Genomic DNA, 144,179 nt, shown 5'->3' on the forward strand with positions numbered 1-144,179 from the left:
AGGGGCTCTGGTCTGGGCAGGGGCCTGGGGAGAAGTTGCTTCTGCTTATAGAAATGGAAAGAATATTACCAGAAGTGAAAAGTCTCAGCGTTCACATTACCTCTTACATCTAGCCCAACATTCACGTGAAAGACAGAGGTCACACCCTAAATCACTCAGTCTAGATACTTCTCCATATTAAGCATTTTCTCTTTTCAGTGTCTTTACAAAGTCTTCACAGGGGAAGGCTGGCAATCAGGTCATCCTGCTGCTCATGGCTACACCATTAGACTGTGCTCAGGTTTAAAAGATTGGACAAAACCTCCCTGGTAACTGCACCCCTGAGGCTGCCCACATGGATCCTTTCCTGCACAGTGGCCTACTTCAGGTTCCAAGCGCCTTTTTTCATTAGAGCAATTTGCCTTGTCAGGAAAGCAGCAACAGTCAAAAGCCAGTGATCCTATTCCTTTTGCACTGTTCTCCATTCTAATGTGCAAAACAGCACACTTCATCCCTCAGTGAAGAAAAATAATGATATTTTATGATGAAGTCTTTTTATTGAGAGGAAAATTCATTACAAAGCCATTATTTGAATATCAAGACATTCCCCCATATTTGGAAAGAAGTGCATCAAAGAAAAGTTTGTCCCCATTTTTTTTTTTGGTCTGTATTGGCCATCTTTATTTTATTGCTGTATTCACCTGAGTAGAGGGTCACCAATAAATCTCAATTTTGTTCAGAGGTAGCATTATGACTGAGAAAATTGAGGAGTAAGGTTCATATCATATGATCAAGGCAACCCATTTATCAAAAATATTCTGACAGAGAAAATAAAGTGAACTATTTTGTGCTATTAATCATGGCACCAAGTATGAATAAAATCAAGGTCGATGCCAGTTATTCTTGAATTGATTCGAGAGGGAAAAATCAAGTGAGTTAAGTAACCTAAACTGATCACATTAATGCAGTGATGCAGGCAAATATTCTTCATGTCTTATAAATAAATTTTACAAATTTGTAAATACTCCTTGAGCTGTTTCTCAAGTGTATTAATTTCCTGTATCTTTTTTTAACTTGCTTCCTGGGTTCCTATGACATAGTAATAAAATGCTTAAACACTAGACAGAGGCAAAACATGACATACCACCAAACTGCTATGTCCATCACTGAGGAGACACAGAATCATCAATCAATCAACGATTGACTAGTGAGTTGATAGAGTCAGTATGGACTTGATGCCAGGCACTGTACTACTTATACCATGACACAATAGGAATTGTGCTATCAACAGGACAGAATTTTGCCTTTAGAAGCAGAGGTTCACTTCTGTTTGACATGTTTTTGACAGCCAAGTGGATTTTTAACTCTGCCCAACTTGTCTTCTGTCCTGTGAGACAAATATCAATGCCAGCAAGAGGACCCGTTTTAGCTAGGGGATGAAGTATATTAACTGGCCAAGCATAAGTAGTATTCCAAGATATTCTTCCAATAAGAAACATACTGAATTTTAGAAACTCTAAGCAGGTTTTGTCTAGTGTTTACACTATGAATTATGCATTACGAATGCTTCACATTTGTGTTCTCAAAATTATGAAATGAGGTAATGTACACAAAATTGCCTCATAAATTCTAAAGCTTTGCAGATAAAAATGTGTCTCTGTAATGTTGGTTTTCATAGGAAAGAAACTATAGAACGGAGTTATACTTGGTTAGTCACTACTGATAGCCATTCAATCATTGCAACACATTACAGGCAGTCAGATTTATAAGCAGTTTCATAAGAATAAACATGTCTAGTGGCACCTGGGTGGCACAGTCGGTTAAGCGTCCGACTTTGGCTCAGATCATGATCTCACAGTTCATGTGTTCGAGACCCACGTCGGGCTCTATGCTGACAGCTCAGAGCCTGGAGCCTGCTTCGGATTCTGTGTCTCCCTCTCTCTCTGCCCCTCCCCCACTCATGCTCTGTCTCTCTGTCTCTCTCTCTCAAAAATGAATAAACATTAAAAAGAATAAACATGCTTAACGGTCCTGCCAGAAGAGGGACATACCCTTCCAGTTGTCTCACATCTGCAAAGATCCACATATGGGAACTCTGGAATCCAACCATTAATGGCAGAGCTATCCCATCAACATGTAACTACTCAACGTCTGGAATTTTACTTAAGAGACAAACTGTTTTAATTTGAGCCTCTGTATGTTTGAGACTCTTTATCATAGTAGCTTGACCTATCTCTTAGCTAATACTTCTAATCACTATCTATTTGTTTAAGTATGTTTATTCTCAAAAAATTGTATAATGTTGTCTTATATGTTTTTTGAAATCCACGAAGACTACTGTGTCAGAGAGGTCATTCTATTTCCATCTGTTTACTCAAACAACAGTGCAGTGGATATTTCTGCATAGTCTTAGCATGTACCTTTCTAAGAGTTTTGAGTTTTCCAGCTTATACTAAACATGCAGTTGCAAGATGTATAAGCACATTGCTTCACTAAGTAACTGCCACTTTGCTCTTCAAAATCTCTTCATCAGTTTTTATTGCACCAGCAGTGAATGAAGATCTCTCTTTCCAACACCCTTGCCAACACTTAATATTATCCAACTTCATAATATTTTTGTCAACCTGGTTGATGGAAATTGGTATCTGTAGTTGTTTTATATTCACCTTATTCTTGCTTATTTGGGTTTTACTGTTACTCTTTTTCTATCTTCTTGAAATAAACACTTATCTCATTTTTTTCAGTTATTTTTGGTACCTGAAAAATGTATGAAATGTGTCCTTTCCCCCTAAGTACTGCATTAACTATATTTCACATATTTTAGCATACAATGTTTTCCTGGTCATTCATTTCTAAAAATTTAATAATTTACCTACTGAGTTCCTAATTAACCAGATAATTATTTAGTGTCTTTCTCTTTTGTTTTTTGGGTTTTTTTTAGTATGCTTCTAGTCACATAGGACTTTTTTATAGGTAGTCATTTATTACTGATTTGTAGTAATACCACATTTTGATTAGGAAATTTAGCCTGTATAATATTAATGTTTTAAAAATTATTGGAGCTCTTCTAGGGGACTAGCATATTGTCAATGTTTGTGAATATTCTATACATTTTGGAATGAACATGAATTTGGTATTTGTTGAATATAAGGATAAATTTATATGTACTCATATATACACATAAATACATACACAAGCTTATTGATCTTACTATTGAATTTTTCTATACCTCTACATATATTTTATTTGCTTAATATATCTGTTCCTGAGTGAGTCCTCTAAACATTTCCAGCTCTTATTCATAACATCCTGCAGGCACCACTCCCCACCCCCGGGGACAAATGGGATCAAATAGCACCTCCCAGAAACTAGAAGCTAAACTTATACACAAGGCTATGTTTTTCTCGTTCATGTAATTTTTTCGCCAATACTCTTATATACTATGTATGATATATACCTAAGGATTTATTTAACTGTCCCTTTGGGGAGATGAGAATTCAGCTGTTCCCTTACTATCACCATTCCTTAATAAAAGAAAATTTAAATGTATCATTTAATTAGGAAATACTCTATGGTAAGATCAAATTACTGTGAAATAAAATAACACTTTTAGACTGAAAAATATTATGTATGCACTTTAATAAGAAAGAGTTGAAAAGGGAAAATAATTAGATGATACATTAAAATGTCTTCCTATTGATTTCTTCTTTGCATTTTCTGACCAATTCCCTATAAATTATGGTAACTTCATGGTAAAGAAATCTTAATTAAAATGCCAAGTGCAAAAGGACGGGATGTGGCTGACAAAATATGTAAATGCAAATAAAAAAGACTGTAGGGAAAGCGAGACTTCATCGAAGGTGACATGATTGCGGAAAGAAGATGTGCTGAGCAAGCACCTCAGCAGAACAAGCAATTTGGGGCAGTGCCATAAGCTGCAGGCAATATAGAAAAAACACACTGAAAATGTAATTGAGAACAGCTTGGGTAATTAGACCCCAAAACGGCATCAATCTTTAGGACTGCAAAGGCAGAGGAAAACAAATTGGCAATAAATAAGAAATAATGATAATGCAAAAACAACAAACACACATATAAGGAGAAGCACAACTTGCTTTGACTTTTGGGTAAACAGCATTATAAAAGTCTGTTTTCAAGTTAAATGTATACAGATGTAGATTTATACACATGTGTGTGCTCCTTTATGTGTGTATATGCAAATGAAGAGATATACTAGCACAACATAAGTGTCTTAAAAGCAAAATGGTGTTCTGCAGCCCCCAGAGTCTGTAAAGATATTCTAAAGGAATGTCCCTTCTTTATAACAGAAGTTGGGATAGGGAATCAGGACAAAGAGACTAAACAGTGTAAGAAGTCTTCCAAAAGAAGTCATCCTCATTAGTAGTTTTTTCCCCTAATGAAGTCTTGTTATGGACAAAGCAAAGAGAAAAGTGAAATTGTTATTGTTTCAAAAAATAACATGGAATCTATTAAATGTGAAAGAACAATCAGCGACAGAAGGAAGACTCAATAAAAGGGGTGCTTTTCCATCTAGTTTGCCTAAATTGCACCTAGTTTAGAGGCTAAATAACTCTCAGTTTCTATTTCAGAAAATGATCAAACCACAGATATAATTATATAATCTTAGGGCTTGTCAAACACAGATTACTTGCGAATATCATATCTTTGACTATACTGTACTTTCCACTTGACATTTCCCACTTACCCTCTTTATATTTCCTTTCTCAGACATGGGTGTATTTGAACAACACTTAATATTAAAGGCATATTCCAAAGGTGGACTTGCCTAAGGCTAAGTACATGGTATAATAACAGTCACTAGGGTAGCCCAGTAAATAAATTACCTACTTCTCTAAAACCAGAGGTAGAATAAATTTCCTTAATGAAATTGTCATGTCCCCACTCTCTCAAACGCAAGATTATCTAAGCCGACTCACTCATTCAAAAAATATCTATTGAACTCTTACCATGTTTCAGGTGCTATGATAAGATCAGTATCTTAGTATCTTATCTAGATAGATCTTATCTAGATAGATCACTATCTAGAGTATGGAAAAACAAAAACAACACCAAAAATCCCAGCCCTTGGGGCACCTGGGTGGCTCACTGTGTTATGATCTCACAGTCCATGAGTTCAAATCCCATGTCGGGCTCTGTGCCAACAGCTCAGAGCCTGGACCCTGCTTCTGATTCTGTCTCTCTCTCTCTCTGCCCCTCCCCTGCTTGCACACTGTCTATCTCAAAAGTAAATAAACATTTAAAAAAATTTTAAAGTCCCAGCCTTTGTGGAATTTATATTCTATTGTAGTGGCAGACAGTGAGAAAAATAAGAAAAGGTATATAGTACATTAAATGGTGATGATTGCTAAAGAATAATACAAAACAAAGGATGGAGATGGGCAATAAGGTGACAGTAGAAATTCAGTAGTAATCATATTTAGGATGTAAAATATAATTTGTGAAATAAAAAAACACATAAAATAGAATAAGTGAAATGAATGGATGAGCTGGTGAGTTAGAAGACTGCATCAAGAAAATTTTCCCATAAAATTGTAGAAAAGGACAAAAAAAATGAAAACATAATAGTTACATGGTAGGAGAGATGGATATGTTTATATCTGCATAATGAAGTCCTAGAAGGAGGATAATATTTTTTCAAAAGGAAAAAAAATATTTGAAAAAAAAATGAAGACAAATGGTCTTCAAACTGAAAGGGTCACAATCTAACAACTTCTCACCACCTCCGTGCTACTACCTTAACCCAAGTTGTCACCTCTGACCTGGATAACTATAGTAGCCTCCTAATAGCCTAATAGCCTCTGAATAGCCTCCACTCTTTTCCTCCTAAATCCAGTCTAACATAGCAGTTACAGGAAACTATTCAAATTATAAACCATAACACATCGCTGTTCTCTCAAAACCCTATAACTGCCACTCTGATTAAAAGTCAGTATTTTTACATGTAGTATCCAGATACTGGTTGCTAAACCACTCCCCAATAAAAGTCACCAGGGTTCTTTGAAGAAAGGGCTGATTCTAGAACTGAGGCAGGAAACACACAAAATTAACTTGCAGCATCTTGTGACAGAAAGCACGGGAAGTGTCCAAATTAAATACAACAATGGGGGTTTGTCAAAGGGTTAGAGGAGCCAACTGAAAGAGTTCCCAATGGCCAGAGTTAGAACAACGTAAACACAAAATGTAATGCAGTACTGAATTATAACCTAAAGTAAAAAAAAATAAAAATCTAGGAGTCCATACAGATATAAATATTTAAATAAACAAATACATAAAGTAGAAGAAATAAATTTCCTATGCAGAAGAATCCCAAGCAATTTATGCAGACACCTGCACTCAGGAACAATGGAACTGGTAGGACATAACAATACTGTCAGGTGGAAAATAACACTCTACTCTTTGAATGTGGGCTATGCATAGTGACTTTCTAGCAAAGAGTACAGCATGGAAATGGGAGGGAAAAAGAATAACTTTACAGTAGATAAACCTGATAAGCAGTACTCCATCCAGGTGATCAAGATTAAAAACAATAGTGATAAGTCATACAGATAGGATGTACCGTCAATGTGATAGGATAAAAATGGCACTTTACCTCTGTGGTCTTTCTTCCAAAAACATATATAAGCTAAATATATCATGAGTTAGACATCAGAAAAATTACAATTGAGGAACATTCTATAAAATATCTGGCCTAGAATCCTTGAAACTGTTAAAGTTATCAAAAATAAAGAAAGTCTGAGAAACTGTCACAGCCCAGAGAAGCCAAAGTATACATGTTGAGTAGATGTACTCTCGTAACCTGAATGGGATCTCAGAACAGAAAAAGAACATTAGGTAAAAACTAAGGAAAACTGAATAAAGTGTGGATTTAGTTCTTTTAAAACATAAATTCTTACAATGATCTGAATTCCTCTACGTGTCCTGGCTTTCTAGTATTTTCTAGCCATATCTCCTACTATTTCTCCCATCTTGATCAGTTCTTTGTTTTGTTTTGTTATGTTTATTTATTTTGAGAGAGAGAGAGTGAGAGAGAGAGTGAGAGATAGAGAGAGCAAGGAGGGGGAGGCCAGAGAGAGGGAGACAGAATCCTAAGCAGGCTCCATGTTGTCAGCACAGAGCCCAACATGGGGCTTGATGTCACAAACCATGAGATCATGACCTAAGCCCAAATCAAGAGTCAGACACTTAACCAGTTGAGGCACCCAGGTATCCATCTTGCTCAGTTTTAACCACAATGTTCCCTACCATTCTTATGCTCCAGAATGTTCTGACCTCAGGCTTTTCACCGGTTGTTCTCATTACCTGGAACTCTCTTCCCCAGTTATCCCAAGACTCACTCTGACCGCCTTCAAATTTTGTTCAAATGAAACCTATTCAATGAAGCCTATACCCTGATTAATGCAGTTAAATCATAAACTGGTCCCCCCAACAATCTCAGACCACTCTAACCTTAACACTGTGTAACAAACAATATACTATACTTATTTATTATATTTATTTTAGATCACTACTCTTCATCCTCTTCCCTCTCAATTAAGTTACATGTTCAATAAGTAAAAAATCTGTGATGCTATTTATAGATATATTCTGATATAAATACATTCTGTTTATAGATACATTCTAATATAAATACATTCGGTTTACAGATACATTCTAAACACCTAGAACAATGACTAGATAGAGTGGGTTTTTAATATATATTTCCTCGGGGTGCCTGGGTGGCGCAGTCGGTTAAGCGTCCGACGTCAGCCAGGTCACGATCTCGCGGTCCGTGAGTTCGAGCCCCGCGTCAGGCTCTGGGCTGATGGCTCAGAGCCTGGAGCCTGTTTCCGATTCTGTGTCTCCCTCTCTCTCTGCCCCTCCCCCGTTCATGCTCTGTCTCTCTCTGTCCCCCCAAAAATAAATAAACGTTGAAAAAAAAAAAAATATATATATATATATATATATATTTCCTGAATAAATTAATAGATTGCCAAAGAGATGATATAAGAAAAAAAATACACACATAGAACTATTTCAGAAAAATTTTAAAACACTGCTATGGCCTAAAAGTTTGTCTTCCCAAAATCCACATGTTGAAATTCTAAACCTCAAAGATAATGCTATTAGTTGATGGGGCCTTTGGGAGATATTAAAGTTATAAGGGCAGAGCCCTCATGAAATGGGATTAATGCCTTATAAGAGAGGCTTCAGAGAGATCCCTAGTCCCTTCCACCATGTGAGGATCCAGAGAGAAAGTGCAAGCCATGAACCAAGAAAAAGGATTTCACCAGAATGTGACCATGCTGGCACTTTGATCTTGGACTCCCCAGCCTCCCAAACCGTGAGGAATAAATCTCTGTTGTTTATAAACTACCTAGTCTGTATTTTGTTATAGCAGCCTTTGAACAGACTAAGACAAATATCAAATACAGAAGAAAGATTCTAAAAACTTCAAGACCAAAAGAGCAAAACAACTTCCAAAGAACAAGAATTAGGTTAACATAAGACACCCTCAACAGTCACACAAGGTTTAAGACTACAGTGAGGAAATATTTTAACTATTAAATGAAGAGAACTTTAAAATCACAATTTTGCATTCTGTGAAGTGTTAGTCAAATGTGAACGTACAATGAAAATATTTTCAGACATTTAAATGATCTAAAACATTGCCATTTGAAAAGCACACTGAATAGTTTCTGAGGAGCTGGACCAATAAGAGAAAAAAATCCAAGAAATGCTGAAATAGTTAGGGAAAGGTAGCAATAGTGATAAAAATTAATTGGAAAATCTATTTAAATACAGGGGCGCCTGGGTGGCTCAGTCAGTTAAGCGTCCGACTTCAGCTCAGGTCACGATCTCACAGTCCATGAGTTCGAGCCCCGCGTCGGACTCTGGGCTGATGGCCCGGAGCCTGGGGCCTGCTTCCGATTCTGTGTCTCCCTCTCTCTCTGCTCCTCCCCCATTCATGCTCTGTCTCTCTCTGTCTCAAAAATAAAATAAACGTTAAAAAAAAAATTTAAAAAAAAATAAATCTACCTAAAACAAATAAGGTAAATATGAAGAAAAGGAAAAATGGAAGGAAGGACAAGAGGGAGGATGGGAAGAAAGGAGGGAGGAAGGAAGGAAAAGAGGGAAGCAATTTCAAATAACCCAGATTTAAAATTCTAGATGATACTAACATTACTGAAGGGGTGAAAGGGAGTTCAAGGGGTCTATGAGCATGCCAAGAAGATTCAAACATTCTTATTTTCCTAAATGCAGAGATAGATATAAATGTAACAGTAACAAAGAAAAAAAGGAAAAAAGAAATTTTGTAGGAGAGAGAAACTGAAATGAAAAGTAAACAAGTAAGAAATGGGTCCAAAATACCTGCAATCACAATCAATATAGATAAATTGATTAAATTTATTAGTTACAAAACAGAAACTGTTAGATGGCTTTTAAACCTCCAGCTACAGTTCAATTAGAAAAGACTCAAGTGACACTTGAGGACAGAAAAGCTAAAAGTGAGAAAAATAATGGTAGGTACATACTATTCAAAACAAAGCTGGTATGGTCATTTTGTTTTCAGACAAATTCAACTTTAAGTGAAAAATTGGTATTATAGACGTGATTGCTTCATGAAGATGAAAGATCCAGTTTATTAAAAATTTTTATGACTACAGATATACTGTACCTAATAAAAAGTCACAGAATTTATAAAATCAAAATTAATAGACTTCTAAAGAGAAATTGGCAAATCTTCCAATCAGAGGACAAGACTAAAACACAGCTCTTTAAAGGAAAAATAGGTACATCAGGATTATGGAATAGGTATCATACATACAGAGATTATTTGACTACACCAAAATTAAGCTAGAAATTATTAAAAATACAAATAAAAATTCCCACATATTTGGAAATAGAGTGTACTTTCTAAGTAACTCTTCTTTCAAAGACAACATAATGAAAACTGCATAATCATGAAAAGACTGTATGTCAAAATTTGAAGCTACAGCAAAACAGTACTTAAAGGGAAATTAAATATCTCAAATAATTACCAAGTAAACAAACAAATGACAATAATTAATAAGTTCAACACACAACTTAAGAGTTTAAGAGAGAAAAGAATGAAACCAAAAAAATAGAAAAAGTAATAAAGGTAAAAGCAAATATTGGTGAAACAGAGAAAATGAGGCTCAAAAAGTCAATGTTGGTTGTTCAAAAAAATGAACAAAGCACAAACCTCTAACAAAATTGATAAAGGAAAAAAAAGAAGATATATGTAAAAAACATTTTGAATAAGATAGAGGAGATATTATTAGAGATAAAACAGATATTAAAGATGTAACAAATGTATCAATAAACTTATGATGAGTAATTTTAAAACTTAGTTGCTTGGAAACATTCCTAAAAAATGTAACTTGCCACAACTGATTCCAAAAAATAGAAAAATGAAGACTCATAATTGAAACCATAGCTTAAAATCATCCCATAAGAAAATAGTCTCAAATGATTTGCAAGTGAGTTCCACCAAATTTTCATGAAAAAGATCATTACAATCTAGTAGAAACTCTTTTAGACAATGGAAGAAAGACTAGTTTTCAAGCCTGTAAAATATTAATGCAACACCTGACAAATAAATTATAGGTTCTTCTCATAAATAACCATACATGAAAAAAAAAAACTAAATCAAGGAGCATATTTGAGATACATATATGAGAATCACACATGACCAGGTAGGATTTATTCCAGGAATGTAAGGATTGGTTAATATTAGGTGGGTTAACATTTAATATGTAAAAATTTAACATATAATAATATATAGCACTTAACATATAAATGTCACCACTGGTTATCTCAATAGAAAGAGAAAACACAAAGAAATGGATAAACATTCCATGCTCAAGTATCAGAAAAACAAATATTGTTAAAATGTTTACAAAGCAATCTACACAATCAAAGCAATCCCAATCAAAATAACACCAGTATTCTTCACAGAACTACAACAAACAATCCTAAAATTTGTATGGAACCAGAAAAGACAACAAATAGCCAACGTAATGAAGAAAAGAAAAACCAAAGCTGGAGGCATCACAATTCCAGACTTCAAGCTATATTACAAAGTTGTAATCATTAAGACTGTATGGTACTGGCACAAAAACATACACACAGATCAATGGAACAGAATAGAGAGCCCAAAAGTGGACCCACAAATGTATGACCAACTGATCTTCAACAAAGCAGGAAAGAGTTTCCAATGGAAAATAGACTGTCTCTTCAGTAAATGGTGTTGGGAAAACTGGACAGCGACATTCAGAAGAATGAAGTTAGACCACTTCCTTACACCATACATAAAAATTAACTCAAAATGGATAAAAGACCTAAATGTGAGACAGGAAACCATCAAAATCCTAGAGTAGAAAACAAGCAGCAACCTCACTGACCTTGGCCACAGCAATTTTTTACTAGACATGTCTTTGGAGGCAAGGGAAATAAAAGCAAAAATGAACTATTGGCACCACATCAAGATAAAAAGCTTCTGCACTGCAAAGGAAACAATCAACAAAACTAAAAGGCAACCGAAGGAATGGAAGAAGATATTTGCAAATGACATATCAGATAAACGATTAGTATCCAAAATCTATGAATAACTTATCAAACTCAACACCAAAACAAAAACAAAAAGAAAAAACAAAACAAAATAATCCAGTGAATAAATGGGGAAAGCACATGAACAGGCACTTTTCCAAAGAAGACATCCATATGGCTAACAGACACATGAAAAGATGGTCAACATCACTCATCATCAGAGAAATACAAATCAAAACCACAATACAATACCATATTATACCTTTGAGAATGGCTAAAATGAACAACTCAGGAAAAAACAAATGTGGTGGTGATGCGGAAAAAGGGGAATACTTTTGCGCTGCTGGTGGGAATGCAAACTGGTGCAGCCACTCTGGAAAATGGTATGGAGGTTCTTCAAAAAAATTAAAAATAGAACTGCCCTATGATACAACTGATTCAAAGGGGTACATGCATCTCAATATTTATAGCAGCACTATCAACAACAGCCAAATTATGGAAAGAGCCCAAATGTCCATCGACTGGTGAATGGTTAAAGAAGATGTGTTATATACATACATACAATGAAACATTACTCGGCAGTCAAAAAGAATGAAATCTTGCCATTTGTAACAATGTAGATGCAATTAGAGTTTATTACACTAAGCAAAATAAATCAGTTAGAGAAAGACAAATCTCATATGATTTCACTCAAATGTGGAATTTAAGAAACAAAATAGATGAACATAGGGGAAGGGAAGGAAAAATAAGATAAAAACAGAGAAGGAGGAATACCATAAGAGACTCTTAAATACAGAAAACAATTAGGGTTGTTGGAGGGGTGTTGGATGGGGGGATGGGCTAAATGGGTGATGGGTATCAAGGAGGGCACTTGTTGGGATGAGCACCCAGTGTTATATGTAAGTGATGAATCACTAAATTCTACTCATGAAACCATTATTGCACTATATGTTAAATAACTTGGATTTAAATAAATTTTTTTAAAAATGGAATGAATGGGGAAAAAAAATAAAGATCTTTCAACCAGAAAAAAAAAAAAAAGCACAGCCTCTAGACTAAGATCTACAGTATCAACACCACCCAGGAGCTTCTAAGATTTTCAGAACTTCTAGAGCCACCAGGATTGGTATTGAACAAGAATCCTGGCTGATTTACATGCACATTGTAGATGGAGAAGTGCTGGTCTAAAATAGATTTTCTCACCTTCTCACTGTTGACTTCTGGGGCTGGATAGTTATTTGTGCTGAGTGCTATCCTGTGCATTATAAAAAACAAACAAATAGAAAAAAGAAAACTCTTAGTGAACTTGAATTTACTGAAGAGGAGAAACACCTCAACAAATATAAGTTTTTGTCAGTCTTATCAATCAACAGTTTGATAGTAGGTTAATGAATGTTAACTATACTATTTAAAAAATTTTTTTTAATGTGGCCATGCATGGCTCAGTGATGTCAGTGGACCACAAATCATGGTTTCTTATGATTTGAATACTAATTCTGAATACTTAAGTATACATTTTTAAAATAAATGGAGTGTGCATCCAACACACTTTCCAGTGCACATTTTTAGTGATAAAGTGGGATAGGGGAGGGAGAGAGATGTTTTTCAAAATAGATAATAAAAACAAAAGTAAATACAAGGAGCTTTTTAATCACTGACATTAGATTATAGAATCAAAATCTATTTATGTCTGATGTTCAATACAGTAAGATGTGTTCTGTAAATGTAATAAAATTAGTAGTATATCTAAATTTTCTAATACATATGGCGTTTACTGAATTCAACCACAAAGAAAAAAATGGCAAAATTTTACTATGTGACATGATGGGATGTCTCCCAATGAAAGGCAACACCTATATTATTTAACACACTTTGTAAAGAACCTAGCACTAAGCCCTCATGGTAGCACTTAAAAAGGTATTTTGTTGTTTATGCCTTCAATAAATAGAACTCTAATCACATTCTCACAGCGTAACAAAAAGACATCTTGGCAGAGAAAAACTCATAACAAGCAATTTTCTTTTCCTTCTTAAAGGAGTCATATTTTACACACATCCTACTGAAAATGCAGCCTCCTTAGTTGTCAAGATTTTTTCTTCTGTGCATAAAAGCCCATCTTTGTTTTAAGGCTGAAACAAACCCTTGTGCTCACTGAACTAGATTCCAGCCACAAACTTCTCCATAATTGACTTCCTGAAAGGACCACCTATTAAAGCTTGTGGATCTTATCCTAAGTCTGGATTATATTTCCACTAGAAATGACTATATCATTTTGCTTATTATCCTGAAGTAGTCGGAGGACAAATTAAATCAGAAGCAGAGAAAAAAAAAATTATGTGAAATAAAACATTTGTTCTGAAGACTTTCTTCAGAAAAATATACGCCTATATTGGATTTTCTTCATTAAAATTCTGAAGGTGACTACTTCTAGCTTCTTTTTCTGATGCTGAAAATCTTAAATTTGATTTATCACAGCAGCCATTTCATCAGGATTTCTGAACAACTGACAGTCTAAAGCTCAGTTTATATAAGGAAGAGAAAGAATGTGTAATACCACAAGGGAGAAGGCACTAGAAAGACTTCTCTAAACACTTTAATTTTTACTGATTGAATATTACTAACTATAATCTGTTTAATTCCATATTCAATGTGATTTGACTAGTATAATAGATGCATTTGTACAGTTTAACCATACTGACCAATCAAGGTTTCTTAAAATCCCCAAAATCAATAAAATATTTTTTCCAGTCACAGTGTAAATCGAACTTTTCCTAAGATACAGTAAAAAAAAAAAAAAAAAAAAAAAAAAAACCTTCAGGCAAAAACTGCAGTTTTTCTTGTGACTTTCCTTGCTGTTAATGGATAAGAGACCAGTCAATGAGATCAAAAGTGCTTTACTCTAACATGATATTTAAATATTGCAAAGGTAAGCAAGGAGCATTGGATTATTCCAAAACTGGACATAGTATATTGAAAATGACATAGAACTTAACAAAGGATAGAGAATAACTTTTACGAATGAAGGAAAGTCTGTGGAGTCAATAATCATGTAAAAATATTAACAAAAGATAAATAAGATTACTGGGAGCGACAGACTTGCATATCATGTAATTTGTAAAGTGAAATAGGCCAATATCACTGAAATATGATGTTTGTTCATGAAAGCCTTTATTTTTCTGTGTCCATCATTAGATTATTTTCTAATGTAAGGACAATTTAAATTAGAAAAATTATTTACTATCCTGCTTTTTAATAAAATGTCACTTACTTTTCAAAGAGGTAAAAACATGTTGCCTAATATCATGTGTAAAATTGCTTTGTTAGACAGCAGTTGAAGATTCTCAAGAGTACGTAAATTCAATGATTAGCTTAAAGTCACACTACAGTTTATAAGGCACCTTCAAGAATGTAACACTAGTAGTTTGGTACCAGGTTGATTTTATACACAGTGTTTCATTCTAAAGGTTTGAGAGAATTGAAAAGTAAAATTACAACAACTAGTATTAGCTTTAATGACTATTGTTTCAAGAGCTTTGAGAATTATCTCTTTAGTAGTAATATCTTACATGGTATTCATATGATTAAGGGTTATTTTTTTTCAAAATTTCATTTTGGAATTAATATCGATCCACATAAAATTACAAAGAAATTTACAGGAAGATCCTCTGCACACTGCACCCAGCTTCTCCCAATGTTAACACTGTGCATAGCGATAGTAAAATATCAAAATCAAAAAATTGACATGTGTATAAACCATAAAACTTATTCATATTTCACCAGCTGTATATGCCCTTGTGTGTGTGTTTGTGTGTGTACAGGTGTCTAAAATTTTATCACCTATAACCACCACAACTTCTAGCAATTGAAATGTGTCATCCCACTGCCTTCTAGACTCCATGATTTCCGATTACAAAATAGCTATTGATCTTACCAAGTTTTTGTATGTGATGAGTCACTTCTGTTGCTGCTTTCAAGACTCTTTGTTTGGCTTTCAATAGTTTATGATGTCTCTAGGGGCGGATTATTTTAAGATTATTGTACTGGCGTTCATAGAGCTTCTTAAATGTGCAGATTAATTTTGTTCATCAAATTTGGAAAACGGTCACCTATAATATTCAAATATTCTTTCTGCCTCTTTTAATGTCTCTTCTCCTTTTGGGACTGCTACTATATTTTTTGTTGGTATGCTTGACAGTGTTTCACATGTCTTTGACTCTCATTCTCTTCCTTTATTCATTTATCTTTCTATTCCCCAGACTAAGTAATCTCAATTGCCTCATCTTCTAGTTTGCTGATTCTTCCCTCTGCCTGTTCAAATCTGTTTTTGAGTACTTCTATGAGTATTTTTTTTAATTTTTCATTTCAGCTATACTTTCCACTCCACAATATCTATTTTTTATTAAATATACATCTACCTGCTTAATGATATTCTCCTACTTTCCTTTAGTTCTCTGATAGCTCATTTATAATCTTTGTCTAGTGAGTTGAACATCTGGGCTTCCTCAGGGACAGTTTGTATTGACCACTTTTATTCCCTATATAAGGGTTATACATTCTTGTTTCTTCGTATGCTTCATCATTTTTTTGTTGGCAAAAAAAACATTTTTTTTAAATGTGACAAGTCTTAAAAGGAGCTTCTTAGTTTTCAAGCCTACTAGAACTTACAAGGAAATGGAGAGGGAGAGGAAAGGATGGAAATTGGGCAAAATAAAATGCCACTAATCTCACACCAAGTTTCAGTCACTCTTCTTGAATAAATTCTCTGCATATAGTTGTCAGCCTTGTTAATTTTCAAAATTTGGAAAAGTTTATTTTGATGGTTTTTTTTTCAAGTGTCCTTGTTGTTTCTGTGGAGGAAAGGATTTGTAGAGGATTTTACTCTGCTCTTCCCCAGGATATCACCTCTGATTACTAAAATTCTATTGAGGATTTTGCAGATATGTTCATAAGAGATATAATTTTTAGTTTTCTTTATGTGTGTATTTGAGTGTGTGTTTGTGTGTGTGTGTTCACATGTGCATGTATATCTTTTGTTATTTGCCTTATAAAATTGGAAGTTAGGAAATGTTTCTTTCATTTCTGTTTTCTGAAAGTCACTGAATAATACTTTCAATAATTCTTTGAATGTTTCCTAAAATTCTCCATTAAAACTACCTGGGCCTGGATATTTCTTGTCAATAACTTTAAATTATAAAGGTCAGGGACACAACAGGGATGTCCATTCTCACAACTGCTGTTCAACATAGTACTCAAAGTCCTAGCCACAGCAATCAGGCAACAAAAAGAAATAAATGGCATATAAATTAGCAAAGAAGAAGTCAAACTTTCACTCGTTGCAGATGACATGATACTCTACATGGAACACCTGAAAGATTCCACCAAAAAAACCTGCTAGAACTGATATGTGAATTCAGCAAAGTTGCAGGATATAAAATCGATGTACAGAAATCAGTTGCATTTCTATACACCAATAAAGAAGCAGCAGAAAGAGAAATCAAGGCATCAATTACATTTACAATTGCACCAAAAACCACAAGTTACCTAGGAATAACTCTTAACCAAAGAGTTAGTAAAAGATCTGTACACTGAAAACTATAGAAAGCTTATGAAAGAAATTGAAGAAGACACAAAGAAATGGATAAACATTCCATGCTCATGGATCAGTAAAACAAATATTGTTAAAATGTCTATACTACCCAAAGCAATCTATACATTCAAAGCAATCCCTATTAAAGTAACACCAGTATTCTTCACAGAACTACAACAAACAATCCTAAAATTTGTATGGAACCAGAAAAGACAACAAATAGCCAAAGTAATGGAGAAAAAGAAAACCAAAGCTGGAGGCATCGCAATTCCAGACTTCAAGCTATATTACAAAATTGTAATCATCAAGACTGTAAGGTACTGGCACAAAAACAGACATGCAGATCAATGGAACAGAATGGAGAACCCAAAAGTGGACATACAAATGTATGATCAATATTCCTGCTCTGTATGGCTAACATTTCCTGCTTCAACAAAGCAGGAAAAAGTATCCAATAGGAAAAAGATAGTCTCTTCAGCAAATGGTGTTGGGAAAACTGGACAGTGACATGCAGAAGAATGAAGTTGGACTACTTCCTCACACCATACACAAAAATTAACTCAAAATTGATGAAAGACCTAAAAGTGAGATAGGAAATCATCAAAATCCTGGAGGAGAAAACAGGCAGCAACCTCTTTGACCTCAGCCACAGCAACTTCTTATTAGACATGTCTCCTGAGGCAAGAGAAATAAAAGCAAAAATGAACTATTGGTACCTTATCAAGATAAAAGGCTTCCATACAGCAAAGGAAACAATCAACAAAACTAAAGGGAAACTTACCAAATGGGAGAAGATATTTGCAAATGACATATCAGATAAATGGTTAGTACCCAAAATCTATGAAGAATTATCAAACTCAAAACCAAAGAAACAAAAAATCCAGTAAAGAAATGGGCAAAGCACACGAATAGACACACAATAAATTGTGTTATTGCTTTTGCTTTAACAGTAAAATATGATTAAAGAAACTCTTGAGGTAAACTCTATTTAGTTTACTTCTATTTTTACCATGCCATTGTTCTATTCTGAAGGTCCCAGCCTCCTTATATTGTCACTATCTTTCCCTTAGAAGAGCTTCTTTTCATTATTCTTGAAGGGTAGACTTACTAGCAACAAATTATTTTCCTTCATCGGAGAATGCCTTTATTTCCCCCTTCTTATTTAAGGACTGTTTTAACAGATACAGAAAATCAATTTGACAGTTCTGTTCTTTTAGCACTAAAAAAATCTTCCAATTCCTTATGGCCACCATAGTTTCAGATAAGAAATCTGCTATCATTTAGATGATATCTGGAAGACACAGCTCCCTGGCCAGGTAGTGTTTAACTACCCACTTCAAAACTTATATAATTTAGAGGTAACTGGGTAGCTCAGTTGGCTGAGCATCTGACTCTTGATTTCAGTCAGGTCATGGCCCCAGGATCGTGGGATTGAGTCCTGTGTCAGGCTCCATGCTCAGCATGGAGCCTACTTGAGATTCTCTCTCTCCCTCTGCCCCTTTGCCCCACTGGTGCATGCTCTATCTCTCTCTCTCTACCTCTAAAACAAAACAAGACAAAACAAAAATTTTATAATATGTGGAGGTAGTGGCCTGGAATTCAAGAATATTTATTTTCATGCCTCAAGAATTACTTCATTTCAAATGACATGTGTCCTGCTGCTTATGAATAAAATTAGCTAATGTTGGAAGTTAACACAGAAAACAAAACAAAACAAAAATCTTTAGATTTTTCTTTTTTTTAATTTAAAAAAAAATTTTTTTTTTCAACGTTTATTTATTTTTGGGACAGAGAGAGACAGAGCATGAACGGGGGAGGGGCAGAGAGAGAGGGAGACACAGAATCGGAAACAGGCTCCAGGCTCTGAGCCATCAGCCCAGAGCCCGACGCGGGGCTCAAACTCCTGGACCGCGAGATCGTGACCTGGCTGAAGTCGGACGCTCAACCGACTGCGCCACCCAGGCGCCCCTAGATTTTTCTTAATATTATTATTCTAACTCTCTCAGGTGCTTTTATTATTATTTTTTGTAAGTTTGTTTTGAAGAGACCATCTTTGAACAGTAAAATAACTGGATACATTATATGTGCCTTTTTCATTTATAAAGCAATTGGGCACATAAGAGATTTAATCAAACATGTATGTAAATATTTTAAATGGCCACACAAAGTAAGTCCTTTAGTTTTTAGCAATCATTTAGCTAGGTTTCCAGGAAGTAAGCCAAGACTTATAGTAAAAGGGCCTGACTAAATTATTCCTTCAGCTTTTGAAATCCACCCTGAAATAGCATTAAGAGTTTTAAAGGTTCAGGTAATGAGGCATTAACAACCCAAAACTATGAGAAATAAAATGGAATGTTTTGATATGTTAGGTATTTCAAATTGAAGATGTAAAGAATGAAATACACTCAATGAATTTCCTTTATTTTTTTAATTCAAGTTTTCTTGATGTATAATTGATACAGAATAAACTCCACATATTTACCTTTCCTAATTTGACAAATTTGCATATATATGCATATATATACACACACATATGCATATATATACATACACACACACACACACACACACACACACCCATGAAACCACTGCCACAAAGTACTGAATATTTCCATCAACTCCAAAAGTTCCCTCATGCTTTTTGTAATTGCCACTTCCCTCATAAGAAAATTGTTCTGGCTATTCTAGGTCCTTTGCATTCCCATGTGATTTTAGAATAAATTTGTCAACTTCTACCAAAAAGAAAAGCAAAAGAAAAAGCCTATTGGCATTGAAGTTGAATTTATAATTAACCTCGGAGAACTGACATAGTGATAACTTTGAGTCTCACATCTGTGGATGTGATACATCTATTTATATAGATCTTTAATTTCTCCCAGCAGTACTTTCCATTTTAAGTGTATTCCTTTTAAATATTTTATCAGATTTATCCATTAGTATATCATAATATGATGCTATTCCAAATGGCATTCTTTTTAATTTTAAATGGCTCATTGCTAGTATATAGAAATACAATTGCTTTTTTATATTGATCTCATATTCTGCAAATTTGGCCAACTCACTTTTCAGTTCTGTAGCATTTTTGAAGATCCTATCACATTTTTCTACATAGACCACATGTCATTTATAAATATAACAGATTTACTGTTTCCAATCTGGATGTCATTTATTTATTTTTCTTCCTTTATTACATTTACAAGAATTCTCTGGTTCAATGTTAAACAGAATACTAAGAGTGGATATCCAATTTGTTCCTGATCCTAGGAAGAAAGTATTTAGTTGTTCACCAATAAATATGACATTAAATGTAGGTTTTTCATAAATGCCCCTTATCAAGTTAGGCAAGTTCCTTTCTATTCCTACATTGTTGAGAGTTTATATCAAAAATGTATGTTAGATTAAGATGATCATATGTTTTTTCCTTTTTTTCAAAAGTTTGCTAATATGATGAATTTTGTCCCTACAATGTAAGACAATGTTAGGAGCATATGATCATCTTAATCCAACATACATTTTCCCTATTGCTGGATTTGATTTGCTAAAATTTAAAGAGCAATTTTTATATCTATGTCAGGCGAGATATTCGTCTGTCTTTGTTTTTTCTTGTAATGTCTTTTTCTTATTGTGGTATGAAGGTAATTCTAGCTTTACAGAATAAGTTGGGAAACATACCATCCTTTACAATTTTCTAGAACTTGAATCGAACTGGTATTATTTATTTCCTAATCATTTGGCAAAATTCAATAGTGAAGCCACTTGGGTCTAACTTTTTTTTCTGCCAAGACCTTGAATTACAAATGCAATTTCTTTAATTGATACAGAGCAATTCACATTATGCATTTCTTTTTAGGTGAACTTTGCAAGTTTGTCTTTCAAGGAATTTATACATTTCATCTGAGTTGCCAAACTTACTGACAAAAAGGTTGTCCAAAATATTTTCTTAGAATATTTTTTATATGCACACAATCTGTAGTGATGGTGTCCCTTCTCTCATTCCTGATATTGACAATTTCTGTTTTCTCTTATTTCTGATCTGTCTGGAGGGAGTTTACCAATTTGATTTATTTTTTCAAAGAACTAACTTTTGATTACATGGTTTTCCTTTATTGTTTTCTTTTCCTATTTGGTGAGTTTTGGCTCTGATTTTTATCCTTTCTCCTACTTACTTTGGATTTAATTTGATTTTTTTTTCTAATTTTTTAGAATGGAAACTTAGGTTATTGATTTGAGAACTTTTCCTTTTCTAATATAGGTACTCAGTGGGCTATTAAGTAACCTCTAAGCACTGCTTTGGGACACCCCACAAACTTTGTATTTTCATACATTTTAATTCTTCTTTTAATTTCTCCTTTGAACTGAAGGTTATTTATAAGTTTATCACTTAGTTTCCAAATATTTGGAGATGTTTATGAGATGTTTAGATTATCTGTTTCTAATCTAATTTTACTGTGGTCAGAGAACACAAAAGCAGGTGTCAGGGGGTTTGAGGGAAGTAGAGAGTAACCACAATTGAGTATGGGGTTTCTTTTTCAAGTGTTTAAAATGTTCTAGGGGCTCCTTGGTGGCTCAGTCAGTTAAGCGTCTGACTTTGGCTCAAGTCATGATCTCACAGTTCCTAAGTTCCAGCCCTGCATTGGGGCTGACAGCTCAAAGCCTGGAGCCTGCTTCAGATTTTGTGTCTCCCTCTCTTTCTGCCCCTCCCCCATTCTCATTCTCTCTCTCTCTCTCTCTCTCTCTCTCTCTCTTTCTCTCTCTCCCTCTCTCTCAAAAAGATAAACATTAAAAAACATTTTAATAAAATACAAATAAAATAAAATGTTCTAACAGTGACTGTGGTGACAGTTGCACAACTCTGTGAACACGCTGAGAAACCCACTGAATTTGTACTTTAAATAGGTGAGTTGGAATTATATCTCAATAAAACTTTTTTAAAAAGCAGCTGTATATTACATAAGCTCAGCAATAATGCCCAAAGCAAATAGTTTAGCGTCTAAACAAATATGTTTAGAAAAATAAAATATAGTGGAAATCAGATTATGTATGCCTATATAATCAAAATAAAACTCACAACCTGATCGACAAGGTTGAATGAATCACACTAAAATTAATTAGTCAATAAAATTGACTAAGAAGTCCAGATTTTGGTCAATATTATACATATCAGTAATTTCCTTAGGTTTTATTAACCAACTACAAATCTTAGAATTTCCTCCTTTTAAATAAATGTTAATAGATGGGGCGGCTGGGGGGCTCAGTTGGTCAAGTGTCTGACTTCAGCTCAGGTCACGATCTCATGGTTCGTGGGTTCAAGACCCATGCAGGGCTCTGTGCTGACAGCTTGGAGCCTGGAGACTGCTTCGGATTCTGTGTCTTCCTCTCTCTCTCTGTCCCTCCCCTGCTCATGCTCTGTCTCCCTCTTTCTCTCAAAAATAAATAAACATTAAAAATTTTTAAATAAATGTTAATAGAATTTACATCTATATATGTGTTGACTTGTTTATGGCCTACATTTCCTATACTAATACGAGTTCCATAAAAAGAGTGATATCATTCACTCTGCATCTTCAAGGCTAGGACATGTCCTGGCCCAGGGTTGGCACTCAGTGAAGATGTGCTGAATGAATGTCCAGATGACTGACTGAACTATTAAAGATCTCAGAGAAAACTGATGGTGGGGTGGAAGTCATTTCTTCAAACTCACATATAAAATGTGGCAGAGCCAGAATGACAACTCATTTTCTGAGTGTTCTTTCCATCACATGTCACAAAGCAAAGTGTGGTTAAGTGGAAAAGCCAGGATATGAAGTAAAATTACTTAGGTTTCAGTTCCATTTCCAGTAGAGTAAATTCATTTATATAATCATGGGCAAATTATCCTGGAAATTAAGTTTCCTCACTTGAAACACAGGGATAATGACACCTTATTCACAAGACAATGGTTGGAATGAAATGAAAGTATGAAAATAAACAGACTGGAGGTTTAAAGCATTATGAGAAATTACGCATTGCCATCATTCCCTCCTCTTCATTTTAATTTTTCCCAAAAAATTAGCAGTACACTGAAAAAAATTAGAATTAAGATAATATTATGATTATCATGTTTGAGGGCACCCCAAAGCATTTTTGACTGCCTTGGAAATGCTATACCTTCCTTGAATTTAAATCCTAATTAACCTTATTCTTACATGAATTACCTATAAAGTCCAAAAATAGTTACTATTGGTTTTTATTTTGTCCATATGTCAAGTTCATGATCTTCTATAAAATTGGCTTATTAGAACAATATTTATGAAATAATAACATCAGAAAAAATGAAGTTTGATTACTGCAAATATTTTTGTAATTATAAAATTTAAATACACAATGAGAAATTTTATAGGAGAAGTAAATAAGTAAACATTTACATTCCATCCATAATCTATATGGACCTGAAAGAAGTTTTTCATTTTCCCAAGATCAGTTTGAGCGAACATACAGCAATTATTTCAATTTTTGAATAACTAATTTAGGAATAATAATGGGAAACCTCAAATCCCAATACTTTCTTTTTTTTTTTTTAATGTTTATTTGTTTTTGAGACAGAGAGAGACAGAGCATGAATGCGGGAGGGTCAGAGAGAGAGAGGGAGACACAGAATCTGAAACAGGCTCCAGGCTCTGCACTGTCAGCACAGAGCTCGACGTGGGGCTCAAACTCACGGATGTGAGATCATGACCTGGGCCGAAGTTGGACGCTTAACCGACTGAGCCACCCAGGCATCCCTCAAATCCCAATACTTTCTATGAATCACCAGAAATGAAACCAGCAGAAGGTTAACTTCAAAGAATATTTAGGTTTTTTCAATCCTAGACTGATTCAAACTAATTTTTTTCCAAAAAAGCAAAGAAATATATTAATGTGAATGTTTATTGTTTAAAATGCCAATGAAATTGTGTGCCTCAATAAGTGATATATCAAATGCCAAGTCTTACCTGAATTTGTTTTGGACCTGACTTGACAATCATGCTGCAAAGCATTTTCACAATGTTTATAGCTTTCAGAATTTATGGTTCTCATTTGGAGGGCCCATATTTCAACTTTAATTTACTCACCTATAATGGATCTGATGCAAGTTACAATGTAATTCACTTGAAAATACTTTAGCATATACAGTGTGATGGTGTATGTGTGTGTGGGTGTATGTGTGTGTGTATGCGTTGGGGGAGGGGGCTGTTGGATTAAGCTATACTCCTGGAGCAGTTAAGTATTCAAATCAGACATAACAGTCTATTAAGCAACTAATAGCATTCTAATCCGAAATACACAGTCCAAAAACTTCAACATCAAAATGAATAGCAATAGTAACAGATTATCTAACCCACAGAATAAAATAAAGGCTATGAATCCATACTTATAAAAGTAAATATGAAATGAATAAATTAATAATAAGAAGAGAATGTCCTTTCTTTCAGTAGAGAGAATAGAATAAAAGATTAGAAAACCATCATTTGGCAAACATCTTAGTAATAATTTTCTTCAAAATTTAACAATTGATGCTAAAATTAATGACTGAAATTTTAATGAGAAACAAGATACTTTTATGGTTTCTATCTATTTACAAAACACATATTAACTACAAAAGGAAAAATAATAACTTTACAATGGAGAAACCAGAAACCATGAGATTAACCTACCTATATAATGAATTTGAAAGGAAAGAATATCACAATATCAATATGCCAAAATTGCATAATCTGAACTTTACCATGAGAACACATCACAGACACATACACTGAGGGGCACTCTACAAAATCAGTAATTGGTACTCTTTAAAATGGCAAGATTGTGAAAGACACAGAAAGGCCTAGAAATAACCCAAATGAAAGGAAACTAAACTAAATACTGTAAGAATTTTTTTTCTTTCGTTATTAAAGTCATTAGTAACAACAACTGGTCAAATTTGAAGAATCTAGGTAAAGGATAATCATGATAACAAGGTTCAGATAATTACGCACATGCATCATAGAGAATTATAAGGAAAATGTAGTAGAATTTTTACATTAAAGGAGCACCTGGGTGGCTCTGTCATTTGAGCATCTGACTTTGGCTCAAGTTATGATCTCACGGTTACTGGATTCGAGCCCCGCATCAGTATCTGTGCTAACAGCTGGGAGCCTGGAGCCTGCTTAGGATTCTTTGTCTCCCTCTCTCTCTGCCCCTCCCCTGCTTATGCTCTTTCTCTTTCTCCCTCCCTCTCTCTCTCTCTCTCTCAAAAATAAATAAACAAATGTTAACATTTAGAGAAGGTGAGTAAAGAATATATGGGGATTCTTTATACTATTTTTTGTTTTTATGAAGTCTGAAGTTATCTAAAAGTAAAAACATATTTTAAAAGAAAAAATTCAGTCTAAACATGGTCTGTAAGTGTTCTATCAGAAAGTTCACTGTACTTTGTAGAAGATCGCTACAGTTCTTTCTGTTATTGTATCTGGGTTGGCACCAAATATTGCACTGTAAAAATTAAGGGCATTTTTACTGGTAAGCCTGTAGCCTTTTTTAAATTTTATTTTGAATTTTTAAAAATTTACATCCAAATTAGTTAGCATATAGTGCAACAATGATTTCAGGAGTAGATTCCTTAATGCCCCTTACCCATTTAGCCCATCCCCTCTCCCACAACCCCTCCAGTAACCCTCAGTTCGTTCTCCATATTTATGAGTCTCTTATGTTTTGTCCCCCTCCCTGTTTTTATATTATTTTTGTTTCCCTTCTTTTATGTTCATCTGTTTTGTCTCTTAAAGTCCTCATATGAGTGCACCCCCATGTTTATAGCAGCACTATCAACAAAAACCAGTAGCCTTTTAAGATGGCCTGCTGAATGTTAGAAATGGGCTTCCACTAGTAAATGAAGTGTGCTAATACAAATCAGTCAAAAGATTTCAGACTCCATTAGCATGAACAGAGTACAAAAATTCAGTGAGATGTTATCTAAATCTCTAAGCAAGTCTTTGGTCATCCACAAACAGGATTTTGGTTGCCTGATGCACAGCTATGAGGATGGAAGAACCATTTAGAATCCTGGCTTTTGCTTCTAGTGAACTTTTCCTATAAGTTGATTTTAGAATACCTAACTGAACAGAGAGCTGGTACTTATAGAACAGGTAAAGAAACTTTTTGTGCTTGCTTACCAATAAATGTTTAGTCAATGTCACTGAGATTTAGTCTGAGATTTATTTTTATTATAACCTGTAGCAATGGGGAGTAACTAATCCTCATTCACCTCAAACTCCTTTGGTGGCTAAGATTTACCTACCGAAGAAAGCTTAAAATCATAGGCACCCAAGTTGGCTTAGGACAGTGTGCAACAATGTTGAAGTCAGAATGAAAATCTCTAGGTATTTCCCCACTGTTCTCTACCTACAACCGTTGCAATGATAAGAAAATAAGTTGATTCCTAATTGCAAAATTACCAAGATAGAAATTACAAAAGAAAGCTGAATTGGGGATTTCAAGGTTTAAGCTCACATGGACCCCATATTTTCATAGGATAATGGGAGAATTAAATATTTGTAGATACAATAGGGATATGTCTGAGGAATCTAGGTAGTTTAATTTCTATTAAAAAATAAGGAATCATTACATGATCTCTCATTCATTTATTCAACAAATACTGAGAACTTTCAATGTGTCAGGAACTATTTCAAGTATTTAAGATAAATCTATTACAAATCAAAAAAACACAAATTCCAGCACTCATGCAGTTATGTTCTTTCTCACTTAAGAAAAATTTTCTGGAGGGGAAAGATGGCAGCAGAGTAGAAGGACCCTAGGCTCACCTCAACCCACAAATACAACTAGATAACTAGATAAAATCATCCTACATACCCCAGAAATCAGCCTGGAGACTGGCAGAACAAACTCTACATTGAAAAGTAGGGAAGACTACATCAAAGAAGGTAGGAAGTACAAAGACGTGGTTTGGGAGAGAAATGGATTGTGGTCACTGCAGTCACAGAGAAGGGCAAGAGACAGACTAGTACACAAAAGAGCCCTCACAGGGAAAATGAATCTCCATAGCAATGGGTTGGAAAGTAAGAGGGACTGAGTTTCATGAATTCTTGCAACAAGTGTGGTTTAAGCCTGGAGTTTTAAAAATCAGCAGGCTTGGCTCAGGGACAGTTCTGTTCTTAGAGAGAAGGTAGGCAAACAGCCCACAGATATACAGTGTGGAAACAGAGATCTGAAGAGCACCTGGGGCACATAGTGGGGAGGTTATTTGCTCATCTAAGAGCATATCCCAGACAGGCATCATTCATAGAGATTCCTCCAGGAACACAGGAAGCGGCCAGTGCCATTTCCTTCCTCTGCTCCTCAGCATAAGCACAGAGCCACCTGTGGGAACCAGGGCAGCATGGACACTGCTACTTAACTTACTTACACCAAGACCTGCCCCCCCATGCTCTGGTGGAATCACCCTTCCCACCCTTCCCACCCTTCACTTAGTTGATGTGTGGCAGACCTTCTTCCAGAGAAGATAGGTCCAAACTCCTACAAAAACTGCCTCTCCATATCTGGGAGTTTTTCAGGGCGGCAGTTTGGCAGCAGTGGTGACAGGTCTCATGTCACAAGCAGACCAGAGCACACCTAGTTAAAACTCACCACATTCAGGCCAAGGACCAAACACTGCTCACAACAGGCAAAGAGTACCTCTGCAGACAGCTGGTCTGAAAGATAAAGCAGCCAGGACACAACAGCAGAGTATGCATAATACACACTGGAAACACCTGAAACACCAGGCCCTAGAGAACAGGGACACTAGATGACAAGGCACTATAGGACCTCTTCTTAGAACCATCACCCTTAAGAACAGAAAACATAGCTGGATTTCCTGACACAGGGAAACAGGCACAGAGATTAGACAAAATGAGAAGACAGAGGAATCTGTCCTAAATGAAAAAACAGGACAAGGCCATGGTCAGAAATCCAAGAGAAATAGATATAAGTAACATGCCTGAGAATTGAAAGTAATAATTATAAAGATACTCACTGGACTTAAGAAAAGAGCAGAAGACATCAGTGAGACCCTTAACACAGAGATAAGGAATAACACAGCACAGAAAGGATTCAATAAACAAAATGAGAAACATTCTTGATAGAATGAACAGAAGGCTGGAAGAAGCAAAGGTGTATTAATGACCTAGAAGACAGAGCATGGAAAGTAATCAAGCTAAGAAAAGATAGAAAAAAGAACTATACAAAACATAAAAAGACTTAGGGAACTCAGTAACTCCATAAAACATAATAGCATAAGTACTACAGGGATCCCAGAAGAAGAGAGAGAACAGGGGCAGAAAATTTATTTGAAGAAATAATAGTTGAAAACTTCCCTAACCTGGGAAAGGAAACAAATACCCATATCCAGGAGGCATAGAGAACCCCCAACAAAAACATCCAATCAGAAATTCAACAAGGAAAGAATGGCTATGAATGACACATTGGGCCAGGTGGATTTGACAGATATATTCGAAACATCCTAAGCACAGAATGTATATTCTTTTCAGGTGCACATTGAACACTCTCCAGAAGAGACTGCATATTAGGCCACAAAACAAGTCTCAACAAGTTCAAAAAGATCAAAGTCATATCATGCATCTTTTCCAATCACAATCCTATAAAACTAGAAATCAACCACAAAAAAAAAAATCTGGAAAGACAACAAATACACGAAGGTTAAATAACATGCTACTCAACAATAAACAGGTTAACCAAGAAATCAAAGAAGATATCCAAAAGTATATGGAAACAAATGAAAATGAAAACACAACAGTCCAAAGTCTTTTGGATACAGCAAAAGCTTCCTTAAGAGGGAAGTTAATAGCAATACAGGCTTAACTCAAGAACCAAGAAAAATCTAAAATAAACAACCTAACCTTACATCTAAAGGATCTAGAAAAATAAAACAAAACAAACAAACAAAACCCAAAACCCACAGATGGAAAGAAACAATAAAGACTACATCAGAAAGAAATGACATAGAAATTCAAAAAAACAGTAGATGAGATAAATTAACCAGGAGCTGGTTCTTTGAAAAGATAAACAAAATTCATAAGCCTCTAGGCAGACTCATCAAAAAACAAAGAGAAAAGACTCAAGTAAATAAAATTACAAATGAAAGAAGGGAAATAACAATCAACACCACAGAAATACAATCATAAAAGAATATTATGAAAAACTATATGCCAACAAATTGGACAACCTAGAAGAAATGAATAAATTACTAGAAACATATAACCTCCCAAAACTGAGGCAGGAAAAATTAGAAAATTTGAATGGACCAATTACAATCAAGGAGATTGAAATCAGTAACCAAAACACTCCCAACACACAAAAGTTCAGGACCAGACAGCTTCACAGGCAAACTCTACCAAAGATATAGAGAAAGTTAATACCTATTCTTCTCAAACTTTTCCAAAACATAGAAGAGGAAGGAAAACTTCCAAATTCATTCTATGAGGCTAGCATTGCCCTGATACCAAAACCAGATAAAGACACCACTAAAAAAGAGACCTACAGGCCAGTATCTCTGATGAACATAGATGCAAAAGTCCTGAATAAAATACTAACAAACAGAATCCAATAATAAATAAAAAAAAAATCATTCACCATGATCAAACGGGATTTATTCCCAGTATATGAGGGTTGTTCAATATTTACAAATCAATCAACTTGATATATCACATCAATAAGAGAAAGGATAAAAACCGTATGACCATTTCAGTACAAGTAGAAAAAACAGTTGACAAAGTACACATCCATTCATGATAAAAGCCCTCAACAAAATAGGTCTGAAGGTAACATACCTCTATATAATAAAGGCCATATGTGAAAAACCCACAACTAACATCATACTCAACAGGGAAAAACTGAGAGCTTTTCCCCTAAGGTCAGGAACATGACAAGCATATCCACTGTCACCACTGTTATTTAACATAGTACAGGAAGACCTAGCCACAGTAATTAGAAAACAAAAAACAAAACAAAACCAAAAAAAAAGAAAGGCATATAAATTGGTAAGGAAGAAATAAAACTTTCACTATTTGCAAATGACATGATACTAAATATAGAAAGTCCTCAAGACTCTACCAAAAAACTGTGAGAACTGATAAATTAATTCAGTAATGTCACAGGATACAAAACCAATGTTCATAAGTCTGTTGCATTTCTATATATACTAAGAATAAAACAGCAGAAAGAGAAATTAAGAAAATAATTTCATTTACAACTGCACCAAAATTAGTAAGATACTTAAGAGTAAACCTAACCAAAGAGGTGAAAGACCTCTACTCTGAAAACTATAAAACACTGATGAAAGAAACTGAATGACACAAGAAATGGAAAAACATTCCATGCTTGTGGATTGGAAAAACAAACATTGTTAAAATGCTTATACTACCCAAAGCAATCTACACATTTAACGCAATCCCTATTAAATACCAACAGCATTTTTCACAGAACTAAAACAAACAATCCTAAAAAAATTTATATGCCACAAAAGACCCCGAATAGCCAAAGCAATAGCAAAGCTGGAGGCATCATGAATCCAGACTTCAAGCTGTATTACAAAGCTGTAGTCATCAAGACAGTATGGTGTGTCAAGGTATGAAACACAAGAAAAAACTGAGGAGCTGTTACAGATCGGAGAGTATATAAACACAAGTAAATGCAGTGTGGAATTTTAGATTGGATTCTGGTAAAAAAGATATTAGAAGAAAAAATGGTCTGCAATATAGTTAATAATATTATACCAACATTAACAATTGTTCTATGATTATGTAATCTTTTAGTATTAGACAAAGCTAATGTAAGAGAAACTGTAATATTTTCATAACTCTTCTGTAAGTCTGAAGTTATTCCAAAAAAAAAAAAAAGAGAGAGTGGATTACACTGCAGAATATTTAATCCAAAGCAAATTGTTAGTTCTACAACATATATTGTGGTATTATGTTTTCTAGAATAACCAGGAACCATTGAAATTTTCTCCTCTGCATTCTTTCAGATTGAGGCCTGATATGCCTCAATTTTAATTCAGCCACATATTTGTTAGGACTCAACTAGAAATCCAAATACTGTTTTTTAATGGAAAATACACTTTTAACTAAGGTATGATTTTTGTTACTATAATCATTTTGTATCATTATGAAAGCAAGCTACACAGATGAAACAAGAGGTATCCATTTGGCTCAGTTTACATGCTGAGGTATCTATTTAGCTCTTTCCAGATAGACTTCATTTTGGCAAAGGGAATATAGTACCTAAACTTTATAATCATTTTTATTGCAAGCACATAATATAAATGTCAGGGAGTCCTTGTGTGAGAGCTTTAATGGAGCTTGCTAACACAGATCAAAAGTGAAAATTTCCTCCTTAGAAAATACCACAGAGATCTTTGTAACTGAAAACTTGCAACTGAAAAATATTTGAACTTTAAATAACTGTAGACTTTGAATGGTTTCTTCAGGGCATAACACTGCTTAGTTAGAGGACTGTAATGAGAAATCTTAAAGACTCATGAAGTGATATGAACTCCAAATAAACTGAAATATGCTTGCCTTTTCTTTAGTAGCCAATATTTTGCTTTTCACTGCATTTTATCTCTATACATACTAAGTACCAAAACTCTTAGATAATTTAGGTCACTCATAGGATGCCAACCTGAAAGGTAACAGAAGCAGTCTGGTATATGGCTCTTGATCATTACCGCCTATTCAATTTCACCATTTATTTTTAACATAGAGTTTTATTCATCTTAGGAGTATGTGACTTTATCTTTCTTTCTTTCTTTCTTTCTTTCTTTCTTTCTTTCTTTCTTTCTTTTCTTTTCTTCTTCTTCTTCTTCTTCTTCTTCTTCTTCTTCTTTTTTTTTTTTTTTGAGACAAAGAGAGAGTGAGTGAATGCAAGTGAGCAAGGGGCAGAGACAGAGAATCCCAGGAGGGGGAGAGGGAGAGAGAAAGAAAGAGAGCAGGAGAGAGAGAGAGAGAGAGAGAGAGAGAGAGAGAGAGAATGAGAGAGAGAGAGAGAGAGGAAGGGCTCACCTGAAGCGGGGCTAGTGTTTACCCGAAGCAGGGCTCGTGCTTACTTGATGTGACACTTGAACTCACAAACTGTGAGATCATGACCTGAGCTGAAGTCAAATGTTTAAAGACTGAACCATCCAGGCGCCCAATTTCACCACTTTTACTTAATTTACCCATATCACAAGTTGAAGACAACAAAATTTCTACTTGGTCATTGTTGCAACAATCCATGTTAGTGGAAATAACTTAAATGTCTTAATATTAATCTAAGGTCACCATGATATTATATGTTAAGACTTAGTCTTGATTAACCCTGCAAATAAATTAATAGGCATTCATTATTTAATCAGAAATTGTCACCTTCACAATTATGTAAAAGATAAGTTAATTTATTACTTGCATAAATTGTGTAATATTCCATGCAAATTGTCTTCTCATAAGAACAAGCAGATAAGCTGACATCCTCTTTACTCCCTGTGTTTGCTTCCATTTCCTCTGTTCCATAATTCACTTGATTTACACTACTTCTCCATTCATAATCTAAATGATTTCAAGACAATACTCCATAATCCTCAATTTTAACAACTATATTACATAATTACTCTGCACTCTTACCTCTACTATACAGTAGTCCCACCTTATCTGTGGAGGATAATTTCCAGACCCCGAAGGATGCCTGAAACCATGCATAGTACTAACCCTTATACTATTTTTCTTATACATTCATACATATGAAAAAGTTTAATTTATAAATTAGGCACAGAAGGCAATTAGCAATTGTAACTATTAATAAGACAGAACAGCTATAACAGAATGCTGTAATAAAAATTATGTGAATGTGGTCTCTCCCAAAATATTACACTGTACTGTGTTCACTCTTTTACTTGCGATGGTGTAAGATGACAAAATGCCTACATCATGAGATGAAGTGAGGTGAATGATGTAGATGTTGTGAGATGGCATGAAGCTACTGCTAAACTTCTGACCATATGTTAGAAGGAAGACCGTGGTTGACAGTGGGTAACTGAAACTGCCTAAACAAAACCGTGGATATGAGGGGACTGCTATAATTTATATCACTGTTCACACTGATAACCTTCCAAACACCAGAGACCCTAAGTTTTGAAACATCTTGACCTTAACAGCCAACATCTCCCTTCCAGCTTCCCACATAGCTAGCAAACTTGGAGCATATCATCACCTCCACTGATTAACCTCCAAAATCTGATAACAGCAGTAGTTTGAAATCTTACAAGGTGTGCATCCTTCAAAGTCTGAATTTCTCTGCACAACTCTTCATTCCACCCTATAGATCCCTCCTTCTAGCCTCACTCAATTCCTTACCAAGCCTGACCATGGTCAATCAGTAAGCCATGCTCTCTCATAAGCAGCCAAGAATTGACCTGTTGTTTTACATACCTCAGCAGTTTCTATGTTAATATTGCCGTTTCTCTATATCCAATTGAAATGACTAAACATAGCAAAATTCACATTATTGTGCTAGTTGGCCTCACTACAAGGCATGGAGTCTAACTACAACTGAAATAATGAATATTAATCACTAATTATTACTTTATTTATCTTAAATTGTCTTCAGTAACTCTTCTCCCCAGTAGTCTTGACTTTTGCCCATCTCTGAATGCAGTCAAATCTATGAGCAAATGACTTCATCTCCTTGTTCATTTAAAACGTTAAAATTACCCAAATTACTTTTCTTATTTCTCTAATGTTCTTTAATTCCTCAGTTTTTATTTACTTTTGGACACAAAGGAAGGAGATGACCAAAATAATTGAAAAAAATAAGGATTTGCCATTTTCTTGCTGGGTAACCTTAAGCTAATTCTTTATCACATCAATTTCTTCATGTGTAAAATATATATACCTTAAAGATGTTCTGAAACAAGAGAGATATTCTAAGACCTGACAGAGAATACTCCATGGCTGATTATTTATCAAAGAAGTCCATCCTTTCCCCTTCCCTTAAGCTCTTAATTTCATTCTTTTTTTTGGTCCAATCATCTGCTTTCTCTTCTACCTTTATAATGCACCCTGTCTCTTGACTATTTTCATTTCAGTTTGTGAACATATTAAATTTCCCCAGTTCTTAAAAAAAAATCACCTTCTCTCCTTACCCTGTGTTTTCCTCAGGCTATTATCCCTTATCTCTACTTACCTCACAGGCATGCTATTCTTGATGATGGTCATCTAGGTTTATAGGCTATGCTTCCTTATTTAACCTCAATTTACCAACCCACTGACACCAGGATTTCTTGTCCACTATCTGCTAAAATTCTTCTTTTTCAAGGCTGCTTCATAATTTTTTAAAGTTTATTTATTTACTTTTGAGAGAAAGAGCATGAGCTGGGGAGAGACAGAGGGAGAAAGGAAGACACAGAATCCAAAGCAGGCTCCGGACTCCAAGCTGTTAGCACAGAGCCCGACACAGGGCTCGAACCCACGAATCTCACAAGATCATGGCCTTAGCTAAAGTTGGATGCTGAACTGACTGAGCCACCCAGGCACCCAATAGCTGCTTAATGATTTCTTAATTTCCAAATCAGATGGCTGGTTCTCTTCTCCATAAATTCCTGACCATACTCCAATATCAGAACTAGAATCCCCTCCCTACTGCCTCTCTTTCCCTTATAACTTTTGGCCTTTTCTCGTGCCTTTAATAAGGGACTCTATTCTATACTCTTTAATCGTTCATTTTTCTTTAGTTACCTCTTAAAGGTATATTACCTCAAATTCAGGACACAAAAATATTTTTAGCTGATATACCAAATTTAGTATCAAGTGTACTCATGGTATTATAAACTCATCATGCAGAATACTCCCTAGTGTATATATCAGCTTTGACCTTCCTACTATGTTCCAGTTCCATGTTTCTAAGTGGCTATAATGCTAGCTACACAGTAATACCCTGTTAGAACCTCAAATACATTAAATCAAAACTTGAACTCATATGCCCCATTCAAATCTGTTCCTTTATGTTTCCTTTCAGAGTTAATGGCACTTCCATATTTCCAGTCACCTTGATTTAGTGTTAAAGAAACATTTAAGTCTTTCATCTAATTTAGTCAATCAACACATCCAGATAATTTTAATATAAAACATTCTGAGATCTGACCCCTTCATTTCACTCACTTTTTATTCTCTCAGATACTTATTATACATTTATTGATCTAAAACCAGAGCTTTTTCTAAAGTGGACTATAACCACTGCCCTATTCATTGTTTCTAATGCCTTTTATTTTTTATCATCTAAAACATAGATCTAATCTACGTCACTACTATACTTTTTTTTTTTAATGTTTATTTATTTTAAGAGAGCGCATGAGCAGGGGAGGCTAGAGAGAAAGAGGGAGAGAGAGAGAATCCTAAGCTGACAGCACAGAGCCTGATACAGGGCTTGATCTCACAAACCATGAGACGATGATCTTAGCAAAAACAAAGAGTCGGACGATTAACCAACTGAGCAACCCAGGCACCCCAACATCACTATTATCGTAGTGTCTTGTATAACTATCAAGAGAGATGGTTCACATTATGAAAAGAAAAATTACTTTTTCACAGATCAATTTTGAGTATGTGACCTAAGCACACCCTAATTGCAAAAGTTCTCATCTGCTATGCCTCTTACCCTGCATCATAATCTCTAACAATGCTGAACTTCATTTCCCTGCCACTGTCCCTGTCCATATGCTCATGATCCTTTCAGGATCACATCCTCTTATTACATCAAAGCCAACTTTTAATACTCAGATTAAAAAGTCTTCCAGATTCAGATTTGTTTTGACAAAGGAGTACTTTACAACTGCATTCTAGAATAAGCCCAGTTTACCTTTATTGGAATTTTATATGCATTGGTGGTCCTGTATAAAATTGTCACTTTCTAAGAACATATGTTTTAAAACAATTGTTCAGACTGTGACCTACAGACTGACTGCATCGAAATCACTTGGACTGGCTGTTAAAAATCAGATCTCAGTGCCCCTTTTGACTAACTACATCACTATCGAGGGATAAGGACCCAAGAATCTGCTTCTTAATAAATTGGTATTATATACACTAAAGTATGAGCACTATCAGTGAAGTGAAATAGTACTAACTTTGTAATCAGATACAGTTTCATCTGGTTCTGTGACCTCTTGGCATAAATTTTCATATCCATAAAAAAGAATAAAAAATGATAATAATATGTAGCACATGAATCAGGTGTGAAAATAAATCTAATAAAATATACCTAAAATATCATAGGCATTCAATGATATATAATTTTCCTTCCCTAACCCTATTTCCCACACACTCAGAAATGTCATATTGATATTTTATCAATTGATGAATATCTATCACAATACGTTATACATCTATTTATTAATAAATAGATAATATCTATCACAATACCTTACACATCAGAAGGGCTACAAAATATTTACTTTCAGAGATGTCAGAAAGAAGAGAAAATCTGTTTCTAGAATAACGATTATGCAAGACACTGTAATTAACGCAAATTTTATAAGACAATTTTAAGATCATTTGTGAACACTTAATGAGACCTATCAGTGATAATGAGAAATAGTAATGATTTACTACCAAAAGTCACGGAAGGCTACTTTCACTTTAAGAAGCAGAGAGTACCGTACATTTAGATTTGGATAATGGCAAAGACACTGTGCATTGTGGCTTAAGCAAGGCATTTACTAACAATATAACAATTGCTTTCTAGGTATAATTGAGAAATACAGGTCTGATGATTGTACTGTTGTGTATATTGGTAGATGCCTAACCAACTGTGTTTTAAACAATTATATATTGCATGAAGAGGTAGCCAATGGGCATTTAAAAAATGTTGAATCATGGCACTGGGATAAAGAGATTGAAATCCAGCTCACATTTCATACATCAAGCCAGGTGTCTAGGGTAGCTCCACACCCCCCTGCAGGAAGCACAACCACAAAAGTGCATTTCTGCTCCACAGCTCATCAACCTAGAGGGAGTGCCATTTTTTAACATGCTCAAAACTTTACAAGAGGTCCTATAGATTCATCTCAAGTTGTTCCTACAAACAAAAATGTGGAGATGCAGCAGCCAGAGTTTCCCATACCCCAGAAGCAATAGGATTCTGTACATCCCAGTTTAGTGATGTACAGATGATAACCTTGGCCAGCTCCAGTTTCCTAAAGCCTGATACAGTAGAGCAAGGAAAAGGAAGTAGGCTTGACAACTGGCAAGGCATATGGCTTGGGATAAAGGATAACCCAGTAGCTACTTATAGAGATCAGTAACAAAACACAAGATGGTAATGAGGATAACCCAGCAGTTGCCACCAGAATTGAAGGGGCACTGAGTAATGGATGCCCTCCCCACCTATGGGCACTCTCTAAACCTCCTGGAACTTAATGAAAGTCCAGGCCAAAGAGTGGATGAACCCTGAACTGGCTAAGATTAATTTTCTTTCAGCTGGCAAAATAAGAGATGAACATAAAAATTAATTTCAGTAATATAAAAAGTAAAACACTGCATGGCCTGAGATTCATACCTGCTAGACAAATGTAGACTGAATGTAACTATTTGAAGCTAGAGTAAATTTGACTATATTTATATCATCATTGTACTTCTCATAATTAGAAGGAAAAACAGACAACTCAGAGGAAACCCCATACAGTTGAATGCCTTAACTGCTATTTTGGAATATATAGACATTTCTAAGAAATGCCTTTATCATTATTACTTCTTATATTTTCTCTCTTGCCTCTCACAAGAGATTATCCTTGTTTTTACGCAAATGAAAAATACACTTTTGCATCCATGCAATAGCACAACTGTTCTACATCAGTAATTTTATTGCATATGAATGGAAAATTAAGTGAAATGTAGTGCTACAAAAATTCTAAAGAAAATTACACTTGCAATTATAAACTTAACTTTCACTATTACACTTTCTACTGTTACCAAGATTGTATAACTAGATCTTCAGCTTTTAGTTAAGAATGTCATTCCCTTTAGGGTCTGACGTATGCCACTGATTAAATCCTAAATCATCCAAAGAAAGATGCAGAGCCCTAAAGCCTGGTCAGTCTCAGTCCTGCTTTTCTGTAGCCTGAATATAATTAGTCAATGTTGTATCTGGCCTCTGTACCAAGCTCACAAACTGAATGGAGTATTTATGGTTCTTGCTTAAATGGCAGAGACACCCAGAATTAATGTGTCTGCTCACTGCTTCTGTGCTAGAATTATAGAATTTGACTTACTCCCCATAGACATGACTTTTTCTTTGCTTTCTACTCTAATAACATAATTACTTAAATTAAAATGGAATAAAAATAACTCTCTAGCATATGGAAATTAAAATGATGTGCTTAGTAGCATTAGAAATTACATAAAGGAGGGGAGCATGGGTGAATCAGTCGGTTAAGTGGCTGACTTCGGCTCAGGTCATGATCTCGTGGTTCCTGGGTTCGGGCCCCACATCAGGCTCTGTGCTGACAGCTCAGAACCTGGAGTTTCCTTTGGATTCTGTGTCTCCTTCTCTCTGCCCCTCTCCCATTCACGCTCTCTCAAAAATACATAAAAAAACATTTAAGAAATTTTAAAAAGAAATTACATAAAGGAAAAGGATCAAGATACTTTGTCACAGAGAGGCAAAAATGAAAGTTCTGTGAATCTGAATAATTTATCTTATAAAGCAAAATATCAATACTTATACAATATCTTTTATTTTTAAGAGTGACAAATACTTTTTTGTTGATTATAGAAACATTTGAAAATTCAGAAAATAAACTAAGAAAATTAAACTTACTTATAGTTCATCTGTAAGATATAGAACCCAATATTTTGATGAGTTTCATTCCATTCCCTTCCAGGGAAGAAAAAGAACACAAAAAGTACATTCAGGGATGCCTGAGTAGCTCAGTCAGTTGAGCGTCTGACTTCAGCTCAGGTCATGATCTCCTGGTCCCTGGGTTGGGGCCTGTGTCAGGCTCTGTGCTGACAGCTCAGAGCCTGGAGCCTGCTTCAGAATCTGTGTCTCCATGTCTCTCTGCCCCTCCCTCACTCGCACTCTGTCTCTCTGTCTCTCTCTCAAAAATAAACAAACATTCAAAAAAAAAGTACATTTAAAACAAAAAAAAAAAAAACAAGTTTATGTAGTTTGGAAATTTTTTCTTGGTAATGTATTCTTAACATCTTGAAATATTTATCCGTAGCACCGTTTTTAAAAGCTGCACAGACACTATTGTAAAACTTTAACACAAATTGATTAGCCCATCTCTTATTCTTAGGCTTAGTTGGTAAATCTATTTAGTTCTGATAAATCATGATTTGATAAATAATTAACATAATGGAATATTTATGAGCATCTATAATCAAAATTCTTAAGGATCAACTCTTAAGGCCTAATGGAAGGCCACGGAGTATCTACTTTTATTGTTTTTGTTGTTGTCATGGCCAATATATCCTCAAGAGACTCTCTATCAATACTAATCTCCTGTGCAATATTTCAGAAGATGTTCCCAAACCTTTACCAACATGGAGCATTTCCCTCATTTTACTACTTCCAGTTTAAGATATGTGTCATATCTGTTTTACTTTGCATTTATTTATTTACCAATGAATTTTAAACTCTTAAAATGTTTATTAGTCACTTGTATATATTCATATACGATTTTTTTAAATCCTTGTTATTTTCACATATTAAATGAAGTGTTTTTGGTTTTTTCTCCTTATTAAATAATTAATATTTTGTGTAAAGTATATTGCCAATACTATTTTTACCAATTTGTTATTACTCTTTTAACTCTTTATTCAAGTGTAGTATGAAAACAGAAATTACACAGCTTGATAAATTTCACAAACCATATCCATTTGTGCAATCAGCAGCCATATATGGAAACAGAGCACCATGACACCCGGAGACCTTTCTGCTTCTTCTAGTCCTCATTCTCCCCTCCAAAGGTGATTAATATTCTGACTTCTGACAGCTAGCTTCATTTGTTAGCTTAGCTTCGTTTATTTCTTTTAGCATCATGTAACTGAAATTATACTATATATGCTCTTTTGTGCCTGGCTTCTTTTATACAACATTGAATTCCTGGAATTTATCCATAGCATTGCATTCATTCCACTGAATTCCACTGCATTCTATTGTGTGACTCTAATCCTACTGGTGATAGGCATTTGGGAAGTTTTCAGTTGGAGCTGTTAAGTATAGTGCTGCATTAAATATATGATGGTCACAATACAAAATAAGTAGAAAAGTTGGAATATAAGGTTTAGGAAAGCTCCAAGAAAGTGGAAACAAAATTAAGTGATAAACAATGTGGGGAAAAAAACACAAGAGAACCAGAAGATAAATCTAGAAGATGTAATAACAGAAAACAAAACCAAAAATATCAAATTGAGAAAATAAAGCCATTTGAAAAATAAAATAAGCAAAATTTCCCTAGCAGAAGAAAAAAATAAACCTTCAGATTGAAAGGGATTACCTTGCAATAGTAGGACAAGTTGAGACCTGACCCATAACTGGACATAACAATATGAAACTTAACTACCTCAAGAATCAAATCATCATTGGGGGACAAGGAGGGTGGTTGGGCAAAATGGGTGAAGGAGGGCAAAAGGCACAAACTTCCAGTTATAAGATAAATAAGTCGTGGGTAATTATAGTTGACAATAATGTACTGTATATTGTATAGATCTTAAAATCTATTGTACTGTACTGTACACTGTACTATCTATTGTACTGTATACTGTATAGATCTTAAAAGTACCTATCACAAGAAAAAAAAAATTTGTAACCATGCATGGTGATGGATATTAACTATGCTCACTGTCATGGTAATTTTGCAACATATGCAAATATCTAATCATTATGTTGTACACCTGTACACTGTAAATGGTTTTATCAATTTTCAATGTATATATGTAATCAATCATATCTTGATTTCAAAAAAGAATAACATCATCTAAAATGACAGAAAAACATATTACGTTCAAAGCAAAAAGAAAACTGGTTTCTCATTGTCCAGCTGACATACTACACAGTGAAGAACACAATGAAGCAATGCCTTCAAAAATGTAAAACAAGTTACTTTAGTCCAAATTCTATACCCATTCACATCATTATTAAATATGAAAGTAAAATAAAGGTATCGTTAGACATTCAGAGTATTAAAATATTTATCTCTTACATATCTTTTCAGAATAATTACTTAAGGATTTACTCTGGAAAAAAAATGACAATGTAAACATAAAATAGGAAATAAAGGATCTAACCAAGGAGAGAAATAAAAGGAAGTCCTAGCACTTCAAGTGTTCAGCAAGTCTAGAAAGCAACCATGTGAAGACTCCAGGAAAGACAAAGAATACAAGATGATAATCAGAATCCAAATATAAAGAAACTACTCAAATTGGAAAAGGAATTCAATACCTTTCAATTAGGGGCATGGAACGTAGTCCAAACAATAATGCAAGAAGATGACTCAAATTTTCTGCCTATAGAATCGACTTTTAAGAAAAGCTGTAAAAATTAGGGTTACAAAATAGATTGCAATTTTTATCCACTTTGACCACATATATATACAAGTACAGGAGACAGCTGTTGGAAGGTGAAAAAGGAAGGAAAGGTGGAGGGAAAAGCAAAGGAGAAAGTAGTTTCATCTTTCAGGCTGAGAGACATTAAACAATAAATAGAAGATTGAATGTATAATTTGTATTAAAATATAAACTTACTACCACTCAGCAGTACAAAAATAACAGTTTCTTTTTCTAAAATTGATCTAATCTTTCTGACAAAGGTCCTGTCAAATCCATTGTTTCCAGTTTAAATCGTTTCTTTTGAATAATTCAGCTTATTCTAGATAAATGTCTTGTCTGCAAAAAATTTTCTCCCTCACAGACTTTCCTCCCCTCCAACCCCAACTTGATATCAAATCTAAGTAGGAGAGGGTGATGTGAGCTCCTGTACTGCATTCCACTAGGTCCTCTGGCCCCCTCACGGTTGTTTCTTTATGTGCCTGGGTACCCTACTGGCTTCCTTTGCTAACGTTTGCAATGAAGAATTGTGTTTTGTTCTCTTGGTTCCCTTGGGCCTGATGAACTTCCCTCTTTGACTTAACCCCACTTTGGCTCTTTCCAGCTGCCCATTCTTCCAGGTCTCAGCAAAGTCTCCCCCTGTCCCTTGGCTTAGTTCAAATATCCAAACATCCCAAACCTCCCCACTGAAGCCCCCATGGCAGGCCAGCTGGTTTTCATCTCAGCTACTTCCCCATCCCCACAAGACATGAGGAACTTGTGAATTCATTCTATATCACAAAGTCATAAATTACACCCTTTCTCTCCATAACCACACTGAGCCCCCATGTGTGCCCTGCTGTGTTTGTGCAAGAATACATTTCCACAGACTTCACTGTCTTTGGCTTTCCCTCAACCAGACAGTCCTCCACCCTCCTTCCCCAGTGGTGGAGAGCTAGGGCAAAGTGTGCAAATAGGGGTTTTTACTGCTTCTCTCCTTTTTCTCTTTCTCACAATCCACTACCTGCCAAGGGTTTTCATTTACTCCACTTCTTATCTGGCAAGCACTCCCTCTACATCATATTCTCCATGTTCCATTTGACTTTCCCTCTTCTTTGACCTATGATGATAGAACTGCTATGGGAGAAATAAGGAATAAAAAAATATATTAGTTTAATGGTTTCAAAATAGTTGACTACCTGTGTAAATTTGAGTAACATATTTTTTTAAATTTTTTTTACATTTATTTATTTTTGAGATAGAGAGCGACAGAGCATGAACGGGGGAGAGTCAGAGAGAGAGGGAGACACAGAATCTGAAACAGGCTCCAGGCTCTGAGCTGTTAGCACAGAGCCTGATGCGGGACTTGAACTCAGGGACTGCAAGATCATGACCTGAGCCGAAGTCGAACGCCCAACCAACTGAGCCACCCAGGCACCCTGAGTAACAGAGATATTTTAAAAGGGCAGCACATATAACTGTATTTGGGAAGAAAGAGTACATATGCCAGAACTGAAATAAAAATGCTTAAAAGTAGTGCTCTAGGTAAGTAAATTAGGGGTTAGGAGGAGAAAGAAAGGCATGGGACAATTCTTTTTTATTATAAATTTTGGTGTACTATTTAACATATTATTTCACAATCCAAGTTTTTATTTCCTTCTACCTATTATGCCATGAATGCCAGCAGCTCAGCCTCCTTGCCACTGATTCTCAAAGTGAACTGCTTTTAGTAGAGCACACTGGCACTTCAGTTGAGCCCAGTAACCTGTTTTTTTCTCTGTTTTATGATCATTTTCCTTCATATGCTTTGGGAATCGATCTCAACTCAGAGAGAGTACTTAATATGCAATACACATATTATTTTCTTGTCAAGAATCATGCCTTTAACTTGCTTAATGTTATAAATCCTTCCAATTTTACCAAGGTAATATTTGTGGAGCAAATGTTAAAATATTTTAAGAAAATTATTTAATATTTCTAACCTCAATGTCTCTATTGGCAAGATGGAAATGGCAGGCTCAAAGAGGGGCATTAGAGATACAAAGACATATCAAAGCTAAATTCCTGCATCTAAGTGTCTTGAGTGCTTGATTAATTATTTCATATTCTTGAAAAAAATAAAATTTGCCATAATATGTCTAATTTATTTTTTCATTTATTTTGCTTGGTAAATAAGGAAAAATTTTAAATCATACTCAGGTGATTTAACATTCTCTATTTCAGAATATATTCCTTTTATTGAAAGTATTTGCATGGCTGGCTTTTTCCATTTGTTTTGTTTCTTATTCATAAATATATTTTTTTCTTATATTAGGTCACTAAATTAAGACTTCTTGAACCATAATAATCTCCCTTATCATGGTCCTTCCATCAGATGCCATTTCATTTCAAGAGATCTATCCAGTTTGTTTATTACATCACTCATACAATTTAAGAAAATATTTATTCTGTTCTTTAGTGTTTTATTCAGATTTCAATTATGCTATTAAATTTTTAGTTTCCTACTAAAAATTATAATATTTTCTTATTTCCCAGCTTCCTTTTTATTTCCATCTTTCATGTTAAGTGAATGGTTCTTTACTCTTTCCATAAAGTCTGATTCCTTGATTTTTTTTACTAACTCAATGCAGAAAGGTTGTAAAATGTATTTTAATTTTTTGTAGTAAACCTTTTTTAAGTATATGTTTTTTCCACATCTTCTATATTATGTTCCTTTCAATGTTGAAGAGTATTCCCACAGACCTTAATTCACTGGAATATGATACATATTCTGTTGACTCATCCTAGAATAGAGAATGATTTATCCAGGACAGATGTTGGTGATAAACAGAACAGAGGGCTCTTAGAACCATTCATTGGCCACCTGATTGCTGTTAGAACCCTATTCTCAGATTTGAAGCTTCAGCTAGAGACTAGTTGATAAAATTTCACTTCCCTAGTTCAGTGAGCCTTGGAGCCTCAGGAAGAAGCCAGAGCCTTTGAAGGGCAACTCAGTCTCCAAGCACATATCTCTAATTTTTAGTGAAGCTATAACACTAATGTCTTTTTTTATGATTTATTTATGAGAGACAGAGCATAAGCAGGGGATGGGCAGCAAGAGAGAGAGGGAGACACAGAATCTGAAGCAGGCTACAGGCTCTGAGCTGTCAGCACAGAACCTGACATGGGGCTCAAACCCACAAACTGCAAGATCATGACCTGCGCCAAAGTAAAACACTAACCAACTGAGTCACCCAAGCACCCCAAGATAGCACTAAATTCTAACTCTGGTTCTCAACTTCTTTGCTGTCCTGCCTTCTCTGTCAAATATAACTTCTGATTCCATTGCTCTCTTTTTGGTTATGATACCATCCAGATCAAAGAGGAGGATGTATCACCCTTCTGGATTTCTGTAGTGGAGTTATGACCTCCCTCACAGCTTCTTTTTAATGCAGTAGCAAAAGGAAATGTCTCTCCTTGATCCTTTGCCCTTATCTTTCCATTTTAGGAGATTTTTCTCTCTTCAACCAAGAAAAATAATCACACTGCCATTAAAAGTTTAGATTGTATTACAAAATTTTTAAGAAGATGAAATTTATTATTTTTCCCTATGTATTCTGTAAAATATATTTTTTTAATTTGTTTATATAATCTTCAGGAAAAAACTTGGATTTCCTAGAAATTGTATGCCACATTCGGAAAGTTCAAGTACCAATAAAGAGTTAATATATGAGGGATTCACAAAACATTTGCCTTTGGCTCATAAGTTCTATTGTTTATTTAATAATCTTGGCCTTTCCAGGATCTGTTTGCTCTGAGATCCTTCTCTTGCTGCTTTCCTTGCTTGCCTTTGTATCATGGGGGTTAGGTGGCTGTAGGGATGGGAGAGACCATGTCCTGCCAGCTGCATTTTTAGGCCCCTATGTCTCTTGGCTTCTGGCTGGTTCTGACAAGGAAGGCACTGGTGGGTCATGGGAAAGTGGGAAGAAAGGGAGGGGCAGCCAGCTGTCTTTCTTCCTCTTGGTCACAGGTGGCATTCCCAATACATTTTTACTCTCTCTCCAACTGCCAACTCCAACTGATAAACCTATTATGATCACATCTTATCACAGGGGACCCTGTGCTCCGAGCTTTGGTAAAGCTACCTCTACTCTTTGTCTCTCCAGCCCATGGATGATGGCTTTCTGCAGTTATTAAATTCTGAGTTGCCTTGCCAACCTGATGGCTACCTAATTCTTTTATCACCTATGTAACTAATTACCTACATTAAATTCCTTTTGTTTCAAATACTTAGTGTTTTCCAATTAATATCCTGACTGATATCCAAGCCATTACGTTAATATATACTGTGGGGAAATAGGTTCTACTTACATAAATAGGTTAGAAAAAAGCTTAGGGTGAAAAGCCGCCACCACAGTGCCTGAGGTTGGCTAGCAAGATATTGTAATGGAATCACGAGTAACTTGTTATATCACCTGCAGGAAATTACTTTCCATCTGACACCAATATACTATATCGTACTTTGATCACAAATTCCACTTGCCCCCCAGACCCTTTTCTTCTTACACACACAAGTTAATGATTACTGTCTGATTGTTTTCTCCACGTTCACGTGTGTAAGATAGTATTTTCTTCATGCTCACCATGTGTGTAATATCTTGTGAGCTCCATAAATAGAAATGAAACCCCTGTTTGGGGGCTCTTGTCTCCTCCTGGACATTGCCCTCTCTCGTATTCAATTCTGTATCCTCTCTCTTGCTGGACAAGAGAGAACTCCAGACTCACAGTCTGTGACAATACATAGCAATCTCAAATTTATATCCATTATAAGTTGGTGCATTTTAATGTTATGTTCTCTTTATGGCTTTAGTACTACTGATGGTGTTGATTACAATATGAAAATAATGAATATTTTTAACTCTGTCTTGGATTCCTCCTCAAAGGAAAAAAAAAAAGTTGGTAAGACACTTATGAAATGTAAAACTGCCAAAAAATAAAGATAGGAAGCACCCAAATAAATAAATAAAGTTGTTTTTACCTAAATAGGAGCTTACATTTTAAAGGACTATATAATAGCAATACTAGGCCAAAAAATAATATTTGTGTACTTTTGCTTTATATGGAGTAGTTTTCACATCAAGTAGTTTCTATTGCCTTGTATTTAATTGTTTATCGAAACACTGAGCAGCTAAACATCCAAACCTGATTTAATTACAGAATCTTAGATACCAATTAACATGTGCCAATTAACTAACAGTTGAACTCTAATATTAGAAGTAATTTTTAAATAGTATGATATTCATTTTCTGAGCAACAAAATATTTTCATACAATATGCAAATTTTTCATTTTTTCATAAAATTGAAATAATTTTCAATTGAAGAAGTGCCAGATTTTATCTCCATGTTAAGCAAGGGTATCAATTCCTGTTTTGCAGTTGGATAATGGATAATTGTAAACCTCACGCATTGTATTTTATAAAAATTATGTGCTCTGGTTAAGGAGAAATAGCAATTCATAGTCAATAAAACCCAGTATGAAATTTCCCTTAGAGTCACTTAAAAACTGAACCAAAGCCAATAGGTCTTGCCTTGTAACGATAGAATGGCCCATTTACACAGCTTCTGCTAATGCAGTAAGACTTTCAATGGGCCAAAGTCTTCTGAATTTTTGCCAACAGACGTGGAAATTTCCTGTAATTACTACATCTGGGTATTTTGCCGGAATGATGTATGTGAAAAAGGATCAGAAAAGTTTATGGGTAAATTGATAGGATAATTGCTACAGCTTTATTACAGTTTATCATTTTATTATGGTTTATGAGTTCAGTTGCTAATGGCTTTGGTTATTTTCTTTGTACAAGACTTGAATTTTTCCATGATATGCTTTCTGCTCCTACCTAGTAACATGCTCCTCCAGGGGAATCATCCATTGATGCTCTGGTATAGAATTTTTCTCTAGCTAGAATGCTATAGACAGAACACATCAACACCCTGAAACAGTGAGAAAATAATGGATATACCTTGCTTGATCCACATTATTATTTGTACAGAAACACAAACTGTCTAGATAATTAATACCTGGAGATTCCCAACAGTTACTTTACTCACTGCCCTACCACATTACTCAATACCCTGTTCTGTGATATCAAGTGTATTTGATTACCTACTGATCTACCTAAGAACTCTTCAGAAAGCAGTCAACACTAAATTAACTCAATTTCACTGTCAAGCTGGGGGTGAAATTGTCTTTCCTATACAGTAAAACAGTAGTTATAAACCATTTTAACAGGAAAATATCACAAAGTAGCTAGAAGTAACAAGCAAACCACTGTGATCACAGTTTGGGCAAAGCGTAAGATAGAACTGGTATGTAGACAGGAATGAAAATGTGAGAGGTCAGTGTTAAGGACTCTAAGAGTATGAAAGAGGGGCACCCAGGTGGCTCAGTCAGTTGGGCATCTGACTTCAGCTCGGGTCATGAGTTCACAGTCTGTGAGTTCAAGCCCTGCGTCCGGGCTCTGTGCTGACAGCTGGGAGCCTGGAGCCTGCTCCAGATTCTGTGTCTCCCTCTCCCTCTGCTTCTCGCCTGCTCAAACTCTGTATCTCTGCCTCTCTCTCTCTCTCTCTCTCTCTCTCTCTCTCTCTCTCTCTCTCTGTCTCCGTCTCCGTCTCTCTCTCTCTCTCTCAAAAATAAACATTTAAAAATTAAAAATAAATAAATAAAAGTATGAAAGAGTAAATAAAGGAGTAGTGAGTTGTAGAGGGGAAATCCCCTGTGCCACTAAGTTATTGCCGTTCCATTCCAAACCCACCTTACTCTTCTCTGCATTCTGATATCGAAGGTGAGACTATAACCCAACATTTCTGCTTTGCCAGAGGAAAGAAGTGCCAGAGGAAACTAGGAGCCTAGTGGAGGGAGAAGGAACTTGAACCTTCCTGACTGCTTCCTGTGGACCTCCTGGCTTCCTCTCGATTCTGTGAGTATCATCCTAGCAATTCTTTTTTACCCCAACAAGGGCAGTCCCTTCCCATAGAAAATACTGAATACAATTTGCAGTGCAGAATCAGCTTCATCTCATGTGCTGCTCCTCATGGCACTGGGACCAGCTGACTGGTGCTCTTTCTTCCAAGGTCTGGTTCCTGCCCCCTGGGGCTTCTTTTAAGTTTCTAAATTTTAGTAATTCCAGTCTCTTCCCAAGAATGGTAGCTGTTTCTTGCAGTTGCTACCTCCATGAGAGCTTATCTTTCATTCTCTTTTTACCCTCTCAGTTACTCAGCTAACAATTTTATGCCTCATTAGCAATTCATACAACCTCCTCTCTGTTCAGGGGTGCCTGGATGGCTTAGTCAGTTAAAAGTCCAACTTCAGCTCAAGTCACGATCTCGTGGTTCAGTTCGTGAGTTCCAGCCCCGTGTAGAGCCTGAAGCCTGCTTCAGATTTGTGTGTGTGTCTCTCTCTCTGCCCCTCCCCCATGTGTGCTCTGTCTCACTCTCAAAAATAAATAAATATTAAAAAACAAAACAAAAAAGATTCTCTCTGTTCAAATGTGTAACATCATTTCAGTTTCCCTACTGGACCATGGCTGATACTGCATTTAAAGAGGCAATCAGATTACTAATTATTCTTCGGATGATTGTAAAACCCACCTTACCAAGATGAAAAGGTGAAAAGAAGGACCGAGGATGGAAAAAGCAGTGGAAAACCATGGAAGATAATAGTTGTCATAAAAAACACTTGAGCGAGATTTTTTCTGAAAAATGCATCACAAATAGGGAGCAAGTCAGTGAAGGTTAAAGAATTAAAATGAACATGACTTTGAGGGGGGTTAATAGCACAGAATTTCTGCCTTCTAGGGCATCAGAATTCACCCACCTCCTATCTCATCTATGCTCCCATTCTACTGACTATGAATTTCATAAAGATATACAGACACCCTGAGTATAAGGACTTCATGAGATATTTAGCATTAATGCTAGAACATAGTAAAACTAAAATTTGTTATGTATCTCTTCAGTTTATTTCTATAACTCAGCTAGTACTCTTTTTATGGAGAGTAGGTAAGACTACCTTTTCCATTAATATGTTAATACTCTTAGAAATTCTGGTAGGGGCGCCTGGGTGGTGCAGTCGGTTAAGCGTCCGACTTCAGCCAGGTCACGATCTCGCGGTCCGTGAGTTCGAGCCCCGCGTCAGGCTCTGGGCTGATGGCTCAGAGCCTGGAGCCTGTTTCCGATTCTGTGTCTCCCTCTCTCTCTGCCCCTCCCCCGTTCATGCTCTGTCTCTCTCTGTCCCAAAAATAAATAAACGTTGAAAAAAAATTAAAAAAAAAATTAAAAAAAAAATTAAAAAAATTAAAAAAAAAAAAGAAATTCTGGTAGTATAAACCACATGAAGTTAGCCTTCACCAAATTAATCATCATGAAATATAATTAAAAAATGTGACTGATTCAGAATGTAAAAGACAGAGATTTACACATTGGTTCATTTGTTATTTCCAATAGGACACATGTAGAATAAAGAGCTTATGAAGAATTAAAGAACTGAAAGAAAATGTACATAAATATACATGTTATTGGGAATGGAAAAGAATTTTTGAAACAATGCCAGAGAACATTAACAAATTATAATTTATAGATTTAATGTTAAAATTTGAAACATCAGTACCTCAAAAGTGACCACAGATAACAAATAAAAGACAAAATATTAATGTACAAACCTTAGTCTATTTCATAAATAAGCAATCATAAATCAATATAAAATGATGAGTACACTTATAGAAAGAAGGAAATGGTGGTTAATATATAATTTTTAAAAGAAATACAACTAGGAAGATGGTGGCGTAGGAGTACACTGGCCACTGACCGCATCCTGCTGACCACTTAGATTCCACCCACGTCTGCCTAAATAACCCAGAAAACCGCCAGAAGACTAGCAGAGCCAAGTGCTCCGGAGCACTTGCAGAGAAGACTGGAGCCAAGAGTAGACAAGAGGCCTAAGGAAGAGGGTAGAAAGGGCGGAGAGGCGGTGTGCGCTACACGGACTGGCGGGAGGGAGCCGGGGCGGTGGAGGGGCAGCTCCCCGGGCAAGGCAGAGCCCCTGAGTCTGGCTTGCAAAAGCGGAGGGGCCCGACTGCGTGAGTTCTGACAGCCAACGGGGACTTAACATCTGGAATGTTATATGTCAACAGCTCTGCTCCCTGAGCTGAAGGGCTACAGGACAACAGGAGGGAGAGGTGTTGAGCCCCTGAGGACAGAGCTCAGCTTGGCGGGGAACAAAGGTGCTGACCAGCACCATCTCCCTCACCCATCCCCCAGCCAAAATCCCAAAGGGAACCAGTTCCTGCCAGGGAAATTGATTGCCCCGGGCAAACACCCAATGCTGTGCCTCTGCAGATCCATCCCTCCAACAGGTCTGCCTCCTGGTGCCCCAGGGCCCCACCTGAAGCATACCACCTAGGGCAAAGAGAATTGAGTCTGCCCCTCCCGCCCCTGTGCACCTTGCGGAACCACCCAGGCTAATACCCCAGATCCCATCAAAGCAGCACCACAAGCCTGGCAGTGTGCAAGTAGCCCAGACAGGGGCCACACCACTCCACAGTGAGTCCTGCCCCTGGGAGAAGGGAAGATAATGTACACACCAGTCTGACTGTGGCCCCCACGGTGGGCTGGGGGCAGACATCAGGTCTGACTGCAGCCCAGCCCACCAACGCAAGTTACTTCTGACAACACAGAGGAAGAGCCCTGCAGTTCCGCGCCACTCCAGGGACTACCCAAAATGATGAAACTGAAGAATTCTCCTCAACAGAAACTCCAGGAAGTAGCGAAAGCTAACGAACTGATCAAAAACGATTTAACCAATGTAACAGAAAATGAATTTAAAATAATAGTCATAAAATTAATTGCTGGGCTTAAAAAAAGTATAGAGGACAGCAGAGAATCTATTACTACAGAGATCAAGAGATTAAGAAATAGTCAGGAGGAGCTAAAAATGCTATAAATGAGCTGCAAAATAAAATGGAGGCAACCACAGCTTGGATTGAAGAGGCAAAGGAGAGAATTGGTGAACTAGAAGATAAAATTATGGAAAAAGAGGAAGCTGAGCAAAAGAGAGATAAAAAATCCAGGAGTATGAGGGGAAAATTAGAGAACTAAGTGATGCAATCAAACAGAACAATATCCGTTTAATAGGAATTGCAGAAGAAGAAGAGAGAAAGGGGCTGAAGGTGTACTTGAACAAATCATAGCTGAGAACTTCTCTGATGTGGGGAAGGAAAAAGGCATTGAAATCCAAGAGGCACAGAGAACTCCCTTCAGATGTAACTTGAATCGATCTTCTGCATGATATATCATAGTCAAACTTGCAAAATACAAGGATAAAGAGAAAATTCTGAAAGCAGCTAGGGATAAACATGCTGTAACATATAAAGGAGACTGATAAGACTAGTGACAGATTTATCTACTAAAACTTGGTAGGCCAGAAAGGAATGGCAGGAAACCTTCAATGTGATGAACAGAAAAAATATGCAGCTGAGAATCCTTTATCCAGCAGGTCTGTCATTTAGAATAGAAGGAGAGATAAAGGTCTTCCCAAACAAACAAAAACTGAAGGAATTTGTCACCACTAAACCAGCCCTACAAGAGATCCTAAGGGGGATCCTGTGAGACAAGGTACCAGAGACATCACTGCAAGCATGAAACCTGCAGACCTCACAATGACTCTAAACCCATATCTTTCTATAATAACACTGAATGTAAATGGACTAAATGCGCCAACCAAAAGACATAGGGTATCAGAATGGATAAAAAAACAAGAGACTCATTTTAGACCTGAGGACACCTTCAGACTGAAAGTGAGGGGATGGAGAACTATCTATCATGCTACTGGAAGTCAAAAGAAAGCTGGAGTAGCCATACTTATATCAGATAAATTAGACTTCAAATTAAAGGCTGTAACAAGAGATGAAAAAGTGCATTATACAATAATTACAGGGTCTATCCATCAGGAAGAGATAACAATTATAAATGTCTATGTGCCAAATACCGGAGCCCCCAATATATAAGACAATTAATCACAAACATAAGCAACCTTATTGATAAGAATGTGGTAATTGCAGGGGACATTAATACTCCACTTACATAGATCATCTAGACACAGGATCAATAAAGAAACAAGGGCCCTGAATGATACATTGGATCAGATGGACTTGACAGATATATTTAGAACTCTGCATCCCAAAGCAACAGAATATACTTTCTTCTCCAGTGCACATGGAACCTTCTCCAAGGTAGATCACATGCCAGGTCACAAAACAGCCCTTCATAAGTACACAAGAATTGAGATCATACCATACATACTTTCAGACCACAATGCTATGAAGCTTGAAATCAACCGCAGGAAAAAGTCTGGAAAACCTCCAAAAGCATGAGGTTAAAGAACACCCTACTAAAGAATGAATTTCTTAGAGAAGAAATTAAGAAATATATGGAAACAAATGAAAATGAAAATACAACAGTCCAAACACTTTGGGATGCAGCAAAGGCAGTCCTGAGAGGAAAATACATTGCAATCCAGGCCTATCTCAAGAAACAAGAAAAATACCAAATACAAAATCTAACAGCACCCCTAAAGGAATTAGAAGCAGAATAGTAAAGACACCCCAAACCCAGCAGAAGAAGAGAAATAATAAAGATCAGAGCAGAAATAAACAATATAGAATTTTAAAAAAATTTTGAGCAGATCAATGAAACCAAGAGTTGGTTTTTTGAAAAAATAAATAAAATTAATAAACCTCCAGCCAGGCTTCTCAAAAAGAAAAGGGAGATGATCCAAAGACATAAAATCATAAATGAAAATGGAATTATTACAACCAATCCCTCAGAAATACAAGCAATTATCAGGGAATACTATGAAAAATTATACGCCAACAAACTGGACAACCTGGAAGAAATGGACAAATTCCTAAGCACCCACACACTCCCAAACTCAAACAGGAAGAAGTAGAAAGCTTGAACCAACCCATAACCAGCGAAGAAATTGAATCGGTTATCAAAAATCTCCCAACAAATAAGAGTCCAGGACCAGATGGCTTCCCTGGGGAATTCTACCAGACATTTAAAGCCGAGATAATACCTATCCTTCTCAAGCTATTCCAAAAAATAGAAAGGGAAACTTCCAGACTCATTTTATGAAGGCAGCCTTACTTTGATTCCTAAACCAGACAGAGACCCAGTAAAAAAAGACAACTACAGGCCAATATCCCTGATGAATATGGATGCAAAAATTCTCAATAAGATACTAGCAAATCGAATTACACAGCATATGAAAAGAATTATTCACCATGACCAAGTGGGATTCATTCCTGGGCTGCAGGGCTGGTTCAACATTCACAAATCAATCAATGTGATACATCACATTAATAAAAGAAAAGATAAGAACCATATGATCCTGTCAATCGGTGCAGAAAAAGCATTGGACAAAATTCAGCATCCTTTCTTAATAAAAACCCTCAAGAAAGTCGGGATAGAAGGAACATACTTAAACATCACAAAGGGCATTTATGAAAATCCCACAGCTAACATCATCCTCAATGGGGAAAAACTGAGAGCTTTTTCCCTGAGATCAGGAACACGACAGGGATGCCCACTCTCACCGCTGTTGTTTAACATAGTGTTGTAAGTGCTAGCATCAGCAATCAGACAACAAGAGGAAATCAAAGGCATCAAAATTGGCAAAGATGAAGTTAAGCTTTCACTTTTCACACAGGACATGATATTATACATGGAAAATCCTACAGACTCCACGAAAAGTCTGCTAGAAGTGATACATGAATTCAGCAAAGTCGCAGGACACAAAATCAATGTACAGAAATCAGTGGCATTCTTATACACTAATAATGAGGCAACAGAAAGACAAATAAAGAAACTGATCACATTCACAATTGCACCAAGAAGCATAAAATACCTAGGAATAAACCTGACCAAAGATGTAAAAGATCTGTATGCTGAAAACTATAGAAAGCTTATGATGGAAATTGAAGAAGACATAAAGAAATAGAAAAACATTCCGTGCTCATGGGTTGGAAGAATAAATATTGTTAAAATGTCAATACTACCCAAAGCAATCTACACATTCAATGCAATCCCAATCAAAATTGCACCAGCATTCTTCTCAAAGCTAGAACAAGTAATCCTAAAATTTGTATGGAACCACAAAAGGCCCCAAATAGCCAAAGTAATTTTGAAGAAGAAGACCAAAGCGGGAGGCATCACAAACCCAAACTTTAGCCTCTACTACAAAGCTGTAATCATCAAGACAGCATGGTATTGGCACAAAAACAGACACACAGACCAATTGAATAGAACAGAAACCCCAGAATTAGACCCACAAATGTATGGCCAACTAATCTTTGACAAAGCAGGAAAGAATATCCAATGGAAAAAAGACAGCCTCTTTAACAAATGGTGCTGGGAGAACTGGACAGCAACATGCAGAAGATTGAAACTAGACCACTTTCTTACACCATTCACAAAAACAAACTCAAAATGGATAAAGGACCTGAATGTGAGACAGAACACCATCAAAACCCTAGAGAAGAAAGCAGGAAAAAACCTCTCTGACCTCTGCCGCAGCAATTTCTTACTTGACACATCCACAAAGGCAAGGGAATTAAAAGCAAAAATGAATTACTGGGACCCGATGAAGATAAAAAGCTTCTGCACAGCAAAGGAAACAATCAACAAAACTAAAAGGCAACTAACGGAATGGGAAAAAGATATTTGCAAATGACATATTGGACAAAGGGCTAGTATCAAAATCTACAAAGAGCTCATCAAACTCCACACGTGAAAAACAAATAATCCAGTGAAGAAATGGGCAGAAAACATGAATAGACACTTCTCTAAAGAAGACAACCAGATGGCCAACAGGCACATGAAAAGATGCTCAACGTCGCTCCTCATCAGGGAAATACAAATCAAAACCACACTCAGATATCACCTCACGCCAGTCAGAGTGGCTAAAATGAACAAATCAGGAGACTATAGATGCTGGAGAGGATGTGGAGAAACAGGAACCCTCTTGCACTGTTGGTGGGAATGCAAACTGGTTCAGCCACTCTGGAAAACAGTGTGGATGTTCCTCAAAAAATTAAAAATAGACCTACCTTATGACCCAGCAATAGCACTGCTAGGAATTTACCCAAGGGATACAGGAGTGCTGATGCATAGGGGCACCTGTACCCCAATGTTTATAGTAGCACTCTCAACAATAGCCATATTATGCAAAGAGCCTAAATGTCTATCAACTGACGAATGGATAAAGAAATTGTGGTTTATATACACAATGGAATACTACATGGCAATGAGAAGGAATGAAATTTGGCATTTTGTAGCAACGTGGATGGACCTGGAGAGTGTTATGTTAAGTGAAATAAGTCATACAGAGAAAGACAGATACCATATGTTTTCACTCTTATGTGGATCCTGAGAAACTTAACAGAAGTCTATGGGGGAGGGGAAGAAAAAAAAAAGAGCTTAGAGAGGGAGACAGCCAAAGCATAAGAGACTCTTAAAAACTGAGAACAAACTGAGGGTTGATGGGGGGGTGGGAGGGAGAGGAGGGTGGGTGATGGGTATTGAGGAGGGCACCTTTTGGGATGAGCACTGGGTGTTGTATGGAAACCAATTTGACAATAAATTTCATATATTGAAAAAAAAAGAAATACAACTAGTCAATAAACATATCCAATAATTAAAAATGCATTAAATGAGATAATATTTCTTTCCATGCATCAATCTAACAAAGGGGTTAAGAAAATGAGTTTCCCACACATTAGAGTGGGGTTGAGGGAGAGGATATTATTTAAACATTTTCATCAAATAACTTGATAAGAGTTCTTTTAACTTTAAAGTATTCATACCATTTAAGCTAGTAGTTCTTTTCCTACAAATTAATCCAACAGAAACTATCAGAAATATGCTCAAAAATCTATAGTCTATGAAATATTCATCTCTGCCTTGTTTATAATTCCAAATCAACTCAAATATCTGCATTAGAGAGTTAATTATATTCTCATAATACTATGAAAAATTAAAATATTAAAAAACAATTTGTACTGACATTCAAAAAGTCAAGTATATATATATTCCTTTTGATGCTATTACTAGACAGCTATATTCTGTCAATATGCAGAAATATGCCAGAACGATAAAGGCTATTTCTGAGTGGTGAAAGATTGGTGATTGTAAAAATTTGTGCTTTTCTATTTTTTTCCAAAATTATATTTTTGGCTGATTTTTTTCCCATTCTCCTTGCCTTCCCTATGTGTTCAAATGTAGTACTAAAATTACTATGTGCCTGGTTTTTCTCAGTTCCTAACCAGACTGGAGTATTTTGTAGTTGTTAATCATTTCCTTTTTAGCACAGTTAGGGAGAAGTGAATAAAGAAACCTATAAACTAAAATATTCACAAAACTAAATAATGCATTCCTAAGTTTACATTTTATTTTTTAGGGTTTAAATTAGATAAACCCTACATGATCCCAGGGATTGTCTACAAATTACCTCATCACTGAGAATTTTTTATTCTCTCTCTAATTTAAACCCTGATTCTGAACTCTAGTTCTTTTTTCTGATTAAATGATTGGGGAAATACTGTGCATTCTTTGAAGAAGAACTAACCTCTCTTCATATAAAATTATACATGTCACATTAACAGTTTCCCAAATATATAGGTGTTTACTTTGAGAATGAAACTATTCCTTTTTCATTTTCTTTATGATAGAATTTTAAAAGTATAAAAATTAAAATAGTTAAGCCTTTTTTAAACCAGATAAAGAAAATACTTAAAGATATTTCTCTCTAATCTCAGCAGTCTTCTTTAATGGAAAAAATAATAAATATTTAAAAGTTCTACATGATTGTCAACTTAAAATACCTAAATTTTAATCAATAATATGAGCAAAGTACTTTTCCCACATTTCCTAAACACATTAAACAGAGGCAGGCACAGATGTGTACATTTTCTCAGAAGAATCTAGAGTATCAGGATGTTATTTAACCAGAATGAAAAAAAAAAACAAAAAAAACTTCTATTACTCCATACTGTTGAAACAGTCACCAGTGTTTTAAATGGAAAAAAAATACATATATGTATATATATATATATATATATATATATATATATATACACATATATATGCATATATATATACACACACACACACAGAAGATGAATGAAATGCCTTATCAAGTTAATTTCATGTTATTTCACTATAAATTCCTTTTAGTCCTCTGGATTTTATATATTATGGGATGGTAGTAAAATACATGTTAGAAAATGGTTATGCCATTGAACAATTACTTGAGGGCTACATTAAACTTAATAGATGCTAGTCGAAATATGTGCCATTGTAAAGGCTGCTTTCTAATCTACAAGGGAAGTATGATTTGGTTGGTTATATCTGAGGTGGTTTTAATCTAGCAGAGGAATTAATACAAGAAAAAACTAGTAACATAGAAAGAATCACAGTAAAATTGTATATGCCAAGCTTTCTTTTATTTGATGGTGAAATTGGAAGAGTAGAGAATTTAAAAATAACTAAAAACAAATAAAGACAACTACTTTCCATTGTATATAAGTAGTAAAACAAGCATGTTCAAGAATAAAGTGTCCTTCACAGAGCTAGGACAAATAATTCTAAAATTTGTATGGAACCAGAAAAGACCCCGAATAGCCAAAGCAATCTTGAAAATGAAAACCAAAGCAAGAGGCATCACAATCCCAGACTTCAAGCTACACTACAAAGCTGTAATCATCAAGACAGTATGGTACTGGCACAAGAACCAACACTCAGATCAATGGAACAGAACAGAGAATCCAGAAATGGACCCACAAGTGTATGGGCAACTAATCTTTGACAAAGCAGGAAAGAATATCCAATGGAATAAAGATGGTCTCTTCAGCAAGTGGTGCTGGGAAAACTGGACAGCAACATGCAGAAGAATGGACCTGGACCACTTTCTTACACCAGATACAAAAATAAACTCAAAATGGATGAAAGACCTCAATGTAAGACAAGAAGCCATCAAAATCCTTGAGGAGAAAGCAGGCAAAAACCTCTTTGATCTTGCCCGCAGCAACTTCTTACTCATCATGTCTCTGGAGGCAAGGGAAACAAAAGCAAAAATGAACTACTGGGAACTCCTCAAAATAAAAAGCTTCTGCACAGAGAAGGAAACAATCAGCAAAACTAAAAGGCAACCGATGGAATGGGAGAACATATTTGTAAATGACATAGATAAACGGCTAGTATCCAAAATCTACAAAGAACTTATCAAACTCAACACCAAAAAAACAAATAATCCAGTGAAGAAATGGGCAAAAGACATGAATAGACACTTTTCCAAAGAAGACATCCACATGGCCAACCGACACATGAAAAAATGCTCAACATCACTCATCATCAAGGAAATATAAATCAAAACCACAATGAGATACCACCTTACACCTGTCAGAATGGCTAACATTAACAACTCAGGCAACAACAGATTTTGGCAAGCATGTGGAGAAAGAGGATCTCTTTTGCATTATTGGTGGGAATGCAAGCTGGTGCAGCCGCTCTGGAAAACAGTATGGAGGGTCCTCAAAAAACTAAAAATAGAACTACCCTACAACCCAGCAATTGCACTACTAGGCATTTATCCAAGGGATACAGGTATGCTGTTTCGAAGGGACATATGCACCCCCAAGTTTATAGCAGCACTATCAACAATAGCCAAAGCATGGAAAGAGCCCAAATGTCCATCAATGGATGAATGGATAAAGAAGATGTGGTATAATCTATCTATCTATCCATCTATCTATCTATCTATCCATCTATCTATCGATAGATATCTATAGATATCTATCGATAGATATCTATAGATATCTATCGATAGATAGATGGATAGATAGATAGATATCTATAGATATCTATCGATAGATAGATGGATAGATAGATAGATATCTATAGATATCTATCGATAGATAGATGGATAGATAGATAGATATCTATAGATATCTATCGATAGATAGATGGATAGATAGATAGATATCTATAGATATCTATCGATAGATAGATGGATAGATAGATAGATATCTATAGATATCTATAGATAGATAGATGGATAGATAGATAGATAGATAGATGGATATATGTACAATGGAGTATTACTCAGCAATCAAAAAGAATGAAATCTTGCCATCTGCAACTACGTGGATGGAACTGGAGGGTATTATGCTAAGTGAAATTAGTCAGAGAAGGACAAAAATCATATGATTTCACTCATATTAGGACTTTCAGAGACAAAACAGATGAACATAAGGGAAGGGAAACAAAAATAATATAAAAACAGGGAGAGGGACAAAATAGAAGAGACTCATAAATATGGAGAACAAACTGAGGGTTGCTGGAGGGTTTGTGGGAGGGGGGGATGGGCTAAATAGGTAAGGGCATTAAGGAATCTACTCCTGAAATCATTATTTCACTATATGCTAACTAATTTGGATGTAAATTTTAAAAAATAAAAAATTAAATTAAAGAAAAAAAGAATAAAGTGTCCTTGAATATGCACCATCTTAATTGCAAATCACTTGTATTTTCCTTTCCTTTCAGTAAAAAAAAAAAAAAAAAAAAAAAAAAGGTAATTGTGGAGAAAAAGTGGAACAAATGACCTCAAAATAAAAGCTCACTCTACTGATAAATTCAACACACTTTCTTACAAAACCAAATGTTTTATATCAAGTAAAATTGCAATTTACATCTGGCATAGGCACATCTTTTCTGACATTCCTTTACTATTATACAGTACAGGTATATCATGTTTACATTATGTGATATCTGTATAGGTATCATATGGATTTTACCTTTTCTATTAAGCAAAATCAAGTTTTTCCAGAATGAAAAATAATTTTTCTTCCAATGCCCATGCTTTTCTTCATAGTAATAATTCAAAACCTTTTACAAGTGAAGAAACTGCAACACTTAAATGCTATGAACTTGAAATTCTCCTAGGGGACACCTATGCCATAGAGTCTACAGCTACACAGAAGAAGCACACACTGCCTAACCCACTACATAGCAAATGAACCATTAGCTTAGTATTTTCTAAAATTACTCTAAAACCAGTTCATTTCCTACACTGTGAAAAATACTAAACTCAGACCTTCAAACTCTGTTGTGATTTATTTTGCTCGGAGTTTCTAGTCAAGGCCTTGGAGAATATTCTCAGTGTGACAGCTCTAGTATCAGAAAGGATGCATGAATTGAGCTGTCAGAGCCTGAAGACTGTGACTTCACTCACTTTAATGCCAGGCCCAAGGACCAAACTAGGTACTACATATAAGGAGAGATTATGCTCCTCCACAAACATGACTGTCTGGTTAGTTTTTCTTGAATATAAAATAACTGATTTGGAAATCTCTTGTTTTTGTTTATGAAATGAGGCAGAAAATGAAAACCTCTAACAAAAAGCCTAATTAAGACTGTTCTTTAAGGGGTGCTATTAACCTAGCTTTTCATCTCTCTTGGTGGCAGAATTGCCACCTATTAGTCAGGAAAGGATCTCTCAGTTCAGCTTGCTACCTAAAAACAAATGCCTTAATTCTGATTGAACTTACAATCTATATTAATATTATGAATTACATATAATTTACCTATCCATGGTTATGTATAAAGTAACCATAAAGAATATACAAAATGCAATTCTGATATCAGGATATAAATAGGTTCTCCTCACTTAGGATCCGTGACATTTTTAAGCTTCGAGTATTCTGAATTTATCTGGTTCTTTCAGTTGACACTGAAGAGTATGTTTCTTATTCTAAGCTTTTTTTTAAGTTTATTTATTTTTGAGACAGAGAGAGACAGAGCATGAACGGGGGAGGGGCAGAGAGAGAGGGAGACACAGAATCTGAAGCAGGCTCCAGGCTCTGAGACATCAGCCCAGAGCCCCACGCGGGGCTGGAACTCACGGGCCTCGAGATCGTGACCTGGCTGAAGTCGGACGCTTAACCAACTGAGCCACCCAGGCGCCCCTCTTATTCTAAGCTTCTTAACCAGACAATGTAATGTGAGTCCTCAGTGTCTACGGTCTGACTGTGCTTGATATTTTTCTTTTGGTTCAGTATTCAATAGCCAAAGATCTTGGGAAATGGATGTCAAAATACTTATTGGAAAAAAGAATCCATCGGTAATAGGGATGGAAGCTGAAAACAGATGAAATATCAGACTTATAAAATGAACACAACTGTACTTCTTTTGCTATAGTAAATACTATTTATTGTCCCCACGCATCAGCCAGAACAGCATCCAAAAGTTTTACAGAAGTGAATTACTTTATGTTCAATACCGTTCGGTTTACATTGTACTTTGACCCCATACAAATTATAGCTAACCACCTTTATAACTAGAAAATATGTTTGCTTTTTATATTTATGCATTTTATATTTAACTCACCTCACCCCTTCCTCTCTTTTGAGGATAATAAGCAGTGGACTTTTTTTTTTTTCTGACTGGCATTTCACATATTTAAAGATAGTTCTAGGTGATAGGTATAAAAGTACTGAACAGGTACAGAAGCCCAGGTAAAACTCTGAATTATGTTAGAGGTGGGGCTATGTTGAAACGAAGTAGTTCAAGAAGGCCTTAGGGACAAATAATTTCAATATAAATTTTATTTATGACATTATCCAAGTAATTTACATCTTTTTTGTTTGTTTCCTTGACCTGAAAAATTCTCAAGTTAAAAAATCTTCTGCTTAAAAAAAATAAATAAATAAAACTCTTCTGCTTTATTTGCTTGTAACTTCTCCCTCTCTTTTACATTTTTATACTTTTAATAATTTTACATTACATATTTTGAAACTATGACATTTGGAACATGAATATCTGTGATATCTAGATTTTATTTTAAGATTTATACCTAGGGGCACCTGGGTGGCTCAGTTGGTTAAACATCTGACTTCAGCCCAGGTCATGGTCTTGCAGTTTGTGGGTTCAGGCCCCACATCCGGCTCTGTGCTGACAGCTCAGAGCCTAGAGCCTACTTCAGATTCTGTGTCTCCTCCTCTCTCTGCCCCTCCCCTGCTCATGCTATATCTCTCACTGTCTCTCAATAATAAATAAATGTTTAAAAATCTTTTTTTATTTTTTTTTTCAACGTTTATTTATTTTTGGGACAGAGAGAGACAGAGCATGAACGGGGGAGGGGCAGAGAGAGAGGGAGACACAGAATCGGAAACAGGCTCCAGGCTCTGAGCCATCAACCCAGAGCCTGACGCGGGGCTCGAACTCACGGACCGCGAGATCGTGACCTGGCTGAAGTCGGACGCTTAACCGACTGCGCCACCCAGGCGCCCCTAAAAAAATTTTTTTTAAAGATTTATACCTAAATTTTATTCCAAAAGTTTTATAATTTTAGCTTTTGTATTTAAATCTTTGATTTATTTTGAGTTAAGTTTTGTATCTGGTGTGGGGGAGAGTCTGACATATTTTGCATGTGCTGCATATGTGATATCTATATTTTAATTATAGACTGGACATGTTCAAATATGTAAAATTCTCTTTGACATTTTTAATACTTTTGTCCTGAATTCTTATATCATCTGTCACTAATATTTCTGCCCTTGATTTCAATGACTGGGTAAAACTGGCAACTTTAATTTTAACTTTCTTTTAGTGTAATTTTTTATTTTGTGTATCTCATAAACAGTATGTTGAATCGTCTTGTAATTTATTTCTTTTAATAAGATTTTAAATTCAATCATATTTATTACAAGACTGCTTATTTGTAATTGTATTTGATATTTATTTGACATTTGTTATGTTTCTTTAATTTTTGTTTTTATCTTCAGGTATTACATATGCTTTATTAGATCATACTTTTCCTCTACTGATTCAGATGTTCTGTATCTTTAACTTTACTTATAATTATCTTCAAATCTTTTTAAAAATATGAACATATATTTTTCAATATTATCAATAAAGAAGCAATAGCAACCCACTCCATCATTTTAAAATAAAAACTTTATTCTATCCCAATCACCCTCCTCATACTTCTTTTTGTTGTTGTTTTGTTCCAGGAATTCAAGAACCTAGCTTCAGATTTTATCATTACTTTACACTATTTACCTTTACTTTTAAACTATTTGATAGCTGCATTATTTTGTAATAATATTAACAACCTTTAGACACTAACTTTTAAGTTTCACTGGTTCAATGTCTATTTTTTATAATGCTACACCTTTTCTAATCTTGAGCTCGTTTTAAAAATTATTTATTTCTCAGTTGGCATAGTTTTTGAAAGCTTTCCTTTCCTTTTCCTTCTTTTCAGGGAGACTAGGGGTGTGGTGCTTTTTCTCATTTCACACATTCCTGAGAATGTCTTTCAGTTGTACCCTCCCCCAATGGATCAATTCAAATAATAGATGAAAATAATGATTTCCCTCAAAACTATACAGGTTCTTCCCCCCAAAAGAATTGCATTAAAGCATGATATTAACTGTTTTCTTTTATAGGCAATTGTTGTATTGTTTGAGCGATATAGGATTCTTCTCTTTACTCTCTGTCTCTCCAGGATACCCATACATGTTTCCCACTCATCCTCTGCCCTAGCAGCCCTTTTTGGTTGACAAATTATTCCATACACCAGTAATGTATTTTCCCCAAGAAATTATAAGTAGTTTCAAAACAGACCTTATAAACCACTTCATCTAATAAGCCTTCTCTTATTGTTATTAACCTGGATTAAAGTTTACCTGAGTTTGAAATCTAGCTCTGTTAGCCGTAGGTTGTGTGATTTTGGACACCTTGCTTAACCTCTCTGTGCTGTTGTTTCCTCATACGTAAAATGGGTATAACATTTACACATTGGGATTGCTCAAAAGATTAAATGAGATAGTAAACAAGGTGTCTTAGTTAATAACTTAAAATGAACACAGTAACTATCTTCTTATAAGGGGCAATTATATGATAATTGTTATTGCTAATACCATCCATTGTAATAATTATGCCTGGCTATTAAATGGCCAGAGCAACTGTAACAAAGTCTTGTTTAATAAACTTTAACCTATTAACATTACCAAGGTATATTAACGTGAGAGTCTAGCCGGGCTAACGTAACAGCTAAAACACTTAGTGCTCTGTGACATAATGGTGCTTTGTTTCGTTTTGTTTCAAATAGGAGTCTAACCATTGTGGCTAATAATACACAATGACAACACATTTCAACCAATGTGAACATGTGTGTGGTGATGTAAACAGCATGATATTTCAGTTTAGGAGGGGAGGTAATAGCTGCAAGAATGCCTCATCTTCCTGTTCATGAATCATTAGCAGAGGGGGATGCTTCATGTTTCCACAATAGAGCATAACATGTCTACATTACTTCTTTCCTGGCAAAATTCCACCAGACAAATCTGTTTGCTATTTCAAAATGATATGGATATCTTCCCAGAATTGATTTCAGAGAAGAGAATTGAGCATATTCTCAGATTTTAAAGATCATTTTCTCCAGTTTGTCATGACCAGATTTTAAGGATACTGTTATAAAAGTCTGCAGGGAAAAAAATTCTCTGAGAAATCTCAGTTTAAAATTACTTCATCTGAAAGAAATCCCATTGCCGTATGTTTGCTTGGCCTAGATTTCATTCAATAAAGCTTTCCTGCTTGTACATTCTTCAGAGGGAAACAAAATTAAGAGCAGTGTAGGTGCCAGCCATTAAATGCCTATGTCCTGTGTCAATTTTTAATAAGGTCTTGTCAGTAACTTTTAATGGACTCTTGCTTTATAACCTAAAATTGTAGAGAAAGCAATGTGATTAGAATTTATAAGGGCAAGAAAATTCTTAGTCCCTTGCTTTTCTTTCTGAAAAATATTGCCTTCTTCCTTCCTTGCAGAAATTCAAAGTTCCTCCCATGTTCACAATCCAAGATTACTTTTTTTAAAACTTTTTCTTTTTTAACATTTATTCATTTTTGAGACAGAGAGACAGAGTGTGAGAGGCAGAGGGGCAGAGAGAGAGGGAGACACAGAACCCAAAGCAGGCTCCAGGTTCCAAGTTGTCAACACAGAGCCTAATGCAAGGCTCAACCCCACAAACTGTGAGATCATGACCAGAGCCGAAGTTGGATGCTTAACCAACTGAGCCACCCAGGTGCCCCCAAATTACTTATTTAAAATGGATGTGGTACCTTCTTCTTTCTTGTTTTAATGTTACCTTTGATGTTTTGTTTACTTCCTATATCCTTGTGTGGATTAGGCACTGTTGTGAAAAATCAATGATATTTAATAAAATAATGTGTAACACCATAGCTCTTGACCCACAATGTATACTCAATATTGAATAAAAATGGAAGAGATAGGGCAGGAGGAAAGAATATAAAACTAAAGCACTGGGTGAATGAGCTGATGCAAAATTATCACTTCTACTTGAAACTAAATGATGACAGAGAAATTTTAAGAGTATAGATTTAATAGCTGAGTTGCCACAGCTAAATTAATGTAATATAATTGCTTAAAATATAATTATCATAAAACGTTTTTAAAGAACTTTGAAAACTTACACTGCATCAACACTGAAAATTATATTTATGAAAGCCTATTACTATTACTTCCGGGCTGAAGTTTACAAATAGCATCATATGTGCTGGGGTAGAGGTTTTAGAATGAGAGACCAGATAGTTTGTCATGACCATAATGATTATGTAGTAAAATTAAAGCCTATTACTTATCCTAAGCAAAAGTTAGTCACTGACGGAGTCATAGCTAAAATTCAGGTCTTTTGTCTCCTAATCTAATTTCCTCTTCCACGACTCTGATAGATCCTACCAACAAGAGGACCTATCAGTGTCTCCAGGGGAAATTAAGCTCTCGGCACAATTCTGTGACATGTTCTATCCTCACTCCTCAGATGTTGAAGTTCAAATGTACGAGGTATCAAGTCAAAGACAACATTGGCTAATTGTTCCAAATACACACAGAAAGGTGTTCAAGAAGATATGAATTGAAATTGCAGTAATGAATCATATTTAGATCTATATTTAGATTTAGATCTATATTAGACTTCAACGTAATAGTCAAAGCTCAATTTATGAAGTGCTTTCTGTGTACCAGACTGTTTTAAGTGCTTTACATCAATGCTCTCTTTTACAGGCCTCAACTGTAAAGTGGATAGTCTTATGACCCTACCTTACAGATAGGAAAACTGGAACAAAGATGATATGATTAATTGTCCAAGGTCACATAGCTATGACGTAGCAGAGTTAGGGTTTGAATACAAGCAAGTCTGTACCAGAGTACTCATTCTTAACCACTCTTGCAAACTTTCAATACTTAGTTGATAATAGTGAATCAGTGTGTCAAATCAATGTTGAAGTTGGAGGCATCACCACGGGGCATAATCTCCTAACTCTTCCTTTCTGGAGCACACTTATGCTATCTAGCACATGAATGGCCAGAACTTCTCTTCCTCTTCTATTATCCTTATAGAATCACAGGCTATAAATATGGAGGATTTATCACCACAGAATGTCAACTAGAAAGTTTTGGCTGAAAATGATTATTCACTATCTTTTTTACTTTTTTTTAAATTTTTTTTAATGTTTATTTATTTTTGAGACAGAGAGAGACAGAGCATGAACAGGGGAGTGTCAGAGAGAGAGGGAGACACAGAATCCAAAGCAGGCTCCAGGCTCTGAGCTGTCACCAAGGAGCCCAACGCAGGGCTCAAATTCACAGAGTGTGAGATCATGACCTGAGCCATAGTCAGAAGCTCAACTGACTGAGCCACCCAGGCACACTATTCACTATCCTAACATAACATTTGATCAGTTGTTAAGAGTCAGGATCCGGATGAGCACTGGGTGTTGTATGGAAACCAATTTGACAATAAATTTCATATATTGAAAAAAAAAAAAAGAGTCAGGATCCATCTGGTTTTAAGTTTCCCTTCAATTATCAACAAGGCCATCAATAGCTTCCCTGGGATGTTCTTTTACATGCTCATAAAGACCTCCATGACTTTAAAATTTTCTACTTCATTTCTCGACAGGATAATTTGCCTTTATAAAGTTGAAATGTTGGTAATTATAAGCTGCCATGCCTTGATACATGGGGATATATCCCATAGGCATTCTGAAGATGTATAAATGACTCTGGTGTAGAGTACTTTAAGGAAATCTCCTACATATTTCTATAAAACTCTACTAGACTCTGGTATACAGGGGACTGAACCTGTCATGTTCCATGTACACTATTCAATGTTGAGGTTTAAGCACAGAGTGAAATAATATGGTATTTTGTTAACTAAGAGAAAACAAACCAGGTGGTTTTTTACTTTTGAAAATCAAAATTTTGACTTTCAACTGGGATTATTATTGTTAAACCTAAAAGACAAATGTAGGGGAATGATTTATTTAATGACCCATCCATATGCTATACTAATGCCAAAATACCAATAATTTGTCTAGACATTTTCTCTTAGGCCTTTGTTCTAAACATTCTTAGTTAAAATGCATCTTCCCATGCTATTTAATAAGGATTGAGCAGAACGATGCCAGTTATTGTCTGCTCTCCTCAAAGGAATTCTTTCTAATTGCATTTTGAAATTAACTACTAATGAAACGTGAAAATGTATGCAGAGCCCTGGAAACAGAAGAAAAATTAAAACTTAGAGAATTCACCTAAAGGAATAGAGAAAATACGAAAAGCATGTGCACTCCAGAGGATTATATGAATAAAATATTACATGGTAGAATATGAGACAAGTGTTTTATGATAACATCGAGTAATAGTTAATGGAATTTAGACCACTGCAAAAAAAGAAATCTTTTTTTTTTTTAGGAGAATTTTTTTTTCTTGCCCTTTCATTGTTCCTTCATTTATAACAACAAAAAGAGATCACTGCAAAAACTGCTGAATGATAGAAGATGACCTGGGGGCTGTTGAGTTTTGTGAGCTCAAAGATAACAGACAATGGGAAGGAAGAGCCAGGAGAGGGTTACAGGGAAAGAGAGCAAGTAAGATGTGTGAAAGCGGTTAAAAGACAACAACAATTTGCAGCAAACTAAAAGTCAAGTACTGAAACGAAGATCTCTGCGGGGACATTTCAGAACATTTCTCCAAACTCTTTAAAGAAATTATTTAATAAAAAAAAATGAATTACAATCTCCACTTGGTCTAATGAGCTGTTTTATGATATCAACTCTAAAATACTATTTTACACTTAAAAACTCCCTCTTCTATTATTTCATTTATTATGCTTTTGGTTCAGTATGGCTTACAATAGAATCCGGACAAATTATCATTCTTTTTAGACCTTTGGAAAAAATTTTGAGTAATAACATATTAGAAACAAACCAACAAAAACAACGAGTTTAAAATAATTCTTATACATAGATTTGTTTTTTCATCAGTATTTCCAAAAAGCAGGGTAGTGTACATTGCTGTAAGCAAAGACTGGTTATTAAGAACAATTTCTCAGAAAAAAAAAATCTGTAACACCCTCTCCCAAATAAAAGCAATACATATTCAGTGATTCAGTGTAGAAAAAGGGAGCTTCTCTTTTTTCGCTGTGTAATACTACATAACTATTTTGACCCAATTTCCTACCTGTAAACTAGGGGTAATCATGTTCCCTTTACTTGTCATAAGGCCTAAATGTGGGATCCTGTGCACAGTGCTCTACACATAATAAGTTTCAGTAGGATTTTGTCTCCTTGCCTGTCTGTTCTGGGTAAGATACTGTTGCATCCCTCCTAAATATTCTTTATTGACTATAAAGATTTTAAATTGGTAATTATAAAAAAAAGAAAAAACTCAATAAATTCTAAATGAGTGATCGCAATGCCGTTAAAGACATATTCTTATTGAATATGGTATAAAAGAATGTGTTTCAATTTAAGGAATAATCATTCTAAATTAGGTGACTTTGGTGAGTTTAAAAAATATATACAGAATCTGAGATTTTACGAAGCTACAAACTGGCCATTAAGAGTAGGGACTACAGTCAATATCAATGGCCAGATAATGGTGTGGTAGTTTTCTCCGAAAAAAATATTAAAAAATACTCTCTCTCTCTCTCTCAAAAGCAAATAAACATTAGAAAAATAAATAATAATAATAATAAACATAAAAAACTAAATTCATTAGTCAGCTGCTCCCATAAGTTTCCTCCTGAAAAGTGTCCTTTCAAAGGAGGCATCACACCAAGATGGCGGCGAGGAGACAGAACCCAGCCGCGGTCTCCCCACAAATGTCAACAATTACAAAGATATCCACCAACCAAAACACCTCTCCAAGAGTTTTGGAATCCACTTTAGAAACTTCAGCAACGCCGCGGAACGAAAGGCCTGACCATCACCACACAAAAAGAGCAGGAAAATAGCTTCATTTGCCAGCATCATCCCATCCCCCAAGCCAGCTTTGCTCAGCACCGAAAAAGAACTTCCAGCTAGAAAGAATTCTCCTCCCTGAAAAAGGAAGAGTGAGCAAACAGTTTCCCGGCCTTTCGGGGCACGAAGGTGCCACTGTGATTTCACCCTATTCAGCAAAGCCGAGAGCTATACAGGCAGGAACATGAAGAAAAGCAGGGCCTACCCGTAGCAGCCACACAGCAGAAAGGATCGTCGTTCACGGGCAACTCCTTTACAGATCAATCCAGCGGTTTTCACCCCGGAAGAAGGAGCCACAGGCCAGCACAGCTGCCATGGAGCCCCTGCAGATTTTACCAGCATCTGCCCCACAGGTATTCATGTTCGCAAAAGGCAGCAGCCTTAACCCGCCTCTGTTCCCCTGGCCCTCGGCGGCTCAGAGCGTCCTGACTTGCCTGGGAGCTGGCCTGTGCGGTTGCGCAAGCGCAAGACTCTCCCTGGAACCAGAGGGCTGACTCCCACTGCCCTGCTTGCGCTCAAGACTCACCGCTCCAGCTGTGAGCCTGCATGCCCCCAACACAACCCGCTGCGCTGGCCTCTGCCGCTGTGCGCCCGTGGCAAGACCCATCACCCAGGTAATCCATGCCCACAGCCAGGACGCCTGCAGCTACCAGTGTGCCCACAGTGAGCCCCAGCCTTTGCTGCCCGTGCAGGCCCACACCTCTACGTCTGTGTCTGCAGCTGGTGCTTGCCACTACACGAGCACCTGCAGCGGAGTGTGTGAACACCATCAGTTCTGGCTACCGCTGCTGCCTGCCTTGATCCCTAGCCATTGAACTGGAAGTGCCACTAAGGACCTCAACAGACCTTGGAGCCACTGTAGACCCACGCCCCCACCCCGCATTCCCCCACCCTCACCCCTCAACCTCCCGTGCAGCCTTCGCCAAGGACCACAGACTTGTAGACGCTGTGGACTCCAGGCCTGAGTTGAAGACATATCGTGTCCTGGGCCACAGGACACCCCAGCATGCCCCCACCCACAAGTGAGAGTCAGAAAGACCAAAGTCAGTCCATAAAGTCTAGAAGATGAGGCTTCTTCTTCTATCTGGTAAACAATCTCCAAAATAGTATTTATTTTATCTTTGTAGAACTCGTACAATTCAGCAGTGAAAAAAAAATATGATTTTTTAAAAATGGCCAGAGTAGACATTTTTCCAAAGAAAATATCCAAATGGCCAACAGGTAGGTAGATAAAAATGTTCTCAACATCACAATTAGCAGGGAAATGCAAATCAAAATCACAATGGTGGGGTGCCTGGGTGGCTCAGATGGTTAAGCATCCAACTTCAGCTCAGGTCATGATCTTGCAGTTGGTAGGTTCCAGTTCTGCATTGGCCTCTGTGCTGACACCTCAGAGCCTGGAGCTTGCTTCAGATTCTGTGTCTCTCTCTCTGTCCCTCCCCCACGTGTTCTCTCTCTCTCTCTCTCTCTCTCTCTCTCTCTCAAAAATATATAAACATTATTTTAAAAAAACAAAAACAAAATCACCATGACATATCACTGCACACCTACTAGAATGGCTATCATTGAAAAGACAAGAGATTACAAGTGTTGGAGAGGATGTGGAGAATGGGGAACCCTTCTGCACTGTTAATGGTAATGTAAATTGGTAGAGCCATTGGGGAAAATAGTATGGAGACTCCTTAAAAAATTAAACTCCCGTGTTCATTGCAGCATTATTTACAACAGCCAAGATATGGGAACCACCTAAGTGTCCATCAATGGATGAAGGATAGATGTGGTATATATAGTCAATGGAATATTATCCAGCTTTAAAAAAAGGAAATCCTGCCATTTGTGATAAAATGGATGGACTTTGAGGAAATTATGCCAAGTGAAGTAAGTTGGCCAGCAAAAGACAAATATGATCTCACTTATATGTGGAATCTAAAAAAGCTAAACTAGGGGTGCCTGGGTGGCTCAGTTGGCTAAGCAGCTGACTTTGGCTCAGGTCATGATCTCACGGTTTGTGAGTTTGAGGCCCACGTCAGGCTCTGTACTGACAGCTCGGAGCTTGGAGCCTGCTTCAGATTCTGTGTCTCCCTCTCTCTCTCTAGCCCTCCCCCGTTTTCGCTCTGTCTCTCTCTTTCAAAAATGAATAAATGTTAAAAAAAATTAAAAACAAATAAATCAATAAATAAGTAAATAAGCTGAATTCATAGAAACAGATAGTAGAATGGTGGTTACCAGGGACTCAGGGGTAGGGGGAATGGGGAAATGTCAGTCAAAGGGTACAAACTTCTAGTTATAAAATGAGTAAGTTCTGAGGATCTAATGTACAAACATGGTGGTTATAGTTAATAGTACTGTATTACATACTATAAAATTGCTAAGATAGTATATATGTTCTCACCACAAAAACGAAATGATAATTATGTGACATGATGCAGGTATTAGGTAATACTATGGTGGTAATCATTTTGCAATATAGAAGTGTATCAAAGCATGTCGTACACCTTAAGCTTACAGTGTTATATGTCAACTGTGTCTCAATAAAGCTGGGGAAAAAGGAAAACTGCCATTTTCTGAATTTATTATGTGAGATAGAATATAGGGCACAACTAAAGAAACAGAGAAACCAGCACAGAAAGCTTAGAATCTAATTATTTCTGTTGCCTGCTTTCTTCTCATCTTTTCCCTGTTTTTGACTAGAGACACTGGTGTTAATCTCTCCAACTCATGAAAGAATAGAACCAAATAACATGTATATGTGTTTCATCTTCTACTGGATGAAATATCAGATTATTGAGTTAATAATGTTCTGATAGACACAAATGAGCTTTAGGAGGGGGAAGAAAACCTCAGTTTTACGTTCTTAAATATCTGTTTTCCCTAAGAAAACCAAAAAAAAAAAAAAAAAAAGCCCCACATTCCTGCTCATTCATTCATTCAACACTCAGTAAATTTTATTAGGTACTAAATATGTGCAAGGAACTCACCTAGAAACTGAATATATACTATAAACAACACAGAGATCCTGCTCTAGTGGAAATTACATTCTAGTGAGGGGACACAGAAAAACACACAACTAAGTACATAATATGTTAGTGGTGATAAGTGGTAGGAGAAAACTGAAAGAGAAGATATACTGTATGGTCTGAGAGTCTCCTTTGACTTCCTTGAAAGGCAACGTTTGAGGAGGCACCTGACTAAAATAAGTAAGCTCTGTGTAACCGAAAACTATGCTGTGGAGCAAGCTATGGGCATCTGGAATTAAAATATTCCAGAAAAAGGGGATAGTAAGTGGTCTGAGAAGAAACTTGCTTGGGGTGTTCACAGAAGGCAATATAAGTAAGCAGTGTGAGGAAGGGTATATATTTGCTAGGGTTGCCATAACAAAATACCAAAGACTGGGTGGCTTAAATAAAAGAAATTTATTTTTTCACAAATCTGTAGGCTGTAAGTCCAAGGTCAAGGTGTCAGCAGGGTTGGCTTCTTCTGAGGACCTTTCTTCTTGACTTGTAGATGGCTGCCTACTCACTGTGTCCTCACATGATCTTTCCTCTGCGTGTGCCTGTATCCTATTCTCTTCTTACAAGGACGCCAGTCACCAGTCATATTGGATTAGTGCCCACCCTCATGAGCAGATTTAACTTAATTACCTATATAAAGGTCATTATCTCCAAATATAGTCACATTCTGAGATACTGGAAATTAGACTTCGACATGCAAATTTTAAGGGACAAAATTCATCCCATAGCAGATTGGACGATTGTGGGAGAGAACAGCTGCTTTTGTTTATTTGTGGTTTTGGGGTGTGTGTGTGTGTATGTGTGTGTATGCAATTTTTGCTTTTGTTTTTGTTTCTGAGTGATTAAGACTGAGACCAAGAGACAATAGGAGAAGTGGGAGAGTGGGTTTGGGTAAGTCTGTCATGGAGTTTTGCTCTAAAGTAGAACAGTAAAAACAGTATCCTAAAAGCACATGGCAAAAAAAGGAGGGCCCTTTCTCAGCTGAAATATTGTATATTATACCTCTGTTCTTAGGGAGAAAAAGGAAGAGATAACAATAGAGAAAAGATTCCTGTAACAAGGTCGGTATAGGATGAACTGTATTAATGAAGTATTTGGACTCACACAGGAAGGTGAACAAGTGATTCCTTCTCTGTTATGTCATTCTTGGGCTTCTCCATCTGTTTAAATGCATCATTATCTCCTACTACTTCAAGTTTTAAATATTTTAAAAAGCAAATAATAAAAAATTAAAAGAAAAAAGCAAAGAAGGAAGGAAGACAGGAAGGGAGAGGGGTTGATTGTTTATTGACTCATAAAGTAGAATTTCTTTTTCTTAAGAGTTGGCCTAAAAATTCTTAGGAAAGGAATAGTTTTTACTTGGAAATGACTTGTTTAAGAGTAGAACTGGTGGGGGCGCCTGGATGGCTCAGTCAGTTAAGTGTTCGACTTAAGCTCAGGTCATGATCTCACAGTTCATGACTTCAAGCTCCACATCAGGCTCTGCTGACAGCTTGGAGCCTGGAGCCTGCTTCAGATTCTGTGTCTCCCTCTGTCTCTACCCCTCTCTCACTCATGCTCTGTCTCTCTGTGTGTCTCAAAAATAAAATAAACATTAAATTTTTTTAAATTTTAATTTTAAATAAATTAAATAATAAATTTTAATTTTAAAGAAATTAAATAAATAATAAATTTAAAAAATTAATTTTTTAATGGTTATTTTATTTTTGACAGAGAGAGAGAGAGAGAGAGACAGCATGAACGGGGGAGGGGCACAGAGAGACAGAGAGAGAGAGAGACACAGAATCCGAAGCAGTCTCCAGGCTCCAAGCTGTCAGCAGCACAGAGCCTGACTTGGGGCTCGAACTCACAGACCATGAGATCATGACCTGAGCCGAAGTCGGACACTCAACCGACTGAGCCACCCAGGCACCCCATAAAAAAAATTTTTTTTAAAAGAGTAGAACCGGGATTCTGAAGACTTACTAGATCTAGGATTTAGGGAAAAAAAAAAAAAAAAGAGCAAAGCAAAAACTAGGCCAAAACAAAAGGAGAGGAAGAACAGAAACTGACCATCCTAAAATGAGTAAGCCAAGGAAACTTCAGTGGCTAAAAAGCCAGAAAGCAACTTTTAAGGAACAGAAAATGCTTAATACATGATTTTAAGTTATTTTACTACTTCTTCTAGCCAAGATAGATTAACAGGGAGCAGATTTTTCCCTCCTGCCAGAAACAGTGAAAGAACTGGACAAAATGTAAGAAGCAAATATTTTTTAAGCAGTGCAAGACAGTGATCAGTGAAAAAGAAGAAGAAAATCTGGGTTAGCCTGGGTGGCTCAGTCGGTTAAGCATCTGACTTCGCCTCAGGTCATGATCTCGTGGTCCGTGAGTTCAAGCCCCACAGTGGGCTCTGTGCTGACAGCTCAGAGACTGCAGCCTGCTTTGGATCCTGTGTCTCCCTCCCTCCACCCATTCCCCACTCACATTCTGTCTCTCTCAAAAATAACTAAACATTAAAAAAGAAGAAGAAGCAACTGAAACCAATACTCAATTACTCCAGCCATTGACTGCAGAGTTTTGAGTGGCAGCCTACAAGGCGGAAATCCAGACAGATCCAAAGACTCTGAGAGGAGTAGACAGTGTCTGGAGTTCAGAATAGGCCAAGCTGGCATTTGCATAGCTTAGTACTGGAAGGGTGAGTTACAGAGAGAGAGAGAGAAAGCCACAAAGGAGTCTCTGAAGAGCATATGTACACGAGGAAACCACCTAAGGCCAGGGAAAGAACCACAAAAAAGAACAATCCCTCGAGCTCATACAAAGCCAGGAATGATTTATATTCTCACTAGTCAGATTGGGAAAGCCTTGTAATTCACAGGGCATCAGGTAAAGTACTTAAACAGCACAGCAAAATTAGCTTAGGATAAAGGTTGCTTTTGGTCCCGCCTTTAAAAAGAATGAAAAAATAAGGAAGAAAAAAAGTCTCTAAAAAAAGTCTCTAAAACTCTTCCCACCTAACCTAACTACATCCCAGATCAAAACTCAAAACTTGCAACAAGGTAAAATTCTGTGTCTGCCATCAATTCAAAAATTAGTAGCCATGATTAGAATCAGGAAAACACAACCCTTAATGAGGAAAAAAAAAAAAACAAAACCCTGTATGAATAGACACACACTCAAAAAATAATAGAGATGACAGATAGATGATAGTATATTAAGACATAAATTATTATAACCCAAAATGTTAAGAAAACTATACCAAGGCATATAAAACTCAAACTGCTTTTAAAAAGACATAAAAGGAAGTCTGAGGGGCACCTGGGTGGCTCAGTTGGTTAAGCATCTGACTCTTGGTTTTGGCTCAGGTCATGATGTCATGGTTTGTGAGTTCAAGCCCCGTGTCAGGCTCTGTGCTGACAGCTGCAGAACCTGCTTGGGATTCTCTCTCTCCCTCTCTCTCTCTCTCCCTCTCTCTCTGCCCCTCCCCTGCTCACTCTCTATCTCTCTCTTTCAAAATAAATAAGTAAACATTAAAAAAAAATCTGACAAGCAGCCAGAGGGATAAAAGGACATATCATTTACACAGGAACAAATAACCAAACATTTCATGTCACAATGTTGGAGAAGTGGATAAAGTACACCAAAGATGGCTGATTGGACTAAAACAAACTCTGGTCTCTAGCTTAGAGACCCCTCCTCTGGGTTCTTCCTTTGCTGCACATGTGAAAACCTCTCCCCTGTTCCCACAAATATGGAGGCTGATAACTATAAATTACCCTTCCCACTCACATTTGGGGCTCAGATCTTTGGAGAAACGGTCTCCTCTGAGCCTGCCGGTGTTAAATAAATCTCCACGCCACCAAGTTCTCCAAGTGCTGCTTGGTTTTTCTGCCAGTGTTCCAGCCTGATTCCATAACAAAATTGGTTCCCTGACCGGGGAAATCCAACCGCCCTGGCCCATTGTTGCCACCAGTTTGGGAGAACGGCGGTGAGGGAATGAGGGACCACAAGGGAGAGTGTGCGTCCTGCCTAAATTTCGGCAGTCTCTCTCTCTGTCCCCTTCAGGCTGGCCCTGCTTCTCTGTTCCCACTGGACTCGAGGAGATTTGGCAGGAGAGGACTTGGACCTTACATCAGAACTGGTAAGGCTGGGGCCCAATCTAGTCAGGCCCACTTGCAAGAGTGGAAGGGGGACCTGATCACTCCCTGAGACTTCAGAAGTCTCACAGGTAGGGATTCTATGGTAGGGAATATAATAACCTCTGGTGTGTATGTGAATGTGAATGTGTAACTTGGTCTAGCTTGCCTGCCAAGTTTGATTCTGTGGCTCCACAGGCAGGAGCTCTTGATGTCCTCAGGGAGCCACGGAGTCTGAGTGGGCCCATCTGTGATTCCATGGTGGATGGTGCTTGGTCTGTGGTGATATCAGAATGGTTTCTGATCGTGGGTCGCAGGGTGGGACCTGTGGGGCTGAGCATCACCTGGGTTCCTTCAGGATACGGCCAGGCGGGCATCTGGCTGGTCTCCTCATTGGAGGGGGGTGTCCCTGTCCCTCTGTCTGTGTGACTCAACCTCATGGGAGCATTGTGGGGTTGGGACAGAGCCACAAGAGTCAGGCAAAGGTTTTAGCTGCTTTATCCAGAGACTCACCCAGGGAACCAAAGAAGTGACCCACCGCTCCCCTAATGTTCCCTTCTTCATGACTCTTTAGGATCCCTCCCTCCTCCCCTGAGCTTGAAACTCCTCCCCCAGTGGACTCACTGCTGACCCCCCCCCCCCCCACTGCCAGCACTGGTTGCCCATTTCTCCTCCCCTTCCAGGCCAGAGAACCCTCCCCAACAAGGCCCAGCAGCCAGATTGCACCCTCGGCCAGGCGCAGGTGCTTTCCAGATGCCGGTCCACATCCACTGATATCAAAAGGTTCTCAGGGGGATCAGAGCAGGCTAAGAAGGCCATAAACATGCCCAGCAGCAAGGGGGGAGGCCCAGAACCTCCTTAGCAAGGGGTCAATGAACCTACTGCAAGGGGAAAGGACATTAAAAAGAATAAGTGTCCCAACCAGGGAAAGTCCCAAAACCCAGCGGAAATCAGGAGTAACCTCAAGAAGGGGACCTTATTGGTCAAGCCGAGATAGAACCAGACTAGAAGGGGACACTGAGTCTCTCTCCCTGTTCCTCTGCTTAATAGACATGAGGGATTCTCCCTCATTTCCCAGGTTAACAGCTATAATTGGAGCCAACTGTGGTTACTCTACCTCAGGACAGGGTCTTTAAGGAATATTCCCAAGCAGTTGCTGCTTCTGCACTCCCCTCCCCCTCATGTTTCTGCACCAATTTGGGTGTGGTCCTATACCACCCTCAGTGTCTCAGACACCATTGGTTCCTCCTCCCACTCTCCAAGTCAAAGAGTAAAGTGCACCCCCCCTTGGACCACCCATTTCAGATATCTCCACTGGTGCCCCAAATGAAAATTGACAATGGGGAAAAATTGATTGACTTTTAGGTGGATGCAGGTGAAATATATTTGATGTTTAAACTAATTTAAGTTTTTTGGACTTGTCTTTAAAGTTATCAGCAAAGGTCAAATAAGCTCATGTCATCTCTGTTGCAATTTGTTGATGATAGTTAATGTTTTCTGTGTCAAAGTTTTCATGGGTAATTGTTAAAATAACTTTCAAGGTCGTTGGTAACCTGAAACTTTCCAAATAGGATGGAATGCTAAAGCTTCGATTATTGAACATAGGTTTGTGTTTTTAACTTCTTATTGCTGAGAAATTAAGGCTATTCAGACCTATTGGAAAACATGCTTTGTACTTTATTGGTTCACGAATTTACCGTCTAAAAAAATTCTGATGTTAACACCTCTCAATTAGTTACTAAGTCCTCAATTGGAGACTAAGGTTTCCTAAGAGTTAAAATTCTGCTAAATGTACTTAAGACTAATGAAAATAAAGAAAGCAACTCTGGATGTAGGAAAATAGGAGGTATATAAGAAAGATATAAGGAATGGAAATACAGTTTCGTTGAGGGTAAGAGAAAGTAATTTTGTCCTGAATGAGATTGGTTATTTGGAAAGAAATGGCTTTGGGACAAAATTTAGAAGCAAAAGAAAGTTATAGAAGGTTGAGATGAATGGAATTTTAGAAGTACACTGGTATAAGGTTGAAATCCTGCTTTTCTCTCTGCTCAAATGAAAAAGTTTTCTTGAACTATTGATCTGCTTTTGTAAGACAATACAAACAAAGGTTTATCCTCTGGGAAGATCAAAGTTTTAGGTCTCATCTCTATCAGGTCTTTGATTACTTAGTTAAAACTTCTGAATGTTAAAGGAGCTAGGTTTTGATAACAACTGTATAATGCTATACATTCACCTTTGGGATCTTTTATTGCCACTTTGGTTGAATATAGAAAATTGTAAGATTTGTAAGATCTGTAATCCTATTTAGGATGCACTTATGACTTCTGGGGTTTTAACAAACTTCTCAGGATTTAAATGGTAAATGAAGTCTCCTTGACCAATTAGGCCCTTTTATTTGGGATGTTAAGTTACTTGGAAAAGCTCTGTCATACAATGGTAAACCTTAGATTGTATTGCACAGGTAAATGTTGTAACTGCCCGAATATATGCAATTCCTAAAATTTTAATGTTTTGATATAAGGTCATCACCTAATATTCTGATTACTTGAGATGTTATGTGTCACAGAAATAACCAAATTTCTTTGTCAATTGCATCATAATGAACTCTCATCAGATCTTTAACGATGTCTATTTCTGAGATTTTGCCATTTATAATTGTTCTTATTCTTTCACAAAACATGTTCTTCCTCAAGGAGATTTATAAAAAGGGATTTGGGGATAAATACAGGTATTCAACATCTTTAAGATTAATACTAAAGTGGATAAACATTTCCAGAACTAAAAAGCTGCATTCAAATTGAACAAGAATTAGGAACATGGGATTAAATGAACTGAGAAAGGTTATAGTTTTGTGATTCTTGTTGAAAATATTGCTGGTTCCCTAATGTTTCCTCTTCCAGAGTAAGGAAACTTTCTCTTAAGGTATCTATGGTATACAAAATGTCATAAAGTATGCATTTGTAAACTGAAGCGTTTATCTTTTCTCTCTACATAATTCCCCTGAAATTCAAAACTCTCAATGAGTATTCTTTCTTTCATGGCAATTACAATTGCTTGCATAAGTTCAGTAAGAATCTGTTCATCTTATAACAGGTCACCATTTGGAAATACTGGTTATTTTACCAAGGCTTTAACTGGAATGTCATATTTGAGGGCAACATTCATAGACTCAGATATTACCAGGCAGCTTTAAGGAATTGGGGTTGGCTTTATAAAACATGGAGCCATAAAGCCCCTTGGAAATGTTGGCCTGGTGCCTTGCTTACAGAGTTCCCAGCAGCCTTACCAGGTAAGTAAAGAAAGTCACTTCCTGGCAGGTGCAGGAACCTCAGGATATCTTGGGGACCTCACGAAGAGGAATTCGCCCAATTCTACAGGTATTGCAGACCTGTCTGATGGCAAGTATTTGGCTTGGCTTCTGGCCTGGAGAGGCTACTAAAAGTTCAACCTGGAGATTCCTTATAAAAGGTTCTAACAAAACAAACTTTAAAAGATCCTCATGATCAATCTCTATTCTTGCTGAGCTTATGTAAATAAGTAGGCCAGATTAAGACTGGATTTGTTCTACAAATGCATTGGTCTCAATTTGTCTATCTCTGGAAAGGGGGGGTTTTAGAGAGAATAACTATGTTTCAGTAATGCACCGTTATGGATGTTAAATTCTCATTATGATTGCCTTTAAATTTTGAGGAATCAACATGTGGACCGAGCCCAGGGAGTTGGATGCAACTCTGCCAGCCCTTGCCCCTCACTGGTGTCATAGCCCTGATCTTACTTCTTACTGTTGGGCTGATAGAGATTGCACCAACAAGCTGGACATGGGACAAAAGATGCATGCTGGGTCTCACATACCTCCTCTGGATGGGAGGATTATTAAGTATTGCCTATATATTATGATAATCTCTCTTACCCTCACAACTGCCACTTACCCACTTTGCCCCCAGGATTGTTATATGACAATAATGTGGTCAAGGGCGTTCAGTGCCTTCACCTCCCTCCACAAAGATTGCTACAAGGGAAAAATACCCACTCTCTGTCAGTCACCTGGTGCCCCAAGAACTAAGTATTGGACCATAGAGATAACCCAAAATGTCAGGAACCCATGTCACAACAAGGGCCTCCAGAGAGGGAAGCTTGCTACACATACCTTCCTCAATGGGGGATCTCAGATGGGGGAGGGGTGCAAGACAGGGCCCTTCAAAAAGCTATAAAGGATACCCAGGATAGGGTAATACAAGCCATAAAGGCAACCACTCCCCTGGAAGCCTACCAAGGTTTGAACCTTTCAGCCCTCAATCACATGCTTATCAATTCCCCACTCCAGCATTGGGCCAACACTACTCTACAAGTCTTCCATAAAATAGATAATCACACCCAAACCTGCTGGATGTGCTTGCCCCTCAGCTGGAGGGTTTACTTAGCCACTCCTATCCCTTTGACCTGGGAAGTTCCTGAAAATCTGAAAACCAACACTTCTGTCTTAATTGGACCCGTGGCCACTGGGATCCGTCTCACAAATGCCAACAATCTAATCTGTACAGTCCCTGAAGGTATGAATGGTACCTCTCTATACGGAAGAAATATAAACTTAAAGAGGAATATAACGCTATGTTCAACCCCTGAGTTGTTCTGTCTATGTTCTAATTTGGCCTACCGATGCTTACAGGCCAACTGGATATCTCTGGGGTTAGGAAGATATCCTATATCCATATACACTGAAGATCAGCTCCTAACAGCCTTTAGCCCCAAGTCCCAGGCTAAACGGGCAGTCCTTCTACCCATTCTGATAGAAGCAGGAATTGCGACAGGAATAGGAACCAGAATAGGGAGAATAGATTCATCCGTAGGACTATACCATAGACTATCTCAAGAGCTAAATGAAGACATGGAACAGGTGGCAGATTCTCTGGTAACCTTACAAAGCCAAATAAACACTCTGGCGGCAGTGACCCCCCAAAATAGGCGAGCCCTCGACCCCCTCACTTCAGAAAAAGGAGGGACTTGCATCTTTCTGGGGGAGGAATGTTGCTATTTCATAAACCAGTCAGGAATAGTTACAACTAAGGTTAAGGAACTCAAGGAAAGAATTCAACATAGACAACAGGAAAATATCAATAAATGGAAAGGATGGGATCTCACAGATTGGGCATTCTGGCTTCCTGCCATGGAAGGGCCCCTCCTCTCCATAATTTTACTTGTATCCATCGGCCCCTGTATTCTGAATGCTGTGGTATGTTTTATTGAAAACGCTGTTGCTTGCCAAACTACTGCACATATCTTAGCCTTCTGAGAGTACCAACCTGTAAAACTGAAAGGTGATGCCTACTAAAAGTTTTTTTTTAAAAGGCATCAATGGGATGAATGTTGGAGAAGTGGCTAAAGTACACCAAAAATGGCTGATTGGACTAAAACAAACTCTGGTCTCTCTAGCTTAGAGACCCCTCCTCCAGGTTCTTCTTCCTTTGTTTGCTGCACCCATGAAAACCACCCCCCCCTCACAAATATGGAGGCTGATAACTATAAATTACCCTTCCTGCTCGCATTTGGGGCTCAGATATTTGGAGAAATGGTCTCCTCTGAGCCCACCAGTGTTAAATAAATCTCCAATCCACCAAGGTCTCCGAGTGCCGCTTGGTTTTTCCACCTGCGTTCCAGTGTGATTCCATAACAAGAACAGGGCAAGACAGAAAACAAAAGAGTAGTGCCTTTAAAGTACTAAAAGAAAAAAAGTGTCAACCAAAATTGTATACTTCCTAAAAATAATTTCCGAAAAGGATAAAATAAAGACATTTCCAGATGTGAAAAGCTTAACAGTAGACCTGCACTGAAAAATTATTTAAATTGTATAATGTTATTATATGATAAATAATGTAATTTCTTACACAAATGATTTTATTATTTAATAATCATTATTATTTTATACATTGTATGTACATATAAATCCCTTTAGGCATAAGGGAGATGATAATAGATGAGAGTCTGGATGCTGAGGAATTTTCCTCCAATTGTCAAGTATTGTGAAGAGTGTGAGAGTTTACCCTGCTAGTAAGCTAACAACTTAGCCTGCTGAAGTTTCCTGGGTGCTGGCAGAAGACTTGAGCCTTTTGGGTCAGCAACAAAGACTTGATTAGTCAAGGAACTACAAGAGGCACTAGCATTGGCATATTTCATAGCAGTTCTTAGGGTCCCAATCTCCACAGGGCGACAGGAATGCTGCATAACAACCACACACACTGTGGGATGCAATGCAAGAGAGAAGCTGGAACTTAGGGAACTCAAACCTTCTACCATGAGCAATAAGCTAGCCTGTCCTCTGCTCCAGAGGGAGACACCATCTCTGTCTTCCAAGGCTGTACCTGTACAAACATTTCTGTAAACATAGTCCGGCACAATGATCAGTCAGTGCCTCTGCTCACAAGATGTTCAGGAACATGAGACAACCATATTGTCTCCCAATAATATCTACCCCCCACTTCTACATCATTTTGACTTCTGGCGAATTCTTTCATGAGTATTCATTCCATTGGCCACTCTGATTGACCTACAGAAGGTGGAACAAAACCCATTCAATTTGTTCCACATAACATTCAATTAGAGCTGCTATCACAGGATAAGAGCAAATTAGAACTACTATATGATCCAGTGATCCCACTTCTGGGTCTATATCCAAAGGAGGAAATGGTATCACTATTTCTTTTTTTTTTTTTTAATTTTTTTTTCAACGTTTATTTATTTTTGGGACAGAGAGAGACAGCATGAACGGGGGAGGGGCAGAGAGAGAGGGAGACACAGAATCTGAAACAGGCTCCAGGCTCTGAGCCATCAGCCCAGAGCCTGACGCGGGGCTCGAACTCCCGGACCGCGAGATCGTGACCTGGCTGAAGTCGGACGCTTAACCGACTGCGCCACCCAGGCGCCCCGGTATCATTATTTCAAAGAGATGTCTGCACTCCCATATTTATTACAAGGTTATCCATAATAGCCAAGATAAGGAACAATGTAAGCATCTATCAATGTCTGAATGGTTAAAGATATGGTATATATATATATATATATATATATATAGTACATGTTATATATAAAATATTATAATATTAATATAACATAATTATAGATAATTACATTTATGTAACATTAAAAATATATAATATATACATTATTAATATATATACAACATATTCTTTATATATATATATATAGATGTGAATGCATATATTTATGAAGTTACTCAGCCATGAGAAAGAAGGAAATCTTGCCATTTATAACAACATGGATGGACTTTGAGGACACTATCCTAAATGAAAGAAGTCCAACAGAGAACGAGAAATACTGTATGAAATCACACATAATCTCAGTACTTTTTCTAACCAGATGACTTACATCACAGGGATAACTGCCAACAGAGCATATGTAAATAATGAGTCAGTTCTCTATCCAGGAAGCTCCCCAGAGAAAGTGACGATAGCTTCATTTTGGCAAGAACTCCACAGTCATCTGAAAACTACCTGATCTACTGATGAGGCTTCCTTAAATACTAGAAGGTCTCAGATGACAACCTCAAAGTTATAATTAGCTGTGTATTCAGGAAGGAGAAAAATTAATGCCTGACTTCCACACAAAAATTTCAGTCCTGGAGACACATATGGTACCCCTAGAAAGAAAATATTGCCAATTATCAAGCCCGACATCATTTGGGGAAGCACACATTGATAGTGCCTCCAATGTGGCCTGATAGCTAAAATGGACCTCAGTTCAGTTCCAATAACTGACTCCAGTCCTTTTGTCTGGAGAGATTGTATAAAGGCAGTCAGTCCAATCAATCCTTTTGCCGTTCATCACCAGCTGGGTGACATTTGCGTGCCCCACAGAATGTCTGAACGACAGCCATAGGAGTGGGGCTGGGGCAGACATTCAGAGATCGTGATAAATGTTTTGCATGGAAGGTGTGGGAACTGAGGCTACCCCTTTCTATTTCCAATCAGCTTCTTAATAAGAGTCAGGGGAATGATGATCAAATTGTAGTCAGAGCTGTCTGGCAGAAGATGGCAACCTCACCAGTAAGTTAAGTATTGTTGCAACCATTTGCCATGACAGGCTGTTTCCCCACGAAAAAATCCCCAGGGCTGACTCTAAAAGCAAAAAAGATCTTTAGTGCCAAAGTCTAAGAAACTCCATTTCAGTGCCAAAGTTATTCTCCCTCTACTGTGGCAAAATTGATGTGCCCCTTTTCCAGTAGCTATAACTTTACCTTTTCCCAACTATTCCCTAATCATACTTAGATCAGGCCCGAGAGAAATAAGACCATTCCTGTAGAACTTACACAGACCCATTGTGTCCCCTGCTTTGTCCCTCATGGACCTCTGGAAAAGAACTCAGCCAGCAGGTATACTTAACCAAGTAGTCATTCTTTTTATGACTGAAGACCATGTCAGTCCCACAGAACAATGCAAATGGCTGAACCAGCAGTAAGTTTGAATACACTAGCCTCCCTTTTGACTAAGCTGTCCCTGGAAAGTATATCAATCAAGCCAACCTGGGAATGTAAGTAAGGAGGGAAAAAGCATCATGTCCAGGGAAGATCAGGTTGAAATCCCAAATTTTCACAAATGGCATATACAACCCTCTATCTTTCAACCTGCTCATTACCCAGTGTATTAGTTTTCTAAAGCTACCATACCAAGTGATCACAAACGTGGCGGGTTAGAAGAGTAGAAATGTATTCTTTCATGGTTCTGGAGATAAAAAGTCTGAAATCAAATGTCAGCAGGGTCATGCTCCCTCTGAAGTATCTAGGGGGAAACCTTTCTTCCTCTTTCAGCTTCTGTTGGCTCCTGGCATTCCTTGGCTGGTAGTGACATAACTCCAATCTCTGCCTGCATCATCACATGGCCAGCTGCCCTGTGTCTTTCTGTGGCCAAATATCCTTTCCTTTCTCTGTTAAAGACACCAGTCATTGAATGTAGGGGATACAATTCAACCCAGGAAGTGTGTAAGAGAAAATAATACCCTTTAATGGACAGCCACATTCAGTGATCAAACTGTTTTACAGATATGTAGAGGAGGAGGAGGAGGTAAGAGGTAAAATCCGAATACTTTTTAAGCCAACTTTTAAAGAAGTCAGTTAAATTATACTGCTTAAGCTTAAGTATTGGTGAGCCAAATTCGGGCATTTAGGGGAACCTCTGTGAATTGAGGGCCACGTTAAGCCAACAGCATTACTACCAGATTAGAAGTAAGTTTTCTCCTAAAGGAATGGTCATTACTTTTTAACATAAAGCTGAGATGCCACTGCAGCCAGACCAGCTATATTTCTGGCTATTCCATTTCCATTTGACAAGAGAGGTATATTGAGCTCTTCCCACGTTGTTAGTCAGAATCTAGTTTACCCATCCCAAAGTGAGACTATCAGACCAGAGGGTCATAAGGCTTTATGGATTAGCATTCAATTTCTATAAGACCATAGCAGCAAGCTAATAGCTGCTCTCTGGAAGAAGTTTACCTGATAGCCGCACCATGGAAGTGATAAATACAAATACAGCCCACAGGATGCTTCTGGATAAAGATCGTCACCCATTGCCAGAGGCAAAAATCAGCAAAATAATCAGCCACAGAAACATTTAGCTCAAAGGGATGACTAAGTGGTGGGGCCCCAAAGGTATTAAAATTTCTGTATATGCAGTTCTTACTGATTGAAGGACTCCTTTCTGGCATTTATGATATATGGATATACAAGCATATAGCACATTTATTACTACTATGCATTCACGTATGAATCTACAGTAATAAGAATGCTGAGTTGGCTGAATAGGGCATGTTCCATGAGGTCACATTAGTTTCCTATCACCACTGTAGAACTTGCTCAGATCCCATAGGTTGAACTCAGATGCCCCTCTCGACATGAAACAGGATAGGATGCAGACTTGATTTCCTGACTTCAACAGATCCATAAAAGTTTGAGTCCCTCCCATTTCTAAAGCTTCCCAGCATACTCACACAGGTGCATATTGCCTCTGAAACCTTTTAGGGATAGGGAGACCTCTGGTCATCTTTCTCCTATAGTAGCTAAGATCAGGTAAAGAAAAAGGCAAGGGACCAGGGGATGTGGAAGCAGAAAGCAGCTTTGCACTAGCAAGCAAGGCATATTTGTATTCTGTCTCAAGTAGTACAGCAGCTACTCACAGATCCATCAGACAAACATCTAATGTTTTATTCCTTCCAAAGTCCTATATTGAGCAGCAAGGACATCATTACTGACACCAGCTACTATGGGTTTGAGGACCTCTTGACTAAACAGCCACAGCCATGTTGCTCTCTGGCTAAGGCTGCTGGTTTGTGCCATTTGGCTGACTTGGGCTTGAATCAAACAGCAGCACCTCTTGTTAAGGAGTCCACCTTAAACCAGGGCTTTTGTTGCTACGTTGTCATGATAACATCTCTCAAGTTTTCACCAGTTTTAACATAAGAAATAAGGGAAGTTTATAGGGTGGCAGGTCTGACCACAAGAATTTATCTAAATTCTTTTGGATTGGGTATTCATATTCCAGTGGTTCACTTTCACCAGCCCTACAAATCCAATCCAATGCAGTAAGAGGCCAATTACCACTCAATTGCCTTATAAATTTTCATGAGAATTTACCTATCTCATAGAAGTATTACTGAGAACACTGAAACTTCCTTATAGCAACCACAGCCCAGTGCAAAAAAACAAAACAAAACAAAACAAAACAAAACAAAACAAAACAAAACAAAGACTATTATCTCTGAATGGATCTAAATTTGGCATGATGCACTCTGTTATAATAACAGAGCTAACCCATCTCTTTCCAGTCTTCCTTGACAAGCATTACATGCCTGCCCCTTGTCCTCCAGGTGACTCAAGTAGTTATAATGATTTGCCAGGCTTCTGACAATAGATGTCACAAATTTCCCTCCTGTTGCATTCAGTTTAGGTGCATGTCTTCTAACTTGTCTGGAAGGTGCTGTATTAGTCAGGGTTCTCCAGAGGAGCAGAACCAACGAGTGTTGGGGGTGTGTGTGTGGGTGTAAGGGGGTTATTTTAAGGAATTGGCTCTCGCAATTGTGAAGGATGGCGAGTCTGAAATATGCAGGGCATGTAGGTAGGTTAGAGACGTAGGGAGGAGATGACATTGCAGTCTCTTTTTTAATGTTTTTATTTATTTTTAGAAAGAGAGAGAAAGAGAGAGAGAGAGAGACAGTGCAGGGGAGGGGCAGAAAGGGAGGGAGAGAGAGAGAATCCCAAGAAGCCTCGATGCTGTTAGTGCAGAGCCCAATGCAGGACTTGATCTCACAAACTGAGATCATGACCTGAGCTGTAATCAAGAGTTGAACACTTAACCAACTGAGCCACCCAGGTGCCTCAACATTGAATTATTGAATCCATAGGTAGGTGGAAGCTGAACTCCTTCTTCCTTGGAGGGCCTCAGTCTCTTCTTTTATAGCCTTCAACTGACTGGATGAGACTCACCTATATTATAGAGGGTAGTTTGCTTTACTCAAAGTCTACTGATTTAAATGTTAATCACATCTAAAAAAAATACCTCCACTACAACATCTGGACTGGTAGTTGACCAAAAACTGGATGCCATGGCCTAGCTCAATTGACACATAAAATTGATCATGACAGGGGCAGAACCTTCTGCCTACCCATGAAAAATCTTTGAACTATATGTTACAATAGGGAAGAACTGAGATGGTCTACCATATAAACACAGAATTCTTCCTACCCAGAGATGTAACAACAACCAAGATGAAATGTAGTCTGCAATCATCTTTCTCATTAACAGCCAGTAAAGTATTGTATTTATTGCCCAGTTGACCATTTAACTTGGCCAAAACATTTGCTACGATTCCTATGGATTTGTAATATCTAATTAATTGGCCCACATGATCCTCATCCTTCTTATTCCAGAAAGCCATGTGTCTATTTGCCATCTTCATCACCAGAACTGCCCAAAACTCTGAAGGCTGTGAGGTTTTATTCTAATTGTAAGCTAACTTACCATAGTTTGAGAGACAAAAGACTTTATTACTCATCACAGAGTTTCTAAGTCCTTAGTCATAGTTAAGGCTGCCATAACAAAAATACCATAAACTTGAAGGCTTATAAACAATAGAAATTTATTTCTTACAGTTCCAGAGGCTACAATGTTCAAGATCAAAGCAGAGTCAGTGTGTGGTGGGGCCTCGCTTCCTGTTTCATAGGTGGCTGTCTTCTTTTTGGGTCTTCACATAGAAAGCATGAGTGGGCTCTCTGGGGGTCTAGTTCCATTAGTTCCATTTATGAGATCTCTACCTTTCTAAAGGTCCCATCTCCAAGCACCATCACACTGGGGATTAGGTTTCAACATACTAATTTTTAGGGAATACAAACATGTAGTCTATAACACACAAGTAGTGAGCATATATACATACATACATACAAATATGTAGCATATTTGTGCAGTTTCCTTGAGCCAAAATTTCCAGAGTGTGGTAAAAATGGGGCCAGGTCACATGCACATATGCAGTGGTTTGCATTTTGGAGATAAATCTTTAGTTCAAGGAACCTGGGTCTTTTATAATAAGTAGTAAACACATCAGCCTTTTACTCAAGATGGAAGCACTATGCTATTTTCCAAGGCTCATAAGACACGCAGAAAATGCAAAAGACTCTTAGAGAATTATTTTCTAACACAAAAAATAACACTGTATTTTATTTCTTCCCAAAGATAGATGGTCTTTTTCATGACTTTTTCTCTTTAAAGTAGCTGTATTCATATGTCTTCTGGGAAAAGAGCACCCATCATGGGCCAAAATGATAAATTCTCTTCCAACGTGTCTACAGTATGTTAAGGATAGATACATAAAGTAGTGGGCAAATTGGAAAATGATTTTCCTTATTTGATAATATGAATCAAGAACAAGTGAGTGGAGCTCAAGCACAAAGGAGGGAAGGAAGATGTGAGACAGATCAGCAAATAAACAATAGACATTATAAGTTTTTGAGGGAGTGAAGATCTGGACCCAAATACGGCAGAAATTACAGAATTTAAATTATGACACATAGGGTGGGAAAAATCTCTGGCAAATGTATGAGAAAAAATAACATGTATTTATTATTAGTCATTTGAAAGATCAGTTGTTTCTCTTTTAGAAAATGAAGCTTGTTTTCTATAGCTAAATGACACTTGACCTCTGAATTTGGTTGTAATAAGACAGTTTATCAAATACTTCAGCAATATCAAATACATCTGCTGAAACAATAAATTAAAATGAAATACCAAAATACCTTTCTTGTGCCACTCAAGTTTCTTTTTTAAGCATACACATACATATTCACACTTTAATATACACATTCTTGGGACAATTTATAATACTGAAAAATATTAATTAAAATTAATTTTTATTATGTAATGTATATTATGAAATGTAAAATAGTAATAAAATATTAAAAAATATTAATGACACATTGCAAGAGGATCTATCATTATTTTGCCTTTGATGTTTCTTTCTGCCTTATAAAGCAGACAGAGTAAATATTATTTTTCTTATATAAGGAAACTGAGACCAAGAATTGCTAACCAGGTCTAGTCTCCCTGAGAGTAAGTCAGTGTTCCATTCACTATTATCATGATCCTAGAAAATCAGTTTATAATCTCAATTTCTGGGCATAATTTAGCAAAAATTAATATATACATGAAGCAATGACATCACTGATTATATATGAATACACAATTACTGCATTAGCTTCATGACAGCTGTGTCAAATGTACAAGGACTGTTAAAAATCTGTTTTACATTGGTTCTTTATGGACCATGAAAATGCAAACACAAATATAGTTTAATGAATGGATACCCCATAGCAATTTTACCATCCCGTATATTAAACCATTTTGTAGTTAAACATCTACTTTAATATTGCATAAGTTAATAAACATATCAGCTATCAAGTATGAAGGATTTTCTCAAGAATTTCAAAAGAATAGTTTCTATATATTTCTGAGATTTTGTAAAAGGCACAAACATTAAATCTAAGTCTTTGATCTGATTTTTTAAATTGTTTTTAACGTTTATTTATTTTTTTTGAGACAGAGAGAGAGCATGAACGGGAGAGGGTCAGAGAGAGAGAGGGAGACACAGAATCTGAAACAGGCTCCAGGTTCTGAGCTGTCAGCACAGAGCCCAACGCGGGGCTTGAACTCACGAACCGCGAGATCATGACCTTAGCCGAAGTCAGACGCTTAACCGACTGAGCCACCCAGGCTCCCCTTTGATCTGATTTTTTAAAATTCCATCCTTAAAATATTTACTTTCAATTCTTATCTCACTACCCATGTTATTCAAGACTGTTTTCTGTCAATTCTACTTGTGTGGTTAAAAATCTAAAGAAACAATTACAAATGCCAAGTTAAGCTAAATTTTACCTTTACTTTTTTAAATTCAGTACCCTATTGCCTTAGAGATCATTATGTCTCCTAAATTCATTAGTGATACTGATGTCACTTTAATTTCTTTAAAGCATAGTTTTGGACGTGTTATTGTTCTGCCCTTAAATTTGGAATGGTCCATATTCACACACACACACACACACACACACAATACATACACACATTCATTCATACATACATATATATACATCCCAACTACCTAAGCCAGGTAATGAGCCTTCAATGGCCAGCAATAACCCATTAATTCTTATTTAGAAAAGAAGGTACTTATTGTCTCCTAAAAGTGCCTCACACTCCCATCCTCTTGCACATGTCATTTTCTTCTCTTGGAGTACTTCCTATCACCTTCCCCTTTGAACCCAAGCTTTTGTTACCTCCATCAAAATTGGTCTTTTAAAGGTTGGAAATGGTCTCTGTTTCTAATTCCAATAGTCATTTCTGAATCCTCACCTTACATGACTCACGAGAAACACTGATCCAGTAAACCTCTCCTTCCTCCTTGAAACAACATCTGTTCTTGTCCCTCCTGGGGCAGCTCACTTTCTTGGTTGTCTTCCCGTCACATTGGTTCCTCTCTGTATCTCCTTTGCTGAATTCTACTCATCTAAGTGTTGGAGTGTCCTAGGGCTCAGTGCTAGACCCCTTCTCTATTCGTCCTTACTCTACTGGTCTCACCCAGTCTGATGGGTTTACACATCACATACACACTGACAACTTTTACATTTATATCCCAAGTCTGGATTTATTCTCTAAATGCCAGAATTTTATATGCAACTGCCTATTTGACCCCTCTATTTGGTTATCTATCACCTTCTACTTGAATATCAAATAGATTTATCAAACTTAACATGTCCTAAATTGAAATCTTGATCTTTCCATTAAAAACTGTTCCCCTAAAGTGTTTCTCAATAGATTAAATGAAAATTCCACCGTTCCAATTTCTCAAGCCATAATTCTTAAGGTAATTCTTGAGTTTTCTCTTTCTCTCACACCCTAGATCAATTGCACTGGCAAATTTTATCCAATTTTCCCTCTGTTAACACCCAGTTCCAACACATCATTCTCTCTGTTTGTCTCGCTCACCTGGAGTAGTAAAAACCCTTCTAATCAACCTCCTCATTCACATCTCTCTTTCAATAGCTCCTCATCTCATTCACAGTACAAGTTACATTCTCAAGATTGTCTCCCAAGCCTTATATAATTCTCCCCCACCCACCCTCCATCTACGATCATGTGTACTACAGTCCCACTGGATTCACCCTAAACTATCCCTAAGGAAGTAAGCTGGACCATAAACAGAGGAAGAAATTTCAACAATCATATAGGGAGCCATGGGTGGGGAGGGACTGCTATTTTAAATAACCATTCTCACTAATAGGAGAATTTTTAGGCAGAGATCCAGGAGAGGTGTGGGAGTAAGCAATGTGGCTCTCTGGGAGAAAAGTGGTCCCACCAAGCTGTGAGTGCAAAGGCCCTAGGGCAAGAATATACTTGGCAGATTAGAGGAAACAGGAACATTGAAAAGTCAGCCAAGGGAAGGTGACTGTACTTAACAGCCCAGGTGAAAGAAGGCTCTGTTTTGGTACCAGTAGAAGTTGAAAAGAGGAAATGTGCAAGAAAAATGTCACTGCATTAACAAATGTTTATTGAGTAACTCCTCTAGGGAAAGGAGTTTTCTAAACACAAGAAATACAATCAAACCAAAATGTGTCTACTTTCACAAAATAGTACCTGCTTCATAAGACACAAACTCTGTCTTGTGCAGAGGACAGATATTAAACAATAGAATTTGGCAATTGTTTTGATGTTGTAGAGTAACAAAGAAAGAGAATTTTAAAAGGAGACTTGAATCTGGATGATGATTCATGAACATAGTTGCATAGGAACTGAAACTTACATGGCATTTTTATGAAAGTTCTTAGCAACTTCTTTAGAGCTTTTCAACAAGTCTCACTGAGAAGTTTCTAATCAGACATGTAAAACAGGCAATACGTTCAGTTTAGAATGAATCAGTAGGGCAAGATCACAGACAACCAGGCCTGGTTTAATATCCCACCTCTGCTACCCAATCTCCTTAAGCTTCAGCTTCCTCATCTGAGAGAAAAGGACAATGACCGTGCCTTCATTACAAGGTTGTTTAGTAAAGCAATTCACATGGCACCTGTTATACAGAAAGCATTCAATATTTATGTAATAGCTAATATGTGTAGAGAGACTTGGACACCTTAAAAATGCCTGAGAAGATACCTATTCCTAAGGGGTAAACTCTCATGATATGATTTCTTTTCAAAAATTTGTGTCAACCTAGTGAATCAATGTTTGCATAAGGTTTTGCTTCATTGTTAATGTGACAGAATAAAAACCAAATAATAGATGAACTTCCAGTGTATTTATTTGTAAAATCCTTATTGCAATACCCTTCTTCAACCTCACATAAAAGTGGAGAGGAGGGGCTTTATTATATATTATGGAATTTCTTTGGTTAAGTTAAGTGGGAAAAAGTTCAGTGGTGAGAAAGAGATTTGTGAGAGCCAACATTACCCATACACCCAACCTCCACACTCAAAAGTGCCAATAGCACTACAGCACGGACAATTTTATAGAAAGATGTTCAGTGATAACTTTTGGTCTATTTTTTATATTGTGAAATTGCATCATGAGTCTGAGAGGAGCTCTATAATCATATTAAGAAATATTTACCAAGATAAAATAATCAACATCAGGAATGCTAAGAGTTGTACCACTCAGGAAGATAATGATCATCTTCTGAGAAGAAAATATTGAAAATAGGTAGCTGAGTGACATAAGAATACAAGGAGCAGAGGACAATATGAGCTCTGGCCAGAGAGCAATTTCAGATCCACTTAAGTTAATCCAGGCATTTTGATTACAATATCTAACGTTTCTGAGTTTTAGGTCAAGATAATGGACTTCTTCCTTTTTGAGAGCATTTTATATGGCAGGAAGCTAATTTTCAGAGTGGAAACAATCCCTGGTAGTGAAAAGCATAGAAGATGATGTTGGAGTTATCAACAGGTAAGATATATTAACCAATTTCTGAAATTCAGAAAGCAGATATAAACCTGGGGAGGAAGCCATAGTCCAGAGAAGTACTCTGAGAGCTCTTGAATTTTTGTACAGTATATAAAGCTTGAAATCGTATTAAAGGCAGAGAAATAAATTTCTTTCATATTTTTTCAAACTTGTTCTTTTTCAACATAGAAGATTCTTTCCCTCATTTCAAGGTCTTGCCTTGATATAAAAATATTTTTATTTTGCAATCATAGTTTAATTTTTTTGGCAAAATAAAAAAAACTCTAGCTTTTGCATAATTTCCCTTTAAAATTTTAAGGGGCAGCTTAAACTAATCTTTCATTTCTTTGTAGGTTACCTATGTTTTTCTCGTTACTTTCAGGATCCTCTCTTTTAAGTTTAGAATTCTGGAACTTTACCAGGATATCTTTGTGTGTGAGCCTTGTCGTTAACTCTGTCTGGTACTAGGTGAGCCCTTGTAATCTCTTTTCAAGTCTGGGATGTTTTTCACCCCTATTTCTTTGAAATTCTTCTCTCTTTCATTTTGTTCTAGTTCTCTTTTTTTGTGAAGGACCTCCCAGATGAACATAGAAACTTCTGGGTATGTGCTCCATATTTCTAAATACTTCTCTAGACTTTCCACTTCTTCATTATGTGAACTATAAACTTACCTGGGCATGATCTTCCTAATCACTAACTCAGTCTTCCTGTGACTATTTTCCATTACCTAATCTATGCTAATGATGACCTATTTTTAGTTGAAGCAATCATATTTTTCATTTTGGTACTTTTTTTTTCTAAGCAAATGTTTTAGTTTCTTGGTTTGTTTGTCTTATAGATATGGTATCCTGTTATGCTTCTCTAAGGATATTCTATTTATTTTATTTTCTTCTGTTTCTTCAATTAACTCTGTTCATTGAAATGTGTTGACTTTAATGATTTTTGGTTTCCTGTTTATTCTTGTAAAAAATAAATTTAAAAAATAGGCCTATAATGAATACTTTTGTAGCTGGAATGCGTTTCTTAAACTCATAAACACTGGTGGGTTGACTGGAAATAAATACAGTTCTGATTACCAGAGCTCTCCATTTGCAAGTGGATATCTCCCGTATCCAAGTGGACATGTTGTTTCTGAGGTGGAGGGGCTATACCTCCCCTTGATAAGCCAAAAGTGGTTATTTAGAGCAGTCATTATCAAATTTAAAAATCCCAACATCCAGGTCATGACCAAACCATTAAGTCAGAATTTTGTGGTATGGGAACTGGACTTCAGTAATATTTAAATCCCCCAGTTAATTCCAATGTGTGGCCAGATGTGAGAAGCACCACATTCCAGCACTATCTGCTTGCCTGATTCCACACACATTCTGAAACCTTCCTATCAGAACTCTGCCATCAAAGTGCTAATCCCAGTGCTGTGCCAGTGCAGCCATCAGCCATCCTGGGAGGGGAACTGGCTGTCCTGTTCCACACTCATTCAGTTACTTTCCCCCAGATTCTATAGTCTCTGACCTTGGAATTATTCCCACAGTCTGTCTGGCAAACTCCCACATCATTTTGCCTTCTTAATTATCTATTGTGGGTTCTTACCCTGTTGGGTCTCAGCATCACTTCATTCCTGTCAACATTTTATCGTGCAGAAGTTCTGCACTGTTCTGCTCTGTTAGTGACATTACCCTTGAGTTTCAAATACTACTATGAATCCATGTTATCTTCTTCCATTTTTATCTGAGAGGTAAAAATCTATTCTCCATAGGATCTCTAAGAAGAAATATTCAGGTTTATGAATTTGTTCTTTCTTCCATTTATTAAATATGCATTGGGCCCTTGCTCTATGTGCTAAGCCTAAACCAGAGAACAAGAAAAAACACAGATAATGCCTCACTTAGCTTACAGTCTAATGTGTTTTTCATACTTGTCAGGCCACCACCACCAAAATTGGAAGTAATCTAAATATTTAATAATATATTGGTGGTTGGACGAGTTAAGATAATATACATATAATGAAATATTATCCAATATTTAAATATACTTAAAAATTATGGCATGAAAAAATCTTTACAAGATAATGTTAACTGGAAAAAGCAGGATACAGAATGGGATATACAGTATAAAGAAAAATTAAAGGTTTTTGCCTCTGAATTGGGGCACCGTGAGTAATTAATATCTTCTTCATATTTTTCCAGTACTTTCTAATACTAAGAGTTATTTTCTATATAATATGCTGTTTTAAAAAGTCAGAAATATGTTTTTGTATTATATTCTATTTTGCAAGTTAACACACAAATAGCAGCACAGAGAATCTAACTATCCCACTTTATCAGGGGGTACAGATGTAGAAAATAAAGCTTGCAACTCAGAAATTAAGGAAACTTTTAGAGCTCTCTTAAATATTTTCACAACGTAAGCTTCTTGAAGGTAAGTGATTAACATAATTTCTGCTTTGTTTTGTTTTGTGGTTTATTTTGGTATAATACTTTGCTAACTCAGGTGGTTCATTTAAAATTACTTTAGCAAAGACAGATGATATGTTTTAAGTCAAAGAACTGTTGTCCCACATAAACATCGGCATTCATGTTGGGTCTCTTGTCTCAACATAAGGTTTTGTCTGAAGCCCTTTAACCTAAAATCTTGGCTGATACCACACATTGATGTCAGTTTCATTCCAAGTGGGACAATATTTCTTGGAATTTGGCTGAGCCCTTCTCCCAACACATTATTAATAAAGAAGAAAAAAAGAGAGAAAGTAGGAAGTAGAAAAGGAAGATGAAAGGGATTCCTGATATATTGTTACTATATATTGAAGGCTTTGGAAAAGGTGACATGAAAATGACTTCTTAAAAGCTCAAAGCTGGTGGAAGACCCAAAGAAGGAAGGAAGGAAATCCTTCCAATTTTGGTTAACAAACCTCACCTTGTTTTGTCAGCCAGCTAATGCTACTCCTCCCAACTGCTAAAAATCTAGACGTGCCTTGAGAAGGGAATCCTACCTTCTGGATGAAGAAAAGAAGAGAAAAGAGAAGAGAAGAGAAGAGAAGAGAAGAGAAGAGAAGAGAAGAGAAGAGAAGAGGAAAAAAGTAAAGAAAAGAAAAGGGAAAGAAAAGAAAAACAAAGACCACCACTGCCCTCCAGAGCCCATCTTCTCAAGCCAGACATAGAGTCATGGCTAACTCAGACGAAAATAAACATCATTATTATACTGCATAAAAGAGAAATCTGATCTATAAAAATATCTGGGCAGGGCTGCAGAGATGTAGTTGCATTGACTCCAAAGAAGATAGTTACTTTATATTCCATGAAGTGCCATAAAAGATACAGGAATTTAGTGAGCATTTCTGTGGTATATCATGAATGCAATGGGTCATATTAATTTAATAGAGCACAGGTAACAGCTGACTAAATGAAGGATCAAATGCTACACAATTTAATTATATAAAAACATCTATGTCACATTTAATCTATTAAAATTGCCTATAAAAATTATCTCAACAAAAAATTATCTATTTTTCTGTGGTAATGGTATTCTGCTTTGTTTTGTTTCTTTTATGGTGTTACCACTCAGCCAATTTTGGTCAAGGTACCTTTTTTTCACAATGCACTATCAATATTATACATAATTGTTCAAATATTTTTCTGAAACATAAGATATAATAGATGTTTGGAGGGGTTCTGACTTTACCATATTTTAATAACAAAAGAATCTTCTTGAAATTTAGTTTTAAACCATAAAAGATATGCTCCACTCAGAATGCACAATAGGTTTTAAATATCACTATAAAGTGAATCATTCTACTGACTTGATGATACAGTGGGTATTTTAATACTTAAAAAATAATATCATTTTCTCCAAATGCAGTTTCCATAGCAACAGTACACTTCACCTATTAGACAAAGAAAGATCAGAACTGACTCTACTATGCTATGAATTCCTTTTCAGCTCTGATTTCACTGAATTCGCATGTGTTAAAATCCATTTTAAACATTTAATATATTTTATCTTGAGAGCATAAAATGACCTTCAAATTTTCCTGACAATATACTTAGGATATTTACAATATATTTAGTATATAGACGTATTTGTTTATGCACATTTATACAAATATACATAAAAGAAGCAGGTTAGAGAAAGACAATAATAATGATCTATTTTCCAAGTCTATTAGTTGCTGTCTAAAAAGATGGCATATTTAGAAATACGTCAATGTAAAACTACAGTAGTTTTGTTCCACATATATGAAAAGTTGAGTTTTCTTTAATTTTTTTAATGTCTATTTATTTATGAGACAGAGAGAAACAGAGCATGAGAGAGGGAGACACAGAATCCAAAGCAGGCTCCAGGCTCCAAGCTGCCAGCACAGAGTCCTACGTGGGGCTCAAACTTGTCAACGGTGAGATCACCACCCGAGCCGAAGTTGGACGCTCAACTGACTGAGCCACCCAGGCACCTGGAGTTGAATTTTTAAGTAATTAAGATATTTTTAAATGATATGCAGTCTAACATTATAGTATTTCAGTGTACCAATACTCATTCAATGACATCAAATTCATCAGTGTTAAATTGATGAAGGTAAAAATGCTTGATAAATATTTGTGACCTGGAAAAAAAACAAAACAAAAGTAGCGGAAGACATATGGAAGTGACATGCACTGTGACGTTCTTTGAAAGGGTTCTCTGAGTCTCCCCTTTTTGGTGCCCTAATACATCAGGCAGTTACTCGGCCACCTGTAAAGAGTTAAGTCAGTGAAATCAAACTATCTGTCAAAATCTAGAATATACAGTGTTTATAAGTATTCAGAATTATTCTTCATTCACTTATTAGTGTCAGTCTAAGAAAAGCTCGAGTTGTCATTTTTTCACAGATGGAACCACACTTCCTTTCTGGCATACTGTACCTGAATGAATAAGCATACTACATTGGGAGCAGAGCAGTAAAATAAACAGAAATGGTGATGTCATTTGCCCCCTGTTCTCGACATCAATACTTATTAGGAAATGGTTCAGTAGCCAAAAGTCATCTTTTTTTTTAATTCAATCTTGGTATGAGGTCGCATAAGAAAAGTGGGTATATTGGATCAAAAGAATACAAAGCAAGTTTTTAAGCATGATGTGTAGCTTGCCAGTTCCCTTAAGGTTAGGACAAATGGCAAAGTATTTAAACTTATAGGAGAAGAAGTTCATTCTAAACACTAGAATCAATGTCTTGATTATGATGGCTGTTGAATAGCAAATTGAAGAACAGAGGAAATCATGGAAATGTTATGCTAACAAGATCAGCCAAAGGCACAAACAAAAATTAAGTGAAGTCTATCTATGCAACATGCGTGCTCTTCCTATCCTTGACCCTCACTTTCCTATCCCTAACCCACTTGTGTTTCTCTTGGCTTCCCCATCAGATGCCACTGAGCAATGTACAGCTAAAGTGCGCTGATAGGATTCATGTCCTTTGATCCATGTGTTACCCTTCTCCAATCAACTTGAGCATTTTGAGAGCTATTCCCTCAGGTTACTCTCCAATTAGAGGAGGCTAATCTGACTATGCCAGAAAAATATGTTAATGATTGCTAATTCTTTCACATATATTTTGAACTGTTGAACTATGGACAAAAAAAAAAGATAAACTTCTTTCCTTTGATAAGGGTTCATGTCTCACTTTAGACAGTTTGAGTCTCATAAATATCCTGTTGTCTGATTTAAATTATTCCTAAACTGCAAAATAGTCAGCTTTGAATGAGATATTGCTTATATGCTGTTTTGGATTTCTAAAACAATAAACAATAGTAAGATGTTTTCTACCAATTGACTAAATAGCAGTCTAAATTCAGCATTTTTCATGTATGTCCAGGGACTATTACAGAATGTGAGATTTGATAAAACACACATGTGTTAAAATAGCAAAGTATTTGGTCCGATTTTAAGTTATTTTGATTTATTGGGTGATATTATTTTTTAAAATGTTATGGTTTTTATTTGTGGAATTAGGAAATGGCCAAAGGTGATCCAATTTTTATAATATCAGACAGTTTAAAGACATAAATCAGGCCAAAGAGATTATTACCTAATAAGCACTTCCATAAAAATAAAAAGGAAAAAGTAAAATTTTAAAAAGAGCAGAAAAGAGTAATAGTTTTTAAAGTAGGAGGATTTCTATAACAGAAACATAAAACTTTAACTTCTTGTCTCACTTTACCTTCAGAGGAAGTCAGTGGATAAATGGTTCTAGTACACTTGAGTAAAAGTGGATTGGCACATGCATCTCAGGGTTTCAGGCAAGCCCCATTTACTGGAACCTTCGTCCCTGCACTGGAATAAAAATCCCAGCAAAGATTCTATACAAGCACAGGTGTTAGCTTCCATATGTTTTTAAATTTTTAAAAAGTTGTACCACCACTTTGCATCTACATAAAGAGTTCATGCATAAACAAGAGGCAATAATCAAAGTCCAAAATTTATTTATTTATTTATTTATTTATTTATTTATTATTTTAATGTTTATTTATTTTTTAGAGAGAGAGAGAGAGAGAGCAAGCGGAGGAAGGGCAGAGAGAGAGAGGAAGACACAGAATCCCAAGCAGGCTCCAGGCTCTGAGCTGTCAGCACAGAGCCCAATACAGGACTCAAACCCAGATTGCGAGATCATGACCTGAGCTGAAGTCGGACACTTAACTGACTGAGCCACCCAGATGCCCCCAAAATTCTTTTATTTACTGTTTATAAAAAACACATGGGAGAGAAATAAGAATTGATCTCTGATCTTAACTCTGCCTCTCCCTTTTCCCCCTGTGTGTTTGGACGTGTATTCCCCTTCAGTATTAGTCACTTACCCCCATCAGCTCACCTATACCCATAACTCCACCACAGAGTTTCTGGCCTCTCAGACAAACCAGAACTGTGCTCCAGCCTAAGTGTCAGTCTGTGGGAGATGTGTAGTTCACATAGCTGTTTGCATTGTGGGATTTGGCTGTACACTCCAGATTGCCTGTCTCTGAGACCTGGTGATTCTGTTAATGTTTCCAACTTCTTTTCTGGGTTTAGAAATCTGTGCTTCTCCACCATTCCCTTAAGGTCCATTACTTCTAATAGAGATTTTCACCAGGGTTCAGGTTTCAATCTCATGGTGGCCTCAAGACTGAAGAGTGGTTCTTCTTACCATGTGTGACCAAGGATACTAGAGTCTGAGGAGGAAGAGAAAGGAACCAATATCTGTGGGTGACCTACTACTTTCCAGGAACGGACCTAGGCTCCTTACGTGGCTTTCACTCAAAACAAGAAAGGGAGTTATGATTATTATTCCCACTTTCCGGTTTAAGAACTCAGGACTCAAAAAAAAAAAAAAAACAAAAACAAAGAAGAAGAAAGTTTGCATAATTTTACTACTAAAAAGTCAATTAGAAGATAGGGATCTACTTTTGGTGCTGTCACTGGGTAACTCTGGTCAACTCACTTAACTTCTTTAGCCCTCAAAACCACATCTGTAAAACATTGACATCATATCGGGCTAATATTTTAGAGACTTCATAGGTCTCAAAATTTCTGAAACTATGATAGAAAAAAATGAATTATCTGCTCAAGATTATTAAAACTTGAGTAGTGGTATTTCATTATACTATTCGGTTTTTTATACAATTCAAGTGTGCCATAACAAAAAGTTTTTTTAAGTGTTCTGTTGTCTAAGGAATAATATAGCAGCTGACCTTCACTAAAACACATAAATTGGTGGTAATTTGGAAATTATCTTCTTCATCTTTCTATTTATTTTTCACATGGAATAGATATGCAAAAACTGCTCCTTATGGTAAATGAATTTTTCCATATTTATAAAAGTAAAATCCTATGTAACAAACTCAAACAAGAATATGCTTCACTTCCTGGCATCAGGTGAGCTCAAGCCCCACTCTGGGCTCTGCACTGACAATGAGGAGCCTGCAAGGGATTCTCTCTTTCCCCCTCTCTCTCTACCCCTTGCTCACTTGTGCTCTCTCTTTCAAAAATAAACAAACTCAAAAAAAAAAAGTCAGACAAAAAAAAAAAGAATTTTCTTCACTTAAAAACAAACCCAAATTTTATTTGTCTTTAATAGTTGTGGTTTCCCTTGAGGGGGAAAAGCAAGCCTTTTGTTCCTGTGGGAGGCCATTCTGGTGTAACTAACTCCTGTGTTTTATTTACAATCCTGTCAGACCATGCCCAAATTCCTTTCTTTAAGGGGTGCACTTACTGGACAAGAGTTCCATGTTCTGACAGACACTTTGAACTCTGGTATGGCTGAGGAGAGAGTTTGAGTCACTGAGATCTGGAAAATCCACTTTGTAAACCACACCATTTCTGCTAGGGTATGCAATGTTGACCAGCAATGTTTGAGCAAGTTAACTGAAGGACAAACAACAGTTTCCCACATTACTAAGGTTGCATAAACAATGTGATGTTCTCTTTTGAAAGATCAGCATTATGAACAGTAACAATTACCCACTTAAATATTATTCATTCAAATAAGGCAAGTTGGAATGCATAAAATAAAAAGAACTAGCAAAACTCAACCAGATGTTTTACCATGGGTGATTTCATTTTTTTTTTTTTTGTAGTCCAAAGTCCCTAAAACAATGAAGAGGAAATAAGTGTTCTAAGTTTTAAAAGGTTTCCTTTAAATTTTCATTTAGTTGTTAAACTCTTAAACTCTATCCTATATAAATTCCGAAAAGAAGGAGAATTCTTGCCAGTCTGAGGACTATCTTTCTTCTGGAATGTAAATCTCCTGCACTGTTCAGAATTCAATGTGAAACAAACATTTGATCAGTGAGGGGCTTTCTTTGAAAGCAAAACATTAAAGAGGGAGTGCTTCATCGCGTCTTAAAATATTTGGAACCTTAAAACTTACTTCTGATTCAGAAATAATTATACATTATATTCCAGATATATGATTTTGGCTTTTCAAACTCTATTGGCTCAAAACCCTACCCAGAAACACAAGACTGAGCAAACAGAACAAAAACAACATCTCCATTCCACAGCCACTTTGTTGACACCAGATCTTCCAACATGTAAATGTAAAGCATACATCTTTGGACATGAAAACAATTAGTCAGAAGTAGTCTATTGTAGAAACAAGGAAATGGATTTAAAACCAGCTGTTGCTGCTGTGAGGAGGCAAAATATTTGATTACATGACACAGAAAATAGTAACGAGCAGATAGAATTCTTTCACAAAACGGCTAGGAATGAGATACGGTACTTCCAAATATTCTTGTTCCACCAAAGGAAAGAACAGAAATACTTCCTGATCAGTTCTTGAGTGAAAAGACAGATATGAGCAGTTTTTGAATGGAGAAGAGTTTTAGCGGAATGATGTTTACTCACCCCATGGCATTTTGGAAATGAGAGTGTTTTAATTTTATTTATTTATTTTTTGGTATTTTGGGACCTAAATGCTGTAAAGAGTAGCCATTCTGTATGAAGGGATTCGAATGACCAACTTTAAAGAGTTAGAAGAATGGAAAGTGTGATCCCAATGACAGAGGTTCAGAAGTGGGGACAGAAGTTCAGCTGGGCTTCTGGTGACATGTAAGAATAGAGTCAGGAAAATGTAGAACAAGATCCATGTTTGAAAGAAATTTGTAACAGACTGTAAACTTGATAATTTTACAGCTTGTTTTTGTTTCCCCCTAGCAACTAGAAGCGATGTACTTAAATTGTGAAAGGTCTGTAGTTCGGCTGTTTTCATTGATCAGTCTTCCTACCCGTCATATTCTCTCCATACTTATTTACTCCACTCCTTCTCCAGGAGACTGATTTCTAAGGCATGCCCCCATAGCTGCCACCCCCTTTGGCTTCTTGTTGGTTTGGCCAATGGGAGGCACCACCACCTTGAGAGGGTGGAGGAGGATGAGTTCAGCACCTTTATGTATCCTCCAAAGTCTCTCCCTGCTGGATGTCAGGAATTGGCTCCAGCCTGACTGCAGGTCTCAGCTCTGACAGGTGGCCCTTTCTATACAGCTATTTTCTCTACTTTCATTAAAGCTTCCCCTCCTCTCACTCCTTCTCCCCCCACCCTCCTTAAAGTACAGCAATCCCAAAGTGATACCACATGCTGGGGTGAATTGAAAAAATTAGCTCCGTAACAAAAGAGTCTTAAAATGCAGGGGAAGTTGATTTATACCACACGTTCATTTAAATAGTCCATTTGGCTGGTGTACAAGGTTAATAGATCTTGGAGACTGAGCTTTATCACAAACTTGAGCTGCACTCGAGGATTAGGAAAAATCACTGGAGTTCCCAGCTGCTAGTTTATAGTTATTGACTTGACCTATTTTTTAAAATCTAACACAGGTAATCAGAAGCAGTTACTTTACAGGGACAAAGTGTATCTTTACCATTTTGCCTCAGGCCTTTTAACATATAGTCCTTTGTAGTCTTTTTTTTAAGTTACTTTTATTTATTTATTTTGACAGAGAGAGAGAGAGAGAAAGAGAGAGAGAGAGAGAGAAGCAGGGGAGGGGCAGAGAGAGGGAGAGGGAGAATCCCAAGCAAGCTCCACACTAGAAGTGCAGAGCCCAACATGGGGCTTGAACTCATGAACAGAGAGATGGTGACCAGAGCCAAAACCCAAGAGTTGGCCGCTGAACCAACTGAGCCACCCAGGCACCCCAGTCCTTTATAGCCTTTCTGTGACATAGAAATTATACTGGCCAGGGTTCCTGGGCGGCTCAGTCGGTTCCGCATCCGACTTTGGCTCGGGTCATGACCTCATGGTTCATGGATTGGAGCCCCACATCAGGCTCTGTGCTGACAGCTTGGAGCCTGGAGCCTGCTTCAGATTCTGTGTCTCCCTCTCCTTCTGCCCCTCCCCCACTCAAGTTCTGTCTCTTTCTCTCAAAAATAAAATAAACATTAAAAAAATTAAAAAAGAAATTATACTGGCCTGTTCATTATATTGATGATACTATACTAAAAGCACCGGAAATCAGGAATTAAGAACCCTAGATGCCTTCTAAGACCCCCGCGGGTCAGAGCATGAGAGCTAAACCCTAGAAGTTTCAGAGGCCTGCCATACTGGTGAAGTGTCTAAAATTCCAGTATCTATGAAATGTCAGGATATTTCTTAGAAAGTGAGGAAAGGTTGTTATACCTTCTATGACCTAACACAAAGAAAGAGGCATGATGATACTTGGTGGGGTTTTTTGGAATCTGAAGCAAAATATACCAGGTTCGAGTCATCAGTTCTGAGTGGGTTCTACATCAAGAAAGGCTTTCCAGCAGGCCCAGTTAACCTTCTCTCGCTGAGTAGTTTTGAGAATTAAGTGCAATAATCTGCATAAATCACCTAGTACAATACCCGGCACACAGTAACCCCTCATTAAATGACTGCTTGAAAATAAGTCCCTTAAAGAAATGCATTAGGGGACGGAGGGAGTTTGGGGCAGGGAAAGAAGTCTGTGTAGCTCACAAGCATAGATTTTTCATAATTCAATTTACCCAGTACTCTCAGTTTGCTGTATGCTAAGTAGGCTCATCTGCATGTTGCATTTTTAAGATTTCTTTCAAATGCCAGAGATTTAGCTTTGAATTAAAAAACATGAGTTAGCACAGTCAAGAAACTAATTGCCTGCCACCATGCATACAAAACTCAAAATCTCCTAGTACAAATATTTTCATTTAATGTACAAGCTTCCAACCAAGTCTCCTCCTACAGTCTTCAACCCAGATGGTTTATTCTACTCCTCTTGTTTTTATATGTTATCTGGTGGAGTAATGCTTAAACGAAGTACAGAATACATTTTTGCCAAATTATCACTACTTATTTTATAAAAGGTATTCTATATTTTCCCTTTCTTTCTAGAATTCTCAGATAGTAAAAGGAACTTGATTATGAGAAAAAACTAGACTATTTAAGAATTGCTATGTTTATTGCAACATTATTTACAATAGCTAACATTTGAAAGCAAACTAAGTATCCATTGATAGAGGAATGCAAAAGGAAAATGTGTGATGTGTGTATGTACTGTGTGTGTATTCCCTATACACAATGGAATGTTACACAGCCATAAAAAGGAATGAGATCTTGCCATTTGCAACAACATGGATGGATCTTGCCATTTGCAACAACATGGATGGACCCAGAGGATATTATGCTAAGTGAAATAAGTCAGATAGGGAAAGCAAAATACCATATGGTTACACTTATATGTGGAATATAAAAAACAAAAGCAAAAACAAAATAAAACAAATTTTAAAAGCTGAAACAGACCCATAAATCCAGAACACAAACTGATGGTTAACTGCCAGAGGGGAGTTGGGTGGGGGATGGGCAAAATGGTGAAGGGGAGTGGGAGGCACAGGCTTCCGGTTATGAAATGAATAATTCACAGAAATGAAAGGTACAGCAGAATATAATCAATGGCATTATAATAGCATTGTATGGTACAGATGGTTGCTACCCATGTGGTGAGCTTAGCGAACAGAGTTGTCAAATTACTATGTTGTATACATGGAACACTTTGTGTCAACTATACGTTATTAAAAAAAAAAGAATAAATTCCCACTAGCAAGAAGGGCCTACAACAGCACACTGGAAGTCTAACTTTTGAGTCTGTTTGAAACCAGAAGTAAACTGGTACTGAGCTGTACTTCAGGTTCCAACACAGCCCTGCTCCACATCAATTATTGATTGAATTAAGATGGTCAGCCTTTCATCCTGTGTGCCTATAGGAAAAAAGGCTGAAGCACTCTATCTCTATACTTCTATACACAATGTCTGGTATACTAGTAAAAACAATCTTGATTTAGAAAATTATAAAATCCTTATGAAGGAAAGTAGATCAAACACAAGTGTTATCATAAAATGTTCTAGAATGACAAATAGTGTTAATGCGTGACAGATAAGATGTAATGTATTCAAGGTCAAAGTGCAAAAAGGTTTTCCTAGTTTTGAGATTTGCATTTATTTTTAGAGAAGAGGAAGATTAAACAGTAGCCTTTCTACAATGAAGCTGTTGGTTCCTTCTTGCTGATCCCCGCTTTTTCCACACATGCAGAATTTGCATCTTCAAGAAGATACTTCATGATTCTCAGCTCTAAGTAAAAAGATTGCTCTTAGGGTGACTGGGTGGCTCAGTCGGTTAAGCGTCCAACTTCGGCTCAGGTCATGATCTAGGGGTTTGTGAGTTTGAGCCCTATGTCAGGCTCTGTGCTGACAGCTCAGAGCCTGGAGCCTGCTTTGGATTCTGTGTCTCCCTCTCTCTCTGCCCCTCCCTGTTCACACTCTGTTTCTCTCTCTCAAAAATAAATAAACATTAAAAAACATTTTTTTTAAATATCGCTCTCAAAAATTCTTGCAAAAAATGAAAAAATAAAAAAATCTCTGTGAATGCAGGAAATACTCCAAGAAGCAGAAATTTCCAAGGATTACCAGGTAAGAATAAAATAAAGGTTCAATAGAGCAGCATAAATGAAGGATTTCTCATTAATGTGACAAGGAGTTAAAGTATTATTCAGTTAATTTGAAAATATTAGATAGATTGATTGTATTTTAAAAATATGATCATGTATGGCTAAACAGTTTGTTTTTCAGTTTCTCCCTTGAGTAATTCATATGCATGTATACTTTAAAGTGATTTTCATCCATATATACAGAGAGAGAGAGAGGTATTTTACATATATACCTCTATTACAGAATTGTTACATTGTATCAGGACTATTTTATGTCCCCACTTGATTCTCATGGTAGATGAAAAGCAGCCATTAAAGTTTGAATGAATAAATGATTCATAAACAACATAAAATACTGTATGCATTTTATCTTCAAAGTATGCATTATCACCTTTCTTGTCTACATAGTTCCAAAGTTGCCTACCATTATGTTTTCAAAAAGGCACTTTTTAGCCATCAGGAAATAGTTGTATTTACTTTCAAACAAGAACAACCACATGATTTTTAAAAATATGTAAAGATGCCATTTGCACAGCATAAAAAAAATGACAAATACTCAAAATAAATGTGCATATGGCAAATGGGCAATATCCCCACACAGAAAATTATTAATCTTAGTGGAAAAAAAATTTAAAAGAACTACAAATTGAAAAGAAATGCCATGATTATATTGAAAGTGTCAATATTATAAGGAAGCTAATTTCCCTAAATTCATTTATAAATATATGTAATTTTTAAATTTGCAAATTATTTTTTTATGTGTATCATCTAATTTAACTCCTTTGACAATCATGTGAATTCAGTCTTGTTAATCCCTGTAGTAGGAATGGAGACTCATACAGGACAGATAATCTTGTTGGATCCCACAAGTTACAGTTATGGGGCTGGGACTCAACTCAGGTCCTAGACTCTGAAGGGGGGGCCCAATCCACTGTATCATAAATATTCTTTGGCACTGAAGCCCCACCACTCTACAAGGTACAGGGTCCCCAGGGGAAACGTTCTGATACAAAGGGGTCACTGATGAGATCAGCATGTGCTCCCCTGGACTGCAAACTCCATGAAGTCAAGGATTTTTGGTCATTGCTATGTCTCCATCATGTAGAATAATGCCTATGTCACAGTTAGCAATCAGCAATTATTTATTGTATGAATAAAAATGAAGAATTAAACCTTACTCTGAAGCAAACAAAGGTAAAGAGAGACTTAGATTACACTGGGTTTTAGATTTAATCTAAACATTCAAATTCCATGCAAGAATTAGAGATATGTGCATAGTTGGCAACATGGTAAGGGATGGCCTGCACAAAAGAAATAATTACAGGCATCTCTTTGATCTTTAATGGTCAATTTGTTCTGCTAAGTTGTTTTCCTCCTATTTCCAACCTAGGATCTCAGTCATCCCTCGATAAAGCAATGAAAACACATTCTTATTATTTACCCAAAGGAGTCAAAAACTTATGTCCACACAAAAACCTGCCTACGGAGGCTTATCGCAGCTTTATTTATAATCACCAAAACTTGGAAGCAACCAAGATTACCTTTCAGTAGGTAAACTGGTATATCCACGTTTGACAGAATATTATTCAGTGCTAAAAATAAATGAGCTGTCAAGACATGACAAGACGTGGAAGAACTCTAAATACATAACATTACTAAATAAAAGAAAGCATTCTGACAAGGTGACACACTGTTTGATTTCAACTATATGACATTCTGGAATAACAAAAACTATGGAGACAATAATAAGAATCAGTGATTCTCAGGGTTGGGGAAGGGGAGGAACAGATGACTAGGCAGAGCACAAAAGATTTTTAAGATACTAAAAATAGTCTGTGTGATAGTATAATGATGAATATATGTCAGTATACATTTGTCCAAACCCACAGAATGTACAACACCAAGAGTGAACACTTGGGTAAACTATGCACTTTGGGTGATTATAATGAGTCACTGTAAGTTCATTCTTAGTAAAAAAAAAATATCATTCTGATGAATGATGTAGATAATGGGAGGGGCTGTGCATGTTTGGGGGCAGGGGATATATGAGAAATCCCTGTATTTTCCTCTCAATTTTGTTGTAAACCTAAACTGCTCTAAGAAACATACAAAAGAAAAGAATGGTTAAAACATTCTTCATGGAAAATAAGGTGGGATGTTTTTCTACTGAAATCGAAACATTATAAAGCTACAATAACCAGCACAATGTTGTATTTGGCACAAGGATGGAAAAATAGACCAATTTAACAGAACAGAGAGGTCATAAATATACCCACTTGATTTATGCCAAAGTAGCCCTATAACACAATGGGGAAAGGATGGGCTTTTCCATAACTGATACTGGTTTAATTGGGTTCACATAGGGCAAAAAAATTGGATCTTGACCAATTTTGGTCGAAAAAATTGGATCTTAACCAATTTTTGTGTGTGGATCATACCACACACTGAAAAACAATTCCAAATAGAGTGCAAATATAAATGTTAAAAAGAAAGCAATATAACTTGATAAGATAATACAAAAAAAATCATGTAGTCATAGTCTTGAGTAAAAATTTCTTAGGAAGCAAAAAAGTTTTAACAATAAGGGAAAAATGATAAATCAAGACACTTTAATTTGTAGAAATTGTGTTTATCAAAAGATGGCATCAAGAAAGTTAAAAAATAGAAGGAAATCTATGAGTAAAAGTATTCACTAAACATAATGAGAAGCGGCTTATATGCAGGATAGATGAAATACACATACAAAAACCAATACAAAAAAAAATACACAACTCAAAAGAAAAATGGGCAAGAGACTTATAGTCAAATGACAAATCTATGAAAATTTGTTGAACAGTACTAGTCATCAGGAAAATTAAGTTAAAACATAATAAGACACTACTGCATACCCACTACCATGGCTAAAATCAAAAGGACTTTTAGTACCAAGAGATGGCAAGGGCATGGAGCAACTAATTCTCATATGCTGTTGGTTAATGTTAAATTGATCCAAAAATTTAGAAATCTGTTAAGTAGTTATCTTCTAAAACTGAACACAAACATTCTTTATAAGATAGCAGTTACATTACTAAAATACTCCCAATAGAAACGCTTGCACAAGTATCTCAAGAGGTATGTAGAAGAACTTTCAGCATTATTCATAAGAGCTAAAAACTAGAAACAAATCCAGTTTCTGTCAACAGTGAAATAAATAGTAAATTGTGATACCTCTGTCCAGTGTAACAAAAAACAGCAATGACAAAGAATAGAATGCTGCTACACATAACAACATGGATGAATCTTAGAGGCATATTGCAGTAAGACATAAGCCAAACACAAAAAAATACACATTTTCTGACCCCATTTTTAAAATTTTAAATAAAACCAAATCATAGTGGAGGAGGAAAAGGATAGAAATGAGGAGTGGGGTGCCTGGGTGGCTCGGTTAGTTAAGGGTCCAACTTCAGCTCGGGTCATGATCTCATGGTCTGTGGGCTCAAGCCGCAGGTCAGGCTCTGTGCTGACAGCTCAGAGCCTGGAGCTAGCTTTGGATTCTGTGTCTCCCTCTCTCTCTGCTCCTCCCCCACTCACACTCTGTCTCTCTCCATCTCTCAAAAATGAATAAATATTTTAAAAATGAAAAAAAAAAACGAGTATATGAGGGAAGTAGCGATTCTGTAGTGCGGGTAATTTTCTATTTCTTGATATGGAAAGGGGATAATGATTGATCTCTACAACCATATTTTGTACACTTTTCGATAGATGGATTATATCTTAAATTAAAGATTAAAAACCATGGTAGATAATATTTTTTTGTGTGTGGAGAAGTTTGACAACCATAAAAACCATAGGGACAGTTATGAGTCAAGTTCAAACATATGAAATATTTAGGTAAAATTCTGAGGAGAAATAGATTCCTCATTTATCGAGAAAAAAAAACTGTGTCTGACTAATCTAAGCTATTTAAATTTCCAAAAACCACTGAAATTTTTCCACATCAAAAACTGGAAAAAATTTCTATCAAGATGACTAGGGGTTGGAGGGACATTTGTCCTGGATAGGAAATTAACTCAGAACAAGAGGAAGAAATAAAGGGGAGGAAAAATTGTACTCTTCAGATGAGTTAATATAAGAACCTGTGCAATTTGGATTTTTTATAAATAATCTTAATGGGGTAAACAATACACTCTTTATATTTGCTTTGGCTAAACTTTGTTTATTAACATTTGCCTTCATCTTCCCTAATTTTTCCCCAGAAATATTTCCATATTTCCCTTTTTATTCATTTATTTATTTGATAATTTTTTTCATAATATTTACTAGGGATTATCATATAGGATTAGTGTGTACAGATAGTGTGTTGGGCACTAAAGTTTCATTGTAAACAAGCCAAAAGATGCCCTCTCTGATTTTGTATTCTACTAAAGGATACAGACAATAATCAAGCAAAGAAATAAGTGAGCAAGATAATTGCAGATTGTGAAAACTGCTGCGAAGGAAATTAAAATGGTATGGGGTACCATTATAATGAAAAGGGATAAAGTGTAATTTAATCTTGGGGGGGAGCAACCTCAGAAACAGTATTTAGGAAAGGCCCATTTGAGGAGGGGAAATTGCAGCTGAGACCTTAGGGATGAAATGTAATCATGTATTTAATTCAGCAATGCATATCAAACACCTAATGGGTAACAGGCACCATTCTAGGTGCTGGAAAATCAACAATGAATCAGAAAGACAAAAAATGCAACTTCATGGCATTGACATTGAAGCCAACAAAAAGAAGACTCTCATGTTGCTGCAACAATGACTATAAAAAATCTGAATGGAAAATAACTCAATGGGCTCATTGAACTTTTAAAAGGAAAGAGTATCAATAACATGATGAACTATTGCAAGAATGGCCTGCAATGGATTTAAAGAAGTAGGCAGGGACCAGGGCACGTGTAATTCTGTACATCATGAAAAGAAGTCTGCTTGATATTCTTAGTTAAATTAGAAGGCATTGGTGGGTTTTAAGCAGAGGAATGGCATGATAAGATTTAATTTAAAATCATACTTGCTGGGGCACCTGGGTGGTTCAGTTGGTTAAGTGTCCAACTCTTGATTTCAGTTGGTTATGATCTCAGGGTCTTGAGATCCAGCCCCATGTTGGGCTCTGTGCTGGGTGTGGGGTCTGCTTAAGATTCTCCCTCCCTCTCCCTCTTCCCATTCCCTGCTCATGTGCTCTCTCTCTCTCTTTCTCTCTCTCCCTCCCTCTCTGTCTCATAAAAACAAATAAATAAAAATAATAAAAAATAAAAATAAAAAATATTTAAATCATACTTGTTGTTTTGTGAGGAATGATATGAAGGGAATAATAACAGACATAAAGAAACAGATTAGTAAGCTATTTTCCAGGCAAGAAGGGATAGTAAACTGAACTAAGATTAAAAAAAAAAAAACAGAGATGGAGATTAGACATATTTGGAGAATAATGTGAGGATGAAATCAACAGAATTTACTGATAGATTGCGTACAGTGAGGAAAAGAAAGAAAGAAGTTACTCTTTTGCTTCCAGAAGAAACAACTAGATGGATTTTGAAGCCATTTGCTAAGGTGGCAAAGAAAGAGAGGAGTTTAAGGAAGATATTTAGGCTGGAAAATCATGAGTTTATGCTTTTTTAATACATATATGTGAGAAGTTTATGAAGGATCTAACTGTGGTGTCAGATAAGTAGCTTGAAACAGAAGTCAAGAGCTCAGGGATAAATATAAATATTTGAGAGGTATCAGAATAAGTATTAAATTTATATCTATGAAAACTGAGGAGATAACCTAGGAAAAGTATGTTTTCCTAGAGGTAAAGAAGATCTGAGACTTAGAAGTAAGGAACCCTGAAAGTTAAAAATCTAATAGAGGAGGAGTAGGCAACAGAGGAAACAAAGATGTTGGCATTAAGTTTAAGAAAATCAGGGGCACCTGGGTGGCTCAGTTGGTTGGGGTCCGACTTCCGGCTCAGGTCATGATCTCGCGGTGTGTGAGTTCGAGCCCCGCGTCGGGCTCTGTGCTGACAGCTCAGAGCCTGGAGCCTGTTTCAGATTCTGTGTCTCCCTCTCTCTCTGACCTTCCCCCGTTCATGCTCTGTCTCTCTCTGTCTCAAAAATGAATAAATGTTAAAAAAAAATTTTAAGAAAATCAGTAGGGTTAGGGCACGTGGGTGGCTTAGTCAGTTGAGTATCTGACTTTGGTTTTGACCCAGATCATGATCTCAACGGTTCGTGGGTTCGAGCTCTGAACTGTGCTCTGTGCTGACAGTATGGAGCTTACTTGGGATTCTCTCTCTCTCTCTCTCTCTCTCTTTCTCTCCCTCTCCCTCTCTCTGCCTCCCCACCTCAAACTAAATAAATAAACTTAAAAAAAAGAGAGAAAAGAAAATCAGTAGGCTCATGAAGCAGAAACCAAAGGAGAAAAGTGACTAGGAAAAAAGAAAAAAAAAAGATGTATCTACTCTCTTGCATAATGCTAACAAATTGAACAAGACATAGACAGATAATGTTAATCTTGACCAGCTAAGATTTTCAGTGGAATGCTGGGCACAGTGGACACAGAAGTCTGATCACAGTGGGTTGAAGTGAATATGGAAGGGGAAGAAATGAAAGAGCACAATTATTGATTGGGAGTGAAAGGGAAGGAAAAGTTACAGGTGGTTTGAAGAGAGAAGAGAAGGTATGGGAGTTTCATATTAAAAGTGGAAATATGGGGGCGCCTGGGTGGCGCAGTCGGTTAAGCGTCCGACTTCAGCCAGGTCACGATCTTGCGGTCCATGCGTTGGAGCCCCGCGTCGGGCTCTGGGCTGATGGCTCAGAGCCTGGAGCCTGTTTCCGATTCTGTGTCTCCCTCTCTCTCTGCCCCTCCCCCGTTCAAGCTCTGTCTCTCTCTGTCCCCAAAAAAATAAACATTGAAAAAAAAAAAAAAAAGGTGGAAATATGATCCCATTACAAGAAAACATCAGTATCAATGAGTAGTATTGAATGGAAGTTTGAGATTTTAGACCACAGAGTCATGTCATCTTTCTCTAGCAAAGTTTCCCAGCTAAAGTTCATTTATAAAGGCAAACGACAGCATTTTGCAAGGTAATTAAAGTGGGAAGGCAAGGGGAGAGAGAGTGAAGGATATCACAACAAAGTAATCATAATGATGAACACAGGAAGTAGGCTGAACACAAGAGAAAAAGGAACCATGGAGTAGAATGCTAAAGATACGTTATGTAGAGGCCAGAGTCTTAATGTATTTGAAGAATTGTGGCAATAGAGATACTTGAATAAATGCACCAGAAAAAGAGATGGTGGTTATGGGAAAATGAGATATTTAAAACGAGGATTTCAGAAGTGGTATATTTTCTCGGGCTGAAAACACACACACACACACACACACACACACACACACACACAGTAAAAATGACTGGTCAAGATAGATAAAAAGAAATTTGAAGATAGGAAGTCTAAAGAACCAAAAAGCCAACATTTTGGAAGATTTATTTATGTGGAAATTGAAGTCACAGGAATCTATATTCTTGAATAAAAGAGCTTTAATAAGTAGGCAAATAGACAACAATAGCAAAAAATGGACAAGGTATATAATTCAAGAGCCTCAGGAGCAGTAGAAGGAGAATAAAGAGCTAGTAGTGGAAACAGAAATAAAAGAGGACACCAGCTAATCTCTTACACCTCATTTAGTATAAGAAACAACAAACAACTTTATTTTGAGAGGGCTACATTAAAACTAACAGTATAAAGTGACATATAGTTTTTTTGATGAGGCAAGAATAAAAACAAGGTTTCTAGAAGAAATGAAACGTACAGGGTAGTTTTCTGATAAAGAAACAAGGGCTCTAAAGGGAGATAGGATGGGAGTAGGAGGACCAAGTTAAGGGCTGGACAGAACATCATGGGGTTTTGAGTTTTTGTGAAAATGAATGCTCTTCTAACCAAATTTCTAGTTATGACTGAGCTAAACAGGGATATGACTATGATAGCATTGATCTATGTCTTGGAGAAAGAAGGGCAATCAGAACTACTCATCTGGAACAGAAACACTACCCTCAGTGGTATGGAAGCTTGTTAGGTAGAGGTCCCCCAAGGCATGAACAAATGTGACCATGTACATTTGTGATCATGCACGGCTCCATGGCTCCAAGGCTGGGGTCAGTGTGATAGTATTCACAGGTTAGTAACAACTTCCCAGGACTTTGAACCATGTAATGTCCCACCAGCTTCCAAACATTGTTCACAACTTCTCTCAGGCCTCACTTCCTTCAGCAAAATTTTTCTCACCCTTCCAGACCATAGTGTTTGAACTCCTATGGCACTTATTGTCTGCACTGTTCTTCTCTTTATTTAACCACATATCAACTAGCCCTAGGAATTGTCACATATATAGGCAACTTATTGTTTCAAGTATTTAATATGTTTGTAAAATGCAGATATCACATTTTATCCTTAGGATGTACATCTCTCGAGCTGCAAATTAAGGTCTACAAGTAGCAACTATATTTTTCTGTAATTGCACTCAGTCTTTGTCCATTCCTCTTAAGGGAAGAAATTAAATATGATCAATTCCAAGTGTATTCAGACATTTATGGATTTCCTAAGACACATAAATAGTATTTATACTATTTATAAGGTATGTTAACTAATTCTAGAATATCGAGGTAAGGAAGTATGTTTTAAAACTTGAAGGGATAAATTTAAAACAAATTAAACATCAACTCATACGCTAATAATGGAACACTTCATTTCAGAAGGATATTCAGGCCAGTCATCCATTCAACATATATTCAGTATCTGCTATTGATTCTGAACCCTGTGATAGATACATGTAGGAGACAAAGTTTGATAAGACACAGTTGCTTATATCAGAAATCTTTCAATATACTAATACAAAGTATTTCCTATATATGGATGTTTTTGTGTACATATATATATATATATATATATATATATATATAACAATGATGGATCTATAAAATGATATTAGTATATAATTTCTAGAGGAAAAAGAGGGAGGAAGGAGAAGAGGGAGAAAGGAAGGAATTTGAAGCAAGTTTTCCACTTTTGAGGATGGAGTCCAGAAAGAAAAACCACATGCTTCCAGATGACCACCACAAAACCACTGTCATTAGCTAATGGTCAGGCTCAGAATAAACTGATCAAATTAGGTAGATCTGGTATTGTTAGGTTCTAAAGGGAAATATTTTCAGTAGCAGTGAAGTTTATCTGTTTTCACATGGAATGTGGGTACAAGTGTGACTCAACTACTGAGTGGTTATCAGAACTTTTTCCTGAACAAACTACTACTTTCATGATGTTACAAATGAGCTATTAATTGAAAAAAGAATCTACCAACCAAAACATGTATGAAAGTGGTAGGTCCCATATATGATCCTTTAAAAATAATAAACTAAAAATTTAGGATTTGTCTAAATTATGATAGTTACATTTAAAATGATTATTGTTCATTTATTCATCCAACAAACACGACTACAATTCTATGCATTAAGCATCTAGAAGGTCTTAAAATATTTGTTTATACTGATATATATTCCCAAGTAGTTTATTCCAATCCGAAACCAAAAATATTTAAATGTTTCTTCTGCTCTTTAACGTGCAAAAATTATTCTCCTACCCAGGTATATATGCAATAGTAGTTGATTTTAGAATAACAAATATGCAGGGGTAGAGAAAAAAATGAATTTAAGGGCTTTTCAAAATTTATTTTAAAAATACACGGCAAAGACATCACAAAATTATCACAATTTTAGTAGTATTAGAATATTCTATGAAAGACTCTGTTCCTTGGTTTAAATGATGTAATTTTTAGATTAAACATGTGTTTTAACAAACATAAAAAAAGAAAGCTAATAGTCCACGGAAAAAAACCTAGAAGAGTTTTTTTTTGAAGAAACTAACAGCAACCAAAACAAGTGAGTTACAAAGTATGCCTTATTCAATTAAAGTTCAGATAAACAAGTGTACACATACTGCAAATTTAAGATGTCCCTAGGCATTAGTAACTTGTGTAACTAAACCTTACATAGTTGATTTTTTAAGGAACTCTAGCATTACCACAGTTTGTAGTCAATGTGCCTTTGAATGGGTCTTCTCAATCCTTGCCCTTTTCTCTTTTAGGTCAGTGAGCCAAAATATTAGTCAAGTAACAGCCCCAAAAGTAAAGGGTAATGTTACTTGGTCTTTAAAGAAAATGATCAACACTGAAAGCAACATGTAGTTTGGTACTTACAACTTAAGATATGAATTCTCATTAATTAATTTTCTAAGAATTAATCATTACCTAATCTGTATCTACGTCCTATGTTAAAATGGATGTATATGTATATATACATATATAAATATATGTATATATACATTTATACGAATATATGTATATGTAATGACATATACACATACAGAAATCTTAACCAACAGAAACTTTAATGGCATTCTTAGAGCATCATGCTATTACCCATTTATTTAGTGGTTCCCCCAATTTTTGGTTAAATTTTCATTTTGAACTGGAATTCAGACTTCTGATTGTCAAGAAATGAAGAATAAATATATTCATATTCACTAGTACAGAGAAATTTATATTAAAATGTGAAGTAAAACTGACTATACCCATACTTAAACAGGGGGCAAAGGGTAGTAGTAAAGCTTCCAAGTTGGGACAATATAAAGGATGCCTTGCAAGAATACAGTAAACAAATATGTCCTGTGGATAGGATGCTCATTTTCATTCACTCCATGCTCAGAATATCCCAATATTTGAAAGAAAATAAAAATGTGAACTACCCTTGTGTATTTACATTTCCAAAGCAAAAATACAATTTTAATAAAATATGCAGATTTAATTTGATCAATAACATTACTATGTAACACAACAAACTGTGAAAGACCCTGTCAGTTACTGTCAGAGATGGTTTCTCTTTGTTCTTGCAATAATAATACTCATAAAATAGGGGTGCCTGGGTGGCTCAGTTAGTTAAGTGTCCAACTCTTGGTTTCTGCTCAGGTCCTGATCTCGAGGTTCATGAGTCTGAGTTCCACGTCAGGTTCTGTGCTGACAGCTCAGAGCCTGGAGTCTGCTTCGGATTCTGTCTCTTTCTTTCTCTGCCCCTCCCCCACGTGCTTGTGCTCTCTCTCTCTCTCTCTCTCTGTCTCAAAATAAATAAACATTAAAAAAAATAATACCCACAAAATAAATTGTCTAAGCTGCAGCTGATCTTCTCAGAAGTTAAATGCAAAGATGAAAGTATGCTCTCTTCTTCATTCTCATCCATTCTCCCAATTAATTCAGCAACTTTCCCAAGAAATAGTAATAATTATAAAAACTGTGTTAAGCTCTTAATCTGTGTTAGTTATTGTATTAGCTTTCTAGGGCTGCCATAATGAAATACCACAGACTAGGTGTTAAATCATAGACATGTATCTTCTCACCCTTCTGGAGACTGGAAGGAAGTCCAAGATAAAGGCATTGGCATGTTTGATTTTTTCTGAGGCCTCTCTGTTTGGTTTGAAGATGGTTATCTTCTCTCAGTGTCCTTATGCGGTCTTTCCTCTGTGTTGGAGCATGCTTGGTGTCTGTCTATTGAGTCCAACTTTCCTCTTTTTATAAGGACTCCAATTAGATAGAATGAGGTCCCACCCTAATGGTCTCATTTTAACTTAATCACCTCTTTAAAGGCTCTATCTCCAGATACAGTTGTTGAGAGGCAGTGGGGATTAGGGCTTCAAAATACGAATTTTGAGAGGAATACAATTCAGCCCATAACTGTTATTACCAGTGTTATTATCATGATTATGATACTAGTCTAAAAACCCTATTTTACTTAGTCTCCATAGTACACTGAAGGGTTAAGTATTTTCATGTCCATTTAACTAAAGGTTCTAAGACCTGAATTAAGGTTTCTTAAGGAAGAAGTGGAGAAACTAGAATGCCTTTCCTGATATTAAGTTTCTTATAGAAAGTAAGTACCAAGAAAAGTTTCAATGTGGACTTACCTTCCCTATCACCATTCTTTCCAGACTACTGCTAGAAAATTCCAACATGCAGCTGGAGAAAATCCTCCCTTTAGCCAGGCAGAGCACCCACACATAAATAAACAACCATAAATAGTCGGTCTAGCAAAATTCTTCAATCCTTAGTTTCAAATTCTTTCCCCTCTGCTCAGAAGAATTCAACATCAGTTCTGGGTAGTTGATGAACATTTGTTTTCCATCACAGGACTTCTTGCATCAGCATTTGGCTTTAATGTTTAGGAAAGAAAAGCCACCATGTTGGAAATGGTCAAAAGATTTCACTAAGTACATGAGACTGAAACAGTCATACTTGCTTGGAAGTGAAGTGGTAGTTTCCATGGCAGCAGCTTTGGGGAAGGAGAGAGTAGCTACAGATTTTTTTAAACTACGCTTAAAAAAAGAACCCAAAAAACAAAAAACAAAACCCATGAACCAGATATTCAAATATATAATAAGCGATTCTGTCGAGCTCAACCCATGTACTTTGGGACCCTACTCTGTGGCCACCATATAGGGGAATGTCTTTATTTTACTTAGACTAAGCTCTCTTCAGGAGTTTCTGTACTTTCTCAAGTCCATCGGGATCTCTCTACAGGCCTCTATATCACATTATTCTATCAGACCACCCTTGCTTATCTTTGCATTTTTAAAATTTCATTCCTTTCCTTCTCCTCTAGGAATAAAAAAATAAATTTTCTTGCACATACTCAAGCAAAAATCTAATGGGTTATATTGTTTCTATTTAGAAGCATTTAGATATAACCCAAACCTACCAAACAAATATTTAAAAAGCTATGATTAAAATGGTATATTTCATCCTTTATAATATTCATTTGTTTGTATTCCTTTGTCAGGGATAAAGACGTGTTGTAAAAATCTCTGATGAATTAAGCTGACTAGAACTGTTTGCTTGTTTTGTCATATTACGTTTTTGCCAATTCAAAAACTGCTGAATGATTTTATTGTTCTCTTGTTCCTAAATACCGTGTAATAGAATATGATTTTGAATTAATCTCTTTTACTGGTGTATATAAATGATATCTATAGCATATTTTCTATATTTTTTCCAAAAGGGTGACGTTTGAGCAGGTAACACAATTTCCCTTTATTTTTTAAAAAAATTTTAAAGTTTATTTACTTGAGAGAGACCGACACAGCATGAGCAGTGGAGGGGTAGATAGGGAGAGAGAGAAAGAGAATCCCAAGCAGGCTCCACACTGTCAGCACAGAGCCTGATGCTCAAACCCACAAAACTGTGAGATCATGACCTGAGCTGAAACCGAGAGGCAGACATTTAACCAACTGAGCTACCCAGGAACCCCACACAATTTTCCTTTAAAACAACATAACAACAACCACAAACTACAGAAAAAAAAATCACTTTAAAATAAAAATCAATTCTACTACACAATAATAATTTAGGACATTTATGCCCTTTCTGCCCATTCCATTCTTCCACTACTTTATAAACTGTATCTTTTCATTTGGCTATAAGGAAGGAGCAGGCTGTAGTCCTAGGTGATTTTCCAAATCTGCTTGGAATCATTAAATGAGTGGTCTCTGTGGCCTTTTCATAATAGATATCCTGTGAACTAGTTTGTTTTCACACCTCCACCCAAGTTACAGCCCTAAGGTAATTCTCAGGCTCAGATGTGGCACAGTGCCTGACAATTGATTTATACAGCCTATTTGCCATTTGAAAAGGAAAAGTAGATGAGATTAGATCTGGCATAAAAATTATATGTAACTCTATATAGGGGGTATGTTTTACAATGTTCACAAAATAAATTTTTTTCATACTAGAAAATACTTATAAATGAACCATTAATTTGTAACAGAACTTTATTAACAAGTCTATGAAATGACAGATGTTCTTTTCCTATTTACATATTGAGTTCAATGCTGGCATAAACTCAATAATATAGGCAAAGATGTAAACTTTGAGGTTATTTTTACTAAAAAAACCCATATGCTGACCTTTTTATTTTTTTCTGTTGGTCAGAACATAGAAAATCAGCGGTAAATTCTTAAAATATTACACAATCAATCAATTGGTAACATGTCTTCATGATTTCTGCCAGTTGGCAGCAACATAAGAACTTTACTTATGATATTAAAAGAAGTTTAGTAAACTTATATTTTTAAAAAGGAGGTGGTTATATTTGAAGGAACAATTAACCTAAAAACTTTTACTAAGTAGAAGTCATTGGACTGATCCTTAGGATAAAATGTGGTCTAAAAAGGAAAGTGTGCCTTCAAGAAGTTTACAAGATACTTTAGGGGAGAAGCCACGTGAATGTAAAATGTACCAAAAACTAATCATTGAATCCTATTATTGTGAGAAATGGGATATTTGATCAACGAACATTCTCTCATACTCTTTTATAATAAATCTTAAGACACTGTTTTTCTGAGAGGTTATCCTGCATGTGTAAAATCATCTTCACTCTTACATCATAGAGTAACATTATAGAGAAACATTAATTGTTTCTCCATAAGTTTTTAAAAGCACAGCATCATGGGCTTGCTAGGTTTTCAAGATCCTTAAAAAAGATTATTGGCTCAAAAAGATGAAAATAAAATTATAAGCTGAAATTATTAACTGATAATAAAATGAATAAAAGTAGCACATTATATCAAACTATTGAACTTCATTGAAAATCAATTTATGTAATATAAATAATGTATAATGTAGGATGTAAAAGCATATTAATATATTTGATATAGAGTGATAGAGAATCAGATCTCTCAGAGTTCCTAGCTGTAAGGCATTTAAGTGGTTATGCCCCAACCAAAATATCAAATGGCTTTGCTAAACATTTTGAGTACACAACAATCAAATAAGAAATTAATCTTTAAGTGTGTATGGTATTTGCACAATTCAATAGCAGGGTTAAAATCATGTGAATAATGTCAGAAAAAAATAATGTCTTTATTAAAAAAAATAATGGAAAGAATACAAAAACATTTTTAATATACAATTGTCCTATGATCTGGACCAGGCAGTAAAATTTCAATAAATACAACACCTAAATTATGTGTAGTATTTGCATAATTCAATAGCAGGGTTAAAATCATGTGAATAATGTCATAAAGCTGAAAAAAAAGTCTCTATAAAAAATAATAGAAAGAATATAAAAACATTTTTAATATATAATTGTCCTATGATCTGGACCAGGTAGTAAAATTTCAATAAATGCAACACCTCAATATTAGCAATAATATTCTAATTGTTCTATTTTCAGTTATTTCCTTCACTTCCAATCTCCCAGCAACTCTGTTGGTTGACCAGTTTTCTCTCTGAAATGACCCTGTAATTCCTACCTCCAAGTGTCAGTTCATACTTTCCTCACAAATCGAATCTTTGCCTTTCTCTCTCAGATCCAAAGCCACCCAGTTTCCAACCACTGCAATGAGAGAAAACCTGCTCTGCTAATTAATGAAAAGTGGTATCTTGTTATTGTTATTTGAGACACATCGTGTTCTTTTCAAATATGAGAATTTCAACTGCCCTGTTCTTTTATTCAGTTTCTTCATATTCACAAAATGGAAGCAAGTGGGGGAGAACTGTGACATCACCTCAGACATGATGGTCCAGTGAGCCTGTGCTCACTGATGATCCATAATTCTGAGTTCCCTACTGTCTGATCTCTCCTAAATCTTGAAAGGCTGCTCCAACGGTTACCTAGACTATGTGCTATACTCACGTGGGTTGCTGGTTCTGCTTTGGTTTTGATCTCTGCTGCCCAGTCTCTCTGCATTAGCTCAGGGACTTTTTCCCTAGGTTGTGGATTGTTTCTCCAATCTGATCCTTCAACACTGTTTGACAATCTGGTTCTTCTCTCCATAGCTCAGACCTTCACTCTTCATGCATGCCCACTTTGGTGCCTCCCACATTACTCTAAATTGCTCATCTGCTTCCTTCTGCACCATTTTCCTTTGTTATTAAATTACTCTGAAGGGAGTCTTATCTGACAAATCCTGTTCACCTGGCTAAAGTTCATCTGTATTATAAGGTCTATTATCATTTTTTAAAATAGTGGTTATCAGACATTTACAAGTTTACATTGGGAGAAAATAATAATAGGGTGATAGTATGCTCTTTTATAGTTATTAGCATAAAGGAGTATACATAACTGTGTTGTTCCTATAAAGAGATCAAACTTTAAAGAAAATGTTCTAAAATAAATCTTTCTACTAGAAAATAACCATAAACATTTTTCATGACTTAGGGATATACTTTATTGTATCACTATCTTCCAACTAAAAACAAGAGGGAAAAACATTCATTCATTCCTCTGAGACCTTCTAAGCGCTTTGTAGCTTGCAGTCAAGTATTAAATTTTTAAAAAGTAAATTGAGATACATAGGATAGTTGCTATTAATATTGCTACTTGTACTCCTTAATCAAATGTATCATTAAACACTCAAAAAATTTAATGGCATAGTGAGTGAATCTTTGGACTGATGGATTAAAAAAAAAAAGAACAAAGCGTTTGGATAGTTATTTTACTAAAAATGGTAGTGACCATAATTTTTTCCATATTTATGCAACAGATAGAAATAAGAAATAGAGATATCCAGTAATCCTCTGACTCAATTAAGGATTTACTGAAAGATACAGAGAAAACCAAGTGTGATCACTAAACACAATAGTACCTCGTGATTGCTAACAATGCTTTCCCATTGTTATGGAATCCTCTTTAGCCAACATTTTCATTTGTGCTTGTCCTACAAGTCAATATAATAATTTAAAGACTGATGATTAAAATACAAAGTAAATCTGTTCAGCAATGGATACCATCAACAAAGTGAAAAGGCAACCTACTGGAATGGAAGAAAATATTTGCAAATCATGTGTCTGATAAGGGGCGAATGTTCAAAATATAAAAAACTTACACAACTCAATAGCAAAAAAACCCCAAACAATCTGATTTAAAAATGGGCAGAAGATCTGAATAGACAGTTTTCTAAAGAAGGCATACAGATGGCCAATAGGTGCATGAAAAGATTCTCAATACCACTAACCACCAGGGAAATGCAAATCAAAACCACAATGAGATATTACCTCACATTATCAAAAAGACAAGAAATTACAAGTGTTGGTGAGGATGTGGAGAAAAGGGAACACTTGTGCGCTATTTATGGAAATATAAGTTGGTGTAGCTACTATTATGGAAGTCCCTCAAAAAATTAAGACTAGAACTACCACATGATCCAGCAATTCCACCTCTGGGTATTTATCCAAAGAAAACAGAATTACTAACTCAAAAAAATAAATGCGCCTTCATTTTCACTGCAGCATTACTTAAAATAGTGAAGATATGGAAACAACCTGTGTCCATTAACAGATAAATGGATAAAGATAACGTGGTGTGTGCGTGTGTGCACACGTGTGTGCATGTGCACACACATGCACGTGATAGAATACTATTTAGTCATTAAAAAGGATGAAATCTTGCCATTGCAACAACATGGATAGACCTCGAGGGCATTATGCTAAGTGAAGTAAGTCAGACAGTGAAAGACAAATACCGTATGATCTCACTTATATGTGTTTTGTTTAAAACAAAAACAAAAGTTTATAGATACAGAAAACAGATTAGCGGCTGCCAGAGGTAAAAAGTGAGGGAATGAAAAATGGGCGAAGGGAGTCAAAAGGTACAAATTTCCAGTTATAAAATAAATAAGTCATGGGAATGTAATGTACAGCATGGTGACTAGAATTAATAACAATGAAAATTGCTAGGAGATTACATCTTAAAAGTTCTCATCACAAGAATGAGAAAGAACCGTTTTGTAATGATGTAGGGTGACAGATGTTAACACTAAACTTACTGTGGTCATCATTGTGCAATGTATACAAACATCAAACCATTATGTTGTACACCTTAAATTCATATGCCAATTATACCTCATTTGAAGAAAAGGATAAAGTAAAGAAGACCAAATGAGGTATGTCGTTTTTGTTTGGTTATTTTATCTGTGGTAGTGCTATAAGCCAATGGATCCAGGCCTTGGTCAGTCAAGACTTCACATAAAAGGTCTGAGTTGAATGTAGTTGATTTTGGAGTAAGTCCAAAGAAGGAAGAGGATCTACTCTGAGATGGCAGCCCAAGAGAACATTATGCCAGGAAAGAGTTTAAAAGCCAGGAAATGAATCAGGCTTATGAATGGAGGGAGTCAAACACATCACTAAATCAGGAGGAGCAGGCAGATGGAAAACCAGAAAAATGTACCCAACTTTGAAAAACACTCATTGCAGTGGAGCTTGAGGTCAGACAGGCTGATGTTTTACTGGTTTATTCATCTATCTCATTGTTCTTTTTATCCATAACATCTTGGGTCAGGGTAATTTCCATAAGGCAAGACATATCTACTTTCTTTATGTCGTGCTCCTTTAACAGAGAAACAATGTTTTCTACATACTGATCTGTTGTCTGGTATTAGCCTTTGTACTCCAAAAAAATGGGCTAAAAGGAAGAAAACATTTAATATAAACAGAGTCTTTTTTTCAAAGATGGGAATTTGGCATATATACTAGCGTTGATTTTCTGAAAATTATTCATTCACTTATTCAAATAATGTATTTTAACTCTAGATAGAGCAGGGTAGTGTTAAATGCTAGACAGTCTGCCTACTACCAAATGGCCACAACTTTGACGTTTAGTAATGTGAATTTCAAAGAAAACAGAAATTCTGTAGTTCTCCATTTATATTAATACTGCTCAAAGCAAGCTATTAGGTATAAATCTGAGAAAACAAACAAAACAATCTATGCCTTGGAGAGCTAAGCAAAAGGAGTTTCTAATTTGTTTTGTTTTGTTAAATTCCATGGGCTTTATACCTTGTCAAAAGATTGCCCTCTTTGCATAACTTGATAGATAGTTTTATAAATCTTATATTTATAATTGGACATTTGGGAAAGGCATCTCTAAGAGGTATTTGAGTATTCTTATCAATTATTTTAAAGATCACAAAATTAGTATCTAGTGATCTTTTAAGGTTTCTTTACAAATCAGTAGAGTCAAACCCTCACCTTAACTGAAACAATATTATTTTCCTATGCAATAAAAATTTTCCAGTTATAAAAAGTACATATACTATTTTATCTGTCATGTTTTATCTACTTCAAGCTATAAGCCTTAACACTTTATTGTGCTGAGAGAGTGCGGACAGAGGATGTCCAAGTTTTGTTCATAAATCTTAGAAAAGGGGGTCTGTAGGTAGAGAAACATTCCATGGAAATACTTATGAAACCCAAACCAAATTGCCCCTGATATTGGGAGGTTTCTTATGGCTTCTTTTTATTTAACGTATAGTCACTGATAAAGTAAAATACCTGTAAAATGAACCTTAGAAAGTCAAAGATGTGCTTAATTCTCTTCTAACAAAATGGTGGGGAAATCTAGAAATTGAGTTTCTTTGTATATGCTTGAGGTGTGTTTAATTTCTACTTCTTTAGTTTTCCTTTAGAGTTTAATTTTGCTGCTTATTATAATGCTAAGTTATATAAAGTGCTTAGAATAAGTATACATATGTGTTTTTTTTAAATCTTCACAATAACCCTATGAGCTAATTAATGATTACCCTTATTTTATGGATTAAGAAACAGAAACACCAAAAAATGCAAATAACTTGAGATGAAAGTTATTGCCTTGTGTTTTGATGTTGTCACTGATATTCAACTGTTCAAATATCACAAGTAAACTGTTTCTTTCTTTTGTAAGTTTTATTTTATTTATTTGAGACAGAGACAGAGACAGTGTGAATGGGGGAGGGGCAGAGAGAGCCAGAAAGAGAATCCCAAGCAGGCTCTGCACCACCAGCTCAGAGCTGGACACAGAGCTCGAACTCACGAAATCACGACCTGAGCCAAAACCAAGAGTTGGATGCCTCACCCACTGAGCCACCCAGGTGCCCCACAAGTAAACTATTTCTTGAAGGATAGTCATATAATATAAAATAACAGAAAGAGGAATATTTTTTCCTAATTATTGATTTTTGAAGTTAAAATATAATTGCCATTTTAACATACTGTACTTCCTTGAAGTTGAACAACCAGATACAACGTGCATATGAGTTTAGGATCAAACTAGGCATTTTCATTAGAAATGAACATATCAAAATATAAATCATTATTTGAAAATTTTTCAGCTAGCATAAATAGCAAAGATTTTTATATGAATAAAGTAGGTACAAGTGTCTTGCCTCTTTTCTCTTTAGAATTGATTTTTCTTTTTTCCAAATATAAATAATTTTTAAATATATTTGTTGACTTCACATCTGCATCTAATCCAAAAAAAAGGATTGAATTGTTACCTGTAAGTATTAGTGTAATGGCAATTTCTTGTTGTTAAAGTGACCATCCTTAATAAGTATTATAAAATTACAGATGGTCTAGGCAAGTCTTTCATTTGTCAGTTTTGAAATAACACAGTCATACTCAGGATGCAGTAAGAATGCAAAACTCCAGCCAGGTGTAGGATATAAAGCATGATCATTTCCTGAGAGAAGGCTTAAAGCCCCTCTTCCCAGGTGCTTCGGTATTTTTTTAACAGTCTTCTATTCGCTTCTTCCACAGGGAACAGCGGAATTCCAAGCATCTCCCTTATAACTTTCAAAGTAGGTCTTCCCACTATTTGCAAAAAATACTGTGATTTTAAAAAGCTACTATCAAAAGTTTTAGACAGTTTACTCAGAAGCCATTGTGAATCACAGGGAATTATTTTGTGGCCAAATGCTGATTCTGATCATCTAACTAGGTTAATAGGCCATTGAAATTCTTTTCCCTTATTTTAAGCTAATCTTTATGGGGGGGGGGGGGTGGAGGGCGGGTTAGGATACCAAATATCAACAGATCAGTTTTTCCGTGGCTTTTAAGAACTAGCTAACGAAAAGTAACAAGTCTGTGAACTACATTCTAGAACTTGAAAAGGTGCCACAGCTTTGCTCATCTCTCTTCAGGCATGTTAGCAATAATAGTGTGACACATGCTTTTTTTTCCTGCCCCTGTGTCCTCCTAATTTATTTTACACACTGGGCCAACTTATGACATAGATAAACAAGTAGCCTCTGCTTTTATTTTACCATGATAATGGTGAAAAATCCATAATTTTCCCTTGTTACCTCTATGTCCTTCTAAATTTCATAGCACTGAGACTTGCATGTGCTTCGTTTTTCTATTTACGCAATTCCGTTATGAATAATCTGATCTTGTTTATTTCAATTATTCACCTCCCATTCTATAATCTCTCTATGAAGTTAAGATTCTCATGATCCTTTTGTTTTCAATGAAAAGATAAAACTATTTATTGAACAAGAGAGGAAAAGGCAACAAAATGTAGTAGAAATCACACTGGGCCTGAGAGTAAGGGCTTAAGTCTAAAACCCAACCCCATTCATTCAGACTTTATCCACAATAAGTGTTTTTAAATCTCCAGTTCTGTGCCAGATAATGAAATAATATGCTGCACAAAGTATTTATTATCCCCACTCTAATGACACAATCTGGTGAGGAAGGCAAGTTCTAATCAGATAATCACACAAATAAAAATGCAATTAGAAACTGTGATAAACGAATTAGGATGTAGGAGAACTTGACTGCACCAGAGAGGCGAAAGAATGCTACTTAGAAGATGCAATATATAATCTGAGATATGAAATAACAAGGTGGGGTCAGGGAACAGGGAAGACTGGTCCAGGCAGAGGAAAAGACATGGAAAAACCTTGACAGCAGAGTAATTCAAATAAGGAATTCTAGGCCCCTAGATAAGAGGAAGAGAGGTTCCAGGTATCACAAAAAAGGCCAGATCTTGTAGGTCTAATGTTAATAGTAATGTGAAGAAATTGAATGATGTGATGAGATCTGAATTTGAAAAGAATTACTCTGCCCAAACTGTGGAGAATGGATTAGAAAGATAGAAGAGCATAATCAGGGAAGAAACCATTACAGGAATCCAGAATGTAGATCACGGCCATTTGGATCAGTAGGAGGAGAGAGAAATAAATGGATTCAGAATATACTTCACTTGAAAAGTAAAATCAGTAGGATTGCATGATAGATTGGATGTAATGGATGAGAGTGTCAGCAGGGCCTTGCAAATTTGAGGCTCGCATATCACCATAGACGGAAATGGAACATGTTTTCAAGGAAGATCATGAACTTGGTCTTATAATTTTTTTTTAATGTTTATTTACTTTTTAGAGAAAGAGAGTGACAGGGCATGAGCAGGTGGAGGGGCGGAGAGAGAGGGAGACACAGAACCCTAAGCAAGCTCCAGGCTCTGAGCTGTCAGCACAGAGCCTGATGTGGGACTTAGAACTTACGAACTGTGAGATCATGATCTGAGCAACATCGGGTGCTTAACTGAATGAGCTACACAGGCGCCCCATGAACTTGCTTTTAGACTGCTATAGCTTTGAAACTGAGGCTTGTAAGGGCTATCTATAAAATGAGAGACTGAGTATATCATCTTCAAGATTCACTTTCAGCTATGTATTTTGATTTTATTCTATCTCTTTTAAATCTTATCATCTATAGGAAAAATTGAGAAATTGAATGTCCTTTTTCCAGTAAGTTCCTTGATTATAATCAGAAAATTTTAGAACTGGGAAAGAAGCAACTTTACCCTAATGTTGACTAATTATATTTTCAAAGTATACTTTCAAGGAAATGATTTTGGGGGTTCAATCTGCCAACTATAGTTTATTATTTTGGAGCCTAAACTTAATACAGTATTAAATTCCCTATACATTTTTTTTGGCCAGTTATTCTCATTTTTACAGGTCTCTTTTCCAAGGGGGAAGGAGTGATAACTAAGAACTGGTAAAAACAGAATGCTAATGTAAAGTAGAAAAGTAGTACATGCACAAAAATATAAATCATGGTTAGTTCAAGGCAACATTACATTTGCAGTGATGATACACAATCCTTTCTGAAAACGGTAGTAATTCCAACTATCTACATGGACATGTTGGAAAAATTTGGCTGCTGTGGTAAGCAGGCTCTAAGATAGCCCTCAGTGATCCCCACTTCTTGGAATCCACACCTTTGAATGAAAGCTGATCTTTCTGGAATGTACTTGAGACGTAACTCCATATCCAACTAAAAGGCAAGAGTCCATCAGAAAAATCTTATTCACTTATACCATAGGTAGAGCAGATCATCCATTTTTTAGCTGTTCTGCATTTGAAAGATTCAACTGTCAGTAGGAAGAAATAGTGCAAACTCTAACTATGACCTAAAACTACCCCCAAATCATTATACATCTGAAATACACCTCCATGTTTTTGCATGAGAGTATCATTCATTCCCACATGGACTTTGAGAAATTTTGGAAGGATAAAATTAACACGTTAACATGACAATCACACTTTGAAGCTCTTGTTATATGCCAATTGTTTCATATAGTGTTCTTTATAAATTAGCCCACTCATAAAAAAAAAACCTAGGGCACTTAGACAAGCACATTATTGAAGGTCATATCTAGCAACTGATAGATCAGAGCTTGTATACAAGTCTATCTATCAGATTCTGAACCGTCTTTTTCCCGATGGTCCTATTTCCATCCCTCAAAGATCTGCTTGAAGAAGGCAGCACCCAACTTCCCAGGGAGTGTATATTCAGGCCCTTTCAGATGTCAGCTATCATAAATCCTTGTTTCCTCACAGGGCCAGATTTCCTTGCATCTTTCATTATCGGCAATGAATTTTACTGTTTTAGAATTCTCCAAAAAGTGTTCAGATTATCTTCTCAAAGGATGAGCCCCTTCAAAAGATGTCTTTCCAGTAGTACAGAATGGCTTTTCTTATGTCTTCTGTCAATTTCTTCTCGCTCTCTTTGTCTGTCTCTCCTATTGCCAGATGTGTATTCCTTTCATATTATTGGAGAGCTCACATTCTGTTCTATTTTGGTTTCACACCCTCCATTAACTCTAGCAACTCTTCCATCTCTAACCCTGCAGAGTGTTGTGGAGAAGTGCTCCTTAAACCCTTTCCCTCTCTCAAGCATGCTGTATAATCTGTTTATGATGCTGGCATTCACCTTTGGCAGGAAGGAGGAATTCTCCCACCAGCCACCGAAACAGCCTTCCAGTTTCCATCCCCCTAGTTAAGGTTAGCAATGGTAACATAAATCTTGCCTCTTAGGGCACAGCTCTTAACAACTTGCTTGGCTTGGCAATCGGAAACAGACACATACACTGTCTTCTATGTAAGCTGATTTGAGCAGGTTTTAAGTTTCCATATGGGAATGAATGGGTAGGGATGGCAGGGTTAGTTTTCAATTTTGGCTCAAGCCTCCTAAGGAGGAAAGACTCTCTGCTGGGCCAGCTAAGCTGCACATTAATTCTTCAACCCACCCTTTCTGGACGGGAAACAATCCTCTCAGGTGAGCAAGCCTACAAGTAAGGAAAGTGGCCTATGAGTCAGTGCACAACTCCATTCTGCTGCAATATTGCCAATTGAGAAAGAAGACTTAACTAAATAGCTAAAACTCCATTACCCTCTATTCTAGTGTTTGCCAAAATATGCTTCTGAAATATTTATCGAGTGGAGTTGTAAGAGTAAATTAACAAATATGAATTAAATTATCTTAGTGTACCTGTGACAGATAACAGCAACTTTTTTTTTTAATTTTTTAGCCAGATATTTGATGGAATTTAGCAGCACCAGGAGCTTCCCAACCAATCTGTCATTTCCAAATGTGGGCATGGGGGTTTAACTGAGGCAATTTTAGAAGCTAAGAAGAAATATCGAATGTCCCAGATCTTTCATATTCACTGAAGATAATTAGACATAACAGAGGAAGGAACTTTGTTCCATGCAACATCAATTTCCATGCCCCCCTCTGCTCTTCAGCTAGTATTTATTAAGTACTTGGTATGGAACAGACACTGCGCTAAGCCCTGGGCTTAGAATAGTGAACAAAACCTGACCCAGTCCCTATTGCAGTATGGGGGTTGGCATTAACCAGATACTCACAGTGTCTTTATAAGCTGAAATAAACATTCTGGACAAAAGGAATATGGAGTAGATCGAGTGTACGACTGGTGCATGATCCGATCTGATTTTTTTAAAACATAATTGCTGAATGTAGAAAATCAATTGGAAGAAAGCCAAGTAATTACTCATTAGTAAGACGCTCTGATGCTGTTCTGCAAGGGAACTGACTTTTCATGTTAGTTAATAAAAATACACTTAGAAGAAATCTCATTTTATGTGCACTTGTCTAGAACTTTGAAAAAGAAATTTTACATCTATGTGGGAAACATGTAGGCTGGGCAACATTCAGGCTAAGCTACTCTATGTTCATGGAACTTTTAATGTTTTATTGTGTATTCCTTTCATGCATGTTTTAACTGGAGTAGGGTCTGAGTGGGTGGCAAGCAAGTACCCTTTGTTAAGACTTGCTCTACTCATTTTCTCTATAAAGCTTCAGAATATGGCTACCAGTGGGACCAGATTCAACTATTTGTTATTTCTGAATCCAAGTATTAGGTCAACATAGATCCTTAAAAGAAATCACAATGCAAAATATATTGTCATAATAGATTCCTCTACGTATTTCCAGAAAAGAACATTGACTTAGGAAATTCAGCTAACAAACATGATACAGAAATGTTACATTAGAATAGTATAAGAAAACGGTAACTTTCTATTGAAAGTGACTTAAATAAATAGATTTCAAAATGTTTAATGAGACAATTCTCTCACCTTTATCTTTCCACATTTATACAATATATATTTTTATATGTATTGTCTCTGAAAATTCTATTATTCTTCCATTATTCCTCTATAATCTTTTCCTATTTAACCTCAAATTATTTGAAATGCCATCTGTTTACCACTTCCTATACAGTCTAGACTTCAGAAAATCTCTAAAATCATACTTCCTTCCTTCCCTTGCATTTCAAACTCTTCTATTTCACAAGGTAGGAACTAGAAATACCCCCATTACAAATGTCATCAAAGTTTACCACAGAGGGAAAGTATGCTTAACCAAAATAAAAATTATTTTCTGCCTATCAATTTATGAATTTGAAAACCACTGATCACATTAGCCATACACATATAATTATTGGTTAATTTATGTTGAATTCAATACATGTAAGTTAGTTGGATAGTTCCACAAAGAGATGCTGTTTGATTAAATGTACATTTGCATGTAAATTTTTATAAAAATTAACATATCATAAAGTACAGATTCCTTAAAATCATACCAAATTTATGAATGTTACAAAACTTGTTTCGATGTGGTATTAAACTGAAAGAAACAGAATAAATACATTCAATTTTTTTCTGAAAGTTTTTAAGAAGCATATAGTTTATAAAACAGTTGGTGGGTCAGAATCCTCAATATGCTAATAGAAACATCTGCAGAAAATCTGGTTTTGTTTTACTTATCGTGGTAAGTAAACATAAGATAGCCACAAAGGGAAATGTATCTTATAAAATCTTATTTTTATGAGCCAGATCTTTGATATTAAAAGGAAATTATATCAATTACAATAACACTTAAAGCACTGAAGGGCCTTTCTCATGGAATTATTTTAATATGGAAAGCTGACAACACTTTTTAATAGAAAATGCTGTTTTAAAAGGCATTTAAAAAATCTTATCAGCAAAATTAGTGCTCCCCATTTTGGACATGAAATATTTCAAGACATCTGCATTTGTTTTAATGTTGCCAAAAGATGGTGTTATGTCTTCACTTGTTATTTGACTTAAAATCAAATGCTTTCTAAGAGGTGGGGGTGGGAGGTTAAGCAGGAAAGAGAAGGAGAGGTTCTCCTCAAGACATCTATCATAATATAAGAGTATATTCTTTGTCAAATCTACTTATTTTCCAAAAATTAAATTCCTTCCAAATAACTCAGTATAAGAACTGACCTTACCAACAATATATTTATGGGGCTTATGGGATGCTATGTTTTAAATTTATTTAATTAAAATCTTCCGACCTTTAAGTATAAATAAGAAGGAAGGCACCTACTTTTAAAAATAATAGTGGCACCTGGGTGGTTCAGCCAGTTAAACATCTGACTTCAGCTCAGGTCATGATCTCACAGTTCGTGGGTTCAGGCACCATGTTGGGCTCTGTGCTGATAGCTCAGAGCCTGGAGCCTACTTCAGATCTATGTCTCCCTCTCTCTCTGCCCCTCCCCTACTCATGCTCTGTCTGTCTGTCTCTCTCTCAAAAATAAACATTAAAAAATTTTTAATAATAATAATAATAATAATCAAGAGGGGCTTCTGGGTGCCTCAGTTGCTTAAGCGCTGGACTTTGGCTCAGATCATGATCTCACAGTTCGTGGGTTTGAGTGCGTGTGTGGGGCTCTGTGCTGACAGCTTGGAGCCTGGAGCCTGATTTGGATTCTGTGTCTGCCTCTCTCTTCCCCTCCCCTGCTCATGCTCTGTCTCTCTCTGTCTCTCAAAAATAAATAATGTTTAAAAAATTTTTTTAAAGAAAATAATAAAAGTAATAATCAAGAGCATGATGTAATGAAAAAGGAAAGGCTGAAAGCAAAGGCAAGAACGATGTACTTTCCTTGACTCTTTAGTCACTGATTTGCTATGTGACCTTGAAAAGTCAAGGAACAACTTGAAGTGTCTCTTTACTTATCTGTGAAGTAAATACATATTAATGGTTACCAGCTGTTTCCAGAATTGATAAGTTTGGGTGTGATCCTCCCATGTTACAGTAATACACCCCAGCTAGGCCTGCCTGAGCCTGTTATCAAAAAGAATAGGGTATATCAGGAAACATCAGGCCGGTGGCAGATACCACACAGGCTGCCCAGCTGGAGGGAGTCCAAGATGGCGACTAGAAAGATCCTGAACTCACCTCCTCCTGCAGCATACCAAATCTGTAACTACACATGGAACAAGTCCCTCAGGAAAAGACCTGAAAACTTGCTAAACATTTCCTTCTCAGCTACAAAAAAGAAAAGACGGGGAGAGGCTGAGATGTGATCTTGTCATAAACCCCAGCACCAGTACAGCAACACACAATCTGAAAGGAACTTACAAATCCAGAGCTTCTCTCTGAGGGGAGAAAGGTCGGCACCCCACATCAGGCACCCCAACTTTTATGATCTGCACCTGAGAGATGAGACCCCAAAATATCTGGCTTCAAAAAGCAATAGGGCTGTCATCCACAGGACCCAAAGGGCTGTAGCAAACTGAGAAGCTGCCCTTAAAGGGCTCATGCACAAACTCACTTACCCTAGAGCCCCGAACAGAAGTAGCAGTTTGAAAAACACCCAGTCTAAATGTGAAGGATCCATTTGTTAATTTTAAAGTGTCCTCCAGATGGGCAGGGGCTTGTTAGGACACTCTCTGGGGAAAAGCCACAGTCAGGTCTAATTTTCAAGCATTTTCTCTACCTTGTTAAAGTCAGCATCAGGCAACTTTTTTTTTTTTATTCTCAGTGGGTTCTATCTTCACGCTCCCCCTCTGTGATGCTCCACAGTGCCAGTATCTCTGGGGCAGGGAGGGGGCTTTTATACACACAGCTGATGTGCTGGTTTTTACGTGATGTCCCAGTTTTTGCAGGTGTAGCCCAGGGAGCACCCTTTGATCTCCTGGCTCTGGTGGCCAGGGGACTTGTACTCCTGGGTCCCATGGGACTCCAACAATCAGAAAGACAGTTCTTGGCAGACTACCACACTTAGGGCACTGCACAGATAGCAAACTAAAACACACCCCCAGTTTTTCTGATAAAGGTCCTATTTGGTTGTCTGGGAGCTTTGGCCTGAGGGACAGGCTTCTGGCTGAGCATGCTCATAGGAGACTACAGAGGTACTCAGGAAAGGAGGCCAGTGGATTCATTCTTTTTACTTTCACTCTGCCTTTCTCCTTTTTACTGGTATCTTCCAGGAAGAAGCTTATACCCTTGTCTGATGCCCTGATATTTGCAGTTCCTGCTGGGGGATACCTTTATATCACCTGGTTCTGGTGGCCAGAAGGGCTTCTGCTCATGGGTCTCACAGGACTTTGTATATTTGCATACTTTAAAAGTTGTTGCCTGAGGGTCTGGTTTTTAATCAGCCTGATAAGGTGCTGACATCTCCCCCTTTGGGACACTGATAGGTCTTATCACACCCTCACAACTGCGAACCATGAAAAATAAAATAGGCTGCTTAGACAATCACAAGGATTCAAAAGACTACTGAAAGCTAGAGCAAGGCTGAATGATAAGGTTCATCTCTCCTACATGAGGCCATTCTTTCAAGATTGAAAGAGGTGGATGTTACATTTAATACATAGAAACACAGAGTCAAGCAAAATGAGAAAACAGAGGACTATGTTCCACATGAAAGAACAAAACAAAACCTCAAAAAAAATGAAACAGAGATAACGAATTTACTTGATAAAAGTTCAGAGTAATAATCATAAAGGTGTTCACCAAAACTGGGAGAAAAATGAATGAACACAGTAAGGACTTCAACAAAGAAAGAGAAAACATAAAGTACCAAATACAAGTCACAAAGCTGAAGAATACAATAACTGAACTGAAAATGACACTAGATGGTTCCACAGCAGACTGAATGAAGGAGAGGAAAGGATTTTACCAGCAGGTGAGCATGCAGAGAATGAGGCTGGGTGCATTGGGAGATAGGCCCTTCTTCTAGTCACTGCAATTAGGAAGAGAGGGCAAAAGTCCAAGGGGGAGAAAATAAGACAAAAGAGGGACACAAAACAAGCACATTTTTGAGCACCTACTATAAAATGCAGACAGCCATAGTAGTTCCGGGTAAAATTATGAAAATTAAAGAATTTGACTCTTAGCGGAAAAACCATAGCAAACTTCCTGAAGTACCAAAGTGCTAAAAAAAAAAATTGTTACTTTTATTGAGGTGGCTTCAGATCCAAACTGACTAGGTTCAGATTCCTATTCGAATATACTATTTGTGTAACTAATTAATGATTTTCCCTTTGTCTCAGTTTCCTTAATTATAAAATGAAGGTAAAGATACTACCACTCAGGACTGATGCAAGGACAAATATGTTAATACTTGCATAGCACAAAGAATAGTGCCTGGCCAATTAATGTTCTCTGGGGCAAAAAAAGGCTATATGGTAATTTGTATTCTCTCAGAGAAAGATTTAACAAGGATGGTATTATGTTTATGATTCAAAGAAATCTAATAGAAAATAATTTTAAGGAAGATAGCACTGTACAGTACGCTATTATTAATCTTGAAATGCCTTAGTGAAAAATATCGATTGGTGTTTTATTTATTCCATAAATGTTTACTGTTTATTCACTATATGCAGATTTTGAAGAGATTTCTTTCAAAAAGCTCTTCTCATTATCTGACAAAGGTTAAGGTAAGAATAAACTTTCTACCAAGTACATTATATTCATTAATTTTATTCCCAGGAGATTTTTTTTCCTCCAGTTTTGTATCTCCTTCCTAAAAAGACTTTCAACTTCCTGCTTTCTCCTCACTTTGGTCTCTGCAATCAGTCCTTGTTATTGTTTCCATTTTCATCTCAGGATGCTTCTCCTTTAGGAAAAGCCTCCATCAGTTCTGACCCTTTGTTATCAGGCTTTGTATCATGGCCTGAGCACAGATAGAGCCAAATTAACCATGGCAAGGAGATTGCTGTTGTATAACAAACCATAACCAAAATGAGTAGCCTGATACAATAGCCACTTCATTTGTTCATTATTCTCTGAATAAGCTAGGAAATTCTGGTCTGGGCCAGCTTGATGGATCCCTATAGTCAGATGGTAACTCCGCTGAAGCTAATGGTTTAGGATGGCCTTATTCATAACTAACTGGGTCTAGCAGGCCTCGTCTCTGGAAGAAGAGACAACCTATCTCTGCTTCATGTAATTTCTCATCCTTCAGGAGGCTATTCCTGGTTTCTACCCACAAATCCTGAAAAATGAAAAGAGAAAAGGCAAGTCCCCAGGTATAAGCACTTTTTAAGCCTCCGCTAAATCACATTTGCTTGTGTCCCATTGGCCAAAGCAAGTCACACGGTCAAGCACAGATTCAAGGAGAGAAAAAAAATAGATTCCTCCCCTTGATTAGAGGAGTTTTGCAAAAAGGCAGTATACAGCATGCAAAGATAGGAAGAATTTATGGCTCGTTTTCACAGGAAGCTAAAATAAATAAATAAATAAATAAATAAATAAATAAATAAGGCAAGACATCACAAATATTGGGGAAAAATAAAATTTTTGATATTTGAAAATTCAAAAAAGCATTGAAGTGATTATAGTGGAAAATCAGTACTAGGGTATATTTCTTTACACTTATAATGATATAAGATCTTGATGTTTTAAATTATATATGGAGCAAATATGGACACCAATTTCTTTTCATTACTTAGTGTCTTAGTGCATTTGTGCTGCTAAAACAAAATACCATAGACTGGATGGTTGGGGTCTGATTGTTCCCACACCTGCATTTTAGACTCTCATAGATACACATCATTTTCATAGTATTCATCATAATTGTAACTAATCACCATTATCAATTCTCCCAGGAAACTGTAATCTCCATGAAGACAGGCCACACCTGTCTTGTGTCCTGTTGTATGCATCTCCAATGACTGACCAATAATGGACCCTTGATAGGGGATAGTTGAATGAATGGCAAAGCAGGAGAGAGGAAAGAACAAAGAGGTAAGTACACAAACATATGTTTGAAATTGATGGAGAGGATGTGAGCTGAGTAAGGGAATATAGTAGAGAGGCCTGCCAGCACAAGTTAACAAAGGAAATGATTATCCACTGAGAGAATGATAACAAGTAAAGATATATTCGGTAGGAATGACAATATAAGAAGGGTATGAGCAAAGATTTCCCATTTTGAGGGATTACAAGGCCCAAAGTGAAACTGAGATTAAGGGTGATGACAGTGGGGATAAATGGGACATTGGGCAATCAAAGAGTTTGATAAATCAAAAATCCAGAAATAGTACAGTAGGCCTGGGCAAGAAGGGCACCTGCCCTGGGTTCCCACCCTGTGAAAGACTACTCTCTGGCCCTCATCCAGTCCTGCTCCTTCCGAAAAGGCAGGGAGCCCACCCAGAGTCCATATACCTCCTTTTAGATCCTATTTTGGATATCTGGGACCCAGAAATTCCATGTAAAGATTACTTTATATGTCTGTCCTCCTGAGGGTGGATCACACAGCTATAGTATACTCTCTGTATCAAGGGGAGAGCAAGACAGGACTGCTTTAATGGCAGTTTGCTCATGTGGTCTGGAGTATCTACTCACTTTTTATATATTTAAATATATATTCATTTTTAAATATAATATATTTAAAAATTTAAAATATACTTAAATATGTTATATTATATTACATACCATTCTATTCTATATGACATTTAAATATCATATATTTAAATATATGGCATATAGACCTCCATTTTTAATCTTGACACCAGCTCTGCAATGTTAGGGGTAGGCCTAGCCAGGATGTTTACCTTCTATTAGAAAGCTATGATTCTGAAATGATCTTTCACTTTAAGCTGGTTATGGACTTCTTAATATTCATAGCTCTTATTTTTTTTTAGTTAAAAAAAATTTTTTTAACGTTTATTCATTTTTGAGACAGAGAGAGACAGAGCATGAATGGGGGAAGGTCAGAGAGAGAGGGAGACACAGAATCTGAAACAGGCTCCAGGCTCTGAGCTGTCAGCGCAGAGCCTGACACGGGGCTCGAACTCACAGACTGGGAGATCATGGCCTGAGCCGAAGTCAGACGCCCAACCGACTGAGCCACCCAGGCGCCCCTCATAGCTCTTATTTTTATGTGGAAAGTTAACCAGACTTTTCCACAACCATTGACTTAGGTTTAAAATTCCACATACTCTTTTCAATGGATGCTGAGTCATGCATTTGCTCTACGGGTTTTCTGAAGTCAGGGAAATGAAGAAAATTAGGCAGAGATGAAGAACCTACAGGTATATGGTAGTTGATGATTTCAAAACCCTTTCATGTATATTGTTTTAATTTGGTTCTTAGAACGACCCTGTCAAAATAGATAGGGAAGATATTACTTTCTTTCTTGACAGTTGAGAACAGTTGAAACTCCAAGAGCTTGCATCATGATGAATAACAGAACTCAAATCTGAACCCAGTCTTCAAATATCATTTTATGTTTCAAGTAAGGAAGGAGGTGAGGTATTTACAAAATTTGAGGGTTTTTTTTCTTAGCAAAACAAGATATATAAGCCTACAGTGAATACTCACGATGAGAAGATGGTGTAACATTTTTTTGAAAAGAAATAAATTCCTCTAGTTGGCTTCTGTTTGAAATCTCTGACTTCATCAATTTGCCTGGTATCCAGCTGGCTTATGCCCTAGAAATCCTGCACTTTCTTTCATTAAGGGGAGAGAAAAGGAACAAAAAAGGGAAACAAAGTATATAATTTTAGGGATAGTTTTCATCTAACCCTTTATTTTTACTTGAGGTCATTGAGGCTCAGAAAAGTTAAGTGAGTTGCCTTAAATCTCAAAGAGATAAAAGGAAGAGCTGGACCATGAAGCCACATCTGATTCATATCTCTGAGGCTTCCCCTCACTCTGTGTCCTATGAAATAGACTTTACTCCATTCAATTAATTTTATTCTTTCTTCCTTAATTTCTTGTCACCTTCTATTCTTTTTAATATGTCTCTGCTCAGTTATTCAAACTTACTAGTTTGAAGCAATATATAAGAAATGCAAACAGGGGCACCTGGGTGGCTCAGTAGGTTAAGCGATTTCAGCTCAGGTCATGATCTCACGGTTCGTGAGTTCCAGCCCCATGTCAGGCTCTGTGCTGACATCTCAGAGTCTGGAGCGTGCTTTGAATTCTGTGTGTACCTCTCTCTCTGCCCCTCCCCAGCTTGCAGACTGTCTCTCTCTCTCTCTCTCTCTCTCTCTCTCTCTCTCTCGTTCCTTCTCTCTCTCAAAAACAAATAAAAACATTAAAAACTTTTTCAAAAAAGAAATGCAAACATATATCTTATATTTTAACATATACATTTTGTATATATAGTTCTGGTGTACAAAATATTTTATGTTCTTATTTTCACTATGCATTACATTATATGCATATTTTATGTCCTATTATATTCATACTTATCATTTCTAGTGGTCATAGCATTGCAGCAAGTTGATGACTCATAATTTATTTAACCCACTTTCCTATTTTTAACATTGAGACTATTTCAGTATTTTCTATTGTTGTTAGTGCTCCTATGACCATTTTTATTAATACACCTTTTTTATTCTACTGAACTATTTTCTTAGGATAAGTGTCAAAAAATGGTATTACTGAGCTAATGTGTAGAGATATTTGTATAGTTAAGTATGTGATACTGTGACATATATTGCTATATTGTTTTTTGGAAAAAGATATATTAAAACAATGCTCTCCACTGGATGTTGTATGGAAACCCATTTGACAATAAATTTCATATACTGGAAAAAAATAAAACAAAAATAAAACAATGCTCTCAACAGAGCACGGTATCATTCCAATCTTACTAGTACTACATATTACATACCATTCTTTTCACTAGTTTAATAGGTATAAAAATGATAATTTGCTTTAGTTTATATTCCTTTCCTTACAAATAAGATAAATATTTTATCTGATTAAGCTTGCAGGAGACCTTCCGGAACAGGACCAAAGACGACTCAAGGCCTGCTTTCATTCATGCACTTGACTCTTAGGAGCTCCTATCAGCACCTCCCTCCTCAGCCTCACGTAGGCAGGGTTAGAGTTCTCAGAGCATACCAATAATTTTATTAAAATGGCTCTTCACACATACTCTTCAGTCTCCACATACTCTGACCCTTTTAATACCTTTGTATGTGTAAGAATGTTAAGAGTTGTCGAACTGGTTTTCAATAATCTCCTTTGAAAATTGGCATCTTGTTCTGGCACCCCTTTTTGGAAAATCACAGCTTTGAATCTTGGTGCCTCAGTTAAAACTTCTGATTTAACAGTCTGCTGTAAGTATTTTATAATCATCTATCATTGAAATCGCTTTATCATTTAAAAACCAAAAATAGAATAGTTTCCCCACATGTATTTAATATAGCCATTTAAATTTTCTGTCAGGCTTTCTTTTTCTTTTTCTTTTTCTTTTTCTTTTTCTTTTTCTTTTTTTTATTTAGCTCTCCAACTTCAACCAGTTATGCTTTTCTCTTGTTATGTGCTATAAAATACGGATTGATCTTCCTAGTGTGGTTATATAGTTATCCTATTACTCTGTCCATCATTCTAAATGCTTACTTTCTTTTATTTCAAAAAGTTTATTTTCACATATTGTTTTCCTATAGGATCGGATCAGTTTTTGGTTTCTCCTTTCTTTCACTAATCAGCATTAAGTTATTGTTATATAGTAATATGTTCTATCTGTGGTTGGATGGGACCTTTATGTCATTTGATAAGAGTTTATCATGCATATAAGAATAGTTTGCAAACCAGGAGCTTTCAAACCAACAGTGGAATGAGCCTCAGAGTTATATTGTTATAAGATAGTGTATTAAGTAACATTGCAGAGGCTTTTTATTCTTTATAATGATTGCTATAGCATTAGACTTTTCCCAGTGATAGGGGATAGCTTAAAAGTGGTTACCTCATGTCAATTTTGGGGCACAGCTTGTTTCATCTATGTTACTCTTCTTTAAAATATTACCTTACGCTGAGTTTTGAATTATCATTGGACTGAGGTTTTGATGGGAATGAAATTAAAATATAAATTAATTTAGGAATAATTATAATAGGAATAACAAATTAAAAAAAGCATTAATACTGCTTACAATGGGGCAGATGGGTGGCTCAGGTCATGATGTCACGTATGTTCGAGCCCCATGTCGGGCTCTGTGCTGACAGCTCAGAGCCTGGAGCCTGCTTTGGATTCTGTGTCTCCCTCTCTCTCTGCCTCTCCCCTGCTCATGCTTTCTCTCTATCTCCCTCAAGAATAAATAAACATTAAAAAAATTTTTTAAAAATACTGCTTGCAATG

The sequence above is a fragment of the Felis catus genome, chromosome B1, assembly GCF_018350175.1.
Source record: "Felis catus isolate Fca126 chromosome B1, F.catus_Fca126_mat1.0, whole genome shotgun sequence".
In the NCBI taxonomy this organism is placed as follows: Eukaryota; Metazoa; Chordata; class Mammalia; order Carnivora; family Felidae; genus Felis; species Felis catus.